A 144,179-nucleotide genomic window follows, 5' to 3' on the forward strand; every position below is an offset into this window, starting at 1 on the left:
ATAGTTCTTTATCATCAGACCAAGACATCAATCAATTTTTGGTGAAGGTGGGGATTAAACCCCAGATCTCTTATTCAATCATTAGACATTTTACCAATTGAGCTAACTGGAACCCACTACACATATACACTTAGATTAGGTTAGAGTAGAATTTCTATTTTGCATATATATAATAAAAAAAATTTATATATGCTGCCAAGTTAATCAAAGTCTTCTATCTTTCTTTCATTTTTTTTTTTAAGTCAACCAAAGTCCTTAAAATATGAAGCTACATCAATATTCCAGATTTATTATTCAACCATGACTTGTACATGACCTTGATCAAATATTCTCATTCATTTAAAAAAAAAAAAAAAAAGTTATTTCCAAGATCACTCATCAATCAAACTTGGCAAAAAAGCTATTAACGATGGATCTCACCACAGTGAGAAAGAATCTTATGCGCCTAGCATATAAACCCTATGTGAGACTGACATGTGGAACCCATAACCATGGGGCCTACATGTCAGCCTCACATAGGTTGTATATGCCAGGTGTATACAAGATCTTCGTCATTAATGTTCTTCTTCTTCTTCTTCTTCTTCTTCTTCTTTTTTGTTTTTTTCCTCCTTTAGGAAATATAGAACTTTATTGCATTTTCCAAAAATAATGTAAAGTTACTGAGAATAAAAACTTAATATGTTCGGGTAACGTATTTAGGGCATTTGTTAATGGATCATTTAAGGAAATTTTTGATACCACATTCATGCAAAATATAAAAAGTTGTCAAAATAGTAACTTGTTTTTATTTTTCCATAAAAAGTTTCTAAATAAATTCTAAAAACTAATGTCCTTAATACATCCGCTAACTTTTCCCTTATTGAATTAAAATAACCTTGGCTACTCACACCTCAGCAATGCCAATATCAGGCTAGCAAACCAAATAACCTCATATCGTCTAGCCAATACCAATTCTTCTTATGCATATCTCTGTAACGCTATTACATAGAAAGTTTATAGAAATTTCAATTGTTGAAAATTACATTTCCCTTTTTGAATTTGTGTTAATTTGCATAGGTATTATTTTTGCTACTATTCCTTTGTTCCTACTATATATTGCTAAAGAAGAGGAAATATAATAGTCACTTTTCATCAGTGGCAGAGTTAGGATTTTAATTCAAGGGAAGCAAAATTAAAGACAAGATTGAAAGCAAAATTAAGTAAAAAATTATTAATTTACATTTATAAAAATAAATAGCCAATTATATAACAATGTAGTCATCATACAAAATGTAATATAAGTGTAGACTATAACATATTTTTCATACATAGGTTAATTTACTTAACTTCCTTCAACGATATTTTTATACACTTGACTTATAAGGTCTATATGATGCTAACATTTGGGCCCTACAATGAAAAGTAATAACATTTATATATACTGTCAAGTTAACCAAAGTCTTCTATCTTTTTTAATATGCTTGACGTATAAGACCTATATGATGCCAACATTTCGGCCCTACAAGGAAAAGCTATTACTGAGTATGATGCAATGGTTACTCCAAAAAAAATAAGTGCTTGTAGGATGTGGGGGGCAAGGGCTGATATTTTAGTCTTCAAAAAGGAACTTCACACACATATACACTTTTTTTTTGAAAGTTTCAACCTATGGCATCTGCTCCTGATGATAGTTCTTTATCATCAGACCAAGACATCAATCAATTTTTTGTGTAGGTGGGGATTAAACCCCAGATCTCTTATTCAATCATTAGACATTTTACCAATTGAGCTAACTGGAACCCACTACACATATACACTTAGATTAGGTTAGAGTAGAATTTCTATTTTGTATATATGTAATAAAAAAAATTTATATATGCTGCCAATTTAATCAAAGTCTTCTATCTTTCTTTCATTTTTTTTTTTAAGTCAACCAAAGTCGTTAAAATATGAAGCTACATCAATATTCCAGCTTTATTATTCAACCATGACCTGTACATGATCTTGATCAAATATTCTAATTCATTTTTTTTTTTTTTTTTTTTTTTTGCTATTTCCAAGATCACTCATCAATCAAAATTGGCAAAAAAGCTATTAACGATGGATCTCACCATAGTGAGAGAGAATCTTATACGCCTAGCATATAAACCCTATGCAAGATTGACATGTGGAACCCATAACCATGGGACCTACATGTCAGCCTCACATAGGTTGTATATGCCAGGTGTATACAAGATTTTCGTCATTAATGTTCTTCTTCTTTTTTTTTTTTTTTTTCCTCCTTTAGGAAATATAGAACTTTATTGCATTTTCCAAAAATAATGTAAAGTTACTAACAATAAAAACTTAATGGTTTCGGGTAACATATTTCGGGCATTTGTTAATGGATCATTTAAGGAAATTTTTGATACCACATTCGTGCAAAATATAAAAAGTTGTCAAAATAGTAACTTGTTTTTATTTTTCCATAAAAAGTTTCTAAATAAATTCTAAAAACTAATGTCCTTAATACATTCGTTAACTTTTCCTTTATTGAATTAAAATAACCTGGGCTACTCACACCTCAGCAATGCCAATATCAGACTAGCAAACCAAATAACCTCATATCGTCTAGCCAATACCAATTCTTCTTATGCATATCTCTGTAACACTATAACATAGAAAGTTTATAGAAATTTCAATTGTTGAAAATTACATTTCCCTTTTTGAATTCCTGTTAATTTGCATAGGTATTATTTTTGCTACTATTCTTTTGTTCCTACTATTTATTGCTAAAGAAGAGGAAATATAATAGTCACTTTTCATCAGTGGCAGAGTTAGGATTTTAATTCAAGGGAAGCAAAATTAAAGATAAGATTGAAAGCAAAATTAATTAAAAAATTATTAATTTACATTTATAAAAATAAATAGCCAATTATATAACAATGTAGTCATCATACAAAATGTAATATAAGTGTAGACTATAACATATTTTTCATACATAGGTTAATTTACTTAACTTCCTTCAACGATATTTTTATACACTTGACTTATAAGGTCTATATGACGCTAACATTTGGGCCCTACAATGAAAAGTAATAACATTTAGATATGCTGTCAAGTTAATCAAAGTCTTCTATCTTCTTTTATACGCTTGACGTATAAGACCTATATGATGCTAACATTTCGGCCCTACAATGAAAAGCAATAATTGAGTATGATGCGATGGTTACTCCACAAAAATAAGTGCTTGTAAGATGTGAGGGGCAAGGGCTGATATTTTAGTCTTCAGAAAGGAACTTCACACACATATACACTTTTTTTTTTTAAAGTTTCAACTTATGGCGTCTACTCCGATGATAGTTCTTTATCATCAGATCAAGACATCAATTAATTTTTGGTATAGGTGGGGATTAAACCCCAGATCTCTTATTCAATCATTAGACATTTTACCAATTGAGCTAACTGGAACCCACTACACATATACACTTAGATTAGGTTAGAGTAGAATTTCTATTTTGTATATATATAATAAAAAAAATTTATATATGTTGGCAAGTTAATCACAGTCTTCTAACTTTGTTTCATTTTTTTTTTTTAAGTCAACCAAAGTCCTTAAAATATGAAGCTACATCAATATTCCAGCTTTATTATTCAACCATGACCTGTACATGATCTTGATCAAATATTCTAATTCATTTTAAAAAAAAAAGCTATTTCCAAGATCACTCATCAATCAAAATTGGCAAAAAAGCTATTAACGATGGATCTCACCATAGTGAGAAAGAATCTTATACGCCTAGCATATAAACCCTATGCAAGATTGACATGTGGAACCCATAACCATGGGACCTACATGTCAGCCTCACATAGGTTGTATATGTTAGGTGTATACAAGATTTTCGCCATTAATGTTCCTCTTTTTTTTTTTTTTTTTTTTTTCCTCCTTTAGGAAATATAGAACTTTATTGCATTTTCCAAAAATAATGTAAAGTTACTAAGAATAAAAACTTAATGGGTTCGGGTAACGTATTTAGGGCATTTGTTAATGGATCATTTAAGGAAATTTTTGATACCACATTCATGCAAAATATAAAAAGTTGTCAAAATAGTAACTTGTTTTTATTTTTCCATAAAATTTTCTAAATAAATTCTGAAAACTAATGTCCTTAATACATCCGTTAACTTTTCCCTTATTGAATTAAAATAACCTGGGCTACTCACACCTCAACAATGCCAATATCAGGCTAGCAAACCAAATAACCTCATATCGTCTAGCCAATACCAATTCTTCTTATGCATATCTCTGTAACGCTATTGCATAGAAAGTTTATAGAAATTTCAATTGTTGAAAATTACATTTCCCTTTTTGAATTCGTGTTAATTTGCATAGGTATTATTTTTGCTACTATTCTTTTGTTCCTACTATTTATTGCTAAAGAAGAGGAAATATAATAGTCACTTTTCATCAGTGGCAGAGTTAGGATTTTAATTCAAGGGAAGCAAAATTAAAGACAAGATTGAAAGCAAAATTAATTAAAAAAAAAAAAATTATTAATTTACATTTATAAAAATAAATAGCCAATTATATAACAATGTAGTCATCATACAAAATGTAATATAAGTGTAGACTATAACATATTTTTCATACATAGGTTAATTTACTTAACTTCCTTCAACGATATTTTTATACACTTGACTTATAAGGTCTATATGATGCTAACATTTGGGCCCTACAATGAAAAGTAATAACATTTAGATATGCTGTCAAGTTAATCAAAGTCTTCTATCTTCTTTTATACGCTTGACGTATAAGACCTATATGATGCTAACATTTCGGCCCTACAATGAAAAGCAATTACTGAGTATGATGCGATGGTTACTCCACAAAAATAAGTGCTTGTAGGATGTGAGGGGCAATGGCTGATATTTTAGTCTTCAGAAAGGAACTTCACACACATATACACTTTTTTTTTGAAAGTTTCAACTTATGACGTCTACTCCTGATGATAGTTCTTTATCATCAGACCAAGACATCAATCAATATTTGGTGTAGGTGGGGATTAAACCCCAGATCTCTTATTCAATTATTAGACATTTTACCAATTGAGCTAACTGGAACCCACTACACATATACACTTAGATTAGGTTAGAGTAGAATTTCTATTTTGTATATATATATATAATAAAAAAAATTTATATATGATGCCAAGTTAATTATAGTCTTCTATCTTTCTTTCATTTTTTTTTTTAAGTCAACCAAAGTCCTTAAAATATGAAGCTACATCAATATTCCAGCTTTATTATTCAACCATGACTTGTACATGATCTTGATCAAATATTCTCATTCATTTATAAATAATAATAATAAAAAAAAGAAAAGAAAAAAGAAAAGCTATTTCCATGATCACTCATCAATCAAAATTGGCAAAAAAGCTATTAAAGATGGATCTCACCATAGTGAGAAAGAATCTTATACGCCTAGCATATAAACCCTATGTGAGACTGACATGTGGAACCCATAACCATGGGGCCTGCATGTCAGCCTCACATAGGTTGTATATGCCAGGTGTATACAAGATTTTCGTCATTAATGTTCTTCTTCTTCTTCTTCTTCTTCTTCTTTTTTTTTTCCTCCTTTAGGAAATATAAAATTTTATTGCATTTTCTAAAAATAATGTAAAGTTACTGAGAATAAAAACTTAATGGGTTCGGGTAACGTATTTAGGGCATTTGTTAATGGATCATTTAAGGAAATTTTTGATACCAAATTCATGCAAAATATAAAAATTTGTCAAAATAGTAACTTGTTTTTATTTTTCCATAAAAAGTTTCTAAATAAATTCTAAAAACTAATGTCCTTAATACATCCGTTAACTTTTTCCTTATTGAATTAAAATAACCTTGGCTACTCACACCTCAGCAATGCCAATATCAAGCTAGCAAACCAAAGAACCTCATATCGTCTAGCCAATACCAATTCTTCTTATGCATAACTCTATAAAGCTATTACATAGAAAGTTTATAGAAATTTCAATTGTTGAAAATTACATTTCCCTTTTTGAATTCGTGTTAATTTGCATAGGTATTATTTTTGCTACTATTCTTTTGTTCCTACTATTTATTGCTAAAGAAGAGGAAATATAATAGTCACTTTTCATCAGTGGCAGAGTTAGGATTTTAATTCAAGGGAAGCAAAATTAAAGACAAGATTGAAAGCAAAATTAATTAAAAAATTATTAATTTACATTTATAAAAATAAATAGCCAATTATATAACAATGTAGTCATCATACAAAATGTAATATAAGTGTAGACTATAACATATTTTTCATACATAGGTTAATTTACTTAACTTTCTTCAACGATATTTTAATGATTTAAAGGAATGGAAATTAGTAAAGGAATGGAGATTTAAGGTTTGTGTGGGTATATATTTTAATGATCTAATCCGCATTGCCCTGCATCGTTCTGCACTTTGGCAAAATTGGTTCGTGGCTTTTTTCAGTTTTGTGTTTCTAAATTCATTCCATGATTTTAGAGGAGGTTCCCAACAAGCGGTTCGGCGTTTCGAGCGTTTTTGAATTTTTTATGATTTTTCCTATTTTTTGGCTTCCGAAAATCATAAAAAAATAAAATATGTTGAATCTGGCCTCCAAATTTAATAGGTTGAAGGTTCGATTTTTCTTAGCATGTGTGAAAAAAATCAGGGCAAGACTCCAAGAATTGCTCCAAAAAAGACTCATTATTCCTCCTCAACAAATCAATGTTTCCTGGTGACAGACCGGATTTTTCTCCTAACCGCTCTTTAGGGGGCTACTTTGAGTTGAAATGTAGTGAAAAATATGAAATTTATTGGCCTTAAAAAATGTTTTATTTATTTATTTATTTAAAGTTAGAAAGCTTTATTGATTTATAAGTTATAACTGAAGTAGACAGTTAGAGCATCATCACATTTTTTTTACGAAGTCAGCAATAACAGTGGCACTTAAATTCCCATCCATGGCTACATATTAAAAGACCATGATCAAAGCCCTTGAAGGACATGAGATAAATTTCACTTTCCACGCAAACCATGAGCCCATGATTAAGATTGCATCATCTTATAAAAGTTCTTATTATCACGTTCAAATTACAGTCAAATATTGCAAAATTTTGAGAAAAAACTGGTCATTTTAATAGCACTCAATAACTACCGTGCATCCTTAGTGTGGTGGTCACTCCACAAGTATAAGTGCTTATGGGATGTGAAGGGCAAGGGTTAGGATTCAAGTCTCCAAAAAATGTTTATATACATATACACTTAGATTAGACTAAAGTAGGATTTCTATCTTGTATAAAAAATTAAAAAATTAAAAAAGAAAAAGAAAATAGCACTCAGTAGAAAGGACTTTTGCACTCCAAATATGTTGTAACATGGGAAAATAGAATATCAATTGTTATGGAAGATCACAATTCACAAGTGCTGTGAGTCATATTTATTTAATAACATGATATTTATCTCTATATCTCTCTTTATATATATATATTTTCCCACTAATCTAGGAATTGGAAACCAAAATGAGAATTCAAAAAAAAAAATGAATTAGTAGATTTGATGTATAGTTATCTCTCGGTAAAAAAAATTTATTTTGTATAAAATGATACCACGTCATTTGTATCAAAATCCAATAAACGAAAGACATGTGTGCAAAAATGACTACCCACTAACGCATGTCTTTCAATTGTTAGTGGGTTAGTTATTTTTTGTTAACATGTCTCACACTTATTAGATTTTAATACCACTAACATGATATCAATTGATACCAAAATCTAAAAAAATCTTTGGGTGAGGTGGCAAAAAGATCTAAACTCCTATTTTAAAGGAGTCTCTCTCCCCCCCCCCCCCCTCTTAATCTCGTGTGTGTTTAATTGTTGAATGTAAATGTGTAGTCCTAATGACATATGCAAGGAATTGAAGAGGCAGACAAACAATGTTGATGATGTCCTCAATGTTCTTGAAGAAATCGAGTTTAACTTGTTTACTAAACAATTGAACATAAATAAGTTTTTTTTTAGTCGAACTCAAATTGTTCTTAAGCAACTTAGTTTATGCACAACCCTAGACTGAGTCCCCCTCCCCCTCCCCCCACTCCCCTAGAATCTGATGATTGTGTCTAGAAGATTTATTTTCATTTTCTCATGGAATTTTCTTTCATTACATTTTTTGTTCAATAGTTGTCAAATTGATTTATAATAATTATAAAAACACCCTAAGTAAAACGCAAAGTTTATTCAACTATTTCTTACTTTTCTATTTTTCACTTTCTCATGGAACTTTCTTTCATTACATTTTTTGTTCAATAGTTGTTAGATTGATTTATAATAATAATAAAACCCTAAGTAAAATGCAAAGTTTATTCAACTATTTCTTACTTTTCTATGCTATTTTATTATCCAAAATAACAAAGATGGACAAAAGTTTCAAATTGAAACAATTTCATAAGTAAGGGGGTTTCTTTAACAAATTAAAAACTTGGAACTTTTTTTTATTCTATAAATCTGATAGCTACAAAGGGGAAGGCTTAATGGAGGACTTAAACCCTAAATATCTCCATTAGAAATACTAGGAGGTGTCAATTCAGTTACAAGATTTTTAGCAATTTGGAACCTAATTTGAAGCATAGTATCTAAACTTTGAAACTTTTTATGTAATTTTTCTTAAAAACAAATAATGAAAATTTTTATTTGAGTTTAAATTAGAGTAATACTGAATAATTTTAAGAAGTAATTACACTCTATCCACCTATGATTCAAGACAATTACAAGTTGCTTACTTGTAGTTTGAAAAATATTAATTTACACAAGTTGCCTCCATCATGCTTCCATAATCCACTCTATCTAGTGGTTAAAATAGACAAAATATTTTAGAGGATTTACAGTTAACATGTATCACATCATAAATGTGAGTTGAGAGAACACCATTCACAATGTTCTGGAGTACCTGAGAATTACTCTTGGGTGAAAGTAAGCTATGCTCACTTATTGATTGATAAATGTTACATATTCACAAGCATGTCCTTTTAAGAGGGAAAAAAATTGATATTTTATTTTGTATTTTCAAAATGTGATTTGTGTGTTTCATACGCTGTAAACAAGTCTAAGTTAAATTGAGTACTAAAAGTTTGAGATTAGATACTATAAGGATGTCGTGTAAAACCCAAGTTTTACACCCTCTAATTCCAACATGTCACATCATCATATCATATATTAAAGAATAGGCACAACTACACTCAATCAATTCTAATACCCACATCACCCTAAAAAAAAAAAAAAAATTCTAATACCCATATGAAAATTCAATCCAATTGGGAGTTTACTGAGATGTTATCTAGGTGTAGTAGGATATATTAAGTTTTAAGTAAAAAATTGATGTGGCAATCTGTTATTAAATGGTGTATAACATGAGTCGGACTCTAAAAGTTTAAGCTTGTTAATTTAGTTTTATTTCAAACACAAATCGTGCTTGATCTCATCACCAGACAAGATTATATGTTTAATCTTAATTCATTTTCTTGTAGAACAAACTCAAGTTGTTTATGAACTGTTTAATTACCTTATTCTATTTGTATATATAGTAAAACCATGAACAAAATTTCTACCCCTACACAAATCAATGAGTTTTTTTACTACAAGTACAAATTTTTGAATTTTTACTACGGATATACTGTTTATATTATTAATAAATTACAAATAATAACTTAATATTATATGAACTTATTTATAAATTTATACAATCTACTATCAAGTTATATGAGTATATTTTTATAAAAGTATACATATAAAAATATAATATTATATATGATTAAGTTGAGCTTTGTGTTTAGGAGCGTGTTCACGAACAAATTATTATGTTTGACCTTAGCTCATTTAATATTTGAAAGTTGAAACTAAACTTGGGCTTGAGCTTTACTCGTTTACTAAACAAACAAACATAAACAAATTAATTTTTTCCAAGCCGAACTCAAGTTATTCATAAACAACTTAGTTTATTAACAACCCTAGACAGCTGCATCTCTCTCTCTCTCTCTCTTTTCCCATAACTTTTTAGAGTCCACCCCCCCCCCCCCCTCTTAAATCTGATTATTGTGTCTTAAAAATTTAAAATGTAGGTTTGCTATTGAAAAGTTCAAAGAAATGGGTCCTGATTCTCACTCTATTCTTCATAAATATTAGGGCTTGAAGGGGATTTTTTGCATTACTAAATAGGTTCTCATACACAGCTAAATTTAAAAGCCTGATTCATTGTTCTTGATATCTAAGAACCGTGGACACAAGATTGGCTGCAGTATAAGACTGTCAGTCTGTCAGACTGCTGCAATATAAGCTTCTGCATTAATATTCATCATACTTTAGATTCTGCACCCTTGGATTTCTTTTTTGAAGTCGCCTACCCCAGCTGCAGCAATATAGGATTCAGCCTCAATATTCTCAACCGATTTTGCTTCCCAAACTCCATTGCCTTTTTTCTGTAGAATAAGCAATATAAGCAATTACATTTTTTTGATAATCAATATAAGCAATTACATTATAAGCAATATAAGCAAGTCTCATGATATCATGATCCTATATAGACATGGCCATGGCTGCCATATCTTTATTATCATCCTCATATTTTGTATCCTGCTTTCTTGGTTCCTAAGACTTGTCAAACCAAAATTGATAAAGAGTCATTGGGATAGAAAATTAAGTAAAGAGTTAGTCTCAAAATGCCAATAAAATGGTGAATTTTTTTTAATACATTAAAAGTGGTGGAGAGGAGATTCGAACCCTGGATGTCTTTGTTGGAAATACTTGAAGGAGCCATTTTAATCCGAAGTTCATTGGCAATATAATGGAGACAATTGGGTATAAGCGCTTTAGAATACAACCTCTGAGGAATAAATGCAGCTTCTCTTTTTCTTTTGTTTTCTGCGGTATTCTCTGCTTGCTTCTCCTGCTTCTCTTGCCACTTCTTTGATGATTTCTTCTTCAGAGACATGAAGAATCCTCCACTTGCCAGCTGTTCGTCAATCTGAAAATACCATAGAGCATTATTTTATTTTATTTTTGAAGACCTGTTGACAGTTATTTACACCTGAGGATCTGTTGTCATTCTCAATCTCTGTTTATCGCCTCCCCCTCCCCCCCCCCTCCCGCCTCTCTCTCTCTCTTTCTTATTTTCTCTTTCCTGATTAGGTTCTAATGATGAAGAAGAAACTTGAAATGGATCCAAGACTTGCACAAGAAAACTGGAATAGGTTTCTTCCAAAATTCAAGAAGTACTTCATCTACTAAATTTTTTGTTGTAGATGTTATATATATAATCAATTTCTTCCAGTTTCTTCTATCCTTATTATTTCCTCTGTTTTAAATTTCTCTAATAAATTTTACTCAGGAAAAATGTCAAACAAAAGAAGGTTAGGACTAAAGAGAAGAAAACATATACACTTTTCCCTCCACAACAACCTAGCAAGGTGAGTTTTGATCCTCACGTGATTCCCTTCTATGGTATTTAGATAGAACATTGTATGCCAATTTATATTAATATTTTTCATCATTACTTATAACACCAATTACAGTAGAAACATTGAGCCAGTCTGTTCACCTTGATATGGTATACAGGATGCATTTTATTTAGTATGCAGTCTTCCACAATCCTTCTTATTTGCTTTAAACCTTTAAATGAGCCCATAGTAGATACTGTATTGCCCTCTAAATTTACAATAAAAAAGAGGAAGCATTCATTTCATGATTCTGCACTCTGAAGTTCGCACTGAGGGGTGGGGAAACAAATAATGGTATTGGTTGCAACTGCATAACAAAGAACAGTAACAAAAGTAACAATTACCTGAACGAGAATATAGCTGAACACTGTTTTTCCATTCTATTGCTCTCTCTCTCTGTCTCCTTTTTTTTTTTTTTTTTTTTTAATGTGTTGGGGGTTGGGGGGATAATAATCAACTGTACTGACCGTACACGCCTTTAAAGTGGAAGAATTGGGACCCACAAGATATTGTCTTCACTTAACAAATCGCTCCTGCACACTTCTTCAAAAATTAGACCAAGACCCAAGAATTGATTTAAATTTTACGATACTTCTAGCAATTCAGGTTATTTGTGAATGTTCAGCATTACAGAGACAGCTTTCACAAAGAAGAGCAAACTCTACATGAAAAGCTTATTTTGTGAAAAAAACAGGTTTAAGGATGAAAAACTATCGGCCAGTAACCACCAAAATTTATTATTTTTCAGAGCTTCAGAATGTACCTCCCCAGGGATATCATCCCCAATTTGATATAACGATATTTTTAATTTTTGTATCCAAAAAAGCTTGAATATCAATAGGTAAGTCATAATGTGGTACAGAAACAACAAATTGAAGGATTCTAAGGTGCTTAATAGAGATTGAGAATGACAACAGATCCTCAGGTGTAAGTAACTGTCAACAGGTCTTCAAGGGAAAACACCAACTACAGTAGAAACATTGAGCCAGTCTATTCACCTTGATATGGTATTGTCTTCAATTAACAAACCGCTCCTGCAAACCACTTCAAAAATTAGACCAAGGCCCAAGAATTGATTTAAATTTTATGATACTTTTAGCATTTTGGGTTATTTGTGAATGTTCAGCATTACAGAGACAGCTTTCACAAAGAAGGGCAAATTCTACATGACAAGCTTATTTTGTGAAAACCAGGTTTAAGGTTGAAAAACTACCTGCTAGTAACCACCAAAATTGATTATTTTTCAGAGCTTAAAAATGTACCTCCCTAGGGATGTCATCCCCAATCTGATAAATTGATATTTTTAATTTTTGTATCAAAAAAATCTTAAATATCAATAGGTAAGTCTAAAAGTGGTATAGATAAAACAAATTAGAGGATTCTAAGGTGGTTATTAGATAGTATTGATGCATGTGTTTTAGGAGCTGAAGTTGCACTATGAGGCTACACACAGGAATGCTCAAAACTATATTTGCGGAGGTTTCAAACAATGTTTTAAACGTTCTCCCATATTTTAAGATGATTTTATGAACTAAAAAACAAAAATCAATTGTTACAATAAGTGGGGGAGGGAGAATTTGAATCCTAGTTCTCCTTATTAAGGAGACCAAGCAATGCTACTAAGTTACAAGGCTCTTGGCAAAATGATGTTTTGAACTAAACCATCTTTAGTGAACAAACGAGCTTTTAACTAAGTTTTCTATAAAATTTTGCTATTGTTCAAAATTGTTTTAAGCTTAGGTGATTTTAAATTCTTATTGCATGTTCTAAAACAGTACTTAAAGGGGTCAAGCATCAAATATTTATGCTTAATTTATATCGAATTGTGTTCTTTTTAATATACGAACATGTTTCAGATCAATTCTTTAGATATAGAAAATTATTTATATCTCATGCAAAGATTGTTTGATTAATGGAATATGATGTATAAGACTACATAATGTGCTACATCTCTTGCCCCTTTCAGACTCAAGTCTCCCTAAATTGGCTAAATGATCCACAATCATGCCCTGGGATCACAGGGAGGAATGTGCCTGGTTTGGCATCAAAGAGTGCTTTATAGCAGACTTGCAAGAATCTTGTGTGAAATGGCTGAATCTTGTGGGTTTGGAGGTGAAGAAAGAAAGTAATCCAAACCCATTTTGGTGCTATAAATTTACCAAATATGGATCAATTTGTCATGGCCAATGAGCTCTAGTTCAATTGGAATCTCTTCTCCCTCTAAGTTTATGGAGGGTGAGGTAATGGGCTCAAGACCCATTGTGTGTGTGTAACTTAACACTTAAAAAAAAAAAGAAAAAAAAAAAATAGCTTCTCTATCACATGGAATATTTGGCTAATGGATTTAAGATAACAAATCTGGCTTTACATGGAAATCTTGCCAGGCTCAAAAATGCCTTCATCCAAGTCATAGCAAGTTCCGTAAAACAAATAAATATTTAGCTTCTTTTCTAATACTCTAATAACTAAGAGATTGCATTCAGAAGATATCCAAAGCATATAGGCAAAATGAAAATGGACAGTGGACACCAAAATAACATGCATAGCAATGGCTCCATCCTCCCAAATATACTAATAACTCTAAAAAAAAAAAACATTCAAGAAGGATTTGTTATGCACATTCTTTATTAATAATTTCTAACATAGTCAGCATGTAGCACAAAACACATAAGCTTCAGGTTATATATAATATACCTTGTTGTCAATGTTGCACCTCTAAATTGCTTCTCATCAAAACTGTCCACATAATAAATATGTAAACATTAAAGATAGAAGTGTTCCAAATTTATTGTCAATCAGTGGAGCCCCCCCTTTTTTTTTGCGAATTTGGATGCTGGATTGCAGTGCATTTATTGGCAGAAACAGAACATCTATAATTAATAGGAAAAATTGTTTGATTAATACATTTTACTTTGTTATCTGTAGTCTAAGAATCCTTAACCTATTGATAACATAATTTCACAAACACTGGAAAAACAGGTGAGTCCTCATTAAGATTGACAGGGCACCAATCATAGATTATCCTCTGTGTGTGTGTGTATGGTCTGTAAGATATTACACATAACTTGCAATTGGTCTGATTTCTACATGTTGGCTAATATATGTAGTGTGTTGTTTACACTATACCAAAGGTATATTTGATATCACTCTCCAGAAATTTTGGTTTCACAAAATATGAGAACGTTATATTCTTAGGAATCTGACAGGAATGTTACATGGAAAACTAGATGCGGGAATCTCACATTACCAAGCACCTAATTCCAGGAATCTATGTTTTCGAGAATGCTGATTTTCAAAGGAATAATAGTATCCTATGAACCCAATGACACCTAAAAATAATATTCAAACAAAAAATAAAATAAAACTAATTAAACAAAAAAACCCACAAAGTTTAAACAAAAATATAATTGAGATATTAACAAGATCTTAACATGATAGAATATGCAAGACTCTGCACCCAATACCTATTTAGTTACTAAGAAATTAGATATCTCCTTAGTTATTAAGAAATATGAGTCAACAGATAACAATAATTTGAAGCAATTTAAGAAATCATACCCTATTGTGGGCCAAGTTGCCCAGTCTTGATGATGTCACATTGCATTTCATTGTCCAGTATTTTTATTCCCTACTATCAAATGTTGTATAAAAGAGCAAAAAATTACCAACAGATAAAAACTAGCCAAAATAAAATATTTGTGTCACAACTCACAATAGAGTTTCTACTAATATGGTATCGAAAGAAAGAGTCAAGCAAAATTACTTTACATATTGCACTCTCAAGACTTGTCATCAAAGAAGTAATAATAATGTAAGGGGGAGGGGCAAGGGGTGAGGGAGACATCATCTCTCTAACAATATCACACCTTTGAAAGGCTACAGAAATTTCATACAGTATAGACATGAAAACAAGAGCAAAAAAAAGGTCAAAAGTTGTACCTGATGAACAGGAAAACTTCTTGACAAAAGCTTAATAAGATCCCTAGCCTTAATGAGACTATATGGGTCCCTGGTCTTTCTGGTTGTTGAAACTGTCATCCTGACCAACATGAATCATACAACATATTAGAAAAACATATATACATTAGTAATGATAACAATAATTCACATTTGGCTCATATCTAGCAACTGGTAATCAAATTAATTTTCACTAAACATACAAATACATAGAAAATTCCCTTAAAAAGCAGTAATTCATTTGTCAAAAATAATTAATTAAAAAAGAAGAAGAAACATACAGAAACTTACTAGATTAAGTTTACATGAAATGCCATACTCTTTCAAAGAAGATTTCACAGTTGGCCAGACCTCTTGCAAGTACTTCTCTGCACAAAGCAATTGAGAAACCAGAAACCTAAAATCAACCAAATACCCCAGAAAAAGAAAAATAAAACAAAAATGAACCAATTGCTAATTTAGATTTGACCTCTATATTGAGGGAAGAGAGTGGAGAAAGAGCTGACTTCAAGCATTCCAGTTTCATTCCAAGACAGGTCGAACTTTGGCTGCTGTGAAATGTAGCCATTGTTCTCATGCTCCATCGCCCAATTCATCTTTTCTTATCTAGACAACTATAATTTTGCATTCATAATGAAATTATATATAAAATTAACTGCAAGTTCCATCCACTAATTCTCTTGACAAAACCAATCAAGCCACTAGAAGAAAAAAAAAATAATAATATTAGGAAGTGCTTCCAAATAAACATAAGCCTACATTGCCCAAAAAAAAGAGCACATTTTATATTTACCCTTTCAGCTGGGATTCAATAGTTACTGCAGAAACCATAGGAAGCTTACATAAGAAATTACATTGAGTAGCATCTAGCTAAAACAATGCAAACAAACCCCTCCAATACATAATCAGATCCAATAAAACTAAAACCAAGGAACATATAGCTTAGATTAGGTCCATTGGAGCTGCATTGTAAATTTTGCTTGGCTTCCAATAGTATGTTCACATGCTATAAAGGACACTATTCTTATCATACCTACATGTAATGGAAAGTTTCTCTTTTTTTTCCCCTTGGAGATGAATCAATGATCATATAAAATTAAAGAAGAAGAGAAAGTATGCTACAGATATCTGTAGCCTTGCCTCAACCATTGAAACACAAAAAAGTATGATCTGAAACAATGATGCTAATTAAAGCCACACATGATTGGAATTAACACGGCTATATATACAAAGCATAAACATCCCATCTCACATGACCCTGGTTGAGATACTTGAGTACAATATCAAACAACTTAATTTTCTTCATTTGCCAAACAGAGAGCTTAGACATCTCTAAACTAAAAATCAGTTTTTTGGGTCTTGCATTGTAATTCAACCAAAAAGTTGGTAGCAAATGTCATTTTATTAAAATCTTAAAACCCCTTATTATTTCATTGCTAGTAGAAAGTTTAATACTTTTTTTTTTTCCAAAAAAAATTTAACTACTGTTTCATAAAGCATCAAGTTTGTGTATAACTCCTACCTATATGTGATACAAGTAGTGTCTCTTGTTTGATAAAAATTCAGACTTTATTAAAAATAAGTAAGAATTATTATAATGGTGAGTGAGACTTTTAAGTAAGAATTATGTAAAACGAATGAAACTGCAGTAAGCAAGAAAAAGCTGTCCAATAAGTTCATTAATTTGCACTCTGCCAAAAATATATTAATGAAAAAAGACAGAAATAAATAAAACCGCCAGAAGGGTTACCAGAAAGTTGTGGAGAAGATTGGTGAATGAGGCTTTGCTTTCGGTTTAAGCTGTGGGTGCGAGTCGGTTCCGGGAAGTACTATCAAGTGACCGAAAATAAATAGGTTAGGGTGGAGCCAACTAGTACGAGCAGTCAAACGGTTAGTAGAGGTTTTGCCCATATATAAAACTCTCTTTTTTTTTTTCTTTTTTTTGGGTTGTATAAATGTATAAAACATTTTAGAACTTCTTAGACCCATTTTAAATACGGGTAATTTTCAATCCCAATCAATTTAGATACATTTTTTTTTATTAAAAGTGATATTTTGTGGTTCTCATTAACGAGAATAATATTAAAACTAAGTATATATGAAAGTAATGTTACTTCAATCACAATTTGTTACGGTAACAATTGTGAACATTTTATATACATATGTTATTCTTTCAATCCTTTGAGGCTTAGCTCCATCTCGATTAACATGCCCCCACTATCGGGACTCCATGAGTGATTGGCATTGTGGTTTTGGACAAGGGTACTTACCTCATCTTTGGTTTAACCAACAATTTAATATTGGATAATATTAGGGATACAAGTGTGCTGATTTTTCTTTTTTCTTTTTTAAACCCAATTCAACTCTCCAAGGTTGAGAAATCCCTAAACCAACCTATGACAATTTTAAAACTAACTCAACCTATCCATTAGGAAATAAGATGGGCCATTTAGCTAGGGCTACTAAAACATTTTGAGCTTTCATTCAACTATTTAAGAAAATTCAATGAACCCATTTAAAAATGGGTAAATAGATTTTCAAAACTCATAGTGTAGTGTATTTAAAAAAAAAAAAAAAACAATAGATCAAATTTAATACTTCAAAAGTTTAAGTTGTTATAGCAAAAGTTTAGTTATCTTGTGACATACCTTTAGCAAAACTACTAGTTAAATTTATATGCATTGATTATTTAGAGAACAATAAATTTATTACACAATTTTTCACAACGGCTTATGCAAACTATTGTGATTGGTGTATAAAAAATGGCATTAGTGATGGTCTGGCGGGCACAAGTAAAAACGATGTTGCTCTAATAACAATTTATCACTTTATCAAATTATAGAGACGATGTTGCTCTAGCATTGTTCTTTGTGGCTCAATCCATGAGGAGGGAAAGCCCAAGCAATGAAGCCCTGCTCTTGTTACTGACAAGACAAAGATATTGAAGGATCGACAATTGGAGATTTCTAACTAGTTTCTTCGGCAGTTTTTTAAGCAAATATGAGTATTTTTGAAATGAAGAGTCATACAATGGTTGTTTTCATGAGAGAGAGCAGTTTTATGGTGATGTTGTCCAATCTTTGTGCAGGATCTAAGTCTACAATCATGGTTGAAAGGGACTGTGCTCCTTTTTCTTCCTTTTTTTTTCCTCTTTACAAAGCACAAAAACTTATCTCTCCACATGGGGATTTGGTTGAAGATATAAAATGGGTCACCATTGCTTTAAGAGATGTTTATTTTAGCTTTGTAAATCCTTTATGTAATCATGTTGTTCACATTCTGGAAAAAGAAGCTTTATGGCCTGTTTGGATACCGCTTATAGCTGAAAACTGAAAACACTTTAGCAAAATAATTTTTAAATGTGTGAATAGTACCATGAGACCCAGTTTTGAAGTTGTTTTTGCTTTAAAAAGTACTTGCGAGTCCCGTGAATAGTGCACAGGACCCACCATTTTTCAGCAAAACATTGAAATGCACAGGTGCGTTTGGATGCCGTTTATTTTGCTGAAAACTGAAAACATTGTAATAAAATAATTTTTAAATGTGTGAATAGTGTCGTGAGACCTATTTTTAATGAAAATTTTGTTAAAAAAGAGATTTATGGGTCCCGTGAATAGTGCATAAGACCCACTGAACAGTGCCCAGAGCCAAAGAAACGCGCTTCAAAAAAAAAAAAAAAAAACTTAAATGAAACGTCGATACGGCGTAGACGTTTGTCTCCCTGGATTATCGCGTTGCCGACCGGTTGGAAGTCTTTTTGCTTCGCTTTGTACCCTAGGATGAGGGAGCCGATCGGAGTTGTCCATCCTCGCTTACAAAGATCTCGGACCGTAACAAATAGTTGAGCGCGGCGAAGTTGGTGAGGCTGAGCCGAGGAGAGATGTTTCTCTTATCTGTTACAAGTCACAGCAGAGCTTTGTTAGAAACTAGAAAGCAGCAACACAAGAAGAATAAAAAACGGTTAAAAGACGAAGATCCCAAGCCTATGGTTAGTGTGCCTAAGCCTAACGTGTCCCACCTGGCTCTCCTGCTTTGGTCGGACAGTGAGGGCCGTCATACCACCACGCACCTGAGATGATCACGTAGTCATCCTTCATCCCTTTATTGGATTTGGGAAGGCAGGTGATGAGCCTAACAACGTCGGACCGGGATTTTAAATAATATCCCACTCCTTGCTGGCTGTGGAACTCATAAAGGTGCACCACGTCGAGCTAAGTGAGCCCCAATCCTAGGTGGCGGTTAAGGTCCTCAACTGCTCCTAGGATCCTAAACATGTTAGGCGCGCATGTCAAGGGGTAATCCTATGGTTTCGAAGGTAGTTAGTGGTGATAGGGCCCATAGGGATCGTCATTCCACCCTCTAGGAAGGCGATGACAGGAATCATGACTTCCCCCGTTTTCCATCGGTTAATATTTTCTCCGGAGGCAATACCTCACACCCACGTTTGAGTATGTGGTATGTGGCCCTAAACTTTTCCAACTGGGCAGGGCTATCTACCAAGTACTCGAGTTTTCCATCACTACTCAACGGAAAAATGGAGGTGCGACGTAGCAGTGAAGAAATGGTCGCTCAAAGGGAAAATGGTCAGCTGAAGAGAAAACTGAAGAACTGGGATGATGAGAACTTATAGGAACTGGACTAGAGACAAGTCTCTGAACTCGCAGGAGGATTCTTGAGAACTCTGGGAGGGATTGAAATCGGGATTGGAAGAGCCTGGAGCGTTTGTGTGCTTGTTCTTATGGAATGATCTGAGAGTTGCAAAGAAAGGAGAAATGTCTACCTCTGGGATTTTATACGAGGTCAAACGAAAAGCAGAAGTTATTTTGCCAAAATCTCGAGGAAGAACCCCGTCCTTGGATCAATAGCCCACCATTGGATGCAAAGGACAAGGCGCCCCCGGCGTAATTAATGTAGCGCTTCGGGAATCCGGAAAACAACGGCAGCAATGATGGAGCGCGCGCATCTATGCCTACACGCGTGCTAGGCCGAACTTTTGTCTGTTTCCAAGCTTTTACCCGTGACAAGTCAAAATCCATTTTTTCTCTTCGGACGCGAGGGAAAATTAAGATTTTGAGGGCTATTGTAGGGGAAAAAGCCCAAAGCTACTTAATGGGCCCGGGACACCCTGTTAAGGGCTATTATATTTCCGAGGAGTAATAGGTGGTTGGGGCGGCCCATCTGAAGCAAGAAGCCCAGAAGTAGAGGGGAGTGTCGTCCGAAGAGGTCACCACTAGTCCGAAGGCGTCTTGCTCCTCGGCTACGAAGAGCCTTGATCAAACGAACGTGTGGAAGGTCTGAATAATCTTCCTAACGATCCCAACGGTAATGATAGGTCCTGGTGGATCCGGAGATGATCNAACGCGCTTCAAAAAAAAAAAAAAAAAATGCAGATGAAGGACGCTTATAAGCTGAATCCAAACGGGTATTTAATAAAATGTAACTCTCATATTTAGGTTAAAAATTGTCCTGGCTAGCTTCCTTTTGCCCTCTACACAAATGGATATGATTTAATTTGGTATTAAAAAAGCTAATCAGAGATACGGAAACGGTTTTGTTACCTTTCCCCAGTCCAAAACTCCACTATTTTCCGTGATGCATAGTGGTAAAGAGCTGTCGCGGGGACAGCTAAGTGCAACATAGATCCATGCCCTTTAAAGATGCTCATCATTATCCCTTCTAATAAGTACCTTTTTTTTTCATAGATCTTGATAAATATGGCATCCACTCTAAGATATGACTCTTTGTCTCGTCTTTTTTTTTTACAACAATAAACTTTATCAGTTAAAATAATTGAAACTTACTCATCTAAATACATTTAGATGTAACCTTTTGCCAAATATTTATTTACATATTTGTTGAAACTTGGTTAAAATATGGTAATTTTATTTAGAAAAAGTGAGATATAAAAAAAAAAAAAAAATTGCACATAAGAACTCAACATATTTGATAGTGTCAAAAGCCATGTAGCTTAATTGGTTGGCATTTTTTGGTGTTTTCAAAAGAGACATCTTGAATTCAAATCTCTCGATCCTGTTATAACTATTAAATTTTTTTTTTTTTAAAAAAAAAAGAACTAAAAAATATCTAAAGGAAAAGCTGCTACCACCGCATTTAATGCACTGCAACAGCTTTTCTGGCCGCATTTATGTGGAGAAGACCCCTGAACAGTGTAACCTCGGCTACCGCCACTCACAAAGAACTAAAGTAGACACATGACGTGATATGCACTTGAGTAGATATGCAGATAAAGAACAAGTGGACGATGGAGATGATAGGAGAGGATGCTATATAAAGAAGAATGGTCCCTAGGGGACCGGGAAAAAGAGAGAAAAAGAGAGAGAAAAGCTCTACTGTAGCTCTGAATGTTGTAACTACTGTTCACTTAATGAAACATCTCTTCGGACATTCATGCATGGAGTTGTTCAAGCATTAGTTCATGTTATCATCACTGCAAGTAACCTAGCCAACCATTGTGTATTTCACAACCAGCCTAGCTCTTTCGCCCACTCTCTACAAATTTATTGTCCTGGGTTCGCTGGGCCTCCAACCCATATCTTTTGGGCTTAGGCTACCAAAACTAACCCTACAATACCCTATCCATATGGCATTACATTTGAAAGGCAAAGCCTTTTGTACAGCCTGAACCCCAAATTGCACAGCCTTTTGTATTTTGATTTGTATACCTCGTTATTGCTTTATAGGCTTGTAGCACAGCCTGAACCAAATTCACCAGGTAATTGCAAAGCTGAGGAATCTAGTAGTCTTTTCCTCAATCATCTCAGTTTTAGTACTTTTAACTTACATTTTCCCCCCATCAATCATGAAAGAAAAGGGATAAAACAAAGTTTGAGATATGGTGCAATACCATTTAAGGATTGAGGGGAATTTTAATTTTAAATTGAATCCTTAGATTGGAAAAGGACATGCCATAAAGTTCAGTGAGTTCATAATTTCTATCTCATTACTCTTAGCTGGTTATGAATTAAGATGCTAAACGACTTTTAGCCAATTTTGAGAAAGAGGAAGTTTGCCTTGAATGCTGTTGCTAATTTCATATTACCATAAAGAGACCCTCATTTATTGTTTTATATGGTATTATTACCATCTATAGAGACTTTCTAATTTCTATAGATGAGGGTTTCTCTTTCTTCATAAAAAAAAAATAAAAAAAAAAGACCCTCATTTATAGAAATTAGAAAGTCTCTTTGAAGATAATTTTTTGAAAAAGTAACATAAAAAAATCGTAATTAATGACCAATTGACAAATTTCAAAGCACAGCTAGCCAGATTCCAGAAGATCCATAATAGTTCGAAGCTATTGGCACATATTGTAACTGCCATGCATAGATCTGCCACTCATTTGTCCATAAATTGAGCTCAGATCTTGAACACATCTCAGTCCATCCCACCTTTAACATGGCCATTAGTCTTGCATGCAAAACCTCTGCTAGTTCATTTAAGTAGCATTGTATAGACTTTCCCACTTAGGCTGCAATGAGATTCTCACAGCCATGTCTAAGTTTGTTACTAGTTTTAGCCAGTGTCTTAGTCGATAATTGTGTTGCAGCTGAACTTCCCAACAATGGCCATAGACTCAACCCGGCGTGTTTTTGGTTATACCCTCCACCGGATTATGACTATCCTAGCCCGACTCCGACGCCACCATCAGAATCCCCAAATCCGCCAACACATGGACAGCCTCCTTCACCAAAGCCTCCAATTAGTCCACCCCCAACTCCAACCTTTCCACCAAAACCTCCTTGTTCTCCCCAAAAAAGCCACCTCCAACTCCAACTTCTCCACCTAAACCCCCTTGTTCTCCCCCCAAAAAGCCACCTCCAACTCCAACTTCTCCGCCAAAACCCCCTTGTTCTCCCCCTATAAAGCCACCTCCAACCCCAACTTATCAGCCACCACCAGTACCCACAGCTCCGCCAAAACCTCCTTGTTCTCCACCAAAAAAGCCACCTCCAACCCCAACTTATCAGCCACCACCAGTACCCATAACTCCCCCAATTATTAGTCATCCCCCACCAACTCACAAACCTCCGGCATGTCCACCAACCCACAAGCCACCTCCAACCTCCCCACCACCAAAGGCACATCAACCCCCTCCACAAATATTGCCACCAGTTCACAAACCTCCTCCAAGTCCAACTTATCAACCGCCAACACCATCTCCTCCAATATCTAGTCCTCCACTCTCCCCTCCACCAACGCCTAAACCTCATCCATGTCCACCTACCCCCAAACCTCCTATTAAACCTCCAAAAACACCACCTACAGAACAGCCTCCATCATCTCCTCCATGGCTCCACCAGTTTATACACCCCCAGTAAGCCCTCCTCCAACATACGGATACCCTCCACCATCATACCAGACATAATCAACTATAGTCCATTTAAAGTTCAAGTAAGTTTATTACAAAAGATGTCTATGTAAGACTACAAAGTTTCTTTCTCTATCTCTGTAATGCATCTCATTGGAGCCAAGCTTGTAGTAATACTTACTTTGAAAAAATAAAATGTATGGAGGGCATTAATATAGAAGACGTATTATTTTATTAAGTCAATAATGATTCTATTATGTTATTTCCATCAAGTACTCCTGGGTACTTAATCATCATAAACTCATATAAGCAGATCATGCTCTACGGCACATTTCAGACTTTCCATATCCCTATTGCCAAAGCAACCATCACAAAGTGCATATCACTTAATATTTAACTTAATTATCCTTTGTCATCAACAGGCCATGCATTAAATAATTAAAATTAAGCAAATCTCTCGAGTATTTTAATCTTCTACAATCGATAGCTGCAAGCTTTAAGTTTTCAACATACATCTATTCCACAAATTCATTTGCTGTTAATAATGGTCTTAAATAACAAGTGTAAAATTCCTGCTTAAAATTTTCCTTGAATAAAAGGGGACACCATGCCACAATTTTGAATTTCTTAAATAGCAACAGAGTCAATATAAATTCTACAACCTTCCACCATTAGATGGTTTCTATTGCTAGTTTACCCACCATTTTAGCCAAGGGCACAGGACACTTTGTAACAATATCAAACTTGGACATATTCGAGGCGCGTCCAAAGAGAGATAAGCTTAGTAGAAGAAGCTCTTGAAGGGACAACCTTGAGGAAAGGAAGCCTTGCCACTGATAAGGATCCAAATTAAAGAAAGCATCAAAGAACCTTCTTGTTCCATCCAAATCAAGCTTCAATAAAGTCTCCATTCCAAAAGAGTAAAATTCTCTTCTACACCTCCTTTCAATTGGCCACAAGCCATTCCACGCTCTATGATAAAGTGGCTGCCCTCTGATCATCCTGGTTGAGCCAAGGCACTCGGCAATGGCATCAGCTAAGACTGGTGCCAGAGCCATTGACCTAGCCACCATGTACCCTGTTGAAGGGTGAACAACCCCAGAAGTCCCACCAATTGCCATTACACTCTGAGGGAGTTTTGGGAGTGGACCTCCCATTGGGATCAAACACTTCTCATCCTCCAATACCCTCTTCACTCTAATTCCTAAATGCCTTAATCTTGCTACCATCCTTGACTTCACATCCTTATAGGATAACACAGGCCGAGAAACCAGAGAAGTCTCTTCTAAAAATACCAAATTTGAATCAAACGGCATTGCATATAGAAAAGTAGGAAACCTTGAATTTTTAACTCGCAAATAAGGCTCATTTCCCAGATGGGTATCTCTCCAATCCATAAGAACCATCTTCTCCAAGTCAAAAGGGTGTTCTTCCACTTCAGCTAAAATTCCATGAGCAATCTGATACCCATGATTCCTTTTCTTATCATACTCTATAAAACTACTTGCAAAGCCACTCGCATCAACAATTAAGCTTGCCTTCAATTCATTCCCATCATCACACATAATGAAAGACTCTAACTCTTGGTGCTCAATTTTCCAAACCTTAGCCTCATGAAATTTAACACCATTGGACACACACCCTTCCATTAGTTTCGTTTTTAGTTTTTTCCTACTAACTCTACCATAGGGTCGGTCTAAATACTTGGTCTTGTTTTCATCGAGATAAACACAAGCCATAGGCCATGTTTTGTCTAAGCAGTCCTCAAGCTTCAAGCTTTCAAACTCATCAACCCAAACACCATAGTTATTAGGCCACACGGAAAGCGGAGAAGGGTCAACACAACATACCTTGATTCCATAGCGAGACACTTGCTCTGCAAGACGAAGTCCAGCTGGGCCAGTCCCAATGATGATCACATCAAACTGGGGCCTATCAGACTTGGGGTCCCACCATGAGAGATCAAAATCCAAACTTTCAGGTTGTGTAGTTTCAGGCTTCAAGTCAAGGAAATTTCCAAACTTGCTGCTTTCAATTCTGTAATATTGATGCTTCTTTGTTGAAGATGTGGTATTGGGTCTTGGAGAAGAGATTGAAGGGGTAGTGGGTGATAGGAAGAACTTGTTAGTACATAGTGTAGTTGGTAGTGGTGAAAATAGCCTGAAAAGAGTCCCCATGGAATTCTGGGAGATGGGAAGGACTTAGTCCTAAGGTAAATGAAAAAGTGGAACTCTGTTACAGTATTTTAAAGGAAGAAATGGAATGGGAGAGATATGTGCAAAAAGGAATCCAAAATATATCTGGAAAATGATACTGCACATGCACAAGCACAAGCACAACCTATATTTCGGCATTTGGTGCCTATGATTTAAATAATGGGAATTATAGAGGGCGTACCAAGTTATGCATTGAATGTTTGAATCTCCAATGAAAATGACAAAAAAGGATATGTAGTCAGACCCAGTTCACTGTCTCATCCATCAAGTTGGCTTTGTTTTGTTCACTGAAGCACTAGTAATGAACTCTACAGTATTCTTGCACCATAATGATGACAATAAATTTCACTTTATTTTTTCTCTTCCTTTTACACTTTATTTGGAAGTGAATTTGTGATCAATGTGAAACCATTTTACATGGACTATTATTACTGTATTTTTATTAACACACCAACTATAATTTATTATCTTAACAATAATAAAAAAATAAAAGATAAAACACAGTCAGCACTCTTCAAGTTTGGACTAATATCAATCAAATTCAAAATGTTTCAAAATTGACCAATTTAATCCCTAAACCCCACTTGATGATCCCTAAATTATTACTCAATTTTCTTTCTTTCTCTAGGTAATCAAGAATCAAATTAGTCAATTTAATTGTCTTAGACTAGCTGATATTAGCGTGAACCTCACAATGTTACATGTATTTTAACCAAAAAAAATTATAAAATTTGTTGGGTAATAAAGATATCTTAGAGTGGTTGATGGGGTCAATGGTTAACAGGTGTTGTGAGTTTGCCACATTGGGTAGAAGCCAACTTGGTGCCTTGGTGGTGTACCACTCACCAGAGTTGGGGGGCAAATTTTAATGGAGAGTTAGGCACGTAGCATGATGTTTGTAGTAGGACCCCACAGATTCCATCTTGTACGTTTACTGGGTGTCACACACCCACTGAGAGCATTCTTTTTTTGAGAAAGCACTGAGAGCATTCTTGGTAGAGGCAAAAACACTCCTTTGCTTTGTCATATCATCTACATTCGGCTCAGAAACCGCCAAAACACAAAACACATGACACACAACCACTGAGAGCATTCTTTTTTTGAGAAAGCACTGAGAGCATTCTTGATAGCGGCAAAAACACTCCTTTGCTTTGTCATATCATCTACATTCGGCTCAGAAACCGCCAAAACATAAAACACATGACTCATCGGCACCCTTCTCCCCTGGCTGGGATGAGGGATCTAATTTGCAAGTTGTTTCACAAATCGCTATAGGCTAGATAGAGAGGAAAAGTACAAAGTACTTAATACCACTGTTAAATACACAAATAGCTTAGCATTATGTGAACCATCCTCTATTTAGTCCTATCAGGCTATACCATGGACGATGGACCACAAAGTCAACAATTTTTTTATTATCTAATTGTCAAAATTGGTAGTACATTAAATAATTCATTTACCAAACTTGTCAATATATATTTTTTTAATAGATATGATAAAGTTTAAATTTATAGGTAAGTTCTATATGATTAATGCTTATTACCATAAGCCAAAACATACATGGTAGTAAACATATGGGGGCTAATAGCAAGTAAAAGAAAAGGAAAATTCTATAAGGAAAATACTATTGCCTTGAATGACCATTCACGGGAAATTGTTAGGTCTACTAGGAGGATTACTGATGTGGTTCTCCTTGACCTTTCAACTAATAAAATACAATTATTTATACAAATGTGACATTACTTGGTAATTTTTTATTTTTTATTCATAGTACTGATTAGGAAACTCACTCACACATTTGTATAAATGGCATTATCTCATTGGTTGAGAGGACCACATCAGTAATCCTCTTGGGGGACCTAATAATTTCTCCTAGTTCACATGGATTTGACAAGTGGGCTTCACTATGTAAGCATTTTCCATGTCAAGCATGTAGTCAATAGTACAACTCAGAGTCCAAATCTTCTGTCTCATTTTTCCTATTCCATTCTATACTCCATAAATAAAAAAAATTGCCAGGTGTCTACCTATTTAATTAAATGCTAATTTTTTGTCTTCTCTTATTTCAGTTTCCAAAAATAAAAATCAAAACATCCCTATCAGGTCACTGTCACTGGTCCACCACCACCAATGCCGATGCCACTACAAGTTTACAATGGATGCCTCCTTGTTTTCAAAACCATGACTAGGTACAAGTATAGAGAAATTGCATTGTCCTTTCATCAACTAGCATCTATTCATCGAATCCACCAACCAATGGTCTATTTTGGTAAATTGATAAAGTATATTAGAAAACAAAAAACTAATATCAAGTGGCTCTGTGGCTGTGATTTTCTTTTGGTATTTAACATAAACTGCCTTGGGTATATACTTTGATATTATTGACTTTGGAATTTAGGATCCTGCATTTGCTTTTGAAGTAGGAGGGGATTGTTTCATGATATGAGAGTATGCACGGGTCCATTTGGTTTGATTTTAAGAAGAATTTCATAATAAAATAAACATTGACCCCTTGAGAATACTTCGGGTTGAACAAACATCCAATGTATTCGAAAAATTGTACGGTATATCAGAACATAAACATAACTTGGGGTGGATTGTTGTTGGTGAAGTGGCAACAGCGCTAGTTGGTGGTGGTGGACTAGTGATGGTGGCTGGTGTGGATGTGTCGGTTTTTATTTTATTTATTTTAGCAAACTGAAATAAAAGGAGAAAATTAGTATTTAATTAAGTAGCTGTTCACTTGACAATTTTTTATTTGTGGAGCATATAGTGAGATAGGAAAATGGGACAGAAAATTTAGACTCGAACAACTAGGGGTGGCAATTCGTGTTCATGTGTCAAAAATGTGTCATATTGACTCATGAGTATTCAACTATATGGGTCAATACTAACTTGATGTGATTATTTAACGAATCAAGATTCCTTAACCCTAATATGACCTATTTATTAAACGGGTCAATCGTGTTGACCTATTTATCATATTTTATCAAAATGAAGAAAAAAAAAATTGTGTATTAACCAAATTGAATTATGAAAAACCAAAAAAATAAATATTTTTAATATAAAATTCAGAACTAACGAGTAACTTAATCATAAATAATCATTCAAAATTAAAGCATATCTCAATATTACAAATAATCAATAAAAATATGTCAAATGAAATAAACCACAACAATTAATAAATTTACATATCTAGGATTTGAAGAGTATATTAGTAAATTATCATTTAATTAAATGAGTCAAACAAGTTAAACGGGTTCCATAGATTGGACATTAACTTAACTTATTTATTAAACAGGCAAGTTATGTCAACTCAAATATAACACTAATCCATTAAACGTCAACTTATAACCTACTAATTTTGTGTCGTGTCGTGTCATGTCCAATTTGCATGCCGTATCCACTTATGCCACCCCTAAGTACAACCATGGGCCACCGAAGGAAAGACGTAAGAGTGGGAAAAGCGTACCAAAAGCTAAGCTACAAGTCTCTCAAAAAGTAGCTTCTCTGTTCATGTAATAAGCATGTGTAAGTGTAGGCCAGCTCAAAGCAACTCCCAAAAGATTGACTTTATTTGTCCTTAAGCGAATTATTTCCGAGCGGGAAAACTGCATTCAGATTTCAGATAATAATGTAGCTTGCATGATTGCATCATATAACAGCAGATTTGTCAACATATTTCCCAGTAATATGCTCAGTATTTTAAAACCTTTCCCCTCTTCCAGTCTCATCTGGATGTCATGGCATGCGACTTCTAAGCTTCAGGCATAAGTTTCCATAATTTAGGCTAAAACAAGCTTAACAAGTCAAGCTCAATTCACACTGACTTGGTATTAGTTTTACTGGAATCAACTTGATTTTGTACTCTTAAATGATTTTTAGGCTGCTCAATTTCAGCTTAAGATTGACTTGTTGAAAGGCCGCCTCGAAAGTTTGAAGTGCATCAAACTTGAATACTCAGCTCAATTACAACCCTACATATTAATAAGGCTGAAAATGCATTTGTGAGCACACGCCTACCAATTTGAAAAACAGATGAAAAAACTATGCCTCCAGTTTTTCAAACTAACGCACAGTTTAGGAAGAATGTGACTTCAGATCACCACATTCTCTTATGTAATTTTTCAGAAACACTATCTAACAACATGTATTTCACTCAACATCCACAAATTTGTTCAGTGACTTCAGTCTGCAACATTGAGAAGTAGGAAAGCAACAGCAAAGCAGCGTTGACCACATATGAATAAGGACCTGAATGAGCTTGCTCTTGTGACTGCATTATTAAGTCATGTCATAATTAAAAAGATCAACATAAAATGAGGAATCAACACTGTCCATATGAGGAAATAGAATGAGTGAATTGACAGAATACTCGTATGTAATAGCATATTGAGTGTTGAAATTACACCCAAAAAAAAACCTTTGTACCAAATAATGAATATACTATAAATTCATACATATACAAAATACAGAGATGAAGCATAGCACTGCAACAGCAATCATCAGGGTTCCAAAGATAAACATTGGTTACTCACATCAAGTGCAACAACGGCAAGAGAAGCATCAGGATAATTACTGGAAACTTGCAGAGATAAAGATATCATATTTACATATAACTGTCAAAATCTGAACCACGAAACCTTCAGAGCTTCTCTAACAGAATCAGACTGACATCATTTAAAAAGCCATCTGTTGCATACCTCAGTAGAGCTAATATCCGGTAGAAATCAAGATCCGCAGGAAGGTAGGGTGATGCCTCCACAACAAATAGCAATTATTATGTACAGCAACACAACAATCAAGCCTGTCAACAGTGCCCTGTCATTAATTAAAAAAACAAGTTCAGTTGCATGAGAATTAAAATGCCCAAAGGCTATTAGCAGATAGAAACTTTTAACATGTTTGTACACTTCCAATCATTATCAATTGTATTGTCAGGATACTGCATAACACTAATAATTAATAGTATATAATCAAATTCTTCATTCTGTAAAGCAACTCTTATGTGATAAATAATTATGCAGATAATAAAGGCTGGCCAAAGAGATCTAGCTCAAATGGCATTTCATCCCCCCATAAGGAAAGAAGTGGCGAGTGAGGTTTTAGATTCAAGACCTACGATGTGCGTGTTTAACTTACCAATCGAAAAAGATGAAACTCATGATTAAATAGAATCAGAAAACCTCTTCTAGATGACAGTAGACTAAACAATTAATCAGGTGGTTCTTACACAAAATATATCATTTTGTGTCATGTAGAACTCTCAGGCATGAGTTAATTAGAAAGAGCCAATAAATAACTTATTAAGTTTATGACATACAGTCCAATACCCTTGGCAATATAATGATGCAGGGAGCAAAACCAAAAATATTTAAGATTTTCTTTGAGATACCAAATTTTATTTTTGAATTTTGAATTTGGCTTTTATGTGATTGAGGAATTTATGAAATGTAATTGCAGCTAAATTTAATCCATGAAGCCAAAAGGAGGCTCCAGGAATAGTTTGAGAGTACAATTTGAATAAGAAATTTATGATTAGAGAATGTTTCCTCTTGCTTGGTGGTGATGCGAAGCACCCTTACATCGTGATGCCTAAAGTTTTCAAACAGATTCTAGGTGGTGAAGCTTAGGATTTGCCCTGTTCTATCCCTTTTTTCCCCCTTTATCTCAATGTTCCTACCCTTGTCCTGCATGGCTGCATCATATAAACTAGGGGTGTTCATCAATCAGTGTATCTGGTTTGCAAGAAACCACACTGTATATGTAGGAAAGTTGAGCTTCAGTCCTTTTGTCAATGAGGCAGGTCAGTGTTGCTGGTGGGTAAAGGCGAAAAAAAGCGGCTTTTGTAAACGCCGCTGTGAACAAATGAGATTTGATCACCAATGGTTTTCTTAAAGATTGACTGCAAGCTTAGGCCATGGGTGTTTTTCGGTAGCCAATCTAAATAGGTAGAGGGGTGGACAACGAGGGGCTAGCCAGATGAGGAAAGAGGATGGGAAGCAGCAGACGGATAGAGGGGGAAGGGGAGGCATTCAGTGTGCTTCAGTATTCAAATCTCATGAAGTTCAACTGCTCGAAGTCATAGACCATCACATTTTCTTCCAAAACCTCTTCTTCTACACTTTCACATTTCTTTTGTCCTTAGCAAAAATATACATTTGGTCCATCCAATTTGGGCAAAGTTCTATTTTAGTCAAGAAATTTATTATTATTATTTTTTTAGTTCTCAAAAAATTAAAGTATCCAATTTACGCCTACTGTCTGTGTGCTGTTATAATTCCTGCTTACATGGCTAATGGAGGGCTTGGGTGGCTTTTTTATTTATTAATGTGATGTTGATTGATAAGAGCTTGACTACATGTGGTGCATAGATCATTAAATTAGAAATCCCAACCCCAATAGCCCAAAATCAAAACCCACAAAGTAAAAAAAATCCCTAAAATGACCAACAACATGAAATTCCCCCAAATCCTCACATTCCTCTCCCTCAAGCATCTATTTTTCCTCCTCCTGCAACAGTGCTTTATGAGGGATGTAAGCGTTTGGAGAGAATTCCGAGTTGGTGGTGATTTCAGGGATTTTAGATGTTGGGGGTTTCTAATCTTGGGGTTTTAAGCTAATGGGGTGGGGATTTATGATGTGGTGGACTTTGCACAACCTGTAGCTGAGCTGTCATGGATCAGCACCATGTCAAGAAAAGAGCCACCAAGATGCTCGTTAGCCACACAAAGATGGAAGGACCAACTGGGATATGTTTTAAATTTTTTGAGGACAAATTTAGTTTTTTTTCAGAAATTAAAATAGAACTAAATTTGAGAGACCAAACATATGCAAAGAGATTCCTTTGTCCTTGTGACCAAACTAAATCTGTTGTCCTTTGTTTTGGCAAGACACATTACTTAAGACCTAAGACTACTTACCAAAAAAAACATGAGTCTTCTATTAGCACTTCTGCAAAATTTACCCTTAAAAAAAAAAAGAGAGAGAGAAAAGATATGTAGCAATTCTGCAAAATTTACCTTAAAATTACAGCAAGTGTTTATAGATAAGACAACAGTTATCTATGAAGATGAAAAAAAATCATCATATTAGAATATGTATTAAATACAGAGATATGAAAGATGCAAATCAAAAAGAAAAGAAAGGACTTCCATTTTAAAAGAACAACTCCCAACTTCCAGAACAAAATAATGCTAAGAAAAACAGAGCAGAACATGGAAAATAGGATTCTCATGAGGCAGACATAAGCCAAAAAGAATATCTCTAAAATACAACAATCATACAGCAGAAGGCCCCAGCAATGATGATTTACTCTCCAGTCTGACTCTCCATATCCTTCAAAAGGAATATGTGTGGAAGGAAAGGGGCTAACGTAAATGTGGAACTTCCTTGAGTTAGATTTTAATACACCCCCCACCCCCAAACCCCCAAAAAAGCCATTAATCTTCTCTTCATTTTCTTTTCTACCCTAGGATTGATAGATCTTTACTAACAACTGGTAAGACTCTAATTCATAACATTCACCGAGCATTAATGTATTCATAAAGCCAAAGTAGTAAAAGAAAACAGGAAGTACTCACAATAGCTTGGCATTTTTCATCCAGAGAGCTCGACGAAGTCGCTTGGACTGTTTCTTGAAGTGAAATGCACTGTCTTGCATTGTTGCAGTTTTATCAACTAGAAGTTCAATCCGGTCACCTCTCTCCAGAATCTTCTCAATGTTCTCCACCATGATAGTACGTATCTGGATACCAGATTTTTGGTTCTTGTGAGCACAAAACAAATGCAAGGACTACAGCTATAATAAACAACTGACAAAAAGAAAAAGCAAAGAGAGAGAGAGAGAGAGCATAACATGAAACAGGAGAAGAAAGTGAAAAGTCATATTTCTCCAGAATCGTAGATCCAACATATGCTGCAATGCTTAGAAATGAAATTTTCTGGGGGTTTCAGTGAATAGAGTTTTTTTGCATTATCATGCATGTTAAGTCTACAACAGATACGCCAATAGTCTTGTAGCTCAATGGCATAGTTTGCTATCCTTTACTAGGAGAACCATGGTTTAAATCCCCCCTCCCCCCTTGTTATTATTGAATTAAAAAAAAAAATAAATAAATAAAAATAAATAAATAAATAAAAACAGATAAAAATGTTATTATTGAATTAAAAAAAAAAATAAATAAATAAAAATAAATAAATAAATAAAAACAGATAAAAGCTAAAAAATTTAAACCAAAGAGATGTGAAAAGTTTGAAAAGCTTATCACAAGAAAATGATGGATGCATTTGCTAAAAAAGAAAGAGGAGACCTAGATGTAGTAGACATAGTACTAAACTTAGAGGACGAAAAAATATAAACTTGCAAACACAATTTGAGTAGATGCTTTACATTGTGTAATGTTTATCTTCTAATTGCTAACAGGGACTAACTGAAATTGCTAACTGAAAATAATTAAGATTGGAAACTAAGTTAAATTGTAAATAACCTAGGAAAGTAATGTAATTTAAAATCATAAAAGGAAACTATCTTTGCAGGTTTAAAATTGCGCTATTTTGAAAGTGTTAGGAGGTGTGAAGGGATAATGTAATGCCATTCCTACTTCATGGGAGGGACTCCTTTGAAAGGAGCATTAATGTGCTGTTCCTTTAGGGATAAATTTTAAGGCTACTTCATTGTGGAGCAGTTTAATTGAAAGGACTGAGAGGTGCCTTGCTGTGTGGAACCTACATACTTTCTAAAGATTAGAGTTACCCTCATCAAGAGCAATCTTTCAATCGTGACCACATATTATATGCCTTTATTTACAATTCCTATTAGTGTTTCCAATCGATTAAAAAAGTTACAACGGGATTGCTTGTGTCTTTTGGGGAAGGGGGGAGTTAGTGGAGGAAAAGAAAGTTCATTTGGTTTATTGAAAATAGGGGGTATTACCAATGAGAATGGGAGGGCTGCACATTAGAAAACTTAGAGCTTTTAATTTTGCATTACTAAATAAGTGGGTTTGGCACTTTCTAGAGAAAGATTCCCACCATTGACAACCTTGTTAAGAGAGGTATGATTATGGTTGATTGGTGTTGTATGTGTAAGAGGAGTGGCGAAAATCTGGATCATTTGCTCCTCCACTGTTCTTTTGCTAGAGAATTATCAGAGTTTGTCTTTGCGATGTTTTGTATTTGGTGAGTGATGCCCAAATTTGTGCTTACGTTGCTTCAAGATTGGAGAAGGAAGCTAAACAGCTTCTCTGTGCTTGATGTGGACTTTGTGAAGGTAGAGGAATTGAAGGTTTTTTGAGGGGCAAGAGTTGTCATCAATGAGGATTAACTTGAAGTTTGTTACTCCTTTTTTTTTCCCTTGACTTTTAGCTGATTTGGGGGGACCAAATGATCTTGTATAATTCTTCTCCTCTTTACATTTTTGAGGTCTGTCATTTTAGGAGGGTTTACATCCAGTATACCCACCGAAGTCTCATTGTACTAATGATTTACAACTATAAATAAAATTTACTCATTCTCTATCAAAAAAAGAAAAAGAAACAGAAATTAAATTTACAACACAAATAGAAGATACTTGCCTCACCAACTTCCCCTCTAACTCGGTTTAGGGTATCTGCACTAGGATTACTAGAGAAAAATTCCATTTGCTGATGTAAGACCCTTGAAAACTCATCGTTCATTGCATAAGCAGGTGCATAGTTGGCTACTCTACCGTAGTTTTTCATGAATCTCATGTGAATATCCTCCAAGTAAGAAAAAGGAATCCTCCCTGAACCAAGGCAAAAACTAATGCACTGTAAAATCACAAAGATGCCTGGAATAAAACTTTAAAAAGAAAAATAAAATAAAATAGGAGAACACGGATGAATTATTCATTACAAAATTCCTCATTTCTAAAGCAAGACAAATTCCAGAGATTTCCTCAATCATACAATCAACATGCTCAACTACAAACCATAACATCTACCTAGAAACTCAAAAGATCACACCTTTGATGCACAGAATTAAGAACTGATGCACAGAATTAAGAACAGAAACAAGTCCGAATGTTTCTCATATTCCACATTGTTTGATTTCCAAAACACAGAAGTGAAAAAACAAAATGAAAAAGCATGATATTTACAAGTAATTCTGAATCCACAAGGAATGAATATATATATATATATATATATCTCAACTAGCTAGTCTTTTATACCATTATCAACTAGAATCTGATGTCTACACTCCTTTACATTTAAATTTGATAAAAACTAAAATTAAAACTTGAATTCGATTCTTCCTTTATAATCAGGTACATATTTTCTTGACAGCAAGTCACTGAATTGAAACGAAAACCTCAAAATACATCAAATTGAAGCCTATCTTACTTTTTATTTATTAAAATATAGCTCAACTATTGCCACTGATCCCAAAAGCCTAAGCTAACCATTCATATCAATCTCAACACCAAAATACTTAAACCCTAACTCAATGAATTATAGAGAGAGAGAGAGAGAGAGAGAGAGAGAGAAACGCACTGCCAAAGGTGTTGTTGGCCATGCAGAGGAAAGAGAGGCCATCGGATCGAAGTATGTGAAAGATGTACGTGTCCTGAGAGAAACAGAGTCTCGAATCAGCCTCCGACGGCAGCTTCTCCAAGATCCGCCTCGCCACCGCGCCTGTATTCCCAGTGACCGCGCTGAACTCCGCCAGCACCACCGTCCCTCGAGCCACCACAGCGTACAATATAGCCATCTCGCTCTCTCTCTCTCTCTCTCTCTTTGAGATTCAGAGAGCGATCAATCTCTCTGTGACTGTGTGTCTCTGACTCTGAACTCTGATTGGTTGAATTTCAAGGTCTCGAAGACACAGCAATTGGGATTCTACAACTAATATTATATTATATGTATTAATTAGTTTAGATTAATATAATGACTAAATTAAGGATGTGAAATTGTAAAAAAGAGGAGGGAAAGGATAGAAAGAAGGGAAGTTGAGAGATGAAAGTGAAAGCCGGGAACAAACAACAAACTATGATGTTTTACCGGCGAGTCCTGTCTGTCTAATGTGGTGAGACTTATAGACTTCTAGATTTTTAGTTTTAGGTAGCCTCTTTGAGGATTTTGATTCGCTGACTCTACAAGTGCACAGGTTGCACGCTACGTTTGTCTTTTTACCCTTTTTTTTATGCTGTTCCGGTGAAAAGAAAAATATGCTATACATTATTTGAGCATTTGAATCAAAATGGGACAAGGCATTCATTTTACAAGTTCAACCTCCAAAATCATCCTATCAATCAAGTTAAAAATGTATAAATTTGTAAAGTTGTTATAATAATTGTGTAAATCTAAACTGGTACTATTCACTTTAAATATAGTTTTTTTTTTCTTCTTTACATATTCTGAAGCTAAGAGAAGAGAGTAGATAGTAGCTATTATGTGTGAAGAACGAAAAATAATTTTAAAAAAATCAAGAAAAATTAGATGAAAATTTTCTATTTTAATGTAATATAATGTAAAATAGATAATCTAATGTGGGGTGTTTTGAAAAGTGAGTATGTAAAATAGAAAAATTAGGTTCTTATATTAAATTAGACGAAATTTTTTGTATGAGCTAATATGAATGCTCTTACAACTGACGAGGGAGTTATAAGTTATTAATATTTTAAACTTAGCTTTATAGGCTAAAGCTTTACCTAGAATAACTTTAAAGGGGGTTAATTTATTTCATGTTTAGTGAAAATTAAGGATAGAGTTTGTGGCTATAAACTTCCCAAAATAGTAAGATGGAACGTGTTTATGTGACATTTCTATTATTGGTTGTAGCTTAAATTTGTGAGAAAATTAATTAGACATCCCCGTTTATGAGTCTTCTTCTCAAAAACAACTCATTGTTGAACAATTTTGGATTTAATTACATCTTGGTCTTCTCCAAACAAGTGGTAATTAAATTGTGTTTAGTTTTTTTTTTTTTCTTTTTTCTCTACTTAAATTCTGTAATTTGGCTTTTTATTTGTTTTTTTTTTTTTAGAGGAAACGATAGTAGATTTTATTAATTAAGAAACAAGATATACAATGGGGAAGAGAAAGAGGGACATATGACCCCCTATTTCTCTTTTGCATCACTAGCATACGCTAGAGTAGCACGATTCCATCGTAAACAAAGAAAGAAAAGAAAAAAGAAACAACGAAAAAAGTTCAAAATCCAAACTACTATAAGAAAAGCGAAACTTCTCTTGGATGCCCAGAAAACTTGAAAAACTGTCAAACGACACCTTCCTGATATATATGGACATCAAAATGATGAGTTTTTTTTTTTTTTTTTAACCATCTTAGGAGTGTATTTATGCCCGGCTGCCCTGCAACCTCCATCAATCCCATAGTTGACACAACACCTTGCTCATTCTCCACAATTCTATGTTTCTTTTCTCCCTTAACACCTGTAGCTTCCCTATTCAAATTTTCTGTTTGCTTCCTTTTGTGCCCAAGTTCCACATCAACAATTGAAGAACTATTAAGAATCTGAGGTCTTGTGGTAAGCCTCTTCCAATTCTTCATTGTTTTTGGGCTTCCAATTGTAGACTCCTCCACAGACTCAACATTTTTTGGGCCATGCAAAGATTGACTCACACTTTTATCTTGATTACCACTTCTTTTGGGTCGGCCCTTACTAGTATTCTTATTTCCATTACCACAACCAACCTTAAAACCTATTTTTGATCCCTCAAAACCCAATGGAGATTTTTGCTCAACTTGTATCCCCATTAAGTCACGATTGAGGATGACAGTATCCTCATCCATGACTACCACCTCAATCAAGTCAAAGGAAATCACGCTATTATCTGGCACGCAGTCAGTTGGAGTCGCTTTTGAATTTGAAAAATCTGAATCAGTTTGGATGGCACGATCAATCTTCGTAATCAACTCCTCAAAAACGGGAATGTGATTCTTCACAGTCAAGATTACATCCTTCTTGAATGCAACACAACCGTCTGCCAGAGCACCGTCGAAGCTACCACCTTTAGGTAGATTGCCCGACTGCGTTGAAGACCTCCATCTACTTCCACTTCCAAGTGTTGGAACACCCTACTCATTTACCTTCCATTGTGAAGAAACCTAATTAGCTTGAGCATCATCATTTTGCCGCCCCAGGCTACGTCTTGCTTTGTTTGCATTATCATGATTTCTATGATACCCCACCTTCAACCACTCCCCATAAGGAAGACACCCCTATTTTCGGTCCCTTGGAACAGAGCACTCCTTTACCTCATGACCAATCCGACCACATTGATAGCAAAGCCCAACTAAACATTCATACTTGAAACCAATACAAACTTTATCTCCTTTAGGATTGGTGACAACTCCTCCTCGACGTAATGGTTTATCCAACGACTAGTCCACCCTTACTCTAATAAAGCGAGCTTGGTCAGACGAAAATGCCTTCAAATCAACTTGCAATACTTCTCCCAAACCATTGCCAATATCCCTGCCCATCTCTTCCAATAACAAATCAAAAGGTGAACCCCACACCTGAACCCACATCAGCATTGAAGAGAATCTAACCGTAGTGGCTGTCATACCTCGCTCCCATCTTTGTAATGCCAGAGGGTGGTCCTCAAAACTCCACAGACCATTTGCTAGCACTCATTTCAATTGACTCTCCATTGTAAACTTGAATTGAAAAAGACTATCCCCCATATCAACAATGCATAAATTCGAGCCCATCCTCCACACAGATTGTAGTAGACCCTTGGCTACATGCTGGTTGAAAGTTCGTGTTGTGAGAAGCCTCCCCAACAAACTGAGGGAACATTCTTCTAACATCCTTTCCCTCTATGAAACCCCAACCTTAATGACTTCTCTCTCATCCTTCGTCAAAGTTATACTTTGCAACTTGTCTATAAAATCCGAATCCATCATGTGAAAAGGAAAACACTAAATGAAACTCAAAAAAAAAAAAAAATTGCAAACAGACATTGTGAATTAACTAATCCTCACCCATAATGTGAGAAGAAAAGTCTCTCCCTAGAGAGAAAAATACTCACCTAGCATGAGAAGGAGATGGCTTTTTATTTGTTAATAATTAATCATTTGATAGAGCATTTAACTTAACTTTGAAGAACAGGAGGAAGGGATGTAATTACGATTTTTTTAATATAATAATTTGATAATTAATAAGAAGAAATTTAAATTCTAAATATTTTCATTGAAAATATAAAAATAGGTAATTTCTAGAACTCTTCGATATGGATTTATTAGATGACCCAAAGGTGCTGCTGCTAGTATTGTCCAAGATATTTGAGTCCAAAAGTTACTGGCATAAATGTTCTAGTATTGGGCTTCACAAACCTATTAGTTGCCATTTTAATCTTTTAAGAGCATTCCCATCAGTCTTTGCATAATTGTGTATAAATGTGCAAAATAGAAAAAGTCATCACTTTTACACAATCTGAGCAAAAAAAACACCCACATCAGTGGGTGTATACTTGTGTATATTTATAAGTTGCTACAGTACCCGTGTAAATATACACAGGTACTGTAGCATGTTTATATCATTTTTTTTATCATTTTTTTCTCTCTCATCCTCTCAGCTCCCTCTCTCTCTCTCTCTCAGCGCACAGCTCTCCCTTTCTCTCATCTCATCAATTTTTCTTCCTCTAGCTTCCGCCAATTGCCATCGCCGCTGATGAGAACGAGGTCGAGCAAGCCAAGTCGCCGGACAAGTCCGTCGCCTACAACATGAACGGAGTTCTCCAACGGGTCTGTCGCCTAGAATATCATGGGTTTTGATCCATTTTTGGTTGAGCTTGAGGCCGGCGGCCATCGCGAGGAGGTGGCGGTGCTGTGAGGCACTTTGGGTGAGGCCGGCGGCCGTCGCGAGGAGGTGGGTTTTGATCCATTTTTTCTGGTTTATTGGTTGATTGTGGGTGTGGGTTTTGATCCTTTTTTGGTTGAGCTTGAGGTCAGCGGCCATTGCGAGGAGGTGGCAGTGCTGCGAGGCACTTTGGTTGAAGCCGGCGACTATCGCGAGGAGGTGGCTTTCGATCCATATTTTCTGGTTTTTTGTTGATTGTGGGTGTGGGTCAATGGGTTTTGATCTTGATCAGCTTGGCTTGAGTGGGTTTTCCTTTTGATGATGCTGGTTGGGTGGTGATGATGGTGGCCGTGGGTCTGTGAGAGAGAGAGGGGCAATGAAGGAGTGAGTAATAAAAAAATGTAAAATAATGAATATTTTATTGAATAAATGTGTAGAATAGATAAACTGATGTGTGCGTTTTATAAAATTAGATGTGTAAAATAGAAAAAGTAAGTTTTTTTGTGTAAAATAGACAGAAAATTTACACGGACTATTGTGAATGCTCTAAGAGGAGTTCTGCCGTTTATCCTCAAAAAAAAAAAAAAAAAAAAATCTTTTAAGAGGAGTTGGGCCGGCCCAACTTAAATCATGCTATCACTTATCAAGTCAAGTAAACAGATAATTCTATTTAGGAAACATTCCTAATAGTAATGGTTCAATTTTTCCTTTTTTCCTTTTTTTTCTTTTTGGAACTAAAAGAACTCAGAATCAAATATGGAAGAAAATAAAAAATAACTCAAAGATAGTGTCAACCTCAACCATTACAGTAAAAAGAAAGAAAAAGTGAGGAATTAGTTAATATTTACATTTTTTTGGACTAGCTATATTTATCATTTACATCTATGAGACTTTGATAGATTATACATAAGGACCCAGCAAGCCAATATAAAGGGATCATTCTACTTTTCACTCGAAAAGCTATAAAAAAAAAAGGGTTCATCCATGCACAAACTATGAAACTTATCATTGTGTCATCTTTAGAAAGAGAATCCAAAGCCCTCATTGTGCTCCTCTAAACTTTGTTGATCATACAAGTGTATAGCCGGGCCCATCTCCCAGATCTGATCATTAATTTGACCCAGGCCCACTGAGTTAGCAGCCTCCTCAACAGTGGTAATGTCATGAATACTACACTTCTTCCTCTCTTTCTTGACTGAGTTCTGGCGAAGAAAATACTTTTGGGCATGGCTGGCCACTTGTGTTGGTGTCCTCGACTTCACAGCTTTCCTTGAAATACTCCTCCAATCTCCCTTCCCAAATTGTTGTAGTCCATGTAGAAATAACCTGTTAAAGCATTTGAATTAACTCGTGCAAAAATTATTGTTTACGAACTTATTTTTCTATTTTACACTCCCTTCAAAACATTTCACATTAAATTATATATTTTACTCTATATTTAATTAAAATATCAAATTTTCTTAATTCTTTTTAATTGTTTCATACTCAAAATAAATAAAGAAAGAAAAAACAATTGAATGTAAAATAAATAATATTAGTGTAAATTTACACGATTATACGCGAACTGATGTAGGTCATGTTTAGATAATACTATATAAATATTTTTCTATCATACAGATTAATTTGAATGCTTTTACAAGTTACAACGTTCCTTATAAATAAGAAATTCACTTGCACACCTTTTCCATGTGTTGAGATTGTAGTGGTTATACCCTAAGAAGCATAAATGGACACGGAGACAGGCAGGGGCGGAGCCACATAGTGGCTTGGGGGGGCCGTGGCCCCTGCAAATTTTTTTTTTCCCATTAGCCTATGAAGAAAAAATAAATAGGCCCCCCCAACATTAGACAACCGGCCCCCCCCCCCAACCCATTTCTCACCTATTCTCTCAGCCCACTATTCTCCCAGCCCACTCCCAGCCCAGGAACACGCTGACTTGAAAAATATTAAAAAAAAAAAAAAAAAACTGTAACAGAGCCAAGCCCAGTACCCACGGCAAGCCAAGCCCACGAATTCTCAACCAAAAAAGAAAAAATGATAAAGAAAATTAGAAATCAAACCCACATACAGCGCAAAACCAAAACATTAAAAACAAACTCCAGCAAACCAAAAAAAAGAGCAAAACCAAAACAAACTCCAGCAAACCAGAGGTGTTTATCAAAAAAAAAAAAAAAAAAAACTCAATACAGAGCAAACCAAACCCACGTTCACGTCGCCGTCGTCATTGCCGCAGCTCACTCGTCGTCGTCGTCGCTCACCCCTCATCGCAGATCATAGATCGGAGCTCTGCCTCTGCTCCAGTGCTTTGTGCTCGGTGCTCACTCTGGCCCTCCCTGAAGGTATTTCTCTCTTTTTCTCTGACTCTCTCTCAGTCTCTCTCTCTTTATCTCACTGAAATGAGAAAAATGAACTGAAATTTTCGCAGATCGCAGATCGGAGATCTTCGATCGCTCTGCCTCTGCTCCGGCCTCCGATCGCTCTGCCTCTGCTCCGGAGTCCTGCCCTCCCTCAAGGTTTCTCTCTCAGTCTTTCTCTCAGTCTCTCTCTCTTTATCTCACTCTAAAATGAAAAAAATGAAATGAACGTCCATCTCTTTATTCTTTAATAGCCTATCTCAATCTCTCTCTCTTTTGAACTGCGGGTCTCTCATCTCTGATTTGCTGGCCATTTTACTTTTTTTCCTGTTTTTGTCTTTTTAAATTTGGCTTTATCTTATTTCTTATCCGTTGGTGTTGTGTGGGTCAGTGTGTTTGTGTTGGTGTTGGTGAGATATTGATTGTCATTTAGTACAATGTGTGTTGTGATTTGTGATTGGCATTGTGAAATTTTCTGATTGCAGCTAGCTATTGTGATTGGGGCACATGTTGTGCTTGTTTGTTGGACCGTGGGGTGGGGAGGGAGTAGATGTAGATGGGCTCGTGGGCCGGGTAAATAATAATTAAAGCAATGTAATGTGCAGCACATTACACTGCTTTAATTATTGTGCTACACATAAAATGTATAATGTTCGGCTCTTTTAGTATAATATGTACAAGGGGCTAAACAATATAACAAATTAAAGTAGTATAATTAATGACAAATAAATTAAAGTAATATAGTTTATTGTTACGCTAAATAACAATAATTAAAGCTATATAATTAAATTAACCAATACATTATAATAGACAAATTAATTAAATTATTTTGGTTTTTATTTGAGGGATTATTATTAATTAAAGTTGTATTAAAAATGGGTTAACTGTTTAAATTATAGTGAAAATTTTGTTTTTTTCTTGAGCATGAATAACATTCATATAACTAAGTAAAATTTATAATTAAAATTTTATTTTTTAAAATTCTTTTCAGGTTAATTTTTGAGTTATATTCTTAAAGTTAAAAGAATTATGAGCAAATGAAAAATAATTGATGCATTCTTTAAGAAAAAAGATGTTAGCAATTCAGAAATTAGGACACCTGTGGCTGTAGAAAAAAATGTTAATACTTCAATGCCTGATGAACATCCCTCCAAATGTCCAAAACTTCAATTTGAAGAGATAGATCGTGATTCAGGATCACGTAAACAAATATGTGAATTCCCTATCAACAAACAAGATGAAATTTGAAAAGCTTATCTCAAAAAAGGTCCATATCAACCTAAAAATATAGACTATCCATACAACGATGATACTCGTCGTCGTCAATTTCAACCTTCATGGTTCGAATCGGCCCCCCCATGTAAAATTTCTGGTTACGCCCCTGGAGACAGGTGGCATCGGATGCATGTATTCACCCATATGAGATACTAAATACATTATTTGATACAGATTTTTTCCACGGTACTCGATACAAATAACACAACACACAATGACATAACAAAGTTTAAAATTTTTTGACATTAATTAGTTTTTCTAACATCAATTAAATTAATTAATTAAGCTAATTAATTTTTTTAACTACATATGCAATATCAGGCCTAATTTATACTGTCAATTATAGCAAGACTTTGAAGAATAGTAATATAAAACAAATTAATTAAAAAAAAAAAAAAAAAAAAAAACAATGAGAATCTCATACCTGTGCTCTTCTTCAGTCCACGGAACACCTCTCCTCCTTTGTGTCTCTTTAGCCTTGGACCCAAAATCCACAGGACCCTCCGAATACTCGGAGCCCTGACCCACCGTGTCAAACTCATCTTCGTAACTCGGCAACTCAACTCGGCCCGAGTCAATCTCCAGCAAGTCATGAACCAAAACCTCGTAATGTCGGCGCACTTCCAAGGGAGATTTTCCTAAGACCTGGGTGGCGATCTTTTCCCACCTGTCCTGCGTTCCCTCGGGGAAGACAACGATAGCTTCCTCGAAGACCTTGTCCTGGACACGGGACCAGGACGAGGAATCGCCGATCGAACTCTGGTTGCTGATATTCTGCGCAAGAGACATTATTACCGATAAAAGATAATATTGTTTATAATAAAATCTTTGTGTTGTGTTGAGTTGGGTCTTCTATTTTATTTATGTTTGTGGGGTTGGTAAAGCGAAGCTGAACTAAACTAATAAGAATGACTGTTTTGGATTACGCCAACTTTTCGGCAATGACTAGGAAGTGATAAAAACACGTTTTCTGGTTTTGGAATTTTTATATCTTGCAAAGCTTCGATTCAATGTAAGTTCTAAGTGGCTTACACGTGTATTTTCTATGTCGGCGGAAATTGCTTCCTTTTTCTTTTTAATTATTTTTTATTCTTATTCTCATACCACAATCAAACTTTTTATTTAGAATTTTTTTCTCAATGAATATTTAAAAATTGTTTGAATTTTATTCTTTGAATTTTATTTTTGTCTTATTAGCATTTGGTCAATACAAGAACTAATTTTTCACGTAAGCAGAGATGAAACGATATGCTTTATTTGAAAAAAAAAAATGTTTTGCTAGTTGAACTAACTAATTTACGTGCGTCTTTGATCCTATGGCCAAAACTAGAGAGTGATTCTGCGGGTTCTTGACCAAAGTTGGTAATACTAGTAGAGAGTCTCAATTTACGGTGATAGCTGGCACTCCAATGTCCATTGCAAACTCTATAGCCCTCCTTATTATTGCAACACAGCTATTGCATTTTACTTGCCGACTCTTATTTTGCTTCACTTATATTGTGACTCATTGCCACTTCTATGAGTTATGACTTTTATACCAACACAATTTTGCTCTTTTAAAATCAACCACTTTCACATTAATCTTGTATTGGGGGGTAGGAGGTGGTTGCCATGATCCATTTTGTGGCAGTTCTAGTACTGGGTCCTAGCTTTAGGCAAAATCAAATTCCCCGAGAAGATTTTGGGATGATTGTATCAGTTATTTCTTCGTTCTTGATCGGTGCTCACTTCAATTGTACCATAAAGACTAGACTATAAAGAAAAACATTTTTTTTCTTCCTGAATAAATACTTTATTGATCAAGCAAAAAAAAAAAAGAAAACAGTTAGAAGAACTGAGTCTGGATCCATTTCTATCCAAAACCTGAACAATTCGAGGCGATGGGCACTGGCCTAGTCTAGAATAAAAGGGCAGCCCACTTGCTTTTCAGTTGGTGATTATCCAATATATCCATTCCAGTAAAAGGCAGAGCCAGGAGCTAATGGGGTCAATTGCACCCCTAACCCAACCTAAGAAAACGAATGCACTTTAATTTGGCCTCCCTCAGCCTTGTCTAAAAAGATAAAAGCTCCGTATCCTACAAAACAAATTTTATTTGACCCTTAATTTAATGTAATATTAAAAACTAGGGTAAATTTTACAAACATCCCTTGAGGTTTGGGATAATACCAATAAACTCTAATGATGTCGAAAAATCACCAATGAGCCGCATAGTTTTCGCACGCTTGAAACAACACTTGCACAACACAAAAGTTGAAGACCTTAAGAGGAGTACCGGTGTGGTACCGGCCAAATACCCTCCGACAGTCAAGTTAGAAAAATCTCTTGTTCACAACTCTAGAATACCAGAGCTGGGGTGAATTATGCGTACCTTGGCTAGTGAGGGTATTAGGGCTTTTATAGTAGTAGAGGGTCAACATCATTTCCTTGAGTCAGAAGTCTTTTCTTTATAGGAGTCTTTATGAGCGTATTTAGCGGAACCCTTTCCTTGTAGGAGTCCTTTTGATTAGCACTAAACATGAAGCACAAGACATTTCCTTATATACATAAACGTGGGGACCAAGACAAACCACGTTAGGGTCGTCAGCTTTGCGTACTCCCTTTCGCTTTATTGGCTACCCATTTTCGTTGCCTAAGGTCAACTTTTCGGCTATGCGGTAAGCTTCGTGGACTCCCTAACATTGTCACTTACTAATGGATCTCGACGGAGGTTTGCTTACCCTATTCAACTTGTTATCATCAGCTTCCTTTTCAGCTTACTGTTTTCAGCTTACTGTCTTCAGTTTACTGTGCTCAAGATGCAGCCGTCAAGTATGGGGTGGAGCTATAGACTTTACAACAAGGTTGTCTCTCATGAGTGAAGCTGACAACCTTGTTATGTCCGTCGCCTTTTGTTTCGTCATGGGTTAATTACAAAATTACCCTTATCAAAGTCCAAAACATTTAAAAACCGACTGTAAGGGCCAAAAATGTTGGCGTTCAAGCCCACTTAAAGTAATGGATTGAATTTGTCAAACTTGACCAAAACCAATAGAATTTGTGAGAGATGAGATAAAACAACTAACATGGGCTCTACCCAAGAACAATTTTTGAACGAAGTCCAGTTTATATTCAGAATTAGATGGGCAAACAGCTCTACACAAAGGCTCCTGAGGAGGCAAGATTTACATAGAAAAAATTACACTATTCCTCTTTCTTCTCCTATCTCTTCTTTTTCTCTCTTTTTCCGATCCTCTTTCCCAATGCCCTTACCCCTTATTATATAGCTCTTTCCCATCGTATCTTCTCCATCCATTTCTACCTGATCTTTGTCCCTTTCCAACACCTGTCACCTTTTGCATCTAAAGTAGATGGTAGCAGTAGCTTGCTTAGCTATGGCCAGCACTGTTCAGGTCACTTCCTCATTAATGTGGCTGATAAAGTTGGTGTATATCATTTAATGTAGATGCGACAGGAAGTTCCAGCTCGGAAGTTCCTCACCTACCATTGACTTCTACCTTCTTCAGTTTGCAGCCCCCTTTATTGAGTACCGTAGGGTTCTTTGGCGAATCCGTCTCCCTCCTCGGGCGTCATTGCTCCTCGGGCCCGTGTCTAGTAGCGTGTCCAAATTAATGCCTTAACATTTCCTATTCCTCTTCGGGCCTCAGTCCAGTGTTTCGACCCTACAACTTCCTCCTCGATCCTCGGGTACCCATAGCCTCCTAAAACTTTCACTATTTGTTTATGAGACAAAAGTGAAGTTTTAGTTTCGAAAGTGAAACATGCACGTGCCACATTCGTTCCTACGTATTAGCGTCCTTTCATCTGTCACTAGCATGCTCTAGCGCTTCGGAATCCACGACCTATCATTTATGGCGTCAGGCGGCTGCTTGTCTCCCCATGTTCTACAGTTTGATTGAAATCGTACGGCTCCTATTTTTTCTCATTTATAGGCGGGAATTTTACTGCCCATTTTTTTCACTCCTATAAAAGGAGGATCTAGAGCTGGCTGAGGCTCATTTTTGATACCTTGGCAACCCAAGCTTTGAAGAAGAGAAAAACACTCCCGAGGAGCGCTCTTTGCTTTCGGCAGTAGGTGTGTTGGTTTTCTTTGTGTTTTCTTCTTTTACAAGTTTCACACTTTGCCCTTTTAAAAACCATGGGTAGATATGCTAGGTTAGTGGATACTGAGGAAGCTAGGACAACTTTTAGGGCACAATATAGGATCCCCGATAACGCTGAAATTAGGCATTGCGAGGAGGGTGAGTGGTTGGTTTTGAGCTGATCTCCTGAATCCGTGGTTATTCCTATGATTGCCTTCATTGAAGGCGAGATGGAACTACTTATGGGGTCAGTAACTAGGGACTACCTCATAAATTATAGGTTAACCCCGACCTAGTGCTCTCCCAACATTTTTAGGATGCTCGGGTGCGTAGACGCCATAAACCGTAGAATGGGGACTCACCTCACTTAGCATGACGTGAATTGGGTCTATAATTGCCAAAAAGGGGAAAAGACAAAATACTACATGAAGTGTAGGATCCCTGCAGTTAGGTTAATCTCATGCCTACATGATTTGAGCAAAGGCATGGACGAAGATTTCCTTATTATCTTGGGAGGATGGCACGATGGGAGGCACAATCCCACCCAATAAGGGGAACTAGGTAGCACTCCCGAAGGCTGGGGTCACCTTTAGGATTTTGAGTAGTTTTTTTTTTTTTTGGTAACAGTTTCTTTTTCTTATATTCCTTTACTAACAATACTCATGGTTTCACTTGGCAGACGAGTACCACACAGCCTCAGCCAAACACTTGGTGAATTTTAACGATCTGAACAAAATCCTCAAATCAAAAATATTCCTGCACAGAGACAGGCAGCTCAGGGTGGCGCACATCATCCTTGGCTATAAACCCTCAACCAAGCACTTTCAGAGTCTAAGAAACATCATCAAAGCCCGTGACCTGCGCTTGACTCTGATAGATGTTACTGTCCCAGGATTCTTGTTGACAAAACCACTTCCTGAGGGGACACAAGACGCTTAGATCCCAGCGCCTATAGCCGCTCAACTCCTATACTCCCACAAACCTCCACTACCATCTAACGAGGTGACCGAGGAGTCCACATCCAATTCTGTCCAAGAGGTGACTAATAACGATTTTGAAGTTTTTTACCGCCCAGACGCTCCAAGCACCTCACAAGCCCTTTCATTAACAACCATGGGCTTCGAGGAGAAGACTCCCGACCTTCTTACGCTATTAATGGCCCACGTCGGAGGTTCTTCCTCGGCTGTGACAATACCTCCCCACCCACCAACTCTTGCTGTAACGTGCACATCCCCAGCTGAGGCTGCAGACAAAAAGCGGAAACGAGGTCAAGGGGAAAAAGGGGCAGAGGTGGCTGAGGAGGGGGAGATTTCTGAGCCCCTTGTCAAGGAGGCCCGTGCAGGCAAAAGGCAGCAGAAAAAGAGGCCCAAGCACACCGTGACCTCTAAAGAGAGTGGCGGGGACCATCCCAGGAAGGCCTTTATATGAAGGCCCGTCTTTACCTTGAGTTTAGGCGCTCCCATGCTTGATGATGCCATACTGAGGGATCCTTCAAAGGGTAGCTCAGGCCTGGTAGCAGAGTGCTTGGAGAGGGCACTATGCCTTCCTGAGGATATGGAGGAGTTGAAGTCCTATAAGAAAAGAGAGGTCTTCTTGTCTCTGAAGTAGGACCTCACCATAGTATCTCACCCAACTTATTCATCTGTCAAGTTATTCTACCTGAGACTTATATAATGCTTATTTTGTTTTGTTTGCTCTTCTTTTTGCATGTTGTCCAGACTGCCTTTATGGTAGAGAAGTAGGTAGACCATTCCTTGGATGTGGCCAAGAAGGCCGAGAAGGCCTAAGAAAATGTTGAGAAGGCTCAGGCTAAGGCAGAGAGAAAACTGAAAAAAAACCCTCTCTCAGCTATTAGATATGGAGAAGGCCCATCGTAACGCTAAATCTGCCTTGAAGGGCCATGAGAGGCAGGCATCTGAGGCCTTGGAGGCCCAAAGGAAGGCTGAGAGCATGCTGGCTCTTATTGTGGTAGAGCTAAAACATGCGAACAAGCAGTTGGAGGCTAAGGAGGCTGAAAAGGCTCAGGCTGAGCAAGCAGCTTATGACGCGGGTATGAATAAGACTGTTGAGAGTCTTACTGCCCAGCTTCGTGATGTTGCTCTTGCCTTTAGCCGAGAAGTCTGGGATGAGGCCATGAATGCTGTAGGAGTTGACCCCGAATCAGAGATACATGCTCCTGATAGGGTGTACTATCCCCCAGCTCTATGCCTAGCACCCACGGTTTCTCAGCCACCAACAGATCCAAGTTCTATTCCTTTTCTTCTGTAGAGCCCAAGGATCCAGTTCCCTATCCTACCTCGTCCAAGGGAAAGGAGTCAACTAAAGAACTCCCACCTTCAGAAGCTGTGGTGGACGTGGAGGCTGAGGAAGGGGTTCCTGAGGGGGTGCTGTTGAAGAAGAAAAGAGATAAAAAGGAGCAAAAGGAGGAAAAGGAGAAAAATGCTAAGGAAAAAGAGCCCAACACTTAATTTGGTTCTCATCTAGGAAATCCTTAGTAAATTTTTGTAATGGGACAGCGTACATGTAGTGCCCCCTTTTTTATGTAATGAAACTTTCATATTGAATGAAAAAGAGAGATTTAAAATTTAATAGTTTCTGCCTTTTCATGCTTATATAGACATACTTGTATACTTTGCATGTACAAATTCCAACTGCCCCTTTCTCATGATAACCAAGACATAACAATTTGAAATTGAATATGCATGTGAGCAAGCTAACTGGTACTTCTTTTTGGAAGCTCAAAGCAAATGCTTTCGGTCTTTGCTACTCAATCCTTTTTTATACTTAGGACATTTTTGTAATGCTAATTTACCCTAAGCTTGTGGCCGAGGAGCCAGGCAAGTCCTAAGTTTTGTTTAACATTTAGGATATTTTGTAGTGTTAATTTACCCTAGGCTTGTGGCCAAGGAGCCAAGCAAGTCCTAAGTTCTATTTAACACTTAGGATATTTTGTAGTGTTAATTTACCCTAGGCTTGTGGCTAAGGAGCCAGGCAAGTTCTAAGTTCTGTTTAACACTTAGGATATTTTGTAGTGTTAATTTACCCTAAACTTGTGGCTGAGGAGTTAGACAAGTCCTAAGTTCTGTTTAACACTTAGGATGAGATACAACGAAGCAAGACATAACGGCAGCAGAATTTATTAATAGTAATAACGCCGTAGATTGTTTACATTCCATGAGCGAGGGACTGCATTTTCATCTAGGTTTTCCAAGTGGTAGGCCCCAATCCCTGTCACAGAGGTGATTTTATATGGCCCTTCCCAATTGGGACCCAGCTTGCCCTAAGCAAGGTTCTTGGCCGTCCCTACTACTTTCCTCAAAACTAGGTCTCCCAGGGCCAAGGGTCTGAATTTGATCCCCTTATCATATTGCTACTTAAGTTTTTGTTGGTAGTGTGTCATTTTCACTGTTGCCACCCCTCGTCTTTCATCGGTCAGTTCCAGATTGTCTAGAAGTAACTGGTGGGTTTTTTCAGTATTGAATTGGTCCGTTCTCAGAGTTGGAAATTCGACCTTAAGGGGGATTATTGCTTCTGAACCGTACGTCATCGAGAATGGGGTTTCCCCTATTGACCTTCGGGATGTGGTGCGGTATGTCCATAGCACGTGGGGCAACTCGTCCACCCATTTTCCTTTTGCATCATCTAGCCTCTTCTTTAGTCCGACCACAATGACCTTGTTGATGGCCTTAGCTTGCCCATTTCCCTAAGGATATGCCGGTGTAGAGTATCCATTCCTGATTTCCAACTCTCCACAATATCTTCTGAAGAATTTGCTATCAAACTGAAGACTATTACCCGAGATCAGTGTGTACGGCACCCCAAACCTAGTGACGAAATTCTTCCAGACAAACTTCTTGGCATCAACGTCTCTAATATTGGAGAGGAGCTCGGCTTCCATCCACTTGGTAAAGTAATTCGTGTCGACGAGGAGCCATCTCTGATTTCTAGTGGCTCGAGGAAAGGGTTCTACTATATCTAGGCCCCACTAAGCGAAGGGCCAAGGGCTAGACAAAGGATTCAGAATTCCTCCTAGCTGATGAATATTTGGGGCAAACCTCTAATATTGATCACACCTCTTCACATAATCCTGGGAAGTTTGTCGCATATTAGGCCACCAGTAACCCTGTGTAAGGGCCCTATGTGCCAAGGATTTTTCTCTAATATGACTCCCACAAATGCCTTCATTTAGTTCCTCTAGTAAGGGCTCCACGGCTTCTGGGTGTACGCATACAGCTCGGCCCTACAAGGAGGCTGCAAACCCTCGTCAAAGGTACCTCCGTAAGACTTGAGGTGTCTATCTCTTCAACAAGAACGACCCGAGGAAGGCTTGATTCTAGTGAAGTGGCTAACATGGCAAAAGAGTCTGCATGAGAATTCTGTCCTCTCGAGATCTGCTCCAATGTAAAACCCTTGAAATGAGCTCTCGCACTTTGTACTTTGGTAAGGTATTTCTACATCCTCTCATCTCAAGCTTCAAAGTCACCATTGACTTGACCCACAATCAGCCTAGAATCTGAATACAACTCGATTGTCTTTCCCTTAAGCAGCCTGACCATGTTTATTCCAGCTAGTAAGGCTTCATATTCGGCATCATTATTGGTGGTTGGGAATCCTAGTCGCAATGACTTTTCTATTATTAGTTTCTCGGGGGTAATCAACACAACCCCCACCCCTGCTCCCTTTCAGTTGGAAGCTTCGTTCGCGTAGACTTTCCACAAGGGGCCAATAGTTATGCTCCCTAGGCACCGAGAAGGTTTCTACCAAATCGGCCAGATGCTCCTCTACCTTTTTGCTCTTAACCACTATATCATCAATGTATGCCTCCATGTTCCTCCCAAGTTGTTTTTCAAACATCTGTGTCACAATTCTCTGATAAGTTAATCTGGCGTTTTTGAGGCCGAAGGGCATCACGCGATAATGAAAGTTACCGTTGGGGGCATGGAAGGCCGTTTTCTCCTGGTCGGTTAGTGACATTGGTATCTGATGGTAGCCCTGGAAAGCAACCAGGAAACTCATTCGATGATGACCCATCATGGCATCTACCAGTTGATCAATTCTGGGAATGGGAAAAGGGTTTTTTGGGCAGGCTTTGTTAAGGTCTGTGAAATCTGTACACACTTGCCACTTCCTATTTTTCTTCTTCACTATTACTGTGTTGGCCAGCCATTCGGGATAGAAGATTTCCTTAATAGCCCCAGCCTGTTTCAATTTGCTCACTTCCGCCCTGACTACCTTAGCGTAAACATCGGATGATCGCCGAGGAGGCTGCTTGCATGGCACCGCCTTGGGATTCACATTTGAGTGATGGCATGCTAGCTTAGGATTAATTCCTGGAATGTCACAAGCATTCTAGGCTAAAACATCAACATTTGCCTTTAAGAACTTTAACAATTCTACCTTTTCCATGAATGGCAACTGCGAGCCTACTTGGAAATATTGCCCCGAGTCCGATCCTATCATCACTTTTTTCAACTCCTTAGATGATTCTCCCGATAACTCAGTCTGCTGCTCATTGGTAGCCCCTTTTAATTGCTATTGGATCGCATCCTCATTAATCCCGGCTGGACCTGATGATTGCCATGTAATCGCTAACACCAAGCACTGCCGAGCCATGGCCTGATTGCCTACTAGTTCCCCCACTCCCCTATGAGTAGGGTACTTGATCTTAAGATGCAGGGTTGAGGGAACAACTCCCATAGCATGAAGCCAAGGTCTACCGAGGATAGCAGTGTACGGGGAGAATGCCTCTACCACAATGAAATTCACCAAGACCTCCACATCATCAATTTGTATGGGGAGCTTAATCATTCCTCGAGGGATTACCATTTTGCCATCGAAGCCCATCAGCGGAGAGTCATTCGCATCTAGGTCCTCGGGCTTCAATCCCAGCTCTCGGTATAAATTTGGGTACATTATCTCGACCTGGCTTCCCTGATCAACTAGTACCTTTTTGACGTCATAGCCCCCAATTCTCACAGTAACCACCAAGGCGTCTTTGTGTGGTTGGAGGGTTCCTTGTTTATCTTCCTTGAAAAAGCTCAGGTCTGGGACTGTCACTCTTACTCTTTTGTAAGTTTGACCTCCAGCCTCCAGGCAAGAGCCCCCTATCACAGACATGAATTGGGAACTCGACGCGACGTTTCCTCTTGGCCTAGCCAGCATCATGTTAATAATGCCCAAGCTGGACGAGGATTGGCATTTCCATGTACCCCCCTTCTTGAGTGTCCGGCCTATTCCATAGGCTAATGTAGGAAGTAATCGAGTTTCCCTGCCTTTGCCAATTAATTGAGGTGATCCCGCAGAGTCCTGCAGTCCTCCGTTGTGTGACCCTTGTCCCGATGATAGTTGTAATAGAGGCTTTGGTTTCTCTTGGATGGATCCCCACCCATCCTGTTGGGCCACCTAAAAAAAGGTTTTTTTATCTTCTCTAGTATCTGGTACATCGGCTCTTTGAATAATGCGTTGACCATCTGAGCCCCCATGGGTGCTGCATGACTAGGGAAGTCTCTCCTGGGTTGGTCATTATGATATCCTCCTTCCCGAGGATCCCTCTTCTCGGGGAATACTTTTGCTTTCCCTTTTCCCTACATCTGGTCTTCCTCTAACCTTTTGTATTTGTCAATGCGGTCTATGAGTTGGCGCATGCTTGATGCAGCCTTTATAGTCAATGATTTTCTCAAATCATGCTTAGTTGGGAGGCCAACTTTGAAGGTCCTTACCGCCGCGTCCTCAAAATCCCCATCTACCTTATTGTACATCTCCCAATAACGGTCTGAATAGGTTTTGAAGGTCTCCCCCTCACGCATAGCCATAGACAACAGAGAATTCACTAGCATGGGGACTCTACTACAGGTTATAAACCTCGCACCAAATGCCCTTATCAGCTCTTCAAAGGACTTGATTGATCCCTCGTCTAGTGCATCAAACCATCGCATGACAACGGACCTAAGGTTGGAGGGGAACACTTTGCACATAAGGGCCTCGTTATTGGCATGGATAGCTATCTTCTGATTGAAGTGGCTGACGTGCTCCCCTGGATGAGTCTTTCTAGTGTACATGATGAACGTTGGTTGGGAAAAACGATGGGGGAGCCTAGCCTTATTAATTCTTCTCACGAATAGGGACTTAGGATCATTTCCATGTTTATTATGACCCTTGTCCAATTTGTCTTACTGTTTAGAAGCTGAGTAGGACTCGTTGGGTGGAATCCTAGATCTACGCTAGTATGTACGATCACAGCTTCCCCCTGAGCCTTCACTCGATGGGGGAGACAAGCTCCTCTTACCATGCTTCCTACACCTTAACTTCTTGCATAGATGATCAACTTCTTGTAGCAACTCTAGTGTCTCTAGATTGTGTGAAACACGGCTTCTAGACTTGGAACGACTTCGTTCAGTTCTTTCAATGTGGTGAGATTCCAGCACAACACTTGGGGTGCATTTCCTGTCTTGCCTACATTCCATGTTAACAAACCGATCTTCCCTCTGGGTTCCTACTGACTCCTCCCCACCTTGGCCTTCATTTGCCATGAGCGTTCAGGACAAATCCACACACTTGTTGTTCCCTACAGGCGGCGCCAATTGTAAGGGCCAAAAATGTTGGCGTCCAAGCCCACTTAAAGTAATGGATTGAATTTGTCAAACTTGGCCCAAACCAATAAAATTTATGAGAGATGGGATAGAACAACTAACATGGGCTTTGCTTGAGAACAATTTTTGGAAGAAGTCCAGTTTATAATCAGAATTAGATGGGCAAACAGCTCTACACAAAGGCTCCCAAGGAGGCAAGATTTACATAGAAAAAATAACACTATTCCTCTTTCTTCTCCTATCTCTTATTTTTCTCTCTTTTTCCGATCCCCTTTCCCAATGCCCTTACCCCTCGTTATATTGCTCTTTCCCATCATATCTTCTCCGTCTATTTCTACCTGATCTTCATCCCTTTCCAACACTTGTTACCTTTTGCATCTGAAGTAGATGGCGGTAATAGCTTGCTTAGTTGTGGCCAGCACTATTCAGGTCACTTCCTCATTAATGCGGCTGATAAAGCTGGTGTATATCATTTAATGTGGATGTGACAGGCAGTTCCAGCTTGGAAGTTCCTCACCTACAATTGACTTCTACCTTCTTCAGTTTGCAGCCCTCTCTGTTGAGTACCATAAGGTACTTTGGCGGATCCGTCTCCCTTCTCAGGTATCATTGCTCCTCGGGCCTGTGTCTAGTAGCGTGTCCAAATTAATGCCTCAACCTTTCCTATTCCTCTTCAGGCCTCGGCCCAGTGTTTCGACCCTACAACTTCCTCCTCGGTCCTCGGGTACCCACACTGACCATCACAATCCCTAACCCTAAGGGTGTATTTCGTTAGGGTAAAAACAGGGAGGATGGAAAATAGAGAGAGAAAAATAGGGTGGAAAATATTGTTTTCCACTGTTTGGTTAGAGAAAGAAAATAGGAGAGGCAGAAAACAGGGAAGAAAGTTTTCCCTCCTGGGCCTACTTTTTTGATCCTCCCAAATCATGAGGAAAATGTGGAGAGAAAAGTGCTATGAAAGCACTTTTACACAAATACCCTTTCACCTACCTCTCATTCATGACCTGATGACTTTTGCTTATTCTCATCCTTACCTTCATAGCACACCAATTTCCAAGTTCTCTTCTCTTTTTTTTTTTTCAATGTGACCTGATCAAGTTGATACATTCTATTGTTTTTTGTGGGCTAAATGTAAAAAATGTTTGCCTAGTTGCTGACCATGTTGAATGGTTACAAAATCTTTTGCCCACAAAAGTTTGTTGAATTCCTCTTTGCTGACCACATTTTTGTGGGTTGAATGTAGTTTTTACATTTGTCCAAGTGCATTTATGTCATAACCTCTTACTGGTTACAAAATCTTTTTCCCAATTTAATTTATATGTACATTATTGTAATTTTTACTTTATAATAATAAAAATAAAAATAATTTATATATATGATGTGGTAAATTTTATATTATTTAATGAGTACAAATAATTCTATTTCTTACCTATTATGTAACAAGGGTATAATAGTCAATTTATATAAATTACATTTTACATCCTTCCCTTTTCCTCTCCAACCAAACAAAAGAGTTTTCCACCCTCTCACTTTTCCACCATTCCAACCAAACACATAAGAGGGAAAATCAAATATTTTCTATATTCCCACTTTTTCATCATTCCACAATTTTCCATCCTCCCACTTTTCCACTCCTCCAACCAAACGGACTCTAAATTGCTTGTGTTGCCGTTAGATATTCTACTCTCTGATCTCTTATCCGTTTCACTGAGTCTCTCTCTTCCTTTCCTGGCTTTCTTTGATTCAGATTAAAAAAAAAAAACTTGAATGAAACCCAACGACCACCGACAACTAACCATTAGTAAAATCCATGAACCTAGAACCACCGTCCACAGACCACTTACCAGTTACCACTGACCATCAATAAAAGCCACAAACCCATCAACAAAACAACGGCATTGGCATCAGTACACACACCTAGAACTTTGTAACCATCAACCACCAATAAACCCAGAATCAATGATTCAATCCAAAACCAAACCCAAAATTAGTGATTCAAAACAAAACCCATAGAACCAAAACCCATAAACCTCCAAAGCCGACCCACAACAAAATTGAAACCTTTAGCACTAATCCTAACTAAAACCCATAAACCACTGCAAGCCCACCACTACAACATCACTGCAAAGGCGAAGAGAGGAGAAATTTGCAAAGTGAACCCACCACAACAACACCACTGTAAACACGAAGGGAGAGGAGAAATCAAGATGCCCACACCAAGACGCCACTGCGAAGAAGAAAGAAAGAAAATAGAAATTAGAGAGAGATGTGAGACAATCACTGGAAGAGAAGAGAGAAAAAAAAAGTGAGAGATGAGATGTGAGATAGAGAAGAAAAGTAAAAAATAACTAACGGCTTGCAATGATGTCTAAGTTTATGGACTGGGATGGTCAAATTTTAAAAGTTTTGGACTTGGTTAGTATTAACCCAAGCCTCGTGTTTGTGAAATTTACCCTAAAAATTAATTGTAAAGTCACATATAAACATAAAATTAAAAACATATATTACTTTATGATTGGATACTATAAAAGTTTTTTTACAAGCAATTAAGTTACATAGAAAATCTTCTTCTCAAAAGAAAAAAAAAATTACGTAGAAAATTGTAATGACCAAATTTGAGTCCCTGGCCCAAAAGGTGGATGAACTTAGGCCCAAAAAGCCCAAAATAATGAATTTATAGAGAGTAGGTTGGGAAACTGGACTTTAATGAATCAGACAACAAATAAGGTAGATCTTGATGATAAGAGAATGAAGATAGCCAAGTTTTAACTAAAGAAAATCGTCCTTGGCAATATCTGAGGAGATCAGTTCTTATATATTTTTCTCAGGTTTGGTTACAAATGCAATTCTCAATTGCTATAGTCTTTTTCCCTTTCTTTTTCGATCCCTCATTCCTCAGGGGTTTCTTACATTATATATCTCCCTTTCAATGATCTTAGCCCTTCATTTGTTAATCATCTAGGTCATTCCTTGAGTGCTTGTCCCATTGGACACCCCCTCTGGCCCTTTGTGAGTTAGGGTAGCCAAGACAGTACTGTTCATGGGTCTTCTCCACATAAATGCGGCCAGAAAGTTAGCTGCAGAGCATTCAATGCGGGAGCAGCAGCTTTTCCTTAGATATTTCCTAGCTCTCATTTTTCTAGTACGTTCATAATGCACGTCCCTATTAGTGAAATTTCCTAGAAGGTCACTTTGGACAACAGGATATACATTTGATTTGTGCTTTGTTTATCCGATGAGATACTCCTCCTCGGATCACCTTTCCCAACCTTTTCATTTGCATCTTACTTATGGGACTCTGAGCTTAACATCCTCACTACTGTTTATTCGTCCTCGGACCAACCAACGTCCTCGGTCAAGGCTCAATGCCCAATATATAATTTTGGGCCTTTATCCCTACAAAAACCTTTTTAGATATACTGTTATACTTTTTTGATACCTCAACATTTATTATTTTCTCAATTTACTTTCATAATTAAATTTTATTTTCAAATTTCTTATATTTAAATTTATTTATAATTCTCTCTTTCTCTCTCTGATAGTTTAAACAATATAATCCTTACCTCGCATGACGATTTTTTTTTTCCCATGTATTAATAATAGTAATAATAAACAAAGTTTTTTTTAATATTGTCTTTTTTTCGTTTCAATAGAAATAAGGGAACAAATAAAGAAACCACTAAAAAATAAAAGTTAAAAATACATTAATTAAAGTTCTTTCAATCCTCTCTTTTGTTAAGAAAAAAAAAATCCACTAGTGTATATGAGAAGAAATTAACTTAGAAAAGAATGGAAATAAAGACAATGGAAGAAGTAAAAATGTGGAATATATTTACAAAGAATTAGAAAGGCAAAACAAGCATGTATTTTTCTTCAAATTTGGGTGGTTATCAAGTTCAATTTGGTCAAGTCTAGATATTAGCGTAATTTACACTAAGATAAAAACATGTATTAAGAATGAAAAAGAATATATTTGCCAAAAAAAAAAAACATATACACACAAAAATTTTCAAAACTGCTAGTGTGACCGATTGTTAATAGTACTAATAAAAACGATGTTAAAAATTATTCAAACAAGAATGAGTAAAAACTTGTTAACTCAATTGTCAAAAAAAAAAAAAAAAAAAAAAAAAAATATTGAATTTTCGGTGGGTGTAGTGAGAGTAAAAACTTGTTAACTCAATTGTCAAAAAAAAAAAAAAAAAAAAAAAAAACATGTATTGAATTTTCGGTGGGTGTAGTGTACCTAGTATTGCTCTTTTTGTCAAAACAAAACAAAAGAGTCAAAATGGTACCACCCACCCATATGGAAGAACAGGTAGTGGGTTTAGACTCTAGTGGCGACTTGGTGCACACGTGCATAGTGTGTTCACACTGGACACTACTACACAGGCAAACGCAAAGTCACGCTGTCTGCTGACTCTGCTTCAAAATGGTCTTCTTGATTCGCTCACTTTCTTCCTTTTTTTTCTCTTTCAGTCTTGCCCCCCCAACATCAGTTATACGGGCTGCAAAAATGGCGACCAAAAAAAAAGAAAAAGCAAAGGTACACACGTCCTTTCTCTTTGTACTTCCAAATCTCAATGCATTGCCTTGTAACTTTTCTCTTAACTCTTTGCTTTTCAATACATTAGATTCTCAGAATGAGTGTGGAAATAAAAGAGACTTTGAATTGCTCAAAGTTAACGCTCACAGCTCTGTATTTCCTTGAAACATATTTATGATTTCTTTTTTCTTCCATAATATATATATTTTTGGTTTGGAACCAAAAAAAGAGTAAGAGAACAGAGATACTTGTTAAAACCATGACTGCGTATTTGGTTAAAACCATAAATGTTAGGCTAGTTTTAACGTTTTAGGGATTTGGTTATTTTATATGCTATTGGATGTTGTTTTCCATATGTTAAAGAATGTGTTCAGTTAAAAAAAATATTCCCTTTGGGATGCGCCTGGAAAATAACTCCCAACTCCACGCTCTCGGCTCGCTCATTAGCGTCCTTGATGTAGCTGGGTGTACAGCTATGACTCATTTGGACCCCTTAATCTTGCACACCTGGACTCACTGGATAGAGTGTTACTATAGTCACGCCTAAGTGGAAGACGCCAATTCAGGTCGCTCTCCTCTACTCATTTTTCATCCATTAAAAAAAAAAAAAAAAATCCTTTCTGAATTTGGAAATTTGAATACCTGAACTAGTACACTTGCATTCATTGATAACATGTTCTGCGCCACCACTGATTAGTTTCTCAACAAAAATGCAATTTGAATGAAAATGCATGTATTAAAAGTATTTGGATTATAAGCAATGGGAATTTTCCAATATTTTTGCCTTAACGATAAATTTGTGTGTGAGAATAGTTTTAGTTGAGCCTTTTAGGGAGAAATAATCAATGGAAATGCACGTTTGGCTCTGCTGAATGATTCCTTGAATTGAATCGCCTTTTGGTTCTTTGCTTCCTTGTATTACTAGAAGTGTCTGAAGATTATAGATATCCCAATACAAGGTAGATAATCCATAAAAATTTGTTACATAATAAAATACTTTTTGTGTAAATAGCTGTAGATTTCCCAATGCTAGGCTTGATAAATTCATGACACACAAGTGGACTTTGGTAGCGAACAGACCTGTGTAGTTGTGAAGTTAATTAAGGAGCTACAGCCTGCAGACAGTCCTGTGGAAGAATTTGATAACACTGCTGAATGTGTAAGGGGAACTATGGTGTGGGATGCATATGAGTGCTGATACATGTGACACACCAGACAAATGCTAAATTGTGTCAATGTATGACTAGCTTGTGATTGGTTCTTAAAGTAGTGTAGAGGTGCTCAACTGTATCAACAAGGTGCTGGCATGGGGAGTATGTACACAAGGTTATGACATGTTTAAGTGATACTTCCCAAGCAGCAATTGATTATGAGCAAGAAGAGATTTTATTTTGGGAATTGCTGGAAGCTGCCATAGCTCAGTCTACAGAAATTTTGATAGTTTGTTCATCATAGGATGTGCTTTACTACATTTGATGGAGAAAGTATCAGAAGGGATTTAATATAAGCCGCAGTGACACACATAAACTCTGGTAATTTTTCTGTAACAAAATGGTTAATCTATAATGATGAATAATAATAGATGACAAATTACCAGTTGATATTGTATACATATTGCTATTTTGTAGCGCAATAGGCGTAGAAAAGTGCTCATAATACAATTTCAAGCTTAATGCATCAGTGCATATAGCATATATCAGTTAGTTCCAGAGTGGACCCATATCATACCATTAAGCTAGCATTAAAACAGCATAGAAACAATAAGGCAGCACGTGTGTCTCAAAAAATAATCAAGTAAGAAACTAAAAGAGCTGCAACAAGAAAGAACCCCCCAAAAAAGTAGAAAACAAATTACCATTAATTAATATTATTTTAAAGAGAAACCAATGAGCAACATACTTAGCCAAAGGTAACGTTTACAGGTTTAAAGAGCTGCTGAAATATGCTTCCTTGTGGCTAATGCTAGGAACTCTCTCCATCTCTTTATACTTTCCTTTGATAGCCAATAATTTATTAGTGATTGTTTTATATATGTATTCATCATAGGAATACCATTTCTGGGCTTAGTTAATAAATGAAAGGGGTTGAAAATTCATTAGGACTTCATAATTTGGAAAAAGAGTGCATCACTACTTTGAGACATTTGAATAGTCGGTTGAGGTGGAAAAGACCTACTGCTAACTGTTATGCATGCCTTCAGATTTATTAAAAGCCCATGCAGTATGGGGTGGCACATTTTTAGCTTTGAAGCCTATCAGGAGACTATCATTGAGATTTGAGATGAGCAATGGCGCATACACCTGAAACACAACTATAGCCTCAATGAAGGATCAACAATAGGCTATTTCCATATCAGCTGTATATTGGCATGAGTCTATGCCTATTTATTAGTACAGGATGAGTCATCTTGTTCTTATTGTAATGTATAGCAAAAGAGATAAAAATTTAGTTGCCACTGGTCAACATAAGTCATACTTGTTGCATTGACAAAGACAAAAACCATTATGATTTTTCCTTTTTGATAAGAATTACCACATATAATTGACCTTTCATGTACAAAGTCTTATGTTTATTATTCAATTGCTTCATTTCCATCTCCAGCATTTCTTTGGATCCTAATACAGCGATAATCATATTCTTACTACTGTTGACTTCTTTTTTGTCATACCTAACTGAAGACTCACAATTTTGGAATTTATATTCTCTCACTCGTTCAGCACTATGTTTCCACCAAGAGGATGTTTATTTTCATGCTTTCTGTTTGTTAAAATTATTAGGGGTAAAGAAATGCTTTCTGGTGTTAGACCTCCTTGAATCTCTGTCCATTTTTTCATTGAAGATTGTATCTAAATAGTCTATATATAAATGTTTTTGGTTTATACATCATTTAAAAAAATCACTATCCATGCTCAATATGAAAAATCCCTCTTCTGCTTGTATTTCCATCAAACATCCATTTGTTCTTCTCATGATTTGTACCAGTTGCGTGAGACTCATTAAGATTAAATAATCAACTTTGCTTTGTTTGATGTGATGTGTGGCTTGACTCCGCCACCGCAGAAATATAGACTCTTGGATTCTCTATCTACCCTTTGCATAAATATCATTGGTAACACAAATTAATGTTTTTACCTTAGTTTATGCAAGTTAAAACCAGTTGCATACATTTCCCACTTTGTTGAGCAGAAATTCCACATTTAAATTGAAGATCCAGAGATGTGAGGATGTACCCTTTTTTTCTCAAAATTTCATGCAGTTTAAGTTTGCAATAGGTCTGCCATCAGGGGTTGTTCTACATTAGAGCTTGGGGACATAGCCTATAAAACTTCTTGAATTCCTTATGTTTTCCTTACACATTCAAGGACAGTATTTAGTAAAATATAGGGAATGCCCCCCAAAAGTTATCTCACATATAACTCTAAAATCTATATTATAAATAATTTTTTCCTATAATTTGAACCCAACCCCTCCCTAAAAATTCTATTATCCTAGTTCCACCCTTGTCTTCCATGGCTTGGGTTACAATTATTAAACCACTCGGCAACTGCATTTAACAATGATGTTGTACATTGGCTTATCTTCTTTATGCTCAAGTATGTTCAATACATGCGAACATTGCATATCCACCATTTGCTGGTTATCCAATGAAACAGTGCTATTCCATTGGAAACAACATTACTTGATCTGAGTACCATTGTTCCTTAAAAAAATTATTATAGTTATTTCTGTATAATGTAATGAAAGAGAATCTTGCTTATAAAACCGTTGATGGAAAAACTATTCTAACATTTGAAGATGTAATACAAAGCTAGAGTTATTCGTATGATGCCATTATGATTCCAATGATTGCATCGTGTCAATTTACAACTTTTAAACCTCAAATTGCTTGCATTTGTTGACTTTTGATCCTATTTTTCACTTCCTCAGGAGTCATCATCAATTTTGCACATTTTTCAACGAAACAGGACATCTGTCAGCCTCTGCCTTTTCACTAGCAGAAGCGTATAAATACAATATGTATGTAGCCACTCTTTTGATGATTACTGTCTATATATGGCGTTGCTAATTATCATGTTTTCTTACCTCGTGTTATTGATTGTAAGAAAAGAGAATATGAATTTCTATACTTTCATCATGCTATTCTGCTGACCCAGTCACCCAACCAAGTTTCTTCTACCTGGCAATATTGTTTTGGTTAAAATTCAATTTAGTCCCTTGGCTTTTTCTTCAATTTCAAATTAGTCCCTAAAGTTTAATTTTTGTCAATTTAGTCTCTCACTTTGTAAAAATAAGTCAATGTGGCATTCCATTCAAATCTGTTGGCAAACAATGATGTTTGGGCATCCTTAAATAAAAAGAAAAAAAAAAAGTGTGTGTGTCTATGCGTGTGTGAGTTTATATATATATATATATATATATATATATTTAAATAAAAAGAAAAAAAAAAAAGTGTGTGTGTCTATGCGTGTGTGAGTGTGTATATATATATATATATATATATGAAACTGAAAACATTCATGAGAAGTGGCAGTTAATAGATCTTGTTGTTTGATTTGTTCAAAAAAAAGTTGAACGACTTCATTTGCTAACAAAATTTGGACGGCGGACTTATTTGAAAATTGAAGTAAAAGTCAAGCGACTAATTTGAATTTCAGCCTGCAGAGTCATTTGTTTCATTGGTTGATGAATCTTGTGCAAGTCTTAATATCTTCTGCTTTCACTATGCCACCCTTGAAGACAATTTGTGATGAATCTGAAAATATGAAAGTAACTGCAGAGTTACATATTGTCATTACCATCATGTTCTATTGTCAGGCTGCAGAGTCATTTGTTTTGTTGGTTGAAGTCCTTTCGAATCTTGACCAAGTCTTAATATCTTCTGCTGTCACCATGCCCGCCTTGAAGACAATTTATAATGAATCTGCAAACATGAAAATAACTACAGAGTTACATATTGCATGGTTTTGATTGGCCATTTGTAAGCTTTAACTGATCCAACTGAAAATGTTGGCAATTTTTTGGAAGCAAACCAGGAATTCAAGTGAAAGCATCATTTTCGAAGGCAAGAATGTCATATAATGTGAATTGTAGGCTAGTCCTTATACAATTGACTTTTCCCGACAACCTTGGCCTGGATGCCTGAAGAAGGAAGAGGTTTCAAATTTTTTTCTTTTCTTTTTTGGATCATCTATTTTGGAATGCGTGAAGGTCAAATTCATGTTACTGCGTTATAGAACGATACCTTGGAATGGTTTGTGATCTAGTTACTTGTTTTGGAATTTAAAATGTTACATTGTTTGTATCAGTTTGCTTAAAAAATTACATATGATAGCATTAGATGCCAAGTCAAGTTGGAGAAAACAACTGAGTTCCATATTTTTCTAATTACTTACATGCAAAATAACTAATAAATGATTTTTTTTTTTTTTTGTGTGTGCATGTATTATTCCAGTTTTTTTCCTTTTCTATATCTGTACATAGTTCTTACTTGATTTTGAAATATGACTTCCTATTGCCTATTCCAGGTTCACAAGTTGTGCTTGGGAAGTTGGCATAGTTTCAATGGGAGAGAGAAAAGGTGATGCCATTTTCAAACTTAAAAATAAAGTTAAAGTTTGTCAGGATGCAATCTTGAAACTGATTATAACTGAATGCAGTTGACAGTTTAGCTCTGCTACACCCCCATCAGACCTTACATCTTATTCCTAGCTTGTAGTTGATTTACAAAAATAATTGAATTTTTCATATTATAAATCTTTTACATCTTTCTGATTCTCTATTACTCTTCTATCACTTTCTGTGACGAAGTCAAAAAAAAAAAAAAAAAAAAATCTAAAGTAAGCTATCCTATTGCCTATGTGATTTAGTTCAATTTGCTGAACGGGGCTGCAGCTCTGACCATTGATTGACTTAGGGCCAATTTAGTTGTTCCCACTCCCATAGAGGTTGTTCTAGACCATCATTTATCCCCCAGTTAAAGCCATCAATCTCTGGGAGATCAACATGGTCTCCTCCCGAGTGAGAAGTTTCAGACGAGCTTGTTTTCTCTACCATTGTGGCGTTCTGAGAAGATGTTGCAGCCTCGTTATCACCAAGCTGTGGTGTCTCTCTTGTTGACATTTCTGGGCGTCGATCAAATGCTCGAAGGCTTCCAGAAACCACATACACTCGGCACAAACTGAACTCATGCCTCAACTACAGGAAATGAATAGTGGAATAGGATACGAGAATTAGAAATTCTGAAAAAAAAAAAAAAAGTAGAAAACTATTTTCCATCTTTGGGAAAAAAAAAAAAAAAGAACACAAGATTTTTTTTTTTTTTTTTTTTTTGGTATTTTGGATAATGAGTTTTTCTGTGCGAGGGAATGAGAGGTTTGAACATAACGCCCCTCCCACTTGGGCATACAATCCCACAAGCATGAGACTCATACTCATGTGAGAGAGTGTTATATGCAACTACTACACAAGCCGCCACTACTCAATGAGGTGTGGTCTCCGGCTCATTGTAGAAAAAAAGAAAACAAAAGAACTTTAGCATTGCATATGCACCTTGGGAACCACGGTGCTAGACGAGCTTGGTACTTCTTCAATTGCTCTGTACTCATTCATCTTCCATTTGGTTTTCCTTCCAGTGGGTGCCTTCCCCTTATAGAAAACCATGGTTTTCTTCACTCCAATCACACGATTATCTGACGAATACACATAGCCAGGAGAGCCTGTTGCTTTCCAGTACCCAGATTCTGTAGTTCTGCTGGGTCTTCCTCCCCTAGCTTCTCTTTCTTGTCTTGGTGTAAAGAAAAACCATTGCTCAGTGTCTGCTTGACACATCTCTCCTGAAAGCTCTGCAACACAAAACAGAAACCAAGTCAGCATACTCACAATACCATTTAGCTCAAACTTAAAAACCATTTCTAAAGCATACACAATTGGGTTAAAATGAAAGTGGAGTTAGTTTGTGGAAGAGAGATATGTACTTGGAAGGTGCCAAGGCTCTATGTCATAAATGCTGATGACTGGGATAACTCGTTTCACATCAGGTCTCTTCCCTTCAAGCTTGTTGTGTAGGTAAAAGGAAACGAGCTCTTCTTCAGTTGGGTAGAAACGAAAACCAGGTGGGAGTTGTTCCATTGTTGATGAGAGTTTTGAGAGCTTGTAATTGTGTTTGAAATTTTGAATTGCTGCGAGTTTTTAAATGGCGTGTAGTCTTTATATATAGAGGGGTAGAGATAGCACAGTAGTATGAGAGAGAATGAGAAAAATGTGGAAGTTTGTGATTGGGTGGAAACTTCCACGCGGTTATGCGAGAAAATGTTGTCTCTCTGTCCTACAATGTCTTTCCGTAGTGGTAATAGAAACGTCAAATAAAATAAAATATCCACTCTTTGTAGTTTTGAACCAGTCAGCTTTCTCTTTCTTCCCTGTATTGCAAGTTGCAACCCTAGCTTTTGTTCTGTGCAGCCTCATGGTTATCAAATTTTGAATGTACTACTGTTTTTGTGGGTCTCCAATGAAATTGCGTCATCTTGACGTAATCAAAACTTAAAAACCCTTAAGTAATTGAGAAATTATATAATATTCACGGTGGATCATGTTATTTGTGCATTATTCCATTAAAAGATTTCTATTTGTTTAAATTGTTGGGTCAGCTTATGATAATAAAAAAATTTGTTAAACCAATTTTAAATAGGTGGGAGATTTTTAGAGGAATGGTGGATAAGTAACATGATCGACATTGAGGATTGTATAATTTTTCTAAGTAATCAACTTGTTAAGTGAATTTGGAAACATGACCGGAGGCCCCTTACAATCTTGCCTGGTTCTATGGGCCTCTCTCTCTCTCTCTCTCTGTCCCTCTCTCTATCTCTCTCATTTTTTCAGAGGATTATGGATCAAATTTCTTCAAATGTATTCTGTTGGAATCATATAGAACTGAGGTCCACAATATGTGAGCACACAGTTGTGAGGTCCACATGCTATAGGAATGTTATGTAGGCTAGGTGTATGCGATATCTTCTTCTACATCCTAACATTCCTAGATCATGTAACAATAGTATTTTTATTTTTCTCATCCCGTGTTGGCGATTAACCAATTGCATTGGCAAAAACTACGTCTCAAGGCTAAGCATTTCCTTAGATGTGATATATTAGGAGCAGTTTCTTAGATGTGATATATTAGGTTTTCTAATTAAATTTAAACATATAGATACATTGAATTTAATTATTTTTGGAAAAGATAATACTATTTATGTTTTATTGGTCAATGTAACCACGTGCTTGAATTAATTGAAAAAACTAATGTATTGCACCTAAAGGCAAAAAAAATAAAAAAATCCAACTCAATCAGTGCAATGGAAAAAAATTTCCCAAAACCTGTCACACCAACTACTAAAATACAATTAATTTAAATAAAATTCTAGTCACTTGACTATAATCATTTCTTTGATGGATACGATAAAATTTCAACTTATAGTATCTGCTTCTTGATGATTGTTTTTTATCATAAAGTTTTAGATACTAATTAGTTTTTTGTGTATGTGAGAATTGAACACTAAGGGCTCGTATCGTGATAGTGTTTAAGTATTGTTGTTCAATTTTCAGTGTTGTGAAAATACGTGTTTGAGTGTTATATAAATACGTATAAGAAGTGTAAGTATTGTTTAAACACTAAAACTGTTGTTTAAAGCAGATACTAAACAGCCCCTAAATATCTTATTGACAATAAGATACTTGATCGGTCAAACTAACTAGAACCCACATTATAATTTTTTCCTTGAAAAGAAAGTAAATTAATAACTAACATTAAATATGAAGATCATTTTTACGATAAATTATTAGGTCCATTAGGAGGACTGTTGAAATAATTTTTCCAACCATGAGCCGATGCCATCTATGTTAATATGAGTCTAACTTCCTAATCAATACAAGAAATAAAAAAATCATCATATGTTGTCACATTTGTATAAATGACAATGTTTCGTTAGTTTGGAGGGCCACGGAAGAAATATACGTTAAAAGGAATTCTCTGTCATCAAGGCAATTTGCAAGAGTGATCTATTTCTTCTTAAACAATGGTGGAGGAACGATTCAGGTGGCTCCCACAACATTTGTTTCACGCGCAAAGCCGCATCATTGTTCTTAAAAGAAGTGAGAAATATTTATTTATTTATTTATTTTTTTAAAGAACACACACTTTGTCTTTTATATATTTTTCTTGGCAAGGAATGAAGAAAATTAAGCTCAAGCAATAAAAATGTGTGTATATATATATACACACATATAATCCTCCGAGGAAAAAAAACAGGAAGAAAAATTCTCAACCAGAATATATAAATTTCATTCACGTAGGGGACTACGTGTCCATTTGTTTGCACTTTTAAATAGTAAAAAGAACTTTTTATTTCAAAGTTTAAAATGCTGGTAAATATTAGAAAGGAGCTTTAGCAAAAAAAGTTGTTTTTTCAAAAAGTGTAAGGCTCCCAAAAAGTCAAAGGATTTGCGGTCAATTTTTGCAAAAAAATCATTTCAACTTTTAGGAATTATTGGTTCAATTACCAAATTACTAATTTGTTTTATTAAAAACCCAACTTTACCATTTGAAACTTCTTCAGACCATCATGCCAGAACAAATAACACCATATTCAATAAAACAAAAACATTATTAAAATAGTGATATTGATATTATTAAAAATAGATAACATTATTAAAGCAAGAAAGATAATATACTTGGTTCAAAATTTTTAAAATAACAAATAATTGATGCTAAAAAAACTACATTATTAAAATAATAGTATAATACCAATAATAGTAATAATAATAACAAATAATTATGACAATAATATATTTATTATTATTATTATTATTATTATTATTATTAAGTAGCTTTTTTTTTGAGTAAATATTATGAAGTAATTGATTTAAAAATGAAATAAACTCTTTTATATAACATTATTCTTTTTAATAATTTACCACTCAAATCATCACTTTTATAAGTGTTAGTCAAACATTTAACTTTTAAAAAAAAATAATTTTTAACATCTTTTATCAAACATTCAAATTTTTTAAAAAATTCAATTTCATACCCATTTTTTTAAACCCTACTTTTTCAAAAAGCCCCATTTTGAAAAACGGAACCAAACTTACCCTATATAGGAATAGTAGTGTGTGTTACTCTCAGTCCGACGTCAATTTAATTAGTTGCTTGTGTTTGTAACGATTTAAAGTCTGGCAATAAATGATTGGTAGTAGGTACACAGAGAAGGTGCTGGGAATTTACCCGCATCGATGGTGTTGCCGACACACCAGTTGACGTGGATCTAATATATTTTTTTGAGTATTATGGGTGTTGGGTTTAAGCTTATTTTTATCATCGTTTAATAATACTACTTTACTTATAACCCCATCTCAATAGAATTAAAGCTGTAATTTTTTATTATCCTAGCGCAGATTTAGGGTGAGGATTTTTTTTTTGGGTCCGGTTAATGTGTGCTCTTAGGGCACATATTAAACTTTCCATTTTTAGAAACTTTTTCTTGAGAATTGAAAAAACTGTCAATAGTTTTTCAATTCTCGAGAAAATTTTTTTCAAAAATAAAAATTATAAAATCCTTTTTTTTTTAAGGGAAATGATAATCATTGCTTTGAGGGGATTGGTTTAAGAATCATTTTTAAAAATATTTTTTGAAAAAAATAATAAAATAGTTAATTTTGTTGACAGTTTTTTATTTTTTCCATAAAAATAGAGTAAATTTTATATAAAAATAAAATAAGAGTAGTGTAAAAACTTTCTTAATATAATTTATTAACGATTACTTTAAAAATACTCGTTAATACGACCACCTTTTTATCTTTTTAATTCTCTTCAATTACCTCATGCCGTCCCTAGCTATCTATCATGTCATGTTTGCTAAAGTTGTTCCTCTTGCGACATTATTTGAGCATCTAAATGTAGTTGGAAATCTTGGTAATGACCAATGACTTTCACTATCCTAGCCTAGGGCCCTAGAGTGAAGTTAATGACATTTAAAATGCAAATGAAATCAATCAGAATCTAATGTTTTCTTAAATATTTTTAGATGTGTCGCGTGAAATCTTTTTCTACCCCAAGTGCAAATTAGTCAAGTGGAAAGAAGAAGTGCTCTAACCACACAATAAGAAAAATCCTAATTCGATAACACAGGTACGATACCGGCCTAAGACCCTCTAACACCTAGGACATAGAACTTTTAAACGAGATTCAAATAAAGTAGAACTTAAGAGAGGATAATGTAGCTTAATTGTTTTTCATACATGGATGAATGAGGCCGGTGGTTCTTATATAGGGATGGTGTGTGACTGTTGATGGTCATTTATGTTTCCCTCTCATGAATGCTATTAAAACTCTCATTGGCATCGGTTACTTTCTGAATGGGATTTTGAGACTGTTGTGTAACAGTTGTCCTCTAACGTGCCTTTAAATGCTTTCATAGATTATTCACCCATTTATGGTGATTTTGGTTGGCATCCCAACATAATTTGGGGCTTAAGGTGAAAATTTTATGCGGCACATTTTATATAAAAATATTAATTAAACAAAATTATTTAATATTAAACAAAATCAAGTATTTTTTTTTTTTTGAGAAATCAAATCAAGGTTAATTTAACACATTAAATACATAATTTGATGAATAATACCAGTTAAACTAATGTTAATTTCATATAGAGAATTGAATATCATAGTTGAATCATAAATTTTAATAAAATTAAATAAAAAATATTATTATTAAAAAAGATACTTTATTTTGAATATATGGCGATGCATAGTAAAGTAAAGTTGTAATCTAATTTTTTAATTTTATATCTCTTGTATTTAAGTGTGAGAGATAGATATTATTTGATGTGTGGCTTTTATAGAATATTGGTTTACAAAAATTAAAGTCTCAAACTATTAGGGGAGATTAATCTATAATTGATGACTTAGCACATTTGCAACATTTTTTTTTTTTTGGAAACATTTTAGGCTTTCAATTGTGTTAGGTTCCTATTGGTTCATACTTTGAGTATTGATAGAAATCAAAAGGAAAAATGAGAAAAAAAAAACACTACAAAATGTTCACAATATGATGTGACAAATACTATTATTGATGAATTTCATCAATCTAATTTATAAATGTTTAAAAATTACTTCTTTTGTGATCAGTGACATGCCAATTTGTAAGCCTATAGTAAAATTTGCAATATCCTTAGCATCATTTTTTTTAAAGTACACAACTATTAAAAAAATATATAATTTTATAAAATTTTGGGCCTTTGACAATGGAGGAGGGGGCCTGTTTCCTTAAGGGTAAATTTTTTATTATTATTACTCCCTTCGTCCCACTTTTTGTTTTGTTTGAAAAATCAAACTTTTTAAGGGAACATCATTTATTGTCTTGTCTCCCTTTTAAAAATGTATAGGTTTCCAAAACTACCCATAAAAAAATTTATAAAAAATTGAATTAGTAAATTAATAGGGGTATAATAGAAACATTAGTAAATTAATGACTTTTATTTTTAGAAACATAACAATATTTTGGGACATCTAAAAATGGAATAAAGGACAAAAAAAGTGGGACGGAGGGAGTTTTTTTTTTTTTTTGTGTGGTAGGGCCTTAGGCCTGGGCCTTGGGTCGACCTTGGTTGAATAATAGGTCATTCAAGGGTTTGGAAGAGACCTCTCTTTCTGAAATTCCTTTCCCCAAAACTACACACAATAATGCAGATCTCAACCCTGTCCCTCACCCCAAGTCTACTATATTTCCAAACAAACAGATGAGAATGTTTTTCAAATGTATAACCAAACACCAAAGAAACCTAGTTTTTCCTTGAAAACGTTTTATGTCGAAACAAACGTAACCTATAAACCAAATTCTAGGGTAAATTAGAAAATATGTAGGCTTAAAAAAGAAATTATATCACAATATTAGAAAAAATTAACAAAATGTCAATCATTTTCATTTTATATTATATTAGGGTAAATTATATTTTACATGTTAAAATTGAAGGGATTGTAAAATTTTAGAGTTTAATATGATACCAGTGAAACTACATAGGACAAAGTCTGATTACAAACTTGGTGGTAGCCTAAGGCAACAATTTCACTCAACATCTTTTTATTAGATGTGAATTTTGACAAGTCCACCATTGGATTACATTTTCTTCTTATATCTCTCATGCTTGCAAAATTTATAGAAGATCAAAGATCTATACCTATGTCATCAATCAATTATTTAAATTGCAAGTTTTTGTAGTATAAAATTATGCATAAAAAATAAGTTTATGGATCATATAGTAAATAACATCCGATTGACACAAAATTTGACATTTGTATTAAAAGCGTAAAGAATATGCAATCCAACGGTTAAATTTTCAAAATGCGTAGCAATGTTAATTTTTTTAAAGGAAGTTGTAGCTTTGGACTATAACTAAATTTGTAGCCAAATTTTGTCTAATTATATATTGGTTTAATTTTTAATAAAAATAAATCTTACGTGTGTGCATGTGTGTGTGTAATACTAATTAGTAAGAAGGATGAGAAGAGGAATAGATAAAAATTTAATAGGTGTAAAGTGTTTGTTTGAGAACAGCTTATTTAGTTGAAATTAAAATTTTTTTGCTGAAAGTACTGTAGATAAAAATAAAAGGTAGTTGAAATAGTACAGTGAGATCCATGAATAATACTAGAAAGTGCAATGAGACCCATGAATAGTAGCAAAACTAAGTTGAATAGTAAAAAAAGTTGGCTTTTTAAGCCATGCCAAATGCACACTAAGTCTCAAACTCACATTGTTGTGTACACACTTAATAAAGTAGTATCTAATTCCCTTCTCTAAGCATTCACATTAGTGGTGCTAAAAAATTTAGCTTTTAGCACCTCAAAAACTTACTTTATTTATTTTATCATCCTATTTAATAATACACTCTACATCTTATTTCTTACTTTAGAACATCACCCATTAAAATGATATAAAACATCCACCTACAAAACTTGCTGTAGTTGGTGAGATGAGAGAGAGACAAAGAGGGAAAAAAAAAAAAAGCAAGTAGCAAGTTGTTAAATTTTTTTAGATTTAGAAGTTCTAATATAGCATATATTTTGATGTTTGTAGTGCTAAAAATAGCTTTTTGGCTATTTTAACACAATCAATATGAATGCTCTTAATAATGTCGGATAGAGTTTAAAAGAAAGATCCTTTAAAGTTTTTTTCTTTTTTTGGTCACCCTAAATCATTAAATAGAAGAAGAGGAGTATATAATTGTAGATCTCATAAGTGTAAGATTCAAGCCCACCTAAAATGAAATGTCTATAGCTTACAAAAATATTTTAACATTTATTATAGAGCTAAAATCCAACATCGTTAACCCTCCTTTGAGGGTTGAAGGAGTCCTTACTCCATAACAAAAGTTAATGCCCTCTCAAACGCCATTACCCAGAAAACAAAAAGATATTTTCGCAATGATACGAAAAAGACCTAAGTTGTGACTTGTGAGATGTATGCCTATTTTATTTTCATTTGTTTTCTGGATAAAAGTTATAAAACAAAGTTCCGATTTGTGTGGCATACTTGAATGCCACATGGTCGAACGATACATTATAAAGCAACTACGAAACTTTCTGTCTTTCGTCAGCAAGACCCAGTCTCCCTGGTACCGAAAGGGAAAGCAAAATTAAATTTAATAGAATTGGAGTTACGTTGCTATCATCCAAAAAACTCAAAAAGCCAATCCATGCACGCGGACTTCGGGAAATCTTTTTCATACCTAAATCCACTTTGTTTTCCGCTTCGTTTCCGCGTTTGAGACAAGGAAAAGTTATCTTCTAGGACCTGTACATGGAACTTCTCTCATATTATACCGAGTCTTCTTAAATATAACAAAGATAATCTATTTTATGGTTAATTTTATTTATTTTTTGAATTTAATGCGATAATTTAAAAGCTTAAATTATTAAGATATGATGATAAATGTATTCATTTTTAATCACATATTTCTAATATTCTCTCACGTATGAGCTCAAATTCCTTTTTAATAGGTGAGGAGGTCCAACACATGAGATTTTAATATGATATTAGAGCATAATTTAATCATTTAAACATGGTACGTTATTTTAGATTGGTATGTAATATCTATTTTTTTTCTTTTATAAATATGATAGAAATTTAACTTTTGGCAATTCATTTCATGATAATATTCATTCTAGGATAATTGCTTTTATTATTATGTTAAAATATCAATTAATTTTTTGTGTAGACAAATTCTTTGAACCTTGAATCTCTTATTAAATAATAAGAAAGTTTATTAGTCCTAGACATCTTATCTTATATATGAAATAGATTAATTCATACGAAATAAGATTCTCTTTCCTCACCCGGGCAAGAAACTTACCAAAAGTGAAAAAGGGCTCCATAAGATCTTATGTGAGATACTTTGTCTCAACTCTTAATTAAGCTACAGGGACCTCGTATGAGCTGCGCTTCACTAGCTTGTGGGGTCTTAGCACTCGCAATATAGCAAGCATATTATTGGTGACCTTTAGGGGTTGATGCTTGGAAAAAGGGACAGAAAATTATATATTAGGTGTATAAAGTAATGAATAAAATGAGAGATTGGAGAGACCTCTATGGCTGTATCGCGGTTGACTCTTTGTGACTTGAACGTCATTTTGGGGAAGGGGAATTTTTTTACACAAATCAGTGTGTGGACACATGAATCGGACTTGTTGGGTTCATGTATTACATAGGACACGAAGCAAGGAAAAGTCGTGTCTTGTCGCCCACTTTCCTACTTGACCTGTTCTCTTGTCTACTGCGACCCTTTCTTTGTTTCGCGAAGCACTGTGTGTAATTAATTACAGCTATCAATGCAATTTATTATGCTTACTTTTTTTGTTTTTTTTTTCCGGATATTTCGGACTGAATTTCTTAAACCTAATGCTATTTATTTAACTGATTATTACTCTCTCAGTACAAATTTATTTGTTCTGTTTGGAAATTGAAATATTTTAAGAGGATGTTATTTATTATCTTTTTTGCAGTATAATAAAGTATAAGTTTATAAAATTATCCTTGAATAAATTTATTAATTTTTTTAAAAGAGTTATTTTTAATGAGGTAACTAAAAATATGCTCCAATTAAATTGATTTTTTAAAATATTTGTTAGTTTTATTTTCAAATAGTTTTGAAAATAAAGTAGGAGTATAATAAGAATATTAGTAAATTAATTAATTTTATTTTTAGAAATAAAACTATTTTGGGACTTCTCAAAATGAAATAAAGGACAAATAAGGAGGAAGTACAAGCCTTAAAACTAATTTCACATTGAGTTAAGCATTGCGGAACCCCAGACTTGAGCTTTGCAAATATATAATAAATACATATATATATATATATATTTTTTTTTAATTCTATGGTTGAAGAGAAAACATATATGAACTAATTATGTTATTGGTGTTACTATATTATTGTACATTTTGAAGGGTACATGTGGGGGGAAAAGGGCCCAATCCAACATAGTGGGCTGAGAGCCCATATGAGAGCTATTGTGCGACCGAGAAGAAGGAGATGGTAAGGGCAAGGTCCATCTGGAAGTGGGACCCTCAGAGGAAGAATGATTACAATACGAAGAGGTCATCTTCTGTCCGAAGAGGTTATATTCCTCTGACGAGAATAGTATAGATCAATTGAACGTATAAGAGGTCAAAATGATCTTTCGAGGACTCCTCCTGATCAAGATAAGCTTTGAGTACACTGGGAGACGATAAGGATGAAGAAATATCTAAGGGAAAAGCTACTACCACCGTATTTAATGTTCTGCAGCAACTTTTCTAACCGCATTTATGTGGAGAAGACCCCTGAACAGTGTATCCTCATCTACCGCCACTCACACAGAGCTAAAGAAGATACTTGACGTGACACATACTCAAGTAGACTCACGGATGAGGTACAAGTGGACGATAGAGATGAAGAGAAGGGAGGTTATATAAAGGAAAGAAGCTCCTAACGTAAAAGGGGGAGGAAGAAAAGAGAGAAAGAGAGAACTGGACTGTAACCCTAAGATCTGTGTTCATCAGATAATCAATAATATAGCTCTTCAGATATTCATTCTTTACGTGTAAATTCATGCTGGCTTATGCTTGAAAGTTGTGATTCGTTGTTGTTGATCCCATACTTAACCTAACTCTTTCACCCATACTCTACAAATTTATTGTTTTGGCCTTGGGCCACAAATCCCAACCCTACAGTACATATTATTAGGCTGGCTAAACCTATATGCCATTTAGGCCACCGCCTAAAGCCCCACTCGTAAGAGGGCCCCCAATAGTACTAATATATTATATAATGCTGCTTTCTCATTTGAAAATGGGGAAAAAAAAAAGAAAAAAAAGAAAAAGGTAAGGCCCACTCAAAAGATTTAAGGCATCGTCCAAATTATTTAAGCCCTTAATTGAAAATTGAGAAGAAACAAGTTATTACTAAAAATTTCTTACATAGCAAAAAAGCTGAAATAACATAAAGTCCAATCAAATCACCAAATCTTTAGCTTTCTCAAAAAAAAAAAAAAAAAAAAAAAAAAAAATCACCACATCCAAGTATCTTTTGGATCAAACCTTTGTACCACATTTCATTAAGAAAACCCATGTTTATTACTTGAAATGTAGAGAGGGAGAGAAAGAGAGACACTGATTTTCTCAATATACAAATAACAAAATGCAGAAGAAAAGATAACAAAAGGCATAAAAAAGAAAGAATAGACAAGTAACAAAGGCAGAAAAAAGAAGAATAGACAAGTAACAAAAGGCAGAAAAAAAAGAAGAAGAAAAAAACACTCACTCTCTCCATATTGATTCTAAATAAAACACTCTTTTTAGTTAGCTTACTCATCAATTGGTTTTGGTAATAGACTTGACGCGTTCACAGATCTTCATTTCAGGTTCGTTTTTTGTTTTTCTCTCTCTTTGCCCTCTTGGTCTTCTTCATGGAATTATCTTTGCTATTGGGTTTTCATTCCCCTTTTTGGCTTAACTTTTGTTGTACTCTTTACTTTAATTTTTTTTTTTTAACTCTTAAATCTTGATTTTTTTTAGTATTTTCTAGAAGACTATGGAATGGAACCCACTTAAAGCATTGATCTTAGTCCTACACATTTTTTTTTAATTATTTAAATCAGATTTAGTGGTATGGATAGATATGATATTATGTTGTCAAACTTTTCATACATTTTGACCAAAAGTGTATTAATTATAGTTCCCATATTTTAGGGTACTGTTAATTAATATTATTAATCTTTTTGTGGGTTGTTGATGAGCATGGATGGCTTGAACTGAGGTAGACTTCTATCTCTTTAATGAGATTTATTATTTTGTGTAATATGTTGTATTCAACGTCTTCTAACAAATGGGATGACCTTTACAAATGTGAAACCCAATCCTACGTAAAAAGGATGCTACATATAATGATTCCACCTCCTTGATGAGATTTATTATTTTATGTAGTATGTTGTATTCAACATCTTCTAACAAATGGGATGACCTTCATAAATGTGAAACCCAATCCTATGTAAAAAGGATGCTACGTATAGCGATTCCACCACCTTGAATGGACTCAATAGAGCGCCAAAAAGATATTTAATTAGAGGAACTAACGAACTACACCAGAGAGAGAGAGAGAGAGAGAGAGAGAGAGAGAGAGAGAGAGAGAGAGAGAGAGAGAGAGAGAGAGAGAGAGAGAGAGGAGAGAGAGAGAGAGAGAGAGAGAGAGAGAGAGAGAGAGAGAGAGAGAGATGGCTCTAAGGGAGTAGTTAGGAAGGCCCTTAAAAATTAAGAAGCAATTATCTTATGTGAGAAGCTAGACCCATAATAAAACGAATACAGGAGATACTTCTCCTTAAAAGGGTGTTTAAAAAGAGAGTAAGAGGAGAAACGACTAATACACCCCATTTAAAAAAATACCATCTTATAGAGCTAATTAGGAGTGATGAGAACCCCTCTATGATTGTAGGGTATTGTACGACACTGTGGTACTCAAATCCATTTGGGTCTTGGATTCTGACTTAACAATGTGGCTCATGGACCCGACCTTTCTCTACCCCAGACCCCGGCCTGAACCCACAAAAGCCACGGGCCCAAGCTTCGTATTGCTCAAAAGCCTAAGGAGTAGGCAATCTACATTAGCACGCACCTTGTTTCGCCATCTGGTCCTTGACTGACGAACCATTCCTGAGCAAGGAGAAAGGCGTTCGAATACACCATCCCCCGTGTGCCTGGCAATGCCTTGTGGAATATCGCTATCGAGCATATCTATTGGAGTGGGAACCAGTTCCAAGACCACTCTCACCACACCCCACTCCCACCTAAACACCTACCTACGATTAAGGACATTGGACCTCCTATTGCATTAATTTTGAAAGCAATCATAATCCCTCCACTAACGCTTAGCTATAAATATGAGAAGTTAAAGGAGGAAAGGGGGTTGAAAGATTCACAAAGAAACCAAGGGTAAGGAAAGAGAAAGCAATAGTGTATCAGGCCAGTGGAGTGATAATAAAAAGAGAGGGAGTGAGTTAATTCAAAGGGAAAGGCAGTTTCGTTGAGTCTCTACATAAGGAACTACCTCAAGTAGGAAATCCAAAACCCACCTCACAAATAGATTGTGAGCCCAAGTGAGGATTGGCCTGTCAACTCCTCCTTTGGGTGCGCACAAGTATAATATACAAAATTATACAATGTTATGTAAATTATTATGAGAGAATAAGTGATAATTGATTTATATCATATAAATTATTAAATTTTTTAATAAATTATTAAGAGTAAAAAGAAAGTATTTAAAAAAAATATTTTGTCATAATCCTTACTAATAGTATGAAGTGAAATATGTATACCAATAAGATTTCCATGAGCTTTACCTCCGTAATAGTGATCTTTATTGTTAACACGATTTTGGTATCCAAACATAGGTTGATGAACATGTCACAAATCTCATGGAGTTTGGTGACACCCTCTTACCGGCTTACCGCTAACTTGAATTATTTCCATGAGGGTCTGCACCACACAATTACCAATGGTTGTCTTTATCGTCACTTGTTGCAATATCAAGATGATACCAATTAACAGGTTCCAACATCAATTGATGCGGAACAGAAAGCGTGGAGGGTTATTAGATATGAATAAAATTTGGCTATAAACTTAGTTACTATATATATCAAGATGATAACAATTAACAGGTTCTGCTAGTATCAATTGAGGCAGAACAAAAGGCGAGGAGGGCTGCTAAATATTGTACCAATAGGCAATAACTAGATGCAAAGTCTTAAATCCATATGAGGCTCTTTGAAGTTTGAATGATAAAGAGTAAAGAGGAACTCTAGAAATATACTAAATGAGAAAAAAAATCAACTTTATTTATCTTCATTTTACACATTGCATAAATACCTACTTCAAAATTCATACGGTATCCAAAGGGAGCTCTATTTTGATTATGAAAACCTTAAAAATACCAACAAGAAGGAGAAAAAGAAGGAACTAAACTATAGTAAAGATGAATATAAAGAAGGAACTAAACTATAGTAAGGAACTAAAAGAAGGAACTAAAGATGAATATATTACTTGGCCAGAAGAAAAAGAAGATTAGAAGAAGAAGAAAAACTTATAACAAGTAAAGATATTCTAAAAATGTAGCAATAGAAATATAGTAAATTAGCAACACGTCTATATCAATCTAATTAGGAAGGCAGCTTTAAGGAATAGAAGGAACTAAACTTCTTAACATGTCTAATCAATCATGTATGAAGATAAGAAAAATTTGTTACTTTCTTCGTCTCATTTAACAGCCTAAGGGCAGAAATAAATAATATTATAAAAAAAATGTTGCGACAACAAGAATGACTTTGTAATTGTCATCTAAATTTTCCATCCAGCAGGCCTGCACAGAAAGATTACAACCAAATTGCCTTTCCTTAAGTTTCTATAAATACTGGCCCTTTTATTTAGTCTAAGCACACACTATTAACCATGATTTTAAGTACCATATTAGCTTTTCCCTTCACTACACCTCAAGTTCTCTTCCATGGCCTCAAAAACTTTCAACATGAAATTCTTCGCACTACTGATTTCTTCATTTGCCATCATCCGAATGGCAATAGCAGGAGATCCAGACATCCTCACAGACTTCATAGTCCCTCCTAATGTCACCTATGTTAATGGGGATTTCTTCACGTTTACTGGCATGCGTGCCCTTTTGGGTGGCTTTCCCACTGTCTTCAAGGTCACGAAGGCAAGCTTGGCTGAGTTCCCTGCTCTCAATGGTCAGAGTGTTTCCTATGCTATCCTTGAATTCCCGGCTGGCACCACAAACCCACCCCATACTCATCGTCGCGCTTCTGAGCTCCTTTTCCTGACTCAAGGTACCCTTCAAGTCGGGTTTGTTGATACAACCAACAAGCTCTTTAATAAGACACTACAAGCGGGTGATGTCTTTGTATTTCCTAAGGGTCTTGTGCATTTTCAATACAATGATGATGTAAAATTTCCAGCTATAGCAATTTCAGCTTTTGGGAGTGCAAACGCTGGAACGGTTTCACTTCCCAACACTTTGTTCACCACTGGTATTGACGACAATGTCTTGGCCAAATCCTTCAAGATTGATGTTGCCACCATTAAGGCTCTTAAGGCTGGTCTTGCTCCCCAGCCTTGAGGATAGAATTCATCACGAATAGTGGCTACTTTATGATATCTTCTTGTTCCTTGGTGTTTTGTGTGTTTTTTTCAAATAATTATTCTTCTAAATCAGAAGAGTACGCATGTATTATCATGTTTGAAAGCTTTAATTTAAATGTTGTTTCTCCTATTTAGCATCAACTAGACACAAAATCTTTCACTTTTCTATTATTTTGAATATGTATGCATTTAAACATTGAAATTTTGTTCATTTTAAAATGATCAAAAGAGAGAAGTATTATATTGTTGCAGCATGAAATATATGAGCTTAACAAGGGTACACGGAACAATAAATGGATAAGGCAAAATAAAGTTCAATCACAACATTTAAAGTTAGGATCAGTAGCTAACGCCTAAATATTCAATCTCAAGACTCTCAACAAAGAAATGATTACTGATAAGAGTAAAATAAGATAGCTTGAAGTTTTACATAATCTACACGTCAGTGAGTTGAACTATAAGATGGTGAGGATTGGAATGCTCTACCACCAGGACATTGGTTTGATGAATATGGGGAAAGTGCAATCAAGAAGTTACAACTTAAAATACAATGGAACAAAATTTTGGATACAACTTGCCAAACACTTAATAATTTTGGACCTAACATGGTTATGTAGAGTTTAGGTCAATTACAAAAAATCTCCTTGGGTTTCAATTTTTCCTCATAACTATCTAGAGTTTTTATATCTACCAAATTGGTCTATGGGACTAACTTTCCTTTGTTCTTATGGACGAAAAAATCACGAGATCACATTAAGAAGATTAACGACCAAATTTTTTCATTCACAAGAGCTAACGGTAGTTAGTCACAAAGATTAATTTAATTAGCGAATATGAAAATTTCAGGGTATTCTAATTAAGGAAGAATTGAAACCATGAGTGTTTAAGCATTTTATTAAATTAAACTTCCCACTTCCTTTTGCCTACTAGAGAAAAGAGAGTAGGGGTGGCTTGGTGGCCTTTGTGGATAATTTCAAATCATTCTACCAATTGTTGGTGATAATAATTAGTGTTACGAAGAATCACATTAAAGTTCTATTTCATGTACAACCTTTCCTTCCAAACATGTGCCTTCTTGAAAAATTAATATTACAATTTAGGATTGAGTAATAACATTTAGAATTTTAAATATCATAATACTATATATATTTTTAGATATAGGAAATAAAATCTTAACTATGAGGCTAGCAGTCACGTGCCCTTGTACGTACAACTTTAAAGGAGAAAAAAAAAATAGCCTTGAAAAACTAAATAATAAATATACAAATATATAATTTGCACAAAAAAAAATTCACACATGTGAATAAATTTAAGAAACGCCCAATTTCAGACTCAATTTCACATATTAAAGTAGTTGATTAAGAGTAGTAGATACTTTCTATCCACCAAATTTCATAATCGACCACTTTAGTAAATTATGAAATTTGGTGTAAAATTATGCATGCTTGTAGTATTATTACACACATTCACATATATAATCATTGGATGAACTAGCATTTGGCCAAAAAAAGTTAAAATGATAAACAAAGATATTGAAGGAAATTACTCTGTTGATCTTTTGGTAGAAGGGGCAAAAAAAATTTCCAGAATTTTTTGTGTTGTACTTTACTATTTTGATCATCCTTCATGTATTGTAAGCTAAATTAGGGGGGCTTTTGCACCCCAAATTTATTATTATTATTATTTTTAATTTATGTGCTTTAATGAATTTCCATTTCAACCCAAAAAAAGAAAAAGAAAAAAAAAAAGAGATGAATATATTACTTGGCCAGAAGAAAAAGAAGACTAGAAGAAGAATAAAAACTTATAACAGGTAAAGATATTCTAAAAATGTAGCAATAGAAATATAGTAAATTAGCAGCACATTCCAAGCACCACAGTTACGTCTTATTTGAGTCCAATAACTTACAATACCACAAAAGAAACTTCTCAAAAGTATTAGAAGTCTTCTTCACACAAACATATAGTAGAGCCCTATATTAATTATACCATTTTTACCCAACACATGCAGTATATTATTCTACTACATAAACCCCTGTCATAGATAATCAAGGTATGCCTATGATGGGAAAGAAAGGAAAATAATAGCTAGAAGGTGCTAAACCCCACTCTGGTGGCAGAGGCAGATCGACGGTCTTGGAAGTTGGATGAACCAAACTTGTTCTTGATGGGCTTGCATTTCGCAGCTTCGATGCTAGAAGGGCAAGATTTGGAAAAGTTGAGAGGAGTGGAGATGGTGTAGGTGTTAGGCTCATGGGTTGTGATAATTTTGGATACCCTGTTTTTCTTTGAGCTAGGCATAGAGCTGGGTTGGCCCCCTAGAAGCTTGGCATGGCAATTCAGTGGAGGAGATGATTTTGGAGTACTGTCTGAGGGAAGCTCGACTTCAAAAGAGCCATCATCTTCTGTGATTGCCGTAGCCAACCTTTTAACTCGATCACACTTCACAAGAACCTTAATGCCTGAAACAAAATAGGCAGAGTATAGAATGTTTAGCTGCTTGAGAGACTATAGGGCTAATCAAATCTGACAATGAGTCAAAGTTGGTTGAATTCATAGAAGACGGAGCTACAAATTTTATAAAGAAAATACTAGAGATACAACTTCTTTACAAAAATTTTTATACTAATGTATTGATTGTGAGCTCACAACTAATAAGAATTAGACACAACAAAAAATTATAAAATCTATATATTACTAAAAGCTGAAGCGTAGCATTTATTGTTGCTACGCTCCAGTTGAGCCACATCAGCGTCCACCTCATTATCTTTTTCTTTCCAATTTTCCTATAATTGTTTTTAACATTTACTTTTTATTTTATTTTAATATTTGCATTTTTTTTAACCTTTCTTCATCCTTTTCTTTTCATCTCCCCACTACCCTCTATATAAATATTATTATTCCTCTTTTCATCTCCCCATTACCCTCTACATAAATATTATTATTCCTATTTCTCTTCATCTTCCTTTATTTTGTCTTTTCTTATTCACACTCTCTTACTATAAATTGGTAACTATTTATTCCATTCTATGCATGGTTTTCTCTCACAAAAAAATGTTCTCTCTCTCTCTCTCTCTCTCTCAATTTTTTGATGATTTTTTTATACATTCTTCTATTTATGCCAAATTACTAATCTTTGGGAATCCTTTCTTTTCTTTTTTTTCTTGTTTTTCTACACTAGAATCATTATGCTCATTTCTCACTTAATTTAATCGAGTAGTTTGTCAGAGTTCAAAAAAAGGTTCTCTCTCTCTTTCTCACTCAATTTTTCAATGAATTTTTTATACATTCTTCTATTTATGCCAAATTACTAATTTTTGGGATTTTTTTTTCTACACTAGAATCATTATGCTCATTTTCTCACTTAATTTAATTGGATAGTTAGCAAGAATTCTACACAATAAGGAATTTTACGGCATTGGAGAACGCCTAAATATATACTAGCCAAAAGTTGAAAGTCAGCAAATTAGTGGAGCTATGATTAAGCTTCAAACAGGATTGATGGTATTGTCAATGTTTTTTAATTAGCATCCTTATTTTTATTTCTCTACATATGTTTCCTAGAATTAGTAGTAGTCTCATTTTTATTTTCTCTATTATATTCTAGGTAAACCAAGAGTTCTTTAAAACTCCACATTGGTTAATGCCATTTAGATTTCTTTTTTAAATTGTTTTTTTTTTTTTTTTCTCTTTAATTGTTAAATGTTTCCCTTTTTTGCTCTTTCTTATAACTCTAATTAAAGTTGATGGTTCTTTTTTTTTTTGGTTAGTTAAGGTTGATGGTTCTTTCTTACAGAGAAAAGAAAAAATTGAAAACAATTGAATTCTGTATAAACCTGTACCTAAAGGAGACAAGAGCCTTTGTTTATTTGATTAGAGACAATATATTAAAGGGGCATATCCTTTGGCCATTGCATTGCATTTCTTAGAGGTTAAAAGATAAAGCTTGTCATTATAGGAAAACATTTTGGGTGGGGATAAGGGCGTCATTTTGTTTGCTCTAAGAGTAACAAAAGATCCTATTATAAAGAGAAGCCCACAATCATATCACATGCTTATTTTTTTTTTTTTTTTTTTACATTTACACTTTGTCCAAGCTTTTTCCTTACCTTTATCTTTTCATCTCCCCACTACCTTCTACCTTAATCTCACTATTCATCTCCCCACATCTTCTATATCATTAAATTATTTATATTTTTCTCTCCTTTTTATTTAAAAAATTAAAAATTAAAAATTATACTTAATTTCAATAAATAAAAGTGTCATCATAAAGTGGAGTAATACTAGGGATACACTCATTCTCAAACCCAATACATCAAAGAAAAAATATAATACAAAACAAATGCCAATTGGGAAACACTAAATTAAAAAAAGAATAATGAGGATATCAAACCAAATTTAATATAAAGAAACTAATAGTTATGGATATACTAACTTAAGGGTAGCAAAATTAAATGAAAAAAAAAAAAAAAACTACAATGCATATTTGATGCAATAAAATCATCATCAAATTTTGGAAAACAGTAGGTTGCCTATGGAGAGAGAGAGAGAGAGAGATGGTAAAGAAAAAAAAATCAAATGTCAATTAGTAACTATTAATTGGAAAACAAAGAGGTTGTAAGGAGAAGTAAAAATAAAAAATAAATATGACCAATATGGAGAACATCAAAAACTTTATAGTGCAATAAAATCAACTGTTTCATTCACTTAAAAAATTGAATCAATATCAATAATTATACACAATCATAGCAATTAAACTTGTGGGGCCCGTGGGCCTGATAGCCTCGGCCCATCGTGTAGCAGGCCCAAGGCCCACGCCGAGGAAGATTGACCATTCAAGGCTAAATTGGGGAAAGCCTCTTTTCCGGATCCACGCCGAGGACCTCCTCGTCCTCGGCATGCCAAGGATGATTTTGGGAAAGACCAAGCCCAAAGTAAGCTGTCACCCTCACACTTAATACATTCACCTACCCCTCTGGCCGCATTAATGGGAATATAACCCCTTAGCAGGGCAACGTTGATCAGAGTGAGCCACTTGAGTACTGATAAGACCTCTGAGGGGACGGACGGCCAGGAGAAAGGCGAATGGATGATCAACAGATGGAAGAACAAGATAGGACGATGAAGACTATATAAGAAAAGCGAGTAAAGCAAGGCAGGGGGGGAAAAAAAGGAGAAGAAAAGGGGCTCCTCAGCCACGGGCCGAGGAGCATCCCCCAGTTGTAAATAAACTCTAAGTATTTTTTAATAAAGGAGAGTTCATGCTTGATGAACGACAGCCAGTGACTAAACCTTCAACCCACTCTCTACAAATTTATTGTTTGGGCTTGTTGGGCTAAAAACTCATTCATACTCAGGGTCAAATCCAAATTGAGTCCCTACAATTGACGCCGTCTGTGGGAAGGATTAGTGTGCTGGCTGGCGCACCAGGCGATTGTTCTAAGTGATCGTTTTACAGTAGGTTGACGAAGTAAAAAAATAAATAAATAAATAGAAGATTTGACAGCGAAAAGAGAGATCTTGATATTATTTCATAAATAGAAACAGTACAAATTACAATCAGAGGCTCAGGCAGGCGTGTTTCACAAACAAATTTACAAGCTAATCCTACCAGCTAGTTCTACAATCAGAGGCCCAGGTGGATCCGCCCTAAAAAACTAGCCAGAGGGAAGTGTCAAGCCGTGCTTTTATTGGCATAAAGAGAATGGGAGAGCTTGACACTAAAAGCAGGGAAAGGGGGGGCCAGCTTGTTTCAAGGCCACCAACAACTCCTTTCTCGGAGCGGCGGAGTTGGAACAAAGAGAGGAGCAGATGCAGGGGCTCCGGGACACCTTCCCCCATGATATTCCCTTGATTCTCTCCAATCCTCACGAGTGTTGGCCGTTGGAGACGACAACACTCGAGCACCGCCCATGACATGAATTCGCACGCCTTCTTCGTCGGGGGTGCGCTCCGAGGAGAGACTTAGGTACTTCCACGACATCCCTCCGGGCCACCTTGTATGGCGCCATCGGGGTTACGCCTAGATTCTGCCGCGCCGGAAGCCCAGTGGGGGCTGCGGCCATAACGGCTCTTGGCACGGATGTCCTCACACCCGCCCAAAGCTGCCTCATATTTGCCAACTCTAGTCACAATTCCGGCGGGGTTGTTAAAGGGGCTTGGGGAGCTGAAAGGATGTGTTTTTTTTTTTTTTTTTTTTTGTGTTGGGAGGTTCATGGATTGTGGAGAAACCATCTCCCCACCTATATTAACCTGCCTGTGCTTAAGATAGGTTCCAAAATTATCCTTAATTTTAAAATTAAATTATCTTATTTTAAAATTTTAAATTAAAGTGTATTTCAAAATATTAAGTAATGTCTTTTGCTTCTTTTCTTTTTTTTCCCCCTTTTATTTTCCCAATGAGTTATGGAGAGATTTGTCATTTCAAATATTTTAGAATTTTATAAATTTGTATTTTAATTCTTAAGTTATGAGTAATGTCTTTACTAACCATGGTTAAACATTTATAAACAAATTCTTAAATAAATTTAAAATATTTTGTTATTAATATAAACAAAATGGGAGAGTGTTATTACTTATTATCCAAAATATATTTAATAAGATCACCCTAAAAAAAAATTATCTCGCGCAATGCGCGGGTCTGCGACTAGTAGTTTATTATAGTTATAACATTACTCATTTTATAATAAAAATATTTACAAATTGACTAATAACTAATAAGTGTCACTTCAACGATCAATAAATAAATATCTCAGTAAGATTAATAGCACATCACTAGTTTATAAGCTTTATATTCTAAAATTTGTAAGATAATGTTTATTATACACACCCTATTACACATACCAACTCTTAAAATTCATTGAAATTACAATTTTCAAGTTAGAAATTTTGACTTCATTTCAAGTCATGATTTTTGTGCATTTCAAGTGTGTGTAAGAATGTGTATAATATGATGTGTACTAATATTTTTCCAAATTTGCATTATGTCCGGCATCACTTAAATTTATTTATTTCATCATGTATATTTTGCTCTACACCTAAAATAGTAGTGTCCATGCAGTTTTAAAGCAATACAGTATAGGATAACTTAGCCCCCGCACGCGGCCCCCCACCCACACACACACACACACAAGACGAGAGAGAGAGAGAAGCAAAACACTAAATAATGTTATAGTAAAACAAATACTATAATTTCCCTAGCTAAAATACTGAAGAGATGGCAACATAAGATTTTTTTGTTTAGGACTTCAAGCATGTAATTTGGAGGGAAAGAAAGTTGAGCACAAACCCGAGAAGACATATTGTGACTGCAGTCATGACAAGAGGCCTTGCCCTTCACAACATAGCATGTTGAAATCTCTATCTTCGCAAAAGCCAAAACAAAGAGAAGTGCTGTGATCAACTTAGGTAAAGCCATGGAAGCACAGACAGAAAAGATATGGATGTGAACTTTGAAGAGAAGATGCAACATAAATATAGAGACTATGAACAAGATCTATACTAAATGAAAAGGGCCCCAGGGTTTGTTTAGTAGTGGGTGATAAAAAAATGCATTTATTTTACTTTCCTAAATTTCGTGAACACTAATAGCATGTACAAGAAGTCTTGTCAGCACCAGATTTTATTTCACAAATGAATGGGAGATTTGGACCACAATGACAATCGAAGTCCTTGTTTTGAAATTTGCCACAATACGATGTACTCTCCTTGAGCTGGCTCAACTTTCTTTCCCTCCCATTGGGCTCTTTGAGCTGGCTCATGCATGCATACCCGGGAAGAAATATAAAACTTAGGAAGTATATTCTTTTGAATTCTTAATCCTACGTACTGATTTTTCTTCCTCTCGAAAGTCTCATTGGATATTGTTACTTGGCTTGTGAACAAGAACGAATCACAGATTTGTTCTTGCCAATTCTGAATTTACTTACTATAAACCATAGATTTGTTAAGTTGCATGGAAATGATGTAAACGACAAAGATTGAACAGATGCATTTTCTATCTGACAGCTATGATGCTTAATCCAATTTCTACACTGACCTTGTTCTAAATATTCCCTCAAATGATACCGAAGGCAGATGTAAATTTCGATCCAATAATTAAATAAGTTGATATTCTATTAAATTTTACTATATATACCCTTTTTTTTTAAGTATCAATATGATGAAAAGCCTTGAAGCGTATACGATCACTGACATTCATTATCACCAAGAATAACTTCCGCTCAATAATTGTAATTCAAGTTCTACCAAATTAAGAGACTCTATGCTAATTCCAAAAGGCATTAGCCCTTGATTCTTCTTATTAATATTTTTATTAAGTTTAGGAAGGCAGCTTTAAGGAATAGAAGGAACTAAACTTTTTAACATGTCTATATCAATCATATATGAAGATAAGAAAATTTTGTTACTATTCATCAAAATTTTTTTTTGTTACTTTCTTGGTCTCATTTAACAGCCTAATGACAGAAATAAATAATATTATATAAAAAATGTTGCGACAACAAGAATGACTTTGTAATTGTCATCTAAATTTTCCATCCAACAGGCCTGCACAGAAAGATTACAAACCAGATTGCCTTTCCTTAAGTTTCTATAAATTCTGGCCCTTCTATTAAGTCCAAGCACACACTATAACCATCATTTTAAGTACCATATTAGCTTTTCCCTTCACTACACCTCAAGTTCTCTTACATGGCCTCAAAAATTTCAACATGAAATTCTTTGCACTATTGATTTCTTCATTTGCCATCATCCAAATGGCAATAGCAGGAGATCCAGACATCCTCACAGACTTTACAGTCCCTCCTAATGTCATCGATGTTAATGGAGATTTCTTCACGTTTACTGGCATGCGCGCGTGCCCTTTTGGGTGGCTTTCCCACTATCTTCAAGGTCACGAAGGCAAGCTTGGCTGAGTTCCCTGCTCTCAATAGTCAGAGTGTTTCTTATTGTTAACAATATAAAGTGAAAAAAAGACTGAATAGTCTGTATATTGATGTGTACTAAATAATGTACAAAAGAGAGCCTTATAAAGGCTATGTATGTGTGCAGTACAAGTAATATAAGTGCTAAACAAGTAAGGTATACTGGGCTAAGCCCAATGGGCTAATCTAGCCTAATCTATACACTAACATCCCTCTTCAAACTCGAGGCGGCAAGGAGGAAGCCAAGTGGAGTTTGGATATAAGATCTCGAAGACGACTAGGCAAGTGAGACTTGGTGAAGATATGAGTAGGCTGGCCAGCAGAGGAGATGGAGAACAACTTGAGATTGCCTTTCTTGAGGTGCTGGCGAGTGATGTGGCAGTCAATCTCAATGTGCTTGGTGCGTTCGTGGAAGACATCATTATGAGCAATGTAGATTGCACTACGATTGTCACAATAAAGAGGAGTAGCAGTGGGTTGTGGAGCATCTATGTCAGCAAAGAGCTAGTGAAGCCAGACAAGCTCGCAGGTGGTGTCGGCAAAGGCATGAATCGTACTTGAATTCCCGGCTGGCACCACAAACCCACCCCACACTCATCCTCGCACTTCTGAGCTTCTTTTCCTGACTCAAGGTACCCTTCAAGTCGGGTTTGTTGATACAACCAAGAAGCTTTTTAATAAGACACTACAAGCGGGTGATGTCTTTGTATTTCCTAAGGGTCTTGTGCATTTTCAATACAATGATGATGTAAAATTTCCAGCTATAGCAATTTCAACTTTTGGGAGTGCAAACGCTGGAACGGTTTCACTTCCCAACACTTTGTTCACCACTGGTATTGACGACAATGTCTTGGCTAAATCCTTCAAGACTGATATTGCCACCATTAAGGCTCTTAAGGCTGGTCTTGCTCCCCAGCCTTGAGGATAGAATTGATCACGAATAGTGGCTGCTTTATGATATCTTCTTGTTCCTTGGTGTTTTGTGTGTTTTTTTTTTCAAATAATTTTTCTTCTAAATCAGAAGAGTATGCATGTATTAGATCATGTTTGAAAGCTTTTAATTTAAATGTTGTTTCTCCTATTTAGCATCAACGAGACACAAAATCTTTCACTTTTCTATTATTTTGAAAATGTATGCATTTAAACATTGGAATTTTGTTCATTTTATAACGATCAAAAGGAGAGAAGTAGTATATTGATGCAGCATGAAATAGATGAGCTTAACAAGGGTACACGGAACAATAAATGGATAAGGCGAAATAGAGTTCAATCACGACATTTAAAGTTAGGATCAGTAGCTAACACCTAAATAACCAATCTCAAGACTCTTAACAAAGAAATGATTACTGATAAGAGTAAAATAAGATAGCCTACAGTTTTACATAATCTACGCGTCAGTAAGTTGAATTGAGATGATGAGGATTGGAATGCTCTACCACCAGGACGTTGATTTGATGAATATGGGGAAAGTGCAATCAAGAAGTTACAACTTAAAATACAATTGAACAAAATTTTGGTTACAACTTGCCAAACACTTAATAATTTTGGACCTAACATGGTTATGTAGGGTTTAGGTCAATTACAAAAACATCTCCCTTGGTTTCAATTTTTCCTTATAACTATCTAGAGTTTTTATATCTACCAAATTGGTCTGTGGGACTAACTTTCCATTGCTCTTATGGACGAAAAAATCACGAGACCACATTAAGAAGGCTTACAAACTAATTCATTGGTCATGTAATTTTTTCGCCCATAAGAGCTAATGGTAGTTAGTTTCAAAAATTAGTTTAGCGGAAATGAAAATCTCAGAGAGTTCTAAGGAAGAATTGAAACCATGAGTGTTTAAGCCTTTTTTTAATTAAACTTCCCACTTCCTTTTGCTTATTAGAGAAGAGAGGGTAGGGGTGGCTTGGTGGCTTTTGTGGAAAATTTCGAATCATTCTAGAATTGTTGGTGATAAGAATTAGCGTTAGGAGAAACACATTAAAGTTCTATTCCATATACAACCTTAGATTTTTGTGCATTTCTAGTGTGTACTAATATTTTTCCAAGTTTGTAATATGTCCGGCATCCCTTAAAGTCATTTATTTCATCATGTGCCCGAGGAGGGGTGGCCTAGCGGTAAGGAGCCCGCGCGCATGTGCAATGATCCTTCATTCGAACCTTGGTGGGTAGTGGGGATGGGAGGTGGGAACACTTATGCGTTGCGCCTTATTGCTAACTCTCTTGAAGTGTTAGGGTGAAGTCTTTGGCACTCCAGTCACAGTAGCTATTGCTAAATCCAACATTTCCTAGCGGGGGTGCCCCTATGGTCACGCCTAAGGGGGTAAGTTACATATGGTCGCCCCCGCCTCCCCCCCCCCCCTCTTTCTCTCATAAAAATAAAAAATAAAAAAAATTATTTCATCATGCATATTTTGCTCCATACCTAAAATAGTAGTGTCCATGCAGTTTTAAAGCAATACACTATAGTATAACTTAGCCACACACACGAGAGAGAGAGAGAGAGAGAGAGAGTAAACAATGTTATAGTAACACAAATACTATAATTTCCCTAGCTAAAATACTGAAGAGATGGCAACTTATATAAGATCATTTTGTTTAGGATTTCAAGCATGTAATTTGGAGGAAGGAAAGTTGAGCACAAACCCGAGAAGACATCATTGTGACTGCAGTCAAGGCAAGAGGCCTTGCCCTTCACAACATAGCATGTTGAAATCTCTAGCTTCGCAAAAGCCAAAACAAAGAGAAGTGCTGTGATCAACTTAGGTAAAGCCATGGAAGCAGAGACAGAAAAGATATAAATGTGAACTTTGAAGAGAAGACGCAACATATATATAGAGACTATGAACAAGACCTATACTAAATGAAAAGGGCCCCAGGGTTTGTTTAGTAGTAGGTGATAAAGAAATGCATTTATTTTACTTTCCTAAATTTCATGAAGACTAATAGCACGTACGAGAAGTCTTTTCAGCATCAGATTTTATTTCACAAATGAATGGGAAATGTGGACCACAATGACAATCGAAGTCCTTGTTTTGAAATTTGCCACAATACGATATACTCTCCTTGAGCTGGCTCAACTTTCTTTCCCTCCCATTGGGCTCTTTGAGCTGGCTCATGCATGCATACCCAGGAAGAAGTATAAAATTAAAACTTAAGAAGTATATTCTTTTGAATTTCTTAAATCCTACGTACTGATTTTTCTTCCTCTCGAAAATCTCATTGGATATTATTGCTTGACTGGTGAACAAGAACGAACCACAGATTTGTTCTTACCAATTCTGAATTTACTTACTATTTTTATAATAAATAAAAAAAACCATATATAGATTTGTTAAGTTGCATGGAAATGATGTAAACGAGAATGATTGAACAGATGCATTTTCTATCTGACAGCTATGATGCTAAATCCAATTTCTACACTGACCTTGTTCTAAATATTCCTTCAAATGATACCGACGACAGATGTAAATTTCGATCCAATCATTAAATAAGTTGATATTCTATTAAATTTTACAATATATACCAAATTTAAAAAAAAAAAAAAAAAAGGATCAATATGATGAAAAGCCTTGAAGCGTATATGATCACCGACATTCATAATCACTACGAATAACTTCCGCTCAAGAATTGCAATTCAAGTTCTAGCAAATTAAGAGACTCTATGCTAATTTCAAAAGGCATGAGCCCTTGATTCTTCTTATTAATATTTTTATTAAGTTTAGGAAGGCAGCTTTAAGCAATAGAAGGAACAAAAACTTTTTAACATGTTCTATATCAATCATATATGGATAAGAAAAATTTGTTACTTTCTTGGTCTCATTTAACAGCCTAATGACAGAAATAAATAATACATAAAAAAATGTGGCGACAAGCCGACAACAAGAATGACTTTGTAATTGTCATCTCTAAATTTTTCATCCAACAGGCCTGCACAGAAAGATTACAAACCAAATTGCCTTTCCTTAAGTTTCTATAAATACTGGCCCTTCTATTAAGTCCAAGCACCCACGTATAACCATCATTTTAAGTACCATATTAGCTTTTCCCTTCACTACACCTCAAGTTCTCTTCCATGGCCTCAAAAACTTTCAACATGTGTTAGAGATATATTAGCCCATTAGTATAGGCCCAAACCTAATTCTACTTTGTGTGCAAGCCAAGTCTCCTACTTGTACTAGAAGTCTATTAGTCTAGGGCTTAGTCTACTATATATACACATGTTATGATTCATTGTAACACAGGATTTGTACTACACTCTAATATATTATTGATGTAGTCCTTTAGGGTTTCCTCCGTGGATGTAGGCCGTTAGGCTGAACCACGTACCCCTCGTGTGTTATTGTGTTTTATACTTTATGCTTTCGCTTCCGTATCCATACTAGCATATTCAACATGGTATATCAATGCTAATATTTAACATGGTATCAGAGCCACCTTCTTGTGGCCATGGTTTTCTGTCCTTACGGTATATTTAAGAGCAATCTTTGTCTTTCTCAGTGTTTTTCCGCTGCGTTCATGTTCTTTGGCTTCCTGTTGTTGCCATCAAAAATCTCCGGTATAGTCATGCCATCGTTAGAAGTCGCATCAACACTGCAAGATCATTGCCTTCCTGAAACTACCGTAATAGAGCCAAACTTCATTCAAGGAATCTTCACAACCTTATCAAATCTCAAGATTTCATTAAACTTCCATCTTGAGTTTGAGAGGGGGTGTTAGAGATATATTAGCCCATTAGTATAGGCCCAAACCTAATTCTACTTTGTGTGCAAGCCAAGTCTCCTACTTGTACTAGAAGTCTATTAGTCTAGGGCTTAGTCTACTATATATACACATGTTATGATTCATTGTAACACAGGATTTGTACTACACTCTAATATATTATTGATGTAGTCCTTTAGGGTTTCCTCCGTGGATGTAGGCCGTTAGGCTGAACCACGTACCCCTCGTGTGTTATTGTGTTTTATACTTTATGCTTTCGTTTCCGTATCCATACTAGCATATTCAACCGGCTATTATTTTAAGGGAGAATTTATGTGTTTTAATGAATTTCCATTTCAACCCAAAAAAAAGAAAAAGAAAAAGAAAAAAGAGATGAATATATTACTTGGCCAGAAGAAAAAGAAGATTAGAAGAAGAAGAAGAAGAAAAAAACTTATAACAAGTAGTGATATTCTAAAAAAGTAGCAATAGAAATATAGTAAATTAGCAACACATTCCGAGCACCACAGTTACGTCTTATTTGAGTCCAATAACTTACAATACCACAAAAGAAACTTCTTAAAAGTATTAAGAGTCTTCTTCACACAAACATATAGTACAGCCCAATTTTATGCCATTTTTACCCAACACAGTATATTATTATACTACATAAGCCACTGCCATAGATAATCAAGGTATGCCAATGATGGGAAAGAAAGGGATAGGAAAATAATAGCTAGATGGTGCTAAACCCCACTCTGGTGGCAGAGGCAGATCGACGGTCTTGGATGAACCAAACTTGCTCTTGATGGGCTTGCATTTTGCAGCTTCGATGCTAGAAGGGCAAGATTTGGAAAAGTTGAGAGGAGTGGAGATGGTGTAGGTGTTAGGCTCATGGGTTGTGATAATTTTGGATACCATGTTTTTCTTTAAGGCATAGAGCTGAGTTGGTCCCCCTAGAAGCTTGGCATCGCAATTCAGTGGAGGAGATGATTTTGGAGTACTGTCTGATGGAAGCTCGACTTCAAAAGAGCCATCATCTTCTGTGATTGCCGTAGACAACTTTTTAACTCGATCACACTTCACAAGAACCTTAATGCCTGATACAAAATAGGCAGAGTATAGAAAGTTTAGCTGCTTGAGAGTCTAGGGCTAATCAAGTCCGACAATGAATCAGAGTTCGTTGAATTTGTAGAAGACACAGCAACAAATTTTATAAAGAAAATGCTTGAGAATCAACTTTTTTTACAAAAATTTTTACACTAATGTATTGATTGTGGGCCCATAACTAATAAGAATTGATCACAACAAAAAAATTATAAAAATGTTATAAAATAATTTATTATAGCTATAACATTACTCATTTTATAATAAAAAGATTTACAAATTGAATAATAACAAATAAGTGTCACTTCAACCACCAATAAATAAATATTTTAGTTATCTTTACATGATTGATAACACATCATCAGTATATAAGCTATAATAAAATTTGTAGGATAATGTTTATCATACACATCCTATATAATATAAAAATTTACAAATTGACTAATAACTAATAAGTGTCACTTCAACCACCAATAAATAGATATCTCATTTATCTTTATGTGATTGATAACACATCATCCAAATTTGTAGGATAATGTTCATTATACACACCATATATAATAAAAAGATTTACAAATTGACTAATAACTAATAAGTATCACTTCAACCACCAATAAATAAATATCTCAGTTATCTTTATGTGATTAATAATACATCATTAGTTTATAAGAATTATGTTGTAAAATTTGTAGGATAATGTTTATTATATACACCCTATTACACACACAAACTCTTAAAATACATTGAAATTACAATTTCCAATTAGAAATTTTGACTTCACTTCAAGTCATGATTTTTGTGCATTTCTAGTGTGTACTAATATTTTTCCAAGTTTGTAATATGTCCGGCATCCCTTAAAGTCATTTATTTCATCATGTGCCCGAGGAGGGGTGGCCTAGCGGTAAGGAGCCCGCGCGCATGTGCAATGATCCTTCATTCGAACCTTGGTGGGTAGTGGGGATGGGAGGTGGGAACACTTATGCGTTGCGCCTTATTGCTAACTCTCTTGAAGTGTTAGGGTGAAGTCTTTGGCACTCCAGTCACAGTAGCTATTGCTAAATCCAACATTTCCTAGCGGGGGTGCCCCTATGGTCACGCCTAAGGGGGTAAGTTACATATGGTCGCCCCCGCCTCCCCCCCCCCCCTCCATGACTAACCCAACTTACCAACCCTAAGAACTGACCCAACCCGGTGGGTTAAGTTAGGTCAGATTGGTTTAGACGGGCTGGCGGGTTCGCTGCCACCCCTACAGGCTTCTATGAATTGCATTTGCACCAACTTTGACTCAATGACTGACTTGATTAGTCCTAGTCTCTCAAGTAGCTAAACATTCTATACTCTGCCTATTTTGTTTCAGGCATTAAGGTTCTTGTGAAGTGTGATCGAGTTAAAAAGTTGGCTACAGCAATCACAGAAGATGATGGCTCTTTTGAAGTCGAGCTTCCCTCAGACAGTACTCCAAAATCATCTCCTCCACTGAATTGCCATGCCAAGCTTCTAGGGGGTCCAACCCAGCTCTATGCCTCAAAGAAAAACATGGTATCTAAAATTATCACAACCCATGAGCCTAACACCTACACCATCTCCACTCCTCTCAGCTTTTCCAAATCTTGCCCTTCTACCATCGAAGCTGCGAAATGCAAGCCCACCAAGAACAAGTTTGGTTCATCCAAGACCGTCGATCTGCCTCTGCCACCAGAGTGGGGTTTAGCACCATCTAGCTATTATATTCCTTTCTTTCCCATCATAGGCATACCTTGATTATCTATGACAGTGGTCTATATAGTATAATAATATACTGTACTATATGTTTGTGGTCTATATAGTATGACAGTGGTATAATATAGGGCTGTACTATATGTTTGTGTGAAGAAGACTTTTAATACTTTTAAGAAGTTTCTTATTTTGTGGTATTGTAAGTTATTGGACTCAAATAAGTCGTAACTGTGTTGCTTGGAATGTGTTGCTAATTTACTGTATTTCTATTGCTACATTTTTAGAATATCACTTCTTGTTATAAGTTTTTCTTCTTTTTCTAATCTTCTTTTTCTTCTGGCCAAGTAATATATTCGTCTCTTTTTTTCTTTCTTTTTTTGGGTTGAAATGGAAATTCATTAAAACACATAAATTAAAAAAAAAAAAAAAAAATTTGGGGTGCAAAACCCCCGTTAATGTCTGCGATAATTAATTTAGCTTACAATGTACATGAAGGATGATCAAAATAGTTACGTACAACACAAAAAATTCCGGAGAAAATTTATGCCCCTTCTACCAAAAGATCAACAGANTTGCATTTGCACCAACTTTGACTCAATGACTGACTTGATTAGTCCTAGTCTCTCAAGTAGCTAAACATTCTATACTCTGCCTATTTTGTTTCAGGCATTAAGGTTCTTGTGAAGTGTGATCGAGTTAAAAAGTTGGCTACAGCAATCACAGAAGATGATGGCTCTTTTGAAGTCGAGCTTCCCTCAGACAGTACTCCAAAATCATCTCCTCCACTGAATTGCCATGCCAAGCTTCTAGGGGGTCCAACCCAGCTCTATGCCTCAAAGAAAAACATGGTATCTAAAATTATCACAACCCATGAGCCTAACACCTACACCATCTCCACTCCTCTCAGCTTTTCCAAATCTTGCCCTTCTACCATCGAAGCTGCGAAATGCAAGCCCACCAAGAACAAGTTTGGTTCATCCAAGACCGTCGATCTGCCTCTGCCACCAGAGTGGGGTTTAGCACCATCTAGCTATTATATTCCTTTCTTTCCCATCATAGGCATACCTTGATTATCTATGACAGTGGTCTATATAGTATAATAATATACTGTACTATATGTTTGTGGTCTATATAGTATGACAGTGGTATAATATAGGGCTGTACTATATGTTTGTGTGAAGAAGACTTTTAATACTTTTAAGAAGTTTCTTATTTTGTGGTATTGTAAGTTATTGGACTCAAATAAGTCGTAACTGTGTTGCTTGGAATGTGTTGCTAATTTACTGTATTTCTATTGCTACATTTTTAGAATATCACTTCTTGTTATAAGTTTTTCTTCTTTTTCTAATCTTCTTTTTCTTCTGGCCAAGTAATATATTCGTCTCTTTTTTCTTTTCTTTTTTTGGGTTGAAATGGAAATTCATTAAAACACATAAATTAAAAAAAAAAAAAAAAAATTTGGGGTGCAAAACCCCCGTTAATGTCTGCGATAATTAATTTAGCTTACAATGTACATGAAGGATGATCAAAATAGTTACGTACAACACAAAAAATTCCGGAGAAAATTTTTGCCCCTTCTACCAAAAGATCAACAGAGTAATTTCCTTCTTTTCAAAAAAAGAAAAAAAAAAAGAGTAATTTCCTTCAATATCTTTATTTATCATTTTAACTTTTTCTTGCCAAACGCTAGCTCATCCAACGATTATATATGTGAATGTGTGTAATAATACTACAAGCACACCAAATTTCATAATTTACTAAAGTGGTCCATTGTGAATTGTAAAAAAAAAAAAAAAAAAAAAAAAAAAAAAACCAGTGGGTTTATGTCAAATTTGGTAGGTAGAAAGTATCTACTACTCGTAATTCACTACTTTAATATGTGAAATTGAGTTTGAAATTGGGTGTCTCTCTAAATTTATTCAAAAGTGTTTTTTTTTTTTTTTTTTGGGGGTGCAAATTATATATTTGTGTATATAGTTTTCCAAAACTATTTTCTCTTCTCATTTAAAGCTGTACAAGGGCACGTGATTGCTAGTCTCACCATTAAGATTTTATTTCCTGTATCTAATAATATATATGGTATTATGATATTTAAAATTCTAAATGTTATTATTCAATTTTAAATTGTAATATTAATTTTTCAGGAAGGCACATGTTTGCAAGGTAAGGTTGTATATGGAATAGAATTTTAATATGTTTCTTCCTAACGCTAATTATTATCACCAACAATTGGTAGAATGATTCGAAATTATCCACAAAAGCCACCAAGCCACACCTACTCTCTTTTCTCTAGTAGGCAAAAGGAAGTGGGAAGTTTAATTATAAAAGGCCTAAACACTCGTAGTTTCAATTCTTCCTTAGAACTTCCTGAGATTTTCATATCCGCTAAATTAATCTCTAGCTGTGACTAACTACTGTTAGCTCTTATGGACAAAAAAATTACATGACCAATGAATTAGTTCGTATGTCTTCTTTATGTGGTCTTGTGACTTTTTCGTCCATAACAACAAAGGATAGTTAGTCGCATGGACCAACTTGGTAGATATAAAAACTCTAGATAGTTATAAGGAAAAATTGAAACCCAAGGAGATGCACATAACCATGTTAGGTCCAAAATTATTAAGTGTTTGGCAAGTTGTATCCAAAATTTCATGTTGAAAGTTTTTGAGGCCATGGAAGAGAACTTGAGGTGTAGTGAAGGGAAAAGCTAATATGGTACTTAAAATGATGGTTATACGTGGGTGCTTGGACTTAATAGAAGGGCCAGTATTTATAGAAACTTAAGGAAAGGCAATTTGGTTTGTAATCTTTCTGTGCAGGCCTGTTGGATGAAAAATTTAGAGATGACAATTACAAAGTCATTCTTGTTGTCGGCTTGTCGCCACATTTTTTTATGTATTATTTATTTCTGTCATTAGGCTGTTAAATGAGACCAAGAAAGTAACAAATTTTTCTTATCCATATATGATTGATATAGAACATGTTAAAAAGTTTTTGTTCCTTCTATTGCTTAAAGCTGCCTTCCTAAACTTAATAAAAATATTAATAAGAAGAATCAAGGGCTCATGCCTTTTGAAATTAGCATAGAGTCTCTTAATTTGCTAGAACTTGAATTGCAATTCTTGAGCGGAAGTTATTCGTAGTGATTATGAATGTCGGTGATCATATACGCTTCAAGGCTTTTCATCATATTGATCCTTTTTTTTTTTTTTTTTTAAATTTGGTATATATTGTAAAATTTAATAGAATATCAACTTATTTAATGATTGGATCGAAATTTACATCTGTCGTCGGTATCATTTGAAGGAATATTTAGAACAAGGTCAGTGTAGAAATTGGATTTAGCATCATAGCTGTCAGATAGAAAATGCATCTGTTCAATCATTCTCGTTTACATCATTTCCATGCAACTTAACAAATCTATATATGGTTTTTTTTATTTATTATAAAAATAGTAAGTAAATTCAGAATTGGTAAGAACAAATCTGTGGTTCGTTCTTGTTCACCAGTCAAGCAATAATATCCAATGAGATTTTCGAGAGGAAGAAAAATCAGTACGTAGGATTTAAGAAATTCAAAAGAATATACTTCTTAAGTTTTAATTTTATACTTCTTCCTGGGTATGCATGCATGAGCCAGCTCAAAGAGCCCAATGGGAGGGAAAGAAAGTTGAGCCAGCTCAAGGAGAGTATATCGTATTGTGGCAAATTTCAAAACAAGGACTTCGATTGTCATTGTGGTCCACATTTCCCATTCATTTGTGAAATAAAATCTGATGCTGAAAAGACTTCTCGTACGTGCTATTAGTCTTCATGAAATTTAGGAAAGTAAAATAAATGCATTTCTTTATCACCTACTACTAAACAAACCCTGGGGCCCTTTTCATTTAGTATAGGTCTTGTTCATAGTCTCTATATATATGTTGCGTCTTCTCTTCAAAGTTCACATTTATATCTTTTCTGTCTCTGCTTCCATGGCTTTACCTAAGTTGATCACAGCACTTCTCTTTGTTTTGGCTTTTGCGAAGCTAGAGATTTCAACATGCTATGTTGTGAAGGGCAAGGCCTCTTGCCTTGACTGCAGTCACAATGATGTCTTCTCGGGTTTGTGCTCAACTTTCCTTCCTCCAAATTACATGCTTGAAATCCTAAACAAAATGATCTTATATAAGTTGCCATCTCTTCAGTATTTTAGCTAGGGAAATTATAGTATTTGTGTTACTATAACATTGTTTACTCTCTCTCTCTCTCTCTCTCTCTCGTGTGTGTGGCTAAGTTATACTATAGTGTATTGCTTTAAAACTGCATGGACACTACTATTTTAGGTATGGAGCAAAATATGCATGATGAAATAATTTTTTTTATTTTTTATTTTTATGAGAGAAAGATTTTTTTTTTTTTTTTAGTGGGTTTGATTGGGTTTGTGTCATGAGATTTACAGATCCGCCTAAACTAATCTGACCTACCTATATTTAATATATTTTTTAAATTAAAAATATATATTAAAAATTATATTATATAATTTTGTTATTTATTTTTTTGCCCATCTTCCTAAATAAAAACCCAAATCTTAAGTTGTTCTCATATAGTTTGTGTTTGTTTGATGTTATGCTCATAATTATTTGATTATAAATTTGCTCTTACTTGTGGTGGTGGTGGTGTTTTAATGCTCAATTTATTAATAATAATAGTAATTAAAAAAAATTGTCCAACCTATGAATACAATCTAATCCATGTGAATTGGGTTGAACCACTGTAATGAGTTAGGTTGGGTTGAATTTTTTTTTAACCAACCATTGGGTTGAAAAAACTTCTCAACCCGACCCATATCCACTATTAAAAGCCAGCTACAAATTTTATAAAGAAAATGCTAGAGATACAACTTTTTCACAAAAAAATTTACATCGATGTATTGATTATGGACCCAAAACTCATAAAAATTGGCCACAACAAAAATTTATAAAAATGTTATAAAATAATTTATGGCTATAACGTTACTTATTTTATAATAAAAAGATTTACAAATTGACTAATAACTAATAAGTGTCACTTTAACGTTCAATAAATAAATAAATATCTTAATTATATTTATATGATTGACAACAACACATCATCAGTTTATAAGCCTTAAGATATAAAATTTGTTGGATAAAGTTTATTATACACACCTTATATAATGAAAAGATTTACAAATTGACTAATAATTAATAAGTGTCACTTCAACAATTATTAAATAAATATATCTGTTATCTTTACATGATTGATAACACATCATCATTTTATAAACTTTATGTAGTAAAATTTGTAAGATAATGTTTATTATACACCACCTATTACACACAACCTCTTAAAATTCACTGAAATCACAATTTCCAAGTTGGAAATTGTGACTTCATTTCAAGTCATAATTTTAGTGCATTTTAAGTGTGTGTATAAGAATGTTTGTAGTAGGGTGTGTATTAATATTTTTCCAGATTTGTATCATCTCCTGCATCTCTTAAAGTCATTTATTTCTTCATGTATATTTTGCTCCATGCCTAAAATATATAGTAGTGTCCATGCAGTTTTAAAGCAATACACTATAGCATAACTTAGCCACACACACAAAAAAAAAAAATGCAGCAAAACTCTAAACAATGTTAATTATAGTACCACAAATGCTATAATTTCCCTAGCCAAAATACTGAAGAGATGGCAACATAAAGATAATTTTGTTTAGGACTTCAAGCATGTAAATCGGAGGGAAAGAAAGTTGAGTACAAACCCGAGAAGACATCATTGTGACTGCAGTCGTGGCAAGAGGCCTTGCCCTTCACAACATAGCATGTTGAAAACTCTATCTTCGCAAAAGCCAAAACAAAGAGAAGTGCTGTGATCAGCTTAGGTAAAGCCATGGAAGCACAGAGAGAAAAGATATGGATGTAAACTTTGATGAGAAGATGCAACATAAGAGCTCTAAATATAGAGACTAGGAACAAGACCTATACTAAATGCAAAGGGCCCCACGTTTTGTTTAGTAGTTGGTTATAAAGAAATGCATTTATTTTACTTTACTAAGGGCATTCACATCAGTATGTGTATTTTACACATCTATTTTTACACTAAAAATCTACTTTTTCTATTTTACACATTCACTTTTACAAAATACCCACATTAGTTCATCTATTTTACAAGGCATTTCAATAAAATATTCATTATACTCCATTTTTTTTATTATTTCTCTCTAACTACCTCTCTTTAATACGCTCTCTTTCTCTCTTTCTACCCATTTTTCTAATTTTTTGCTCTTTCTCTCTACACCCATCTCTCTGGCCTTCCTCTTCCAAATCACAAAACCCATCCGCATCTGATCCACCACCAAATCTCAGCCGATCTCCGAGCTCCGATCCACCACGCTGAAATTTCTCTCTCTCTCTCTCTCTCTCTCTCTCTCTCTCTCTCTCTACCCATTTTTCTGATTTCTTGCTCTCTCTCTCTACACCCATCTCTCTGGCCTTCCTTTTTCAAATCACAAAACCCATCCGCATCTGATCCACCACCAAATCTCAGCCGATCTCCGAGCTCCGATCTACCATGCTGAAACTGATCTCCGAGCACCGATCTATTTGATCTACGAGCTGATCTACACCACCAAACGCCACAGCTCCGAACCACCACTTCGATCCACGCTTTGATCCACAGCTCCCACTAGCTCCAATCAGGCTCCGATCAAGCAAGACCCATACCCACGAGCTTCGATCAAGCGAGACCCACAGCTCCGATCCACAGTTCTGATAAGCACCGATCTCTCTTTGTTGTTTGTCCGTTTGGGTTTGTTTGTGTTTTTTTTTTTTTTTTTTTTTTTTGAGCAAGTGTATCTTTGTGTTGATTTGTCTGTGTGGATGTGTTTGGGTTAATTTTCAGTTGATTTTTAAGTTAATTTTCGGGTTGATTCTGGGTTAATTTTCAGTTGATTTTGGTTAATATTCTGTGCTAGATTGCGGTGTTTGGTGGTTGGGTAGTTAATTTGGCGCGCTGGGTTGTTGTAATGGTGGTAGAAGAGAAGCAGTTTGAGAGAGGAGAGAGAAAATAAATTAAAAAAATCGTTTACATGAGTTACAGTACCCGTGCAAATATACACGGGTACTATAGCTCATGAAAATATATACATGGTTTTACACAATTTTACACCTACTAATGCGGGTGTTTTTTTGCTCAAAATGTGTAAAATTTGCACTGTAATTCTATTTTAGAATATTTTAGCTGAGCAGTGAATGCTCTAAATTTGATGAACACTAATAGCACGTACAAGAAGTCCTTTCAGCATCAGATTTTATTTCACAAATAAATGGGAGATGTGGACCACAATGACAATCGAAGTCCTTGTTTTGAAATTTGCCACAATACGATGTACTCTCCTTGAGGTTGGTCCCCAAAAGAAAAGTTAAAGGAAACTAAACATCTAACCTCATTAACTAAAACAAATGATTAGGCAAAAAGTGAGTAAGGGTAGTGGTTTTTAAGGCCTTATCATATTATGGGAAATTAGGTTGGAAACCTCTTGTCAGCATTTTGAAATTATCTTTAGGAGATTTTTTTTTTTTTTTTGTAATAACTTGATTTGTGTGGAACAAGAGGATTAATATACAATTGAGGGAATCGTCAAATACTTGAAGAGGTCTAGACACTATCATTTATAAAGAAGAAGTAAAGGTTTGCCTAAGAAATATTGATTTTGCAATTAGCATTCATTTCATCATTTAATTTTCGCTGAAACATGCATTTCATTATTTATGTTACCTTAGCATAGCTTGGGGCTCTCTATCTCTCTCTTTGGAATGTATTATACCTTTTTTTTTTTTTTAGAGAGTTTCATCAACCTATGGCGTTTACTCCTGATAATAGTTCTTTATTATCAAACCAAGACACCAATCAATTTTTAGTGTAGGCCGAGATTGAACCCCAAATCTCTTATACAACCATTAAAAACTTTACCAGTTGAAGTATCTAGAACCCACGTATTATACCATATTATTAAGATAGCATCACTGGATAATTTACACCATGCATAAGTATTTATAAGTCTATATGTAGCATACACTAGTTAACACACCAAAGGAAAGCATGAAAGCATTTAATAACTATGACATGATCATCAATTACTTTGGATGAGTAGAGAGAGCAAATTGTTCATGACTTTAATATTCTGCAGAATGGCAGATGATTGTCTCCCATAGTGCTAAAAGTGCCAGAAGAAAAATCATGAATATTGTAAAATTCATATACAGTTAGTAAGGAAAAATTAAAAATGTCATAGTTAGTGCACAAAATTTATATTTATATTTTAGGTTTGATAGGGATGATTGATAAATAACTTTATTCTCATATTTGTTTAGCAGACTAATTCCTGGACAATTAACAAAAAAATAAATTCAAATGCATGCAGCTACAATATTAACAGTGTGTGAACTGTGAAGGTGTCATGGGAGGGGGAGAGTATAGGATGGACCTCACAAGGCTTATACAAGATTTTCTCCTTTTCGGTAAAAGTCGAAAAAATTCAAAAGCAGGCATCATCTCACCACCGGCAAAGTAAGTAGACACCATCCATTGTCTGCCACATACATTCAATTGATCCATGGCTTCCCCTCCAACTTCTGACATTGGACATTAAAAACCATTAATTACATTGTACATCTTTGCAGGAAATGCGTCGTTTTGTGCTCAATAGTTGTAACATTGAAATTCTGCAATATATGTGGGATCGATATATACTATAAAGCTAGCGTAAATTGGAAATGAAAGCCTTTCAATTCGGCAGGTAAAGATGTCTCTGCAAATTCAAGAGTGGTTGCCAACTCACAGAATATGAATATCGATAAAGTACACAATTAATACACGGTCAAAAGAATCTACCTCAAGTCCAAACGAGCAGCTAGCATATATATCAAATAAGTCAGATACAACTAAATGAACTATATGCAGAGATATATTTCTCAAAAAAAAAAAAAAAAAACTATATGCAGAGATATATATATATATATATATGTAATCTTCCCCTACCATTTTTTGAGCTAGAGTACTGAAAAATAAAGGGACCCTTTTCATAGTCATGCTTGCTGACATGTTATTGAAGCTTTCCTACACAGAAAGACATTTTTTAGCTAGGAAACAAAGTAGCTAGGGATTAAAATTATTCAAGTTACTCTCTTAAAATAATATAAAATTATTATAGCAAATATTACCAATCTATAAATTTAGTGCAAAAAGTGCCAACAAAATTCAAGAAGCCAGTATCTTGAGATTGTAGAAGAGACTTAAGATCAAATCTTGTTTGGGACGGAAAATTTGTTTCCAAACTGAAACTATCTAAATAATTTACAAACCAAACGCAATTAATAATAGGTAATTAAGTAAATTAAATGCATAATTGGGTAGGGTTAGAAAACATTGGGTAGGGCTAGGATACTTAAGAAGTAACACCAAACCCTTCCTAAATGCAGTTAAAAATTCATAACCCTTACTATTAAGGGTGGAGTTGGAAAACCCACTAAACAATATTCATTGTCATTTCTATTGGAGAGAGACATAATAAGGATACTTCTTGCTGTTAATAAATTTAATAATCGATCAAGAAAAAAATGGACAATCACAATTATTACCCTTATGGTATGCCCTTAAAACATGGAGATACCCTACAGTTGGTTCATGACATTTAAAATTCTCCTCTTATTACATCGTTTCAATTTAAATCAACTTCAAGCCACTATCCATCTATGTTATTAATTTATGCTGTACTGGGTTGTAATGGAGTGGGAAAAAAAAAAGGAAATTGTTGATAAACTTTTATTTTTCACCTAAGTATCATTTTTTATTTTCTGACAATGATCAGTTTCTCACTCTAAACAAATCTTTCTCTCTCTAAACAGACTTTTCTGTCTCTGTGGTTTCTATTATATGGATGTCAAATTAATTAGTGGTTTCCTATTTTTATCTGCTTAATTAGTACCCAAAATAATGGAAATGAATATAAATATAAGACTTTAACAAAATTAAAAACATGGTATAAACTTTGGGAATTTTATGTAATTTGAGAGAGAGAGAGAGAGGGAGAGAGAGAGATTTCTATTCCTTCTTACCCATACTTTCTCAAAGTCCACATATTTGGCCTACCATATATATGATGCCTTCTCAAACTTAACAAAAAGACAATAATACCCCTCTAACCTCCCACAATCACATGCAACAAGCACCCTTAACATGTAGCCCTATAGTCTAATAGCTTTTTTTTTTTTTGAGAAACAAGTCTAATAGCTTACGGTACATATTTGTCATCTTTTTATTAAACTTGAGAATGTGTGATATGGTAGGTGACATGGGTAGTATTGGGCTTACACGTATGAGTAAAATTTCACATTAAATAATGATGAGAAGAATAAATCGTTAATATGACATAATTGAATACATATTTATTGGGTTTAGGTCTTTTGGGTTAAAGTGTGTCTTTATATATTATATTAATTACTCAAAGAAGTTCCCTAAGGTGTTTATTTCCTCAACAAGCGGTATTAGAGCTCATGGTAGTGTGGGGCAAAGGTGACCAAGTTATCGAAGTTCTTTTTGTAGTTGGAACGGGAACAGAGTGTACGTACTTAAAACCCTTTCGCAAATGAAGTAGGGTGGGTTCCTTTCGCAATTAGAGCTGGAACAATATATTACACCTAGTATGCCCATAAAGTCCACACAAGCAATCTTGGAAAAGGCCCAACAAAGGAGTATTATTGCCAATGGTGAGGTGTGAGGTTCCCATGAAGGATAAAAGACGTGCGGAGTTGACACGTGGAGGCACATGGATGATGCACTAGTGACGGCCCATTAGGCAAAAGGGAGTGAATAGGATTTGTTAATGGCTCATAGAGAGGTTTTGAAGCCTATAGAGAAGCAGATACTCACATGTGAGGGGAAGATTGTTGGGTTACACGTGTGATTGAAGTCCCATATAGAATAATAATGAAAAAAAAAATAGTTAATATAACATAATTGAGCACATATCCATTGGGTTTAGGCCTTTTAGGTTAAAATGTGTCTATATATATTATATCAATTATTCAAGGGCGCTCCTTAAGATATTTTATCTCCCCAAAGAAGAATGTATACTACAGAGTTGTGAATAATTTCATATATAAGTTAAAGAAATATAAAATGTTTTTTTTTTTTTTTAAGTTTTGCATAACCAAGTGGTGTTAACACTTGTCATGTCATCAAATTTTATTAAAGTTAACCAAACTAATAGATGTAAGCACAATGAGTGTCACAAACAATATCATAGAGTACTTCTTGTTTTAAGGGCATCCTTAGTGGTAATCGTAATTATCTCATAGAAAAGTATGGTTGAAAATTTGTTGATCATGGACTGTTTCCAACATTGATTAAGATTCTTTTCATGCTCTTGCCTCTTGGAATGTAATAGTGAATAATCTTGCAAAAGATACACAATTCTATTTCATGGGACCTAAATTTTCAACAATGATAAAACTCTAGGCTCTTGTGATTTGTAATCTGATTTTATTTAAGACCATTTTTTGTTACACACGTGTGTAATTATGGGTTGAACCCACGTTTTTAGTTATAAAACATGGTGTGTAAAAAGTTTTAGCAAATTTTTTTCAAACATTGATCACCTGCTGGCTGCTGCACCTGCATTAGATTGACTGCATTTGGGAAAGATGAACAGCCATATGCAAACCTAAAGCGCAAATGTGAACAAGACTATTCTCAACTGCTATTAAAACTTCGAAGTAATTAAAGCTGTGAGTTTAGATTTTGTTTCAGAGAGATTTAGTAGGATTTTATTGGATTGAAAGAGGGTCCATTTCCAAGTTCTAAGATTAGACAGCTACGATATGAACTTTTCGGAAAGGGTAGTCATTTTCCCGAAAGAAAAATGATAAGTCTCCATTTTAAAAGGTTTCTATTCTTCACTGGTGGAGAGCTACATTGGAGATTTTGATACTACCTAATGTCTTCAAACAAGGAAACTGTGCAATATTTGTCGCTAATTGTACAAACAGGAAGTTATAGCATCATGTGAGAAACAAGAATATTTACAGCTTTGTCCCTCTGATAAAGAACAGAAACACAAAAGTTGATGTTTATTTGAAGAAGATAGTACTAGCTTTATTTTTTCTATTTACATCCAACCAAAAGTTAAGGCCTTTTATTATGCGTAAGTATTAGTTGGTGTATGTCACCATCCTATTTTTCATTTTTTCTTGCATGTAATTATGGTCCGGTTGCAAATACAGTTGACACTTGATAATATATGTGTAGTTTTTCTGTAACCACAACTTTCAGTTGATTATGAAGGGTAGGTTATCGCATTCACAGTTTCTCAAAAAAAAAAAAAAAGATTTCCACGTTCACATGAATTCATCAGTTTTTTTTTTTTTTTCCATCCTGGCTCTCAGAATTGATCATTTAAGAGTTGTGGTGAGAGTTCTAGTACAAAAATTGTCTCTAGAAATTTTCGTGTACATGACATTAATTAATTAATTAATTATATATATATATATATGTGTGTGATTTTTACTTTTTATCATCAAACTAAGACACCAATCAATATTTTGGTATAAGCAGATATTGAACCTCAAATCTCTTATTCAACTATAAGAAATTTTACAAGTTAAACTAACTAGAACCTACCATGATACAATACATTTGATTGTATGGTACATTAATACTTTATTTTGTTCAAGATTATAAAACAATACAATTAAATATACAAAATAAAAAACATAAATCGATATACTTACGGGTATATTAAAAAATTGAATGAAAAATTTAGGATTAAAAGAACATATTTATTATATTTTAGTATATTTATTTTATATTAACATAATTTTATAAGATGCTATAAAAAAATCAACTAGTTAAGCATTTAATATATTTCGTGTGTGTGCATATATATTCAACATTTATTTGTGTTTTCAAATAAAATATATGAAAAATGAATGAAAGATACTGTGTTTAATTCATTCATTCATTCACTTATTTAGCCAAAAAAAAAATAAATTACAAACAGTATTTTTTTGACATATCATTATAATTTAAAATAATTTTACTTTTTGGTTTATTTAAAATCTAATATGCATATATACATGTTATATCTGACAATAAGATTGAATCATTCAAATTATGTATAAAAAAATCTGAATAGAGAAAAAAAAATCACCATTATAATAAAATATGAAAAGGATGATGTTAATATAATTAAATAGTAAAATAAGGAACTAAAAATATTAATTTTTGATAATTTCATTGTTGTATATAACAAGATAAACAATTATACTATTAATAATAGTATTGAAATTCAGTCAAGTTAAAGTATTTTTGTACAAGTAAAATACAAAAGGAAAAAATTAGTGTATATTTTATACATTTAGTTATATAAAACTTATATTTTCCAGAGTACTTTTGTTTCGTACGGTATACTAGAGTTCTTTTATTTTTTATTTTATAGAAAGATGGTCACACATACATGTAACATTGTAATATGTAGTATAGTATGTGTATTTTACTATTACTAACCATTTGCAATGTCCTTTCTCCAAAAAAAAGAAAAGAAAAAAAAAAAAAAACCATTTGCAATGTCCCCTTAAATTTCAAAATTAGGGAATTTTTTCGTTAACTATTAGTAATACTAATAAGCACTTTGCTCCCTTTTGTTAGAATTTCTTCCAAATTAAATTTTCTGTTACATGTTTTTAAAAAAACAAAATTCCTAATGGCAAAGGATAAAATTCTTATTATCAATAGTTAAGAAAAGAAGTTGGTCAGTTTTGAAATTTAAGAAGCACAATACTAGTGCAACAAAATTAATGGTGGAGAAGTTCAACTAATTTATTTTTCTAACTTTGCTCTTTACTAGGAGGTGTTTGTTCATTCACAGTTAAACTATTTAGGCTCTTTTGCACTACTATTCATCCTTTGGACATGAGTTCTGAAGTTCATGTTCAATTTAATGTGTCTTTCGATTAAGGTCAACAAAATGGTAATTATAAAGGGTTTATTTCTCTTATTATTCCAAAACCATGAACTTCATCAGGCTAAGGATAAAATTATTAAGACAGAGGACAATGCATTGTTGTAGATAACTCTCGGGTGTTCATGGCTAGTCGGTGTTGGCAGCTGCTAGATCGTTAGACCAGACTGTTGGAGCGGGTAAAACTGTACACACCCACTTTCAAGTTAGGACTCACCAACAATTCACTTGGAATGCTATATTCATGTTGTAACAGTGTCCAATCTGCTGTATTATGTTATAATTTTTCAAAAATTACTCTGTCTTAGTATCGTACTTGTACCGTGCTCATGTCGGTGTCGGTTTCCATGCATCGTAGCTTTCAAATGGGCGGACAGGTCTTAGGCTATCCATTGGATAGGAAAATTTTGTTTTTTCTTAAAAAAAAAAAAAAAAAAATCCACTCCCCCAATTCCTCAAGCTTTCTTACATTTTCTAGAGAACCAAACACAAAAACAAAGAGTACAACAAATCCTTCAAATCACCCATCAACTACAAAAGACATCCGCAATATGAAAAGAAAGAAGCATGATAGTTTGAAAATCTCCAACAGCTAGCTTGATTGGAAATTTTCAGAGACTTGAAATCTCAACAAAAGCTCATTGAGTTTTTGTCAATCTAAAAAGTCAAGCCCCCCTCCCCCTAATGATGCCCACGATGAGTGTCGTCTTTCAAATCTCATAATCCAATGAGATTTTATTTTATGCAAATTAAGAAAGAAACATCATCTTTATGCTTGACACATTAAATCTGGTGGGTTTTGGCTTTCGGCTTTTTATTAGGTTCTTGGACCACTCATACTTGCTTTGCATCTCGCTTTCATTTTGGTTACACGTCTCTGCAACTTCGGCTAAGTTGGTCAAACCACATGTCTAAATCAATAGTCTTTATAGGTATGGTCCACGGGCGGAACTATCATTGGACCAGGGGCAATACATAGTCCCCCCAAATTTTTAAAAAAAAATATTATTATATATATGTATACTAATTTTAGCAATTTTGTTATATAAAATTACATTTTGTTTTTCTTAAAAAATATCGTTAATTCTAAAAGCCTAATACTATACTCACAAACGTTTTCCAACATTTTAGAAACTTTTTTGGTAGCAAGTTTTTATTGGTTCGTATAATGGGCTTATCACCCACATCATTTGTTTTTAATTACCAGTAATCACTTATCATATCAGTAATTTATAAATAAAATTAAAAAAAAAAGCTTGTAACTCTAGCATTTTCCTCATTTTAGTGACCATAAAAAAAAAATTATAGATCTAAAATCTAAAATAAATAAATAAATACCAAGTCCAAAAAAATAGCTCAACAACAAAAATTACCAATAGTAAAACTTAAAAAAAAAAAATTAAGCTCAATCAACCAATTTTATCCAAAATAAACAATCGTGCCCTTTAAAAAATTCTAAACAAAAATAATTTTTTTTTTACCCACAAACCAAAAAAAAAAAAAATTAAAATCTTAGCAACTAAATAGTAGCAATGTCAGAGGTTGAAACCGCTGCACATAGCCAATAGTAAAACTACCTCTCCTAACTCAAAGCTCTAGCTCCGTTCTTGATATAGTCTACACTGCCTTGGCCAATGTCGACCTTTCATTACTACACACCTACATGACATTCAATGACATTATTATTGTATCCAATCTATGCTTTGGTAGATCATAATTTCCTTCCAAACTCAAGTTTTGTCGATGTTGTCTCACCTTGAGTTTGAAGGAGGATGTTAGAGATTTAGGATTTTAAGACCTAACCCTATTGAATTGTCCGAGTCTTAATTATACTATTGTAATCCTAGGGTTAGCCTACTATACAATTTGTTCAATTAATACATAGTAAACTAATAGTGTTCACAGATCAATTTCGATTCAAATTTGGTATCAACTTGCCACTTGAACCAACTCCTTCAATTTAGGGATCTCCCTATTCACTAGCGATTGAACTATCAACTAAGATTGACTACAAGTTATTTTTAGTTTAAAAGTCAAATTTGGTTAGGATTTGGGGTTAGGCTTCCTTATAGTGTGCAGAGAGTGGTAGTGAGACTAGAAGCAAGCAATAACAGCACCACTACACCATAAAACTAACAACAAAAAACAATCCAAACCAAAGTTTTGAATCAATTGCATTAATGCATAACAGTTGGAATGGCCAGAATTTTTTGTACCAAAATGGATAAACGGATACAACCAACCTATTGACTACACTCAACAACCTCTGTATTTGTTTTAATGTTATAAACCTTTTTGGAATTTATGTTGGTTAATGAAATGACATGAACTATCAACCTTTTGTTTTATATTATTTCCTTGTAGTGTGCAGAGAGTGCTAGTAAGTAGTAAGACTAGAACAGCACCACTACACCATAAAACTAACAACAAAAAACAATCCAAACCGAAGTTTTGAATCAATTGCATTAATGCATAACAGTTGGAATGGCCAGAATTTTTTGTACCAAATTGGATAAACGGATACAACCAACCTATTGATTACACTCAACAACCTCTGTATTTGTTTTAATGTTATAAACCTTTGTGGAATTTATGTTGATTAATGAAATGACATGAACTATCAACCTTTTGTTTTATATTATATATATTTTGGTAATCTTGAGTGTTGTTAAACCGGTATCAAATATTATGTTCAACTTTAAAAGGTTGGCTTAACGGTTCTTAAAACTACATGAAATTCATGAGATCTTGAATTTGAAATTTTTTGTCAGCATTTTGAGGTCACCTCTAAAAAATTATTTCCTGTTATAACTTAGTGTATGTGGAATAAAGGGATTGCACCCGAGAGAATAGTTAGATACTCGAAAAGGTCTAAATACCCACAACCAAAAAAAATATATACATTCCAATAGCCAAAAAGAAACGGTTCTCAAAATGAATTTCAAAGCATTGATCCAAACGACCACAATTACTACAGCACTATACCAATTAAACAACAATAAGCTTTCAAAAATGTTAAAACTATTACAAATTTTATAACAAAATGCTTACAACTTTATGTGAAAATGAATGTAATTTGTAGACTTCAACAACATAATAAATGAATATCATAGCCACTTTTATGTGATTACTGATGCATCAATTTGTAAGATTTACATTAATAAATTTTGTAATACCCCTGATATCGCTCTAAAGTTTCACACATAGGTAGTTATTGATCCCTTTACCCATCCAATCTTTGGAATCCTACCTTTTTCAACTTCACAACAAAGTGTCAAATTTCAACCCAAAAACAGTTGTATCGGCTCCCGACTAATGTGCAATTTCCCTTATAACCACTAACCATAAAAAATGGGGAAAAAATTTATACACTGAGAACATAACAGAGGCATAGAGATTACAAACGCAACAATCTAGGAGAAAGAAGCATGGTTAGGTAAGATACTTACACGAAAGAAAGAGTCAAAGAAAGAGTCATAGGCTATGGGAAAAGGGCGAAAGTGACAAGGCCAGAGAAATCCCTTCAACCCAAAAGGAATGAGCAAGTGACAATATATAATCAGTTATGTCAGGCTTCGCGAGTGAATTTTTTAACCCAATACCTACCCAAAAAATCAAGATTTTTGAACTTGCTGAGCCCAAGTTTCACGAGAATTTTTTTTTCCCCAAACCCAAAACCCATCCCAAAATCTAGTAGATTTTTAAGTTGTTGGGCCTAATACCAACCAATCCATTGGTTAAAATCGATTGTAGGCTGGTATGTTTGGGATGCACAACCATAGTCGATTGTATTCTGGAAAGTGAATAATTTTTCATAAAGCATTTTGAAAAAAATTATCTCAAATTTTTTTTTTTAAATGAATTAGAAAACTATTTCTTGACTTCTTTTATTTAGCTTGGCATGAGATAGGGTTTGCTTTACAGTGGAAAACAACTAAAACTACTACCAAGCTAAATAAGGAGATAATTTACACAGAAAAATGCAAAAAACTACTCTACTAGACTATCTACTCCCTTCAACCAAAACTTTAACATGCTGAACAATAGCCTCCTCACTGCAAGTACAACTACTATGGCTACTGGCATTTCTTTCACTATGAACTGCATAAAGCTGATCAGGAAGCTTCAAAATAATAGTTTGTGCGCTTCTCTCTTATACAATCAATAGCCCATTGCAGCTCTTCATTCCAATCTCCAATCTGTCCAACTAAGCAAAGAGATCTCAGTAGTTCCTTCCAAAATATTCTTCAAAACAAAAACTAATGGTCCCTACATTCCAACACTCCACCACATATGGTATCTACATTATAACACTTGTATTACAGGATTATTGATCCCTGGAGTAAATGAATTCAAATCAACAATCTTCCAACAGTGCAAATCCTCAAACATTGTTTGTAGACATATGATTCAAAAAAAGACACCTACAAATATAAATAAAAATAGTAGGAAAACAAAATACAAACTTTACCCCCCCCCCCCCCCTGGGGTGGTCCCAGCAGCAGCCATGGGCAGAAGGGGTAACAGACAATTTACAAAAATTGTCAGCCTACCAGACACCAAGAACTCTTCAAGAAGACCCCTGTTGCAAACGGAACTGCAGTGCAGAATCATTGGGTGGAATATTAAGAAACAAAAAGATCCTTTGGTGAACCATCTCCCAAACAACAGTGACATGCGAAAATGGATAAATAACTAAACCCCCCATCCCAGTATGTTCTTTCGGTTATTCTTCTAAGCAGTCCCTTACCCCAAAAATTACTGTTCTTCACTGAATGCCTGAAACTCTCAATGGAGTTTGTATAACTAGTTCAATTCCTGTCAAGCTAACCTGAGTTATACATATTCAGTAAAAACCATAAACATGTAATGAACACATAGAAGATTGGTCATGCATTACCAAAACTGCATATATGCTTTAAAGTTGGCAAAACACAACTGAAGTAATTAAGGATACACAACACATCAGTTGAAGTGTCTCAAGCATTTGCACAATTAGGTATAATGAACAAACTAAAATCCAACTTCAGTTCAAAATGAAGCAAAGTAAACAGCAAACATATGTGACTATAATGAGTCCCGCACTTGAGTTGGCCATTGATAAACTTCTGTATTTCATACTTTTGAGACTAGAAATTACATGATAACCCCTTACAAAAATAAAAGATTAGGGGAAAAGATTCAAACAAAAGGCATGACAAACATAAGGTTAGATGCTGTGTAACATCACATACTTGTTTTTTAAGTTAGGAGATTACACGCAAGTAATTGACATCTTCATCTACATCTAAGAAGATAAATACTAATATATTATAGGTCGATATATGTTAAACCTAAATCTTTACATGCTACAATAAAAGGAGTAGCGTAGAATAAAAAAATGAATTGTAACTGTAGCTCATCAACAAGGCCATATTCTTACTACTAAAGTTTGAATAAGGCCATATTCTTACTGCTAAATTTTGAATATTTTTCCAATGGAACTGAGATGTAGGTATGATTTGAAGGGGATGGAACCACAGCAAAGTTGTCTGGTGAGACCAAACAAGGATGGCTCAAGCTGAGGATCTAGCTTCCTATTAAGGAAAGAAAAACCTTCAGCACAACCAAGGCCAACTGGTGGGGTTGAGTTGACTATAGGTGCTCTCTGATGGTTAAGTCAACGCACTAACCCAAAGTGGATTCCAGCCCACACTCCATGAGACCTCCCAAATCACCTCAACGAGTGTACTACCACTAGACATTGTCCACCGTCAATCAGTACAGATTCACTCAAAAGGAGAGCGCTCTGAATGCCACTGACTCCTCATATTAGCTTTTAGTGAGCCTCACCAACTTTCAATCGTGTTTAGTGCTATTGAACTTGTCCCCCCCATGCTTAGAGCTTTAAGAAAGCCATCCTAGCACATGTCCCCCAGCCAACCAAACAAAACAATCGCCTAACAAACCTAAAAGCCTACTTTGGGGAGATTATTCCCGCCAAATCCAGAAAGCTCCCCCATTCCACTGACTAAGTTATGTCATATCTAGCTACTGTTACTCTGCAACTCTAAAAACATAATCAAAGCACCTTTGATCAACTCCACCAATTGGCCATAGTTGCACTAAAGGTTTTTCTTTCCTTGGCAAGAAGCTAGATCCTCGACTCGAGTCATCCTTGTTCTGTCTCACCATTAAAATTTTCTCCGGTTCCATCCCCTTCAAATCACCCACCTACATGAAGGCATATTAATCATATGTAAGCAAAGGGTTCCACACTCTTCCACCAAAAATATTGGAACAAAACTTATAGGCCTATCGCCACTGAAAAACTTTTGTTTCTTTGTCATAGTTCAAATTAAGAAAATGTAACTTATGTTTCTCACATATGCTGTAGCTTTGCTCACCTAAAATTATCTCAATAAGAAAAAATGTCACTTCATACTCTCTATCCAAGTCATTTAAACTACAGATTGAAATCCAAATTCTCCTCATCAAATTCCTTTATCCAAAAAACCATTGTTCAAATTTCCATCTTTATCCCAATTGGCAAACATTGTTTAAAAAATAACATTCAAAAGCATAGTTTTCTCACCTACCAAACAAAACAAAAGGAACAAACAGATTTAAAGCCATTCACAACTGAAAGCAACAAGTACCTAAATTTCCATCTAAAATCGAATACTTCTTCATGCTTAATTAAACCAACACTTACACTTTGCACAAAGTAATTGACTAATTGTCAATGAGCCAAAAAAATATTAAATAAAAAATAAAAACACAAATTTTCTTCATTTCCCTAGAGAAATTGGAGGGAAAGCGAAGTCATCAGTCGAGAAAACCTGTTCGGCGCCACACTGCATTGCGAACCCGCCGGAGATCCCTTCCTTTGAGGGTCCTCCCGGCGCCTTCGAGCACCGAACAGGCCAGCATCGGCGACTGAGCTCTCGCCACAATCTCGTGCGGCGGCAACATCTCGCCGTCCACGCCTTCATCGTCGTCGTTCACGTCNCCCCTTAGCAGTACCAACTATGCCGGGAGATTTCATTCAAAACAAGTTATCATATTCGCCCTCCCTGGTATACTAAATCTCAAAGTTAACCAATTCAGCCTGAACCTTATCACCTCAATGAAAACCATAATAAGTTTTCTCTGGTATGTTCTTTTCCCATTTTAGTATAACATCAATCCAACATTCTGCCAACTGTCAAGTGCCAACTGTTCCATTATATTTTGTATTGCAGACCTGAAAGGGATAAAGACCTTAATCAACAATTACAGGTACTCTCATACTTTCAAAAAAAAATGCTCTTTCTTCCACTTAGGATTAAAAGCTTTTGCATCAGATGCAAAAGGAATGAGCATAAAGAAACATATAACCACTATCCATGGAAAGGAGAACACAGTCACCATCACATTCATTTTACTTTTAAAAGAAATCATCCCAGTCACAAATGAAGGTCCAGGCTCCACAAAAAGACTACCGATTAGTCCACAAATTCTAATTCATCAATCCCAGTCTGTGATTAGTAACTAAAATGCAATCTCAACTCTGAGGTTGACATGCAAATCCAGAATGCAACCACACTATACATATAGCATTACCCTGCCAAATACAAGATTGAAGTCCATAACATCTTGAAAGCTATATGAGCAAAAATGCAGCCCAAATCCCCCACGCTTCCTTCTCCCATTAACTCAACTGCGAGAAGACATCAACTGCAAATTTTTTTTTTTTTGGGGGGGGGGGTGGTCCCAGCAGCAGCCATGGGCAGAAGGGGTAACAGACAATTTACAAAAATTGTCAGCCTACCAGACACCAAGAACTCTTCAAGAAGACCCCTGTTGCAAACGGAACTGCAGTGCAGAATCATTGGGTGGAATATTAAGAAACAAAAAGATCCTTTGGTGAACCATCTCCCAAACAACAGTGACATGCGAAAATGGATAAATAACTAAACCCCCCATCCCAGTATGTTCTTTCGGTTCACGCCTTCATCGTCGTCGTTCACGTCGTCGAATTCGTGCGGACTCCGCGTGGCCTGAGACATGACCGGCACGTTCACCGGCGCCGACTGGTACTTGACCGAAGAAGGCAGCGACATTCGGTCGACCGGCGGTTTAGGAATCGCCGGAATCATGCGGGAGGAAGAGGAGGACGAAGAGGAAGAAGACGACACGGAAGCCTTGTGGTAAAAGTGCGAAACGTTTCGGAGGCTCGGCGAAGACGTTTCGTTCTCGGGAAGCGCGGCGAGGATGCCGAAACCGTTGGCCTCCGGCTGAGCGAAGCTCTTCTGGTAGTTGAGCTGGTGGTTGTTGCTGTTGTGGTGGTGGTGGTGGCGAGGTGTGGAAGGAGAGGTCGAGTGGTGTTGGTTGTGGTTCTGGTTTTCGTCCGGTTCGGAATAGCTTCCGGCCCAGAACACATCGTCTTCGTTCAGCTCCACGGCGGCGTTTGATGTGGTCGCGGTGTTCGTCGTCGTGGAGGAGCTAGGGTTTTCATGAGGCGCGTGGGTAAACGCGCCGAGAAAGCGTTCGCTGGTTGTGGCTTTACGCGGTTGAAACCGGGTCGGGCCGTTGAGCTCCATGCGGGTCAGCCGGTCGGGTCGTAGAGAAAAATGGTAGCTTCTTTTTTGGTGCAGAATTTGTAGCTTTGTGATAGCGGTGGAGAGTGAGTGCTGGAAACATATAAATAATCAGCTGATTGGGTAAATATATCCTACATTTCATGTAGGATATGTGCAGAGATTCTAACCGTCGATTTGCATATGGACGGCGGTGATTTTGTTTAGCTAAGATATGATATAGAGGTGCGTGACTGACGTGGCGGAAAATGTAGGGATCAGATACGTGGGAATGGGTAAGCATGACATAAACGTGGGAGAACAGTGAAGCCTGAGAAAGTCGGTAATTTTTTTTGAGGGGAAGTGGGACCCATGCAAGGATCTTTGATTTTGTTAATGCTCTCTGGCTGGTTGGCAATTTTGGCATTGTATGACAAAACAATGGAGAAAAATTATTTGTGCTAAATTATTTATGGGCAATAAAATTGGAATCTCTAGGAACAAATAAGAAATCTTTAAAATTGTTTTTCTATATTAGTTTTTTTTTTTTTTTTTTTTTGCTTCTCCCACATACCTTGATGGGAAAATTTTATATTTTCTCCCTCCATCATGGAATTAATGTGACAGCCATATTTAGGAAACTAAAAGGACAAATTGAGAGTGACCAAACAATTATGAGAAGAGATGATTGAACAAAAATTATATGGTAGTGACTCCACATGTTGCTTACAAAAATAGGACTATATAATAATATAATACATCTTTTATGTGGAACTTCTTAATCACAATGGTTGGGGTGGGGTCAGATTAGGGGTGTCTCGTTTCTTTTTTAGGCTATGAAAAAATTGAACAAGACAAAAGCGGGACAAGTTCAAGTTGGGGAAGGTTAAAGGTGATTTTGGTACGATGAAGGAGAAAAAGGAGAGAAAGTCATGAGAGTAAAAACAAGGAAAAATAAACAAAATGTTTAGAGATAGTAAAAAAATTATCCTTCAATTAAAGCATATTCTTACTTTTACAAATTCATAGTCCTTTGGTTTCTAAATTATTGTGGAGATTTTTATTTTTATTTTTTGGATAGTTGGTACAATTATATGTATGATTCTTCCAAACAAATTGATTATTTGTCACACCCTTTCATGATCATGTAATTTATTGTCATGAAATTTGCATGTATACTCTTCATTCAAAGAATGTTTCGGGCTATCTTCCAAATTAGAGGTTTAGCCCTTTATTGACTTTTTAACTTTTGAAGATGTTTCCAATTAACATAGACTAATCTTCCAATTACAGCAAACATTGAGATGTTAGCTTCTTTTAAAAAAAAAAAAAAGACTCAATTGGAAAATCACAGCCATTAGTTTTTACATATCTAGTCAACATTTGGGTAGTTTTTAACTGCTTTAATAGATAGCCTAATGGCCTACTTCAAAACGTCAGGAGGAACAAGTCGTTAGGTAGAGTTGTTGTCCTCCAAGGATTAGGATGTCTTTCTAAATTTGGAAATTCTGCCAGTGCCATTTCTTCCTGTTGGATAGAGCTTCTTTCAATTCCTTATTTGGTAGGAGAAGAATCTCTGTCTCAAAACTTGCCTTCTTCGCAACTTACAACTTACCCACTTGTGATTTTACTGAAATTTAAGTTGTTTACTTATAATTTAAAATTTGACACTTTACCTACTTGAAGTTTGACCAAAATTTAAGTTGCCTATCTGTGATTTGAAATCTATGATGCAAATGTTCAGATAGATAGTTTTTTATCTTATTTGATCTTGTTTTTTTATATATTTTTTTTTTGTTTTTTTTAAGGAGAGAGACATAAAAGTGGAGCAAAATTATATATTTAACTCTGTTTTTAATAAATGTGGGTTATAGAAATCTAACTGAACTAACCGTAGGTGAGTAAAATGTCAAATTTCAAATCAGAGGCAAACAACTTAAATTTTGGTCAAATCACAGGTGGATAAATTGTAATACCCATATATATATATATATATACACATATATGTATATGTATATGTATATGTAAGGACCAGATTTGAATTCCTAGTCCAAAATATGAATGGACTTAGGCCCAAAAAGCCCAAAGCAATGAATTTGTAAAAAAATGGGTTAGAAAACTGGGTTTTAGTTAATCGAACAACAGGTTAAGTAGGTTGGTGATGAAAGAGTGAAGATAGACAAGTATAGACTGAAGAATAAATGTCTGAGGAGACTGGTTCTTATCTAGTGCTCTTGAATGTGGTTACAAGTTTGGTTTTAGATTGCTACAGTGTTTCTCCTCTAATTTTCGAATCCCTTAGCCTCATTGTCTCTCCCTTCTTTTATATTGTCTTTCCTTTTCATCCCTATCTTTCACGTGCATGCCAGATGGTTGGTGTTAATACTTGTCCCATCAGCCTCTTCCATAGGTCTTCATGTAATAGCTGTAAGGCTGAAATTCACTGTTCAGGTATCACCTCCACATTAATGCGGCTCGAGAGTTAGCTGCAGTGCATTTAATGCGGAGGTAGTAGCTTTCCCTTTAGATATTTTAAGACATTTCCCTGTCTTGATCTCCCATAGTGCTTATTCGTATCAACTAAGTGTTTCTGTGACGTTCTCTCGGACAGTAGACCACCTCTACGGATCTCGGCTTCGGTTAGCTGAGGAGTCTCTTATCCTCGGCACAACCCCCTGGGTTGTTGTGATCTAACTGACTTCTCCGTTTGCCAACATGGGTTCTTTCGATAGCGTTTACTCCCCCTTGGATGCCTTCAATCTTCGGCTTGGCCTTAGGTCCATTATATGCATAAATAATGGGCTCTGGGGCCCTATGTCCCTACAATATATATAAGAAAAGACAAAAACAAAACAAAAAAACTCTTTTATATATGTATATGAATAACTTTGCATTGAGTTACCCTCTGGTAATCGAGACCGAAAAATTGGATGGTCTTCCCAAGTAGACATAAGAAGGTTAATTTTGAGTATAAAGTTTATAGTCAAGTCAAACAATTGAATAACTTTGTCCATATCCCCTTGGTTTGTATTTTGGAAAATAAAACTAGCTATCTAACGAAATTTTGCTAGATTATAACTAGAGTTGTCCATCAAAGACTTTGACCTTAGAAATCCATCTTATCCGGAGCCACCTAAATTGAAACTCGCTCGATTAGAGCAGTGTGGCAGGGGGTAGTAGGTATGTGTCAAGAATGTCTGATATTGGCAAGTCAAGTAATTGTTTTTATTGTATGAGACCCAGTTGGACAAATTAGATCAAAAACCTTGTAGTTCTCCTCATCCTCCCCTTATCGTGAGCCATATTCTTCGCATTATGCCATTGAATTTTGCAAATCCGAGGAGATCCTTGCTAGATCTAGAATAGATTTATCATATTCGCCAAATATGGTGGAGATCTCCATCAAAACTGGTGAGATCTCGATCATATCTCACGAGTTTCCATCATGTCATAAGGCATTGACAACCCATCATATTTGATAAGATTTTGATTGATCCAATTGTAGGATTTACAAGGTTTTGGCGATTAGTTTTGATGGAATTAACTATCGGTGATAGGTCTAGAAGTTCAAAACATGAAGTTATTAGGTCGAGTGGTGGGTTCATCCCAAACCCAAGCTAACTTGACCCATTAACACCCCTAATTATAACCAATAGGCACATGACAACATTTTTTGTAGAATTTGAACCAATAGGTTATTCCATTTATTAATTGAAGAACCATCTCCAATACGGAAACCAAAAATTTTGAATTCATTTTTTTGAATGGGGAAAAAAAACACACATATGAACAACTTTACCAAAACAAAAAAAAGGAAAAAAACAAAACGAACACTCACAAAGTTCTTTTTGATGACCTATTTGCAATCCCAAATGCCTTTCCACACCAGTGACTAACTTTAGCATTAGGGAATTTTAAAAGTCTTCTTCCTTTCTAGTATTTTATTTTCAATAAAAGCACCCATTCTCTAACGAGGTCCTTCATTCCCCAACAAAAGGCTACGCTAATAAGACTAATGAAATTATAATAAGTCCTTCAAATTTCAAGGTCTTCTAGCATTTTAAGTTTACAAATAACCCTTCATATTATCATTATCTCCTTCAATCCCCAAGAAAAGAAAATGAAAGAAAAGAACAGAGGAAAAAAAAAAAAAAAAAAACTACACTAAGCATTGAACTTTTACAATGTTACCACTCAATAACTTTTATTTAGATATTTTTTTATATTACTTGTTAGATTTCATTGTCTTCTTATACATTCCAAGTTTGCAAAATGTTAACAGAATCAAAAGATCAATAGCTATCTAATTTGTAAAAAGTTTAAATTTAAAGATTTGTAGAGACACTAAAAACGAGCATCATGCTATATAGGTAGAGCTTTAGCAAAGCGATGTAGGTAGCTTTCACTTGGCATTACCTAAATGAAATATCCAATTCACAGAATGACTCTATAGATTGGCTCCCTTTAAGCCCTTTAGCACCCCAAGACGGCAGTGGGGACGGCCCTACACACTCTTATTAGGTACATGTTCGATCCTTCTAAAGAAACTCTTAGGTAAGTAGAACAACTAAATTATTCACAAAACATAAGTTTATCAATAAAAAACTAAAATAACATACAACTGATACAAAAATTAAAATATTACATCCTATTAAGGTACATATATAACATGCAATCTAATTGTGGATTTTTTTAAACATTAACCAAATAAAAATTATGGTGTAATATTAAGGAAGAATTATACTGTATCATACAAAACACAAATCATAAAATATATTATATGAATTAAGACATTGACTTATTTAACATGTAATTTTATTGTGAATGTTTTGATGGCATGTGACTAGTTAGTATATAACATTACAACTCACATATAGTGTAGCAAAAGTCCCACAATTTCATTTAGAAGGATTTTTATTTTTTTATTTTTAATTTAGATAAAATTTAGTTACAATATATATGAATTTAATTACTTTCACTTAATTATGAAATTTAAAATTTTAAGATTTGATTAGAAACCACCATAAACCATAAAAGGAATTATATAATTTACCAAAATTTTAATAAAAGGTAGCCATTTGACGTAAATAGGGTTTAACAATTTGCTATAATGAAAAAATAATCATTTGACACAACCACAATATTTAGTGCTCAAATTTTTATTATATAACATTTGAAGTAGATTATATGATTAAATGGATTTTAAATTAATTTTTTTAAAAAAGCAAGTTTCAAGTTTCAAGTTTTAATACTTTTTTTTTTTAGGAAAAAGAAAAAGAAAAAGAAAATGTGTAATGAGGGTCCAAGGCTTAAAATGAAAAAAACACCACAAGTCAAGGCGCTATTTAACAATACAAGTAAAATGCAGGGACCTACGCATCAATTCACAAAAACAGTTCCCGAACCCTTAAAACCCTAATCCCCACCTTCTCTCACATATATAAACCCAATATCGCAACCTCTGTCTTTCTTCTCCATTTCGTCTCGAAGCCAAAGCCGCACTCCTCAGCCCATCAATCACTCTCTGCACACTCTTTCATTTGCACGAAGCAGCCATGGTAAGCAAATCCAATCCCATCCCTAATCTTTTCTGCAAAATCAAAACCCTTATGTATAATAATACTTTTTTGTTGTTGCAATGCTTAGCCAATGTTGTATACTTGATGAAATTTGGGGTTATACTCGTTAAAGTGGTAGAGCTATATTGGTTTTTACAAGTTGACGTTTTTATTGTGTAAAGGTTAATGGGTTTGTCACATTTTCTGATAATTGGTGGTTTATACACAATTGCCAAGGTCTTTCAATGTTATATGGTGCAGCCATGGTTAATGTTGTGAAATATTGTTTGTGTTTAGCTTTAAATTTTTTTTGGAATTGCTATTAAGAGAAAAGATGCATCTGGGTGTGCTGAGTTTATAAGTTTACACAAGTTTGATTCAATGCCATCTCTGTCTCTAGATATGGGGAGTAGTTTGGATGGACAACTCTTATCCGTCCGAATTTTCTGTTGTCGTTTTATGTGTGAAGCACTGCTAAATTTGACATGGTGGTATAGTTGGACCAACAATTGAAGTAATTGGACTGCGCTTTTTAAATGTTACTTTAAAAGATTTCATTTTTCGAAAGTGTTATAGTACTTCTGGTCTATGCTTATCAAAGCCGTGCGTTTGTTCTCCTGTTCTGCGTTATCACTACTGCTTATGCACGTATACACTCTTTTGTTCTGGTTTGAGTTGCCTTTCCCCTTCTCCTAGTGATCACTCCAAAAGGAAAAAAATCTGACACTTCCTAGTATCTGAAATCTTGCTTTTTGAGAGATAATAAACTAATTTTCAAATTTTCCTTATATTTTGATGGGATTTCATAGTCAAGGCGAAAGCAAAGGGAACCAAAGGAAGAAAATGTGACCCTTGGGCCTGCAACACGTGAAGGAGAACAAGTTTTTGGAGTGGCTCACATTTTTGCATCCTTTAATGATACATTCATTGTAAGTATCGTTATTCATTTTTGTGAATAAGATATGTGTCTAATTACAGTGTTCAGAACCTGATTATAAATGTTTTTATTTTGCTTGAAATATACAGCATGTAACTGATCTGTCTGGCAGAGAGACACTTGTTCGCATCACTGGTATGGCTGATCTTACTTATGATTCTTTAGTTGGATGCCAATTTGTTGCTAATTGTGTTTTTAGTCATAAGTGCTTGACAATTTTGATGATACTTACAATTTGAATCATCCCTTTTAATCGAAGAAAACTTATTAAGGGTTCACTTTGGGGTGTCAGTCTAGGCCTAGGTTGGGGGTGGTTTGTAAGCATTGGTTTTTGGGTATCTAGTTAACTTCTTTCATTGTGGATAGGTTTTCTTCTTGTTCTCTCTCTCTCTCTCTCTCTCTCTATCTGGTGTGTGTGTGGCTATCTTATTTTTTGGAATTGAATACTCTCCATTTCATGGCAGTTGGGTTTGTTTTGTCTTTCATGCGTTTTTTAATTACAGGGTTGTTTTTTTGTTTTTGTTATATATATTTTTTCTTTTTCACACGAATGCTCACATGCATGGCTTGGTTGTGTTTTTTTTTTTAATGTGTTTGGGCATTCTTTTGATCTTCTCACATCAGTAAGGGTATCTATGATTGCACCTAGAATAATTGTACAGCATGTGAGTTTTTTTGTCTCATTTGAAATCTTAGCAAAAAAAGTGAATTCTTTATGTTTGCATTTATTTGTGTGTAGTATAATTTCCTTGTGTCTATCTGATTAAATTTCACTCTTGGTGCCTCATGAAAGGTGAAATTTAATTTTTCTTTAAAATGTAGGTGGTATGAAGGTAAAGGCCGATAGGGATGAGTCTTCACCATATGCGGCTATGCTTGCAGCACAGGATGTATCACAGAGATGCAAGGTTTTGTTTCTGTTCCTTTTATTTTACTACTTCATACTAAATAAATTTTATTTTGAATTGAGCCCAAATGGGTTTCTGGATTTTGTTACCAAATAATAAATTTCCCTATAGTTTTTGTTACATTGAACAATTGTTGTTCAATCCTAAACAGGAACTTGGCATCACTGCTCTTCATATCAAGCTCCGTGCTACTGGAGGAAATAAAACCAAGACACCTGGTCCTGGTGCTCAGTCTGCACTCCGGGCCCTTGCTCGTTCTGGAATGAAGATTGGTCGCATAGGTAAGTTTCTTAATATTCGAAATTCATCAAGTGTAAGCATTGCTGTTTGCCGTTCTTGTTTATGTTTTGTTGTATGCCATAAATACCTGCTGGGAGATGTGGACATCTTGAAAGTTGCTGGTCTAAGGATTTTGCTAAAATTATTGTAATGTAGGATAAATTTTTTAGATTAATTCCAATTTTGGCTTGTTTTACCCAAGTCCTGCATTGGTTTTATCAGTTCTGTTTTTGTATGGATGGGCATCTGCCTTACTTCAGCTTTTAGAGAAATTCTTGGATTGGGCTATAAATATCCATCCCAGGAAAACATAATTTTTTAAAACTCTAGAACAATGTAACTCTTTGGAATCATAATGTGGTCTTGAATCTTACATGGTGTTTTATGTTCACAGAGGATGTGACTCCAATCCCTAGTGACAGCACTCGAAGGAAGGGTGGTAGAAGAGGTAGAAGACTGTAGGCTGGCTTCTTGCGTCAACCATCTCATTATTCAACTTTGGTGCTGGTTATGAAGTTGCTTGACTACATCTTGGAAGGGTATTAGTTGAAGTATTTTTTAGTTTTTGAAAATGGTTGACTTTTGCTTTATATCAACCTTATTAATGTAGAATCAGAAGGGTGTGAGATTATCTATGGAATTTGTGTTCACATAAATGAATTTTTTGACGCGATGTTTCCAATTAGTTTAAGTTTCTTTATTGCTTAGTCAACGCTCCATTATTATGCATTCATCGTGACATGCAATGCTTATTGAGGTTGCCCTTTATTTCTAGGTGTTGACTAAGGCTTGGAATCTCCTGATATTTTTTGATACCCAAAGTCTTATGGCATATGCTTCATCCAGTAGGCCTATAGTTTAATCCAATTATGAGTTAAAAATAATAATAATAATAATATGTGGCCGATACTCTGCATGGGATAAGGTTCTTTGCTTCTTGTCTATTTTTACTGAAACTCATTGGTGATAATTTCATCACCCTTATGCAAATATATTACGTGATGCTTTGTATTTTATTCTTTTATCCGGTACAGTTCTGAAATTTTGAATTAACATTTGGTGTTGGGATCAAAGTTATCAATTTTGTACCATGGTTGCAAAATTTCACATTGGTCACCAAACGGGTATGTTTGAGCCCTTCAAAACATATTGGTTTGTTTTGATTTGTACTATTTCAGCCAGTTATGGTAATTTTGCCTCATAATAACCTAACTTTGTTAAGCACTGAATTATTATTATTATTTCTTAGTGCTAAATAGTTGAGCACTGAATTATTAAAACCATATGTTCGCCTGTCAAAGATATTTCTGGTGCTGGTCAAAGCCATCACCTGAAATTAGCTCAGCTTTGGAATTGTTGGTCAAACTCTAACAAACTAAGATACCAACTGGAGTTTAAAATTGAACCATAACAGCATTGCGGTTCTTCCCATTCAGTTTATTGGTAGCACTCTATGAACCCAGCTTGAAGAAGTAGCAGAGCCTGTTTAAACCATAAGTGAAACAATTACACTTTACCTATATGTTGCTGTAAGCTGTGGTTTAAAGAAGTGTCACTTAAGTTAGACCCAATATGTAATGCAACTCACCTAGCTATTTTCTGTTTGAAAAAACACGTAAACGTAAGGTAATTCACCTAGCTCTTTTTTCTTTGAAAAAACACTTTTAAAACATAAAAGAAGACGAATATGAAACACTCTAGAAGCCCTTCATTCATCCAATCATAATCCCTTCCTCTACACTCCATCACCTACATCACCTTGGACACCTGTCTCACCCATTATCATCGAAAATAGATTCTTAATTTCTCACATTCTCATCATTTTCCCCGTTGTCTTTTACACTTTGACCAAACTTTTCAATTACAAGTGGCTCCTTATCACTTTCTACCTACAATGTGATCTTATCTGTTGGCCATGCAACATGTATCTCACACACTTACATAACACATCATTATCTCCAGTAATCAATCTTAACCCTTACTCTAAAATACTCCCAGGGATTAAGTTATGAAACCCAGTAGTACTCTTTGCCCCTTCTTGAACACACGTCTTGTATTTCAAAATAACTCAGAAGGTCAGGATTAACGTTATAAACAAAACTCACTTTCCCACCTACATAAACTAGATATGGGTTCCACGCAAAATTCCCATATCTATAAATCTCAAATGAAAATCGTGAATCAACCATCTAAATATTAAGAATTCCACATTAACACAATTAGGTAACACGGAAAAAAAAAAAAAAAAAAAAACCATGTTAGGAACCATAGATATAATCAAAAAAGTAAAGGAACACTGAGAGTAAAAATCCCTAAATGTGGTGTTAGGGAGACAAAGCACATGGGAGAAATTAACAATTCATCATAGGAACCACAATCAACACATGCAAGCTCAAACTTCACTAATCCGAAAGGAGAAAGTTTCCCTGCAATCTGAATTGCAGGGACTTCCTCCAAACTGTGAGGTGTCACTCTCAAAAAGTGACACTTGTCCCACTAACTTAAACTCAAATTTAAGAGTTAACCCAATTGTTAGGCACTCTTCCGTTAATGAACTCAGCACTATTTCCCTCTCTTTTTTATCAAAAGAGCAATTATTTCCCACCATAACCAAAGCTTCTCCAAACGAAAATGCTCAGCCCCTAAACCACACCAGTCACTCACACACTGTCTCCTTCCTTCAGCCTTATACAGTTCAAATCCCTTCACCATCTCTCTCTTTCGTTCTTTGCCATTTCTCTCTTCAATCGATCTCAGCCGCACTTAACCAATGCTCCCTCCGCCTGTCCCCCCTGATCGTTCCATTGTTTCCGATAGTCCTACCCATCCCCCACTCTTCGCCATTCCACCCATTCAATCCCTTCCCTCTCAGTTGGCGCCACTCCCTCCAAAGCTCTCTCATTCTACCGTTCCCACTCCCTCCCCCTTCTCTCTCTCTGCCTTCCCCATGCCCCACCCAACTTGTCGCTGCCGAGAACTACTTCCCCATGCCCTTCTTTTTGTGGAAATCTTAGTGATGAAGACGATTATTTTCGCGGTTATCTCAGTGATGAAGACAAAGATGATTCTTTCAGTGGTAATCTCTGTGACGAGCGCAAAGACGATTCCTTTCGCAATAATCTCTATGACGAAAACAGAGACGGTTGCTCAACCTTTTTCAAGGTTTGTTTTCCATTAGCAGATTTGAGATTTTTATGCATTGGTTTGTTATTTCTATTATTGTTCATTGTTTGTGATTGATTTTCAAAGTTTAAATATTGGAGCTTGCCTGATCTTAGTTGAGTTTTGTAGCTTCGAATTCTGGTGAAATTGTGTCTAAAACTTATATGTTGTATTGTCCCTATTTAATTTTCCTATTAGTTTTTGTTGTTAGTGATTACTGGTGGTATTTGGGTTGTTGTAGTTAAACTTTGATCATGATGAAAACTCTTTTTAATTAAATTGTAACTAAAAATATAACCCAGGAAATTCTTTTGGCCCGTTTTTGTAGTCTATTGCTAAATTGGTTTGTGTTGGCTAAATGGGTATGCTAGGTAGCTTGTATCTTTTTTCTAAGTTGGTTTACATGTTTTTTTTTTTTTTCATATGCAAATTTATTTTCCTAAACTGCTTACTTTTTTTTTTTAAATTCAAAAGGAGGCTCAAGTAGTACCTACTCATGGAAGTCAAAAAGAATCAATTACTGCAATAGACATTCCAAAACTTATATGTTGTACTGTCTCTATTTAATTTTCCTATTAGTTTTTGTTGTTAGTGATTACTGGTGGTATTTGAGTTGTTGTAGTTAAACTTTGATTATGGTGAAAGCTCTTTTTAAGTAACTTGTAACTGAAAATATAACCCAAGAAACTCTTTTGGCCCCTTTTTGTAGCCTATTGCTAAATTGGTTTGTGTTGGCTAAATGGGTATGCTAGGTAGCTTGTGGCTTTTTCTAAGTTGGTTTACATGTTTTGGTTTTTTTTTCATATGCAAATTTATTTTTCTAAACTGCTTACCTTTTTTTTTTTTTTTTTTTTTAAAATTCAAAAGGAGGCTCAAGTAGTACCTACTCATGGAAGCCCAAAAGAATCAAGCACTGCAATAGACGTTCCAAGAATTGGCTTGAAATTTGATTGTGATGATAGTGCATACGAATTTTACAAAGATTATGCCCACCAAATTGGCTTCAGTGTACGGAAACAATTTATAAAGAGAGGAAATATGGGACAAGTCATAAGGAGAACATTTTGTTGCTCAAAAGAGGGTGAACGAGGTGTTGACAAACGCCAAGAACAGGTACATTTTCATCGCCCAATCTCACGAGTAGGTTGTTTAGCACAAATGACATGTCAACTTCAAAAAGATGGTATGTTAGAAGTTGTTTCGTTTCATGAACAACATAATCATGAGTTTGCTCATTCACCAATGAAACATATGTTAAGATCAAAAAGAAAAATTGCACCTGCTCAAAAAGCTATTGCAAATGATGCAGAGAAATCTGGAATATCAATAAAACAAACAATAGATTTATTGAGCATGCAAGTTGGTGGTCATGAAAATCTTGGTTTCTTGGATTATGACTATAAAAATCATGTACATCGTGAGAGGAGAAAGGCTTTGAAAAAAGGTGATGCTCGTGCTGTGATGGAATACTTTCATAATATGCAATTAGAAGATCCATCTTACTTTTATTCAATACAAGTTGATGATGATGGTCTAATATTGAACATATTTTGGGCTGATGCTAGATCAATAGTTGATTATGGCCACTTTGGTGATGTTATGTGTTTTGATACAACTTATAGGACAAATCAATATGATCGACCCTTTGCTCCATTCATCGGGGTTAATCATCACAAACAAACAACCATCTTTGGTGCAGCTTTACTTTATGATGAAACCATAGAGTCATTTAAGTGGTTGTTTAAAACTTTTTTGAGTGCAATGTCAGGAAAGCAGCCAAAAACTATACTTACAGATCAGTCTGCTGCAATGGCTAAGGCAATAGCAGAGATATTTGTTGAATCGAATCATCGTTTATGTGTATGGCATATTTATCAAAATGCTGCTAAGAAATTAAGTCATGTATTTCATTCATCAAAGCACTTTGCAACTGATTTGAGCACTTGTATGTATGATTATGAAGATGAAGATGAATGGCTAGTTGCATGGAATAATATGCTTGAGAAATATAATCTTATTAATAATAAATGGTTATGTGGGATATTTGATCTAAAAGAAAAATGGGCCATGGTATATGGTCGACATATGTTTACTGCTGATATGAAAAGCACCCAACGTAGCGAGTCAATGAACAATGTGTTGAAGAAATACTTGAAATCAAAATATAATCTTTTGCCTTTTTTGGAACATTACTCTAGAGTCTTGGCTGATAGGAGACGTCAAGAACTACAAGCTGAGTTCAAAATGAGGCAAACAACACCAGTTTTACAACTTGATGTAGAGATGTTGAGACATGCTGTAAAATTGTACACCCCAAAAATGTTCAAAATGTTTCAAGATGAATATATGAAGATGGGGGATTGTACAATTTTCAAGGTTAGTAAATCTGATACTATCATTGAATACAAAGTTAAATACTGGCAAAAAACTCAAGAGCACCTGGTTAAATATGAAGTCTCAACAACTAATGTTCAGTGCAGTTGCATGAAGTTCACTTTTGTAGGAATTCTTTGTGTCCATGCTTTGAAGGTGCTTGACAAAAAAAACATTAAGATACTTCCTACTCATTATATATTGAAAAGATGGACACAAGATGCAAAGATTGGTTCTATTAAGAACTATCATGGTGTTGATATTAAAGGTAATGCTCAAGAGTCATTGGGAAAGCGTTACTCTCATTTATGTCACAATTTTCGTGAAGTTTCCATACTTGCAGCAGAGTCTGAGATAATGTATGATTATGCCAAAAGATGTTCTGACACATTATTGAAGGATTTGCAAGAAATGAGAAAAAAATGTTATTCCCTTAGCATGGAGGATCAAACAGAGGTCCATGATGAAGTTGTTCTTGGGGATGTTTTACAAGGTGATAATGGATGCCAATCCCATGAGAGCATAACTTTTCAAGATATACGTGGGATTAAAACAAAACCTACTGTTGGACGCCCAAAATCAAGATTGAAAAGTGTGTTGGAACGGCCAAGAAATCCTAAATCTCAAAGAAAAAAGGCATGTGAGTCAAGACAAGTTCAATCACTTGGATGCCTAAATAAAGTAAGATATGCTACATTGCACTATAATATATGAATCTATATGTCTATAAATTTATTTTAAGTTTATGTGACAATTATTCTTTGCAAATGTATAGGCCAATTCCTCAGTTGACATTAATTCTCTTGAAGAACATAGTAACGTTGAACAAGTTTTACAATTGGTGGATAATTTCACTCAGGTATGAATCTTTGGGTTTGAGTTTTCAAGTTTCACAATAAATGGAATTAGATTTATTTGGGAGTTGCTTGTGTTTTGGATTGTGAATAAAGAAGGCTTAGATAGAGCTATTTATACTTAAGTCTAAATTTCATCTCCTAAAATCTATTATTCCTTTTATTGGTATCTACCATGGTATTTGGTACCTAGGCTATTTTTGTTTAAGCCCGGTTAAATCTACAGCTACTTGCTTGTAAGATATCACAAGGCCTAAAATGGTGGAAAAGTGCTTCCCTGTTTGTAAAATTTTTTGTTCAATTTTTGTAGGAAATAGCAAATCCTTACTTGTCCAAAGATTGTTCTGCAAAATTGTGTTTTAGACAGCTTTGTTTGCATTAAATTAGTATGTTAATTTCTATTGATACATTGAATTATTGGTCTACATCTATCTGTCCCCTGCTGCTTGTTCTTTTTATTATGGATTGGTTAATTGATTCAGAAGGTAGTGTCTTCATAAGACCATTTATCATAGTTGTTGCAAATATTAAGGAAGTGTTTGTTAAATTCCATGGAGAGTGGACCTGATTACTTCCTCTACTGGGAACAATAGATCCAATTGCAAGGATAAAGTGGTCAGGTGACTCAGGTGATATGCACTTGACACAATTTCTCACAGCAAAAAGTTCTTTAAATAGGTGGGTTACATGCTAACATCTACATGTGACCTTGTCTTTTCACTTATTGTTTATGACCTAGTGCTATCAATGTATAGTGAAACTAGATTGGATACTTTCCTCCAATCTTAGGAGTTATTAAGAGGATAGAAAGTGATTTACCTTATTTTTTAAATCAAATTCTTCTTTTGGGTCTACAAAATAATATTGTTTCTTTGAAAAGATTAAATTAGAATTGATTGTCTGATTAAATAATGTATTTCTCCAACATAAAGAATTAAAGGTCACTACTTGAAATAATAAGATAAACATGTCATTGACATAAATTTGTTAAAATGTGAAATGTAGGAATCTGTGGTTTGTAGTCATTTGGTTGGAGAAGAGTATGTTGTTGGACAAATTGTTGAGACAAATCAGGTATGCATATTCCTTGTGATTTTTACTACAACTTGAACCTATATTTTTCTTAATTTTTTTTTCATACATATATTTATATTTGGTGGTATATTTGCAGGTTTCAGTAGCTCCTGATGATAATTTATAATCCTTGAAGAGTACCATATTGGAGACTTTTTGAATTATACTTTTGCAGAGCATGTCTTACTTGGCAAGCTAATCAATATTTTTGGAAAATTTTTTGCATAGCTAATGGACAATATATGGCACATACAAATGATAGCTAGTGGACAACAGCATATTGGACAATTTGTTGGAAATAATATCTAACAATTTTTGTAACTAATGAAGCTACTCAAACATGTTAGGTTCTATATTTGCATGTTTGAGTAGCTTCTAGTTAGGCACTAATGATATATGTAAAATGACAAATATTTTTAAATGCAATGGAAATGTACATTTCTATATGTTAAGATCCATATATGCATAATTGCCTATTATTTAATGAAAAAGTTTTATATATGCCTTTTTTGTTTCATTGCTAGGTGGTGTTCATTTTTGGATTTTATGTTTCAAAATGGCTCTATTTCATGCTACATAATCTATAAACTAGAACAAAGTGATAGATTACAGAAGCTTTATGATTTTTCAGATTGCACATTATGCTTGCAACTTCTTCAAAATAAGTGAATATTTTATTGAACAAAGCAAAAATAGATAGAGAAAGTACTTATAGGCTATCCAAAGTGAAGTATAATGACCAAAACAAGCTAAACAATGTTAACAAGAAAACAAGCAATTACAAGCCAAGGCAATTTCCAAAAAAAACTACTAAAAGGAAACCAAAAGGCTATTCAACAACATTTTAGTCAATCTCTAGTGCAAACTATTGGTAGAGGTGAAAAATTGAGGCAAATATCTCCCACTTTTTAGCAATAATATCTGCATTATGGCTTAAGTTGTGCTTAGCTCTAAGAATATCAGCTAAACGCACATTCCATATACAAAGTCCAATGGAAATTTTTTTTTTTTGGTTAAAAGATGATAACATTAAACTAAAAAGCTACATCCAATTCAGTACATAGTCTGTTAAAAAATACACCATTACAGTCATCCTCCAAAGCCTTAGCTAAGTCCATAGGTGGACTTGTAAACAAAGTGAAGTCTAGTTCTTGGTCAGCACCTATTCTAGGCACTAGATCAATGTCTATTCTAACTCAACAATAAGGCAAGGTATATTCAAACTACAACACAACATAAGACCATCCCTAAACCCGCAAAGTTTAGCAGCAAAGCTTTTAGTTGCTCCAACGTGTTGTGAATCCCGCAACCCAATTTCCATGCTCATCCCTAATTACACCTCCACGTCCAACCCACTCCATACAACCCATAGACAATCCATCAGTGTTCAATTTCTTCCACCTTGATGGAGGTTTCTCCCAACAAATTCTTTTGCTAGTTTTGCGGACTGGATTTCGTGGTGAAGTCACACAAGACATAAACTCCAATGTTTGGTTGTAGATCTCCATAGGCAGATTTGGATTTGGATTTTTCTTGTTGAAGACATATGAATTTCTGCTCTTCTATATACTCCACACAGCAAAGTTGAAATAACTTTTGTCTTCTTCTTCATTTTCAGTTCTTGGTTTTCTTTTCATTTTCCTGCTTACCCTTGCTTACATCTGTCCTCCCATTCCCTATATGTTGAAATAATCATGATAAAAGAAAAAAAAAAAAAATTAAACATCTTATAGATGCAAACATTACATTATATGACATATATGATAAAAAAGAATAAATATAACAAGGCCAATGGTGAATACAATTTTCAAACATAACTTATTGAGGGATAAAAGCAATATGAGAGCTTCTAAACCATAGTATAGAGGCTTGTATTAGCTAGTCCCTTTCTACAAAAATACAGTACTCAAACCACATGTACATGTCACAATAGCCCATGGTTTTTTTTTTTTTTTGGGATAATGGGAATTATATATAAATGAACTAGTAGAACTCAAATTTGTAACATTACAAAGTCCATTACAAAGTTTAGTGCAAAATTTCACAAAGGAAAATCCAGCAATGCCATTTTATACATTATGGTTCTTGAATGGTGTTTTTCCCTAGTTTGATTTAGACTTTAATCTATTCAAAGAAGGAACACTTACGAAGCAAAAAAGAAAGTTTGAACTTTATACCACTTTTAAGCCTTTATAGACATCTAGCATCAACAATTTTCAAAATCTCAATTACTACAATAGATTAGACAAAATAACATGACTTAGCACCATTAAGCCTTTGACAATTGTGATCACAGTACATTAAACAATGTTTTTCTTAACAGCTTGTATCTCCTAGCTTGGTAATTGCTTTCCATAACGAAGGCTGCAAACCTAAGAGCTACTATTAAGAACAAGTGCAGTGACTGTCTTTCAAAATACAAAGTACAAGACTACACAAATTGCCGGATAAAGGATTAGGAATTTCAACTAAGCCATCCAAACATAACAACCTATTGCATTTTGGTTCCCCATTCAATCATTGCATAGAAAGTGTGTAATGCATTTACATATAACACAAATATATATATATATATATATATATATATATTTTATTATCAAACTACTAATTAACACATCACAATTTTAATGCCTACCCACAAACTATGAAAATCCACATATTACTTAAGCATGAGTTTGAACTTTGAAACCATCCCCCTAAGTCTGCTCTGAATTATGCAGTAACAGGGAGTATTGGCTAATTGTTTCTGCTTTAACACAAGGCTGTAAAGGCCTTTCAATTTTCCTGTCAATTTTTTATTTTCATTCTCATTATGTTCTTTGTAATCCTTCCTAAAACCCCACCCAACAAGCAAGAAACTCCCTTGTACAACAGTTGGCTGACAACCCAAACTCCACCATCAAATCCTCCTCCAAGAATCCTGCCACCCTCCTTCACATCTTCTAGTATCCCTACCCAATTACCACCGGTAATCAAAGTTTAGCCACAACAAACCCAACTACCACTAATAATCACTACCAACAAAAACTGATAGGAAAATTAAACAGATAGTACAACATCCATCAGTTTTAGACACAATTCCACCGGTACTAGGGGCTAAAAAACTCAACTAAAATCAGGACAACTCCAATATTCAAACTTTGAAAATTAATCACAAACAATGAACAACAATAGAAATAACAAAACCACGCATAAAAATCTCAAATCTGTTAATGGAAAACAAACCTCGAAAAAGGTTAATCAGTTGTCTTTCTCTTGAGATTAAAGGGTCTGGGTCACATGCCTCAGCTGAGAAGGCTCCGAAGCTGTCACCGAGCACCGGCGAGTTGGGTGGGGACCTCCCAAGGGCCGATGGGTGCGTGGATGAGATTTTGACTTGCGATTCTTCGGCGGGACCCCAGTGTAGTGAAGGATCAGACCGACGGAGGTAGCGTTGGTTGGGGCTGAAAACGATCGAATAAAGGGAGAAAGGGTCTGGAACAAAACAGAGAGATGGGGAACCGGTGAGCGTTGAAGGAGAGAGAGAAAGGACTGATTGTTTCAGTGAGCGTTGAAGGAGAGAGAGAAAGGACTCAGTGAGCGTCGAAAGAGAGAGAGAAAGGACTGATTGTTTCAGTGAGCGTAAGGGGCTGACCGTGTAGGTGTTGGTGGGGAGAAATAATTACATTTTTTTTAATAAAAAAAGTTATGGAAAAGTGGCTAACGTTAACTCTAACGGCAGTTATCTTTCAAATTTGAGTTTAAGTTAGTGGGACAAGTGTCACTTTTTGAGAGTGACACCTCACAGTTTGGAGGAAGTCCCTGCAATTCAGATTGCAGGGAAACTTTCTCCAATCCGAAATATTCTTAGGGACCATAGTCAGCACAGTACACAAATGGTCTCTACATGTTAAAGAAACAAGGGAGAGAAATAAAATGGATATTATTTCAAAATTCTTAACCAAATCTACAAAATTATAAACAAACTTCATATGTTATATTCATCAATTGTTTTGGAAAATTGCAAACCCTAAGTCAAGAACTTACCTTGATTTCGCGTTAGCAATGCAAACGAGATATTCTTGGTCATAATCAGTAGAAATCCCAAATTCTTATGTTGATGAAACCCCACAGCTGCTTCAATCGAAAGAATTTGGGTACACATTCCTCAATTTCATAATAGTGAGAGAGTTTTTCTAGAGCGTCTTAGATTTGTTTTCTTTAATTTTTTATGACTTAAAAGTATTTTTCTAACAAAAAAGAGAGAGAGGTGTTTCAAGGCTGCATAACGGAGCTAGTTTTGGTTTGGACATTTTTAAAATTACATGTAGGCAATATTAAATTGGCCTAAACTATAAATGGATAAAGTGTAATTATCCCAATCATAAATCATATGTAATATATAAATTGCCAAATGACAAAACTGAACATAATTGCTGCTACAACAAGGACTTCGATAGTTTCCATCTCTAGTTGTTAATATCAACAAGGCCTGCAAAAAGAGTACACTGTACAAAGTCACCTTTCGGTAAGATTCTATACGGACAACACCCTATAAAATATAAATACTGGCCCTTCTATTAAACCCAAGCACCTCATTCCACCACAATAACCATCATCAAAGTACCATATTAGCCTTTCCAATCTCTAGGCCTCAAGTTCTCTTCCATGGCCTCTAAAACTTTCACAATGAAATTCTTCTCACTACTAATTTCTTCATTTGCTATTGTCCATCTGGTAAAAGCCGGAGATCCAGACATTCTCTCTGATTTCAAGTCCCTGCTAATGTCACCACAGTTGATGGAAATTTCTTCACATTTACTGGCACGCTTTTGAGCTCCTTTTCCTTGTTCAAGGTACCTTTTAAGTCGGGTTTGTTGATACAACCAACAAGCTCTTTACTCAAATACTACAAACGGGTGATATCTTTGTGTTTCCTAAGGGACGTGTGCACTTCCAGTATAATGCTGATCCGCAAGTACCTGCTCTAGCGATTTCAGCTTTTGGGAGTGCAAATGCTGGAACTGTTTCAATTCCCAACACTTTGTTCACTACTGGCATTGACAACAATGTCTTGGCTAAATCCTTCAAGACAGATGTTGCCACTATTCAAGCTCTTAAGGCTGGTCTTGCTCCCAAGCCCTGAGGGTAGCATGCATTACAAGGAGCAGCTTCTTTACGATATCTAGTTGCTCTTTGGTGTTTTATGCTTTTATTTTTATTATTTATTCTTCTTGTTTAGAAGGGTGTGTACTATGTATCACCAAGTTTGTCAGCAATACATGTTGTTTCTCTTATCTATCTGTCTAAGCTTTTAACTTTTCCACATTGCTGTGGTTACGAATACATATGCTGATATGCATCAAGGGTCCAAACTAATATAGAGTAAGTTGCAATGTTCTTGTCATCCAAGTATATGCACTTAATGGGAGCCAAAATATGTGCTGACTTCCACAGATATTCTCCTATTGAATGAGATGAAAATATGCATAGGCGGCTTTAATTAGTAACCTGACAGTTGAATTGTGAAGTTACTGTTGGGAATTTAACCAAAATTCCAACCTGTGAGAAACAATAAAAATAGAGAAAACACACGCCAAAGAAAAATAATCACACGCACAAGACAGTATTTACGTGGTTCAGCAATTTGCCTACGTCCACGGAGTTGCAGGGATTTCACTATTATCAGGGAAAAATACAAAGTGCGGCTACAGTGTTTTTCTCTCTCTCTAAAAACACAACAACAGTTGTAATCACAAACCCTAATTATAAAAGCGGCTTTTATATCCTACTTACAGGGTTATAATGGGCTAGGCCAAAAAATAAACTAGGCTCCACAAAGCCCAACAAATCTCCCACTTGGAGACTAGTTCAATCATCAACATCAGCCGCTATCCTCCAAAAGCAATCCCTCATCCCTGCAACTCATCCTCCTGTCCTCAAGCTAGAAGACCAATTGAAGCTGCACACAGCTTCAACTTCTCAATAGTGACACCCTTAGTCAACATATCTGCTGGGTTCTTAGATCCACATATCTTCTCAAGTGTTACCAACTTATCTTACTACTTTATGCTATCTCCTTATTCTTGGTGTTATATGATTTCGTTTTTTTTTTTTTTTTTTTTTTTAAATAATTTTTCTTCTTGTTTGGAAGAGTATAAATCATCGTGTTTGTCGGCAGTAAATCCTGTTTCTTTTTAGAATCATCAAAGACAAATTTTTTTCACTTCTCTTCTTTATTGGATAATAATATGTTTGCAACAAAAATTTGAGTTCAGTTCATTCGTGATTTAATTTCTGCAAATATTTTGGGATGGAAATCATATATAGTACGTATATATATATATATATCTGCAAACAATGTAGAGTTAGATTGCTCCGGTGCTGACTTGGGATGAAAATCATTAATTTTCACCGGGCCACAGTTTGGAGGTTGAGTCTGTTTAAGTTTAGTGGCTGTTGAGAATTTGCCTACACCAATACTGTAATAAATGTATAACAAAATTTCCTTTTGGTGTCTACACAACAGCCAATTGAGTGGGTTTCAGTTGGATTAATTGGTAAAATCTTTTGTCATTGAATAAGAGATCTATGATTCAATCCCTTCTTATACCAAAAATTAATTGGTGTATTGGTTTGATGACAAGAGCAATCATCATGAACAAACACCAAAAAATTGAAAATATCTATATAAAAAAGGCAATTGATCTCTCCCACTTCATATTATTGTTGCAAAAATCTCTTAACCTATATCAGGTTAGAGGACTCCAGGATCCTAATGACTAATAGACTTTAGCATACTATTTGGAATGAGGTGACCAATCACACCTTAGGATCCTAATGATTGATGGCAATGTCATTTTTCATACACTTAGTTTTTATTTAATTTTATTATTTAGGATTTTATTTTTGTTATTAGGAGTTGATTAGATCATGAATAGGATAAATTGTTAGCTTAGTATTTGAATAAATCTTATCTACTTGTTGTAGATAAAAATTAGGTTTCTTTTGAATTTAAATGTTAGCTTTATCTAGTAAAACCACCTATTTATATGGCTTGATGTTGACTAATAAAGGAAGCTGAAAAATATTATTATTGAGTGAGTATTCACTTTGGAGGTTTGGACTCCCTCGAAGTAGTTTATCTATCAATTAGGAGGTATTGGTTTCCTCGAAGTAGTCTATCTATTAATTAGGAAGTCTTGGTTCCCTCGAAGTAACCAACAAACTCAATTAGGTTTATAACAGTTACAGCCCCACACACTATCATATTCTCCTAATGAAAACTAGTGCATTATCATATGGGGTTGATTCGAGGGAAGAAAAATTGGGTTTCGATTAAGGTTGTCAAAATCAGGATCCTACGTAGGATCGTGAGAGGTAGGTGGGATTGTGGATCGTAGGATCAGATCGTAGATTGTAAGATCCTACATATTTTCAGATTTAAAACAAAATACACATTGATAATAACTTTGTATGTTGAATAATCTTGGAAATTGTGATTTTATTCATGAAGAAACAAAGATTTGCATCATATGATGCAATTTGCATGTTATAAATCGCTACGTCTATACTAACGAAACAAATCTATATATTACTAAAAGTTGAAGTGTAGCATTTATTGTATATATATACGCTCCTGTTAAGCTACATCAGCAACCTATACGCTCCTGTTAAGCTACATCAGCAACCGCATCATT

The 144,179-nt window shown here is 35.0% G+C and overlaps 10 protein-coding genes, 2 long non-coding RNA genes and 2 pseudogenes across 18 annotated transcripts; 6 read left to right on the forward strand and 8 right to left on the reverse strand.

Annotated features, from left to right (window-relative positions):
- Positions 1-10,766: 10,766 nt before the first annotated feature.
- On the reverse strand, positions 10,767-17,318 carry LOC112024882 (uncharacterized). 2 transcript variants are annotated; one of them, XM_065773044.1, is made up of 7 exons: positions 17,190-17,318; positions 15,909-16,053; positions 15,731-15,807; positions 15,422-15,521; positions 15,041-15,113; positions 12,481-12,516; positions 10,767-11,010 (listed from the first exon to the last, which is right to left on the reverse strand). In XM_065773044.1, the coding sequence occupies exons 2-4, from the start codon at positions 16,033-16,035 to the stop codon at positions 15,480-15,482; spliced, it is 246 nt and encodes an 81-aa protein (XP_065629116.1). In that variant the 5' UTR covers positions 16,036-16,053; positions 17,190-17,318; the 3' UTR covers positions 10,767-11,010; positions 12,481-12,516; positions 15,041-15,113; positions 15,422-15,479. The 2 variants fall into 2 exon arrangements, with proteins under 2 accessions (XP_065629116.1, XP_065629117.1); XM_065773045.1 differs by lacking the exon at positions 10,767-11,010 and having other exon boundaries at positions 11,874-12,516.
- A 6,894-nt stretch (positions 17,319-24,212) lies between these two features.
- Positions 24,213-26,158, reverse strand: LOC112024876 (capsanthin/capsorubin synthase, chromoplastic). Its single transcript, XM_024057525.2, has one exon. It carries the CDS (start codon positions 25,943-25,945, stop codon positions 24,440-24,442), a length of 1,506 nt encoding a protein of 501 aa, XP_023913293.2. The 5' UTR covers positions 25,946-26,158; the 3' UTR covers positions 24,213-24,439.
- A 3,038-nt stretch (positions 26,159-29,196) lies between these two features.
- LOC112024889 (vesicle-associated membrane protein 714) lies at positions 29,197-37,061 on the reverse strand. 3 transcript variants are annotated; one of them, XM_065773046.1, is made up of 5 exons: positions 36,499-37,061; positions 35,560-35,750; positions 33,568-33,731; positions 30,688-30,805; positions 29,197-29,595 (listed from the first exon to the last, which is right to left on the reverse strand). In XM_065773046.1, the coding sequence occupies exons 1-4, from the start codon at positions 36,713-36,715 to the stop codon at positions 30,715-30,717; spliced, it is 663 nt and encodes a 220-aa protein (XP_065629118.1). In that variant the 5' UTR covers positions 36,716-37,061; the 3' UTR covers positions 29,197-29,595; positions 30,688-30,714. The 3 variants fall into 3 exon arrangements, with proteins under 3 accessions (XP_065629118.1, XP_023913305.2, XP_023913304.2); XM_024057537.2 differs by lacking the exon at positions 29,197-29,595 and adding an exon at positions 29,913-30,260 and having other exon boundaries at positions 36,499-37,060; XM_024057536.2 differs by lacking the exon at positions 29,197-29,595 and having other exon boundaries at positions 30,348-30,805; positions 36,499-37,059.
- A 4,470-nt stretch (positions 37,062-41,531) lies between these two features.
- On the reverse strand, positions 41,532-45,323 carry LOC112025489 (protein RADIALIS-like 4). Of its 2 annotated transcripts, none has more exons than XM_065773048.1 (2): positions 44,828-45,295; positions 41,532-42,100 (listed from the first exon to the last, which is right to left on the reverse strand). In XM_065773048.1, the coding sequence occupies exons 1-2, from the start codon at positions 45,190-45,192 to the stop codon at positions 41,794-41,796; spliced, it is 672 nt and encodes a 223-aa protein (XP_065629120.1). In that variant the 5' UTR covers positions 45,193-45,295; the 3' UTR covers positions 41,532-41,793. The 2 variants fall into 2 exon arrangements, with proteins under 2 accessions (XP_065629120.1, XP_065629121.1); XM_065773049.1 differs by lacking the exon at positions 41,532-42,100 and adding an exon at positions 43,342-44,350 and having other exon boundaries at positions 44,828-45,323.
- On the forward strand, positions 42,744-66,395 carry LOC112025474 (uncharacterized). 2 transcript variants are annotated; one of them, XR_010628820.1, is made up of 4 exons: positions 42,744-43,287; positions 60,554-60,620; positions 64,548-64,637; positions 66,146-66,395. It is a non-coding gene; the product is annotated as an uncharacterized LOC112025474 (long non-coding RNA). The 2 variants fall into 2 exon arrangements; XR_002884255.2 differs by lacking the exon at positions 42,744-43,287 and having other exon boundaries at positions 60,447-60,620.
- LOC112025473 (NAC domain-containing protein 90) lies at positions 65,338-67,788 on the reverse strand. 2 transcript variants are annotated; one of them, XM_065773047.1, is made up of 3 exons: positions 67,595-67,788; positions 67,170-67,462; positions 65,338-65,541 (listed from the first exon to the last, which is right to left on the reverse strand). In XM_065773047.1, exons 1-3 carry the CDS (start codon positions 67,746-67,748, stop codon positions 65,506-65,508), a joined length of 483 nt encoding a protein of 160 aa, XP_065629119.1. In that variant the 5' UTR covers positions 67,749-67,788; the 3' UTR covers positions 65,338-65,505. The 2 variants fall into 2 exon arrangements, with proteins under 2 accessions (XP_065629119.1, XP_023913916.2); XM_024058148.2 differs by lacking the exon at positions 65,338-65,541 and adding an exon at positions 66,224-66,815.
- A 13,907-nt stretch (positions 67,789-81,695) lies between these two features.
- Positions 81,696-82,322, forward strand: LOC112025455 (germin-like protein 9-3). The gene has a single exon (XM_024058128.2). It carries the CDS (start codon positions 81,696-81,698, stop codon positions 82,320-82,322), a length of 627 nt encoding a protein of 208 aa, XP_023913896.1.
- An 8,734-nt stretch (positions 82,323-91,056) lies between these two features.
- LOC112025454 (germin-like protein 9-3) lies at positions 91,057-92,191 on the forward strand (annotated as a pseudogene).
- A 4,297-nt stretch (positions 92,192-96,488) lies between these two features.
- Positions 96,489-107,506, reverse strand: LOC112025490 (uncharacterized). The gene is made up of 3 exons (XM_024058169.2): positions 107,357-107,506; positions 104,560-104,631; positions 96,489-97,073 (listed from the first exon to the last, which is right to left on the reverse strand). Exons 1-3 carry the CDS (start codon positions 107,436-107,438, stop codon positions 96,664-96,666), a joined length of 564 nt encoding a protein of 187 aa, XP_023913937.2. The 5' UTR covers positions 107,439-107,506; the 3' UTR covers positions 96,489-96,663.
- A 9,839-nt stretch (positions 107,507-117,345) lies between these two features.
- Positions 117,346-121,480, reverse strand: LOC112025482 (protein S40-7). The gene is made up of 3 exons (XM_065773050.1): positions 120,788-121,480; positions 119,637-119,783; positions 117,346-119,028 (listed from the first exon to the last, which is right to left on the reverse strand). The coding sequence occupies exons 1-3, from the start codon at positions 121,377-121,379 to the stop codon at positions 119,021-119,023; spliced, it is 747 nt and encodes a 248-aa protein (XP_065629122.1). The 5' UTR covers positions 121,380-121,480; the 3' UTR covers positions 117,346-119,020.
- Positions 121,481-126,777: 5,297 nt separating this feature from the next.
- LOC112025471 (small ribosomal subunit protein uS11x) lies at positions 126,778-129,722 on the forward strand. The gene is made up of 6 exons (XM_024058146.2): positions 126,778-126,913; positions 127,723-127,842; positions 127,940-127,985; positions 128,673-128,758; positions 128,910-129,039; positions 129,432-129,722. The coding sequence occupies exons 1-6, from the start codon at positions 126,911-126,913 to the stop codon at positions 129,497-129,499; spliced, it is 453 nt and encodes a 150-aa protein (XP_023913914.1). The 5' UTR covers positions 126,778-126,910; the 3' UTR covers positions 129,500-129,722.
- A 112-nt stretch (positions 129,723-129,834) lies between these two features.
- On the forward strand, positions 129,835-136,946 carry LOC112025462 (protein FAR1-RELATED SEQUENCE 5). Its single transcript, XM_065773051.1, has 5 exons — positions 129,835-132,199; positions 133,067-135,253; positions 135,348-135,431; positions 136,432-136,500; positions 136,598-136,946. The coding sequence occupies exons 2-5, from the start codon at positions 133,238-133,240 to the stop codon at positions 136,625-136,627; spliced, it is 2,199 nt and encodes a 732-aa protein (XP_065629123.1). The 5' UTR covers positions 129,835-132,199; positions 133,067-133,237; the 3' UTR covers positions 136,628-136,946.
- Positions 136,947-137,529: 583 nt separating this feature from the next.
- LOC112025485 (uncharacterized) lies at positions 137,530-140,157 on the reverse strand. The gene is made up of 2 exons (XR_002884256.2): positions 139,726-140,157; positions 137,530-138,176 (listed from the first exon to the last, which is right to left on the reverse strand). It is a non-coding gene; the product is annotated as an uncharacterized LOC112025485 (long non-coding RNA).
- Positions 140,158-141,147: 990 nt separating this feature from the next.
- On the forward strand, positions 141,148-141,625 carry LOC112025456 (germin-like protein 9-3; annotated as a pseudogene).
- Positions 141,626-144,179: the final 2,554 nt, after the last annotated feature.

The sequence above is a fragment of the Quercus suber genome, unplaced genomic scaffold (assembly GCF_002906115.3).
Source record: "Quercus suber isolate HL8 unplaced genomic scaffold, Cork oak 2.0 scaffold_68, whole genome shotgun sequence".
NCBI classification, from domain to species: Eukaryota; Viridiplantae; Streptophyta; class Magnoliopsida; order Fagales; family Fagaceae; genus Quercus; species Quercus suber.

Coding starts and splice junctions, on each gene's coding strand:
- LOC112024882 (XM_065773044.1), bottom strand. CDS start 16,035: ATGAATTGGGCGATGGAGCATGAGAACAATGGCTACATTTCACAGCAG. Junction 15,808..15,908: donor TCTCTTCCCTCAATATAGAG/GTCAAATCTAAA, acceptor TGCTTTGTGCAG/AGAAGTACTTGCAAGAGGTC. Junction 15,522..15,730: donor TTTCATGTAAACTTAATCTA/GTAAGTTTCTGT, acceptor CATGTTGGTCAG/GATGACAGTTTCAACAACCA.
- LOC112024876 (XM_024057525.2), bottom strand. CDS start 25,945: ATGGGGACTCTTTTCAGGCTATTTTCACCACTACCAACTACACTATGT.
- LOC112024889 (XM_065773046.1), bottom strand. CDS start 36,715: ATGGCTATATTGTACGCTGTGGTGGCTCGAGGGACGGTGGTGCTGGCG. Junction 35,751..36,498: donor GGCCAACAACACCTTTGGCA/GTGCGTTTCTCT, acceptor GCCTTGGTTCAG/GGAGGATTCCTTTTTCTTAC. Junction 33,732..35,559: donor TTAGAGGGGAAGTTGGTGAG/GCAAGTATCTTC, acceptor TCTGGTATCCAG/ATACGTACTATCATGGTGGA.
- LOC112025489 (XM_065773048.1), bottom strand. CDS start 45,192: ATGTCTCTTGCGCAGAATATCAGCAACCAGAGTTCGATCGGCGATTCC. Junction 42,101..44,827: donor TGGACTGAAGAAGAGCACAG/GTATGAGATTCT, acceptor ATGCTTTAACAG/GTTATTTCTACATGGACTAC.
- LOC112025473 (XM_024058148.2), bottom strand. CDS start 67,748: ATGGAACAACTCCCACCTGGTTTTCGTTTCTACCCAACTGAAGAAGAG. Junction 67,463..67,594: donor AGAGCCTTGGCACCTTCCAA/GTACATATCTCT, acceptor TTTGTGTTGCAG/AGCTTTCAGGAGAGATGTGT. Junction 66,816..67,169: donor CTAGCACCGTGGTTCCCAAG/GTGCATATGCAA, acceptor CATTTCCTGTAG/TTGAGGCATGAGTTCAGTTT.
- LOC112025455 (XM_024058128.2), top strand. CDS start 81,696: ATGGCCTCAAAAACTTTCAACATGAAATTCTTCGCACTACTGATTTCT.
- LOC112025490 (XM_024058169.2), bottom strand. CDS start 107,438: ATGTCAGAAGTTGGAGGGGAAGCCATGGATCAATTGAATGTATGTGGC. Junction 104,632..107,356: donor GTCTACTTACTTTGCCGGTG/GTGAGATGATGC, acceptor TTGCGAAGATAG/AGTTTTCAACATGCTATGTT. Junction 97,074..104,559: donor TCACAATGATGTCTTCTCGG/GTTTGTACTCAA, acceptor ATTTTGTATCAG/GCATTAAGGTTCTTGTGAAG.
- LOC112025482 (XM_065773050.1), bottom strand. CDS start 121,379: ATGGAGCTCAACGGCCCGACCCGGTTTCAACCGCGTAAAGCCACAACC. Junction 119,784..120,787: donor CGTGAACGACGACGATGAAG/GCGTGAACCGAA, acceptor ACGACGATGAAG/GCGTGGACGGCGAGATGTTG.
- LOC112025471 (XM_024058146.2), top strand. Junction 127,986..128,672: donor GACACTTGTTCGCATCACTG/GTATGGCTGATC, acceptor TTTAAAATGTAG/GTGGTATGAAGGTAAAGGCC. Junction 129,040..129,431: donor AATGAAGATTGGTCGCATAG/GTAAGTTTCTTA, acceptor TTATGTTCACAG/AGGATGTGACTCCAATCCCT.
- LOC112025462 (XM_065773051.1), top strand. CDS start 133,238: ATGGGACAAGTCATAAGGAGAACATTTTGTTGCTCAAAAGAGGGTGAA. Junction 135,432..136,431: donor TGGTGGATAATTTCACTCAG/GTATGAATCTTT, acceptor TGTGAAATGTAG/GAATCTGTGGTTTGTAGTCA. Junction 136,501..136,597: donor AAATTGTTGAGACAAATCAG/GTATGCATATTC, acceptor GTATATTTGCAG/GTTTCAGTAGCTCCTGATGA.